The sequence below is a fragment of the Sylvia atricapilla genome, chromosome 6, assembly GCF_009819655.1.
Source record: "Sylvia atricapilla isolate bSylAtr1 chromosome 6, bSylAtr1.pri, whole genome shotgun sequence".
NCBI lineage: Eukaryota > Metazoa > Chordata > Aves > Passeriformes > Sylviidae > Sylvia > Sylvia atricapilla.
Window position 1 is genome coordinate 44,013,082 of NC_089145.1, and position 115,582 is coordinate 44,128,663.

At 45.3% G+C, this 115,582-nt stretch overlaps 3 protein-coding genes, 1 long non-coding RNA gene and 1 other non-coding gene across 8 annotated transcripts; 1 reads left to right on the top strand and 4 right to left on the bottom strand.

Annotated features, from left to right (window-relative positions):
- Positions 1-5,401: 5,401 nt before the first annotated feature.
- EIF5 (eukaryotic translation initiation factor 5) lies at positions 5,402-13,139 on the bottom strand. 4 transcript variants are annotated; one of them, XM_066321719.1, is made up of 12 exons: positions 12,982-13,138; positions 12,619-12,811; positions 10,295-10,574; positions 9,962-10,043; positions 9,557-9,729; positions 9,122-9,233; positions 8,310-8,449; positions 7,645-7,803; positions 7,282-7,443; positions 6,865-7,029; positions 6,444-6,578; positions 5,402-5,799 (listed from the first exon to the last, which is right to left on the bottom strand). In XM_066321719.1, the coding sequence occupies exons 3-12, from the start codon at positions 10,364-10,366 to the stop codon at positions 5,707-5,709; spliced, it is 1,293 nt and encodes a 430-aa protein (XP_066177816.1). In that variant the 5' UTR covers positions 10,367-10,574; positions 12,619-12,811; positions 12,982-13,138; the 3' UTR covers positions 5,402-5,706. The 4 variants fall into 4 exon arrangements, with proteins under 4 accessions (XP_066177816.1, XP_066177817.1, XP_066177818.1 ...); XM_066321720.1 differs by lacking the exon at positions 12,982-13,138 and having other exon boundaries at positions 12,619-12,923; XM_066321721.1 differs by lacking the exons at positions 12,619-12,811; positions 12,982-13,138 and adding an exon at positions 11,120-11,313.
- LOC136363260 (small nucleolar RNA SNORA28) lies at positions 8,651-8,774 on the bottom strand. Its single transcript, XR_010743962.1, has one exon. It is a non-coding gene; the product is annotated as a small nucleolar RNA SNORA28 (small nucleolar RNA).
- Positions 13,140-15,565: 2,426 nt separating the features above from the next.
- Positions 15,566-28,585, bottom strand: LOC136362845 (uncharacterized). The gene is made up of 2 exons (XR_010743850.1): positions 28,473-28,585; positions 15,566-16,037 (listed from the first exon to the last, which is right to left on the bottom strand). It is a non-coding gene; the product is annotated as an uncharacterized lncRNA (long non-coding RNA).
- LOC136362836 (exocyst complex component 3-like protein 2) lies at positions 24,358-60,735 on the top strand. The gene is made up of 14 exons (XM_066321709.1): positions 24,358-25,590; positions 25,956-26,081; positions 38,271-38,590; positions 39,934-40,528; positions 42,189-42,306; positions 45,901-45,975; positions 48,117-48,217; positions 49,207-49,299; positions 50,623-50,755; positions 51,679-51,789; positions 53,534-53,689; positions 56,685-56,806; positions 58,410-58,595; positions 60,496-60,735. Exons 3-13 carry the CDS (start codon positions 38,308-38,310, stop codon positions 58,588-58,590), a joined length of 1,968 nt encoding a protein of 655 aa, XP_066177806.1. The 5' UTR covers positions 24,358-25,590; positions 25,956-26,081; positions 38,271-38,307; the 3' UTR covers positions 58,591-58,595; positions 60,496-60,735.
- A 24,131-nt stretch (positions 60,736-84,866) lies between these two features.
- On the bottom strand, positions 84,867-102,588 carry LOC136362846 (tumor necrosis factor alpha-induced protein 2-like). The gene is made up of 12 exons (XM_066321737.1): positions 102,506-102,588; positions 96,420-96,768; positions 94,159-94,786; positions 92,758-92,872; positions 91,398-91,523; positions 90,581-90,681; positions 90,394-90,492; positions 90,098-90,221; positions 89,003-89,125; positions 87,958-88,113; positions 86,759-86,880; positions 84,867-86,339 (listed from the first exon to the last, which is right to left on the bottom strand). The coding sequence occupies exons 2-12, from the start codon at positions 96,754-96,756 to the stop codon at positions 86,198-86,200; spliced, it is 2,073 nt and encodes a 690-aa protein (XP_066177834.1). The 5' UTR covers positions 96,757-96,768; positions 102,506-102,588; the 3' UTR covers positions 84,867-86,197.
- Positions 102,589-115,582: the final 12,994 nt, after the last annotated feature.

Sequence of the window (115,582 nt, forward strand, 5' to 3'; positions counted from 1 at the left end):
GTTGTGCTACTTGTTAAAACTTTGGCTCCTCCACTTATTGCTAGGTGAAGGTGTTATTCTTCAGTCACCTCTGTTGAGTAAGATCCAACCTGCTTTCCTCACAGAGAGGCTTTCCCTTCCCCGTTTCTGTACTGCATCACCTAAGCAGGGGTTTTGCTCTTTGGAGGTGGTGTGTTCCTGACAGCAGCCTGAGTGGCTACAGCTACCACATTGTTCATCTTGTCTAAACTGTTTATTAGGATTTTGATGAAGTCCACCAATAGTCAAAATTGACTAGGATTGTGGTTGTTGTTTTTTGTTTGTTTGGTTTGGTTTGGTTGGGGTTTTTTTGACAATTTGTTTTTTAAAATTTTATTCTCCTAAAAATTGCCCCTTCTGTATTCTGTACCTTTAATAGGCATTTTTCAGCAGAATAAATCAAAACTAAAGTCTAGCCAATTCTGTTCATGGAGAAGGCATTGATAATGCAAACTTTTGTATTAAATGTCAGCTGATAAATGAGAACCTAAGAGATTGTTTAAAATCCCATTACTTCCTCCACACAGAACAGTGTTTTTCTGCCATTGGAGCTTTGCTCCCGTTTCCCATTTTGCCTGAGTGTGCTTGCCCACCATCCACAACCACCCCAAGTTCCACAGCACATCCAGCTGGAACCACCAGCTCCTCTGGCTTGTGATGCAGAACGTAAGCACAGGCTGAAGAAACAAAGGGGGGAGGAGATGGAAGCTTTTAAATCCAGTTTTCCCAACCCCAGAGACTACCCCTAATCTTTTCATTTAGTATTTTACTTCTTTATTTAGTCTTTTCCTATGTGAACTACTCTGTTCACAATTTGTGTACCTGTGACTTTATCCATAAGTGTGATAATTAATAAATAATTAATTTATTAACAATTCCCTGACAAGATAGGGATGGGATTCTCCTGGGGAAATATAATTTCCTCATGTTTCTTTTAAAGATGTCAGTTGACTACCTTAATTGCACTACCTTAAAAGCCAAACTCCATTGACGTCAATGCAGTTACCTGGGTTTTAGTAATATCAGATAAATATAAAAAACAGTATCAAGCAAAAATTCATGGAGAATAACAAAACACCCACACAAACCTCCCGTTGAGTTGTTCCTGGTGCTGATACTTCCCTTATTTGGAATGTATGGCTATAGTGCCTATGCCTCTGTGCTCAAACCAGAGCTCTCCTTTGAATTGTCTCTTTTCCCCTTGAGAAAATGATGTGCAGAAAATGCCTCTAACGCCACAGTAACAGGATGAGATTAGCACCAGAAAAAACAGCTCCAGACTCAGAAAATATCAGGGATCTAGGAGCAGAGATAGGCTCTGCAACCCCTTTCCTCTCCTTGCAGGTGCAGGACTGCCTGTGTTCAAGCTCCAATGTAGTGCAGCCGAGTAACCTTGGAGCTGAGTGACGTGGAAGGACAGTGTGAGACAGTCCTGAGAGAAAACACCTGGGGCAAGACACCTTGGCACTGGGACACGGGCCTTGTAAAGCTTGTGCACATGGGCAGGTCTGTGCCCAGCCCTGTGCCTTGCTGACCCGGCTGCCTGGCTTCACTCCAAACCTGTCCTGCCACAGCTGACCTGTGTGACCAGCACTGGAAGCTAATGCCATCCCATCCACAGGACACTCAGGACTGGTAATTTAGCCACAACAAAAAGCTTAAAGAGCCCTAATTATTGAATAAGCAATGACTTTGAAGCACATGCAAGTAGAAAAACCAATGTGCAGAAAAGATGATTTAACATTCATTTGGTTTCCCTGACACCAATTACAAGAGAAAGAGGAGTTCCCTCTGCTTACTGGCAGGGATTGAGTGAATCCGTTTCTTAGGTTCCTAACCCAAACTATTGAAGATTTTTTTTTTTAATTTTGCTCTGAAGAAGTTTAGGAGTTTTAGAATTTTACTGAAAAAAAGCAGCATCACCTGGGCACTGGGGCCACACCCTGGATGGATGTCAGCTGCAGCAGCCCTAAGGAAGCTGTGGGGTTACTATGGTGCTGGTCTGCACTAGGGAAGCAAGTGACATCCCAGCAAAGCTGCTTCCTCAGTGGCCTCAGAACATCTCCTCAGCAATTCCTGGTCAAGAGACACATTCTGACACCTCTGCTACAGCAAGATGATCATCTCCAAAATGAAAAACACAGCAGCCTGTCAAGCATGTAAACAATCCCAACAACTCCAATAACTTTATAAACCTTAAGCTGAAATTTAACCATGAGTGTTTCACAGATAAGGCTTAGAAGAGCATTGTTTTCAAGCTGCTGTTTTCTTTGTCATTACTTCTGGGTTTTCTGTTCCAGAACTTCACGGTTCAGTGGTGTTGCCGAATGCCTCAGCAACAGACCTCTGAAGCTCTTTGGGACTAATTAGTTTGAGAAGAACAGTTTGAAAAGACTAATGGGGGTCAGCTACTTTTGTTCTATCTCTCCTTGCCATTTCTGTTCACTGCTTTCACTGGGAGCCGAGAGGTCCTGTGATCTTCATTACAACTTTGTAGCAGCCCTCAAATGAAAGGACAGTTTATTACAGATCACTACATTAACTACCTTTCACAGGTACCCCTCCCTTTCAAACAGCAAGGTTCAGAACTTGCACAACTGGGAGATACCCACATGCTAAGCATTATTTTTTATAAGCCAACTTTTTAAACTCTGTGGTACATCTGGAGAGCAACAAATCAACTGAGGTGTTTGGCTTGGGTGGAGATGGGGATCTTTTGGCAAGCCTCTTACCCTAAGGAAGAGGGCAGATCTTAGAGGGAGGAATGACAGCCTTGTGGTAATGGTAATGCCTCTTGCAAGCAGCTGGGCAGAGGTGACCTGTGGGGGAGCACCACATCACTGGCAAGGGAAGCCACTACCACAAGGTAAAACAAAAGCATTGAGCACATTTCTGTGCCTATTGCAATCCCTCCAAATAATTTCTCACATCTTTAGTCCTTGCCTCACTACAAGCCCAAGATGTGCATGCTCACGAGCAAGGAGCACACTTTTCTCTAATACATATCCAACCAGATGCAGATGAGGAGGCACTGGCCTCTAATGACAACTTGTAGGTTCTAGTGGATCAAAACAGAACCAGGCAATTTTACTTACATGCACAACAAGAGTCAGAATTTCAAACCCCAGGTGAAGCTGCTGAGCCCCAAGCAGAGCTGGCAGCTGAGCAGCTCTTCGTCATGCAAGATGAAGAGAAGCTGCTGCCAGAGGCTGCCAAGCTGCAGCAAAGCTCCCAATCTTAGGCTCCTGCAAGGAGATGAGGGTTTGTAAAGCTGCGGCCAATGGACCTGCCGTGAGACCCTTTACCTGCCCTAGGGCAGTGTTCACACCGAGGTTCTTTAGCACAGAGTACAGCACAAATTAGGGGAATCACCCAACACTGCTTCCTTCCCGGCTGCCAGAAATCTACCTTTGAAGCTTGGAGCAGATTTTATCTAAACTCTAAGTTGCCTTTTGAAGATGTACTTGTTAGCTTTAATCGTATAGCAGAGGCAATGCATTCAAAGACTCATGAAACTTCTAAGTCAGTCTTCATTCCTTAAAGAAATAGTCATACAACAAACACTCAATTTTTATGCACTGCTGAAATCATCGGTTAATAATCTGAGGCAGAAACATGAATGTGAAAACAGGGTCAGAAGTGTAACTCAGCACCAGGAATTTCATAGTGGCAGCCTCAGCACTTCCAGAAGCCTCCACCATGACTGAAATCACCACTTTGTGATACACTCACTCTGGTCCACCTGCAGGCTACTACAGACAAGAACAGTTCCCTGCATGCTCCCACCATGTTTTACACCAAATCTACCTTTCTATAGCTTTGGTATGACATCATCACTTCACTGAGCCTATGAAAAACTTTTTTTTGGTGGGTTGATTTCCTAGTTTCCCTGCAGGAAGGAACAGATGTATCTTGCTAGTCCTTACATCCTGGAGGAGAAAAAAAAAAACCCAGAGATTATCTCAATTGGTGCAGCCTGTAATTGCCAGTCTGCCCTGAAATGAGACCGACCACCCCTGAAATGGTACTTCACTAGTGTCACCATTCAGAGCAGCCAACATCACAAAAAATGTACTTCAGACAGAGACCTTCTGCTCATGAGGGTAATACTTATCAGGGTGTGCTCACAGCAGTTACACAAGGAGGCATGTGCCTGCACCAGAAGAACAGATGTCTTCTTGGGAGGGTAGACAGGGATTAGTAATCCATCTTCCAAATTCCCATTATCAATATGCATTATAATGGACACTTCAGAAATACAAACCTGGTTTAAACCCAGTGGAGAACAGATTCTCTTTTAGACAACAGAAGCCAGGAATAAACCTGGCTTCTATTTTTAATAAATTAAAAACTGTGGGTTTGTATTACAGCAATAAAAATCCATGTAAGATGAAAGGGCACTTTGAAATGCTCCATAGCTTTACCCCATTGTTCTAGCACTGTCCAGCACAGCTGCTAGTGCCACCTGCAACACAAGACACTGCAGAACAAACCTGCAGCTCAAGGCACCCCTGCTGTAATTATCCAAACACAATCTTTGCTTTTGTCCAAGTTCTGCCAGAACCTGACTAGAAAAAGCTGCTCACCATACACTGCAGCCTTGATCTCTCAAAACTTCTCATACTGAATCCAACAAAAATACCCATAACCCAAACCCACTCTGAATTTTCTTGGCAGACAGCTGTGAAGGGCAACAAAACCCCCACTCTGAACTCCTCCCTGGCCAAAGCCTTTCACAGACCATGTCACACCAGGTTCCTGATTTTGATAGACCAATTTTTACTTATCCTGCTTCTCAAGGAATCTATCCCTTAACACTGGCATTTAGGACACTCACTTCCAGAGAAAAGCAGGTGAACTTTGGGGACTTCTGCACTCAGGGTGCCAGATCTTCTCTGCCCCTCCCTACCCCAACTGAGGCCAGAGCTGGACACTCCTGAGCCCGTGCCATGGTGACACTGCAGAGCTGGACCCATGGCACACAGTCAACTCCTCAGGGGCGCACACACCCGCTGCAGCAGTACCAGCTCCTACAGCTTTAATCCTGGAATTGGAGCTGTTGAAAACCACAGGAAAGGAAAAAACCCAACCCATGTAGTGATTACCAACTGAAGTTTGTTTAAAAAAACCCCCAAGCCTCTAAAGATTAGAATATGGACAGCTGTCCTGTTTTAAGTTGGCAGCTGCACACTGTTGATTACCCAACACCTGCTTCTTGCCCAGGTTTCAGATTTCCACTGTTGGCAGTATCTAGGGCTAATGTAGGGTTTGCTTTTTTTTTCGTCTCATTAAAGAGTTGTCATTGTGAGATCAGAGCTTCAGAAATTTCATTGAGCTGTGTAAATACTTACTTGGAAAACCAATAAGGGGGTTGAGTCACAAATGAAGATTGACCAAACCCAAATCCTTTATTTCCACAACTGTATAAATGTGCTCCAAGTATGTGTCCAACACAAGTTAGAAAAACAAAATAGTACATGCCAGTTGCAAACTAGATCAGTTCACCGACGTGCTGATTCCTTGGTATTACGCTTAGTTACACAAGACCAGTCACAGTAAAAAGATACATTTTAGAGTACAAAGTAGCAGGATGTTAAGCCATTTCAGCTTGTGCACATACAAGTCACACTTCTGGCAGAAAATGCAGAGAAGTTTGCATTACTATGCTGGAAGCTATGTTGCATCACTTTAAATGGCATCAATATCAATATCGTCATCTTTACTGTTTGCAGGCTTCACAGTTTCAACTTTAGGTACACTGGCAGTTGTGGAGTACACCACCTGTGGAGAGAAGACACTTCCTTTAGCTACAGCACCTCCTGCCACTGAGCCCTGGAGTATTCCAATGCCCAACCACCCTCCTGACCACGGCCAGGAACCCCTGCTTTGTAAGGCAGAGCTGTGCACCTGCAGCTGGAGGAAGCAGCACCTCCTACTCAGGAGCAGAATAGAACACCGGGAGAAGAACCACCAACCAATCGCTGTGTAAAAACACTCCCAGCCACAGTCAGCTGGAGTGTAACCAACAGATTTTACCTAGGCCTCAACTGAGGACAATGGTCAGCTTATTTAACAAACACACTCCCCACTAACACATCTACAACATGTCTACAACATGAGACAATGCTTGATAGCTCCTGTCAACCTTTACACTACATGAGCTGCTACTGTGCAAGAGACCGTCACTCTAGAATGGTATCTTGGGCTACCCAGGTGCAATTGCATTACAGTGATCTCATGCAGACATCTGACAACAATTAGCAACATTTAACAAAGCATTGTTATTGAAGGTTCCTCCTGTTCCCAGCATGCACAGTAATACCCCAGGTCATCCATTTCAGAGGGCACCAGGACAAGGCTACAAATAAGCATGCAGGAACAGTGCAGCCTTGGAGCTGCTGACACTACTAATGAGCCTTTCCTACCTCTATGTTTTCATCTTCATCCTCTTCTTCATTACCAGAAGATTCTTCTTCAGCTTCCTTTAGCCATTTAATAAATGGTTCTGCTTTGACACGGATTTCTTTGGCAAGGTCCTTTGAAACATATTTCTTTGAGGCCTGAAAAACAGACTTTGTGTCAACACTGGAGGCATTTACATCAGATAGTACCCTAAATTGGAACTCTCATCTCACCCACAGCCTTCCACAGCCCATTTTTGTGAAGGAGGCTTCTCACTGCACAAGCTACACCACAGTGGAGAAGCCCAGATACAATAGGCTACTGTCATGGTCTTTTAGAGCAAATTTGAAGAGAAAATATTTGGGATACAAGCAGCATAAAGTCATCCCAGGACAGCTACCTTCAGATATTTAATTGCTACAGCCCATTACATACTCCATTTACCTTTTCTGCCCAGCCAAGGATGACTTCTTCTTCCAGAAGATCTGCATCATACATTTCCTTCAAAATATGTGGTATTTTTGAAATAAGCTGAGACTGATGCATAGCTACCACACACTCGAAGCCATGGAGAAGGTACCTCTGAGCTTTTTTGTTGTTGTGGCAGAACTAGAATTGAGATAAAACCAAAAGTGATTGAATAAGCTTTTCTATCCTCTCTCCAGACTGAACAGAGAGCAGAAGCAGCTCTATGAGATTGTAAAATTTACAGTAATTCATACTTTCCTTCTCAGCAATTCCCCCTAGCTTAGGGGAAGTTTAAAAATAAAACACTACAAGAAGTCCCTCCCCATAGTACCAAGCAACTGCTACAAAAAACTGCACACAGTTGTCAGAATGAGTGCAGAAGAGGTGGCTTACACGAAGGAAGTGACGTCTGTATTTCCTGATTTGTTCACGAATCTTTTCATCAAAAAGGACTTCAGTGAGAACAAGTGGGCCCATAGCCTTCACATCCAGTCTCTCTGCTTCTGCTACAATGTCTTTGTCAGAAGTATCGATGACACCTTCTTCCTTCTTTTTCTACAGGGAAACAGGTACAGAGAGAAACATTTTAATGCCACTTGAGGTCTGCATTAATGCTATTTGCAGTCATCCCTACCCACCACTGGTAGAACCAGTACTCTGCAGAAGCTTGAGCAAGTTCCTTTTAGTTTCCTTACAAACACTGTGTACAATTACAGCTGAGTGATTATGTCAAGCCAACAACCCAAGAATAGTTACCTTTACAAAATCGAATAGTAAGTTGACTCTCTCCTCTATAGTTCTTTCCAGGTCTTCACTAAGTGTGAGGTTCTTTGCATGGTCACTGATTTCATCCATTCTGCGCCTCTGGGCTTCTTCTGTTGTGTCCTCACCCCAGTCATCATCATCCTCCTCCTCCTAACAATACAAAACCAAAACAAGAGATCCACACGATATTACTGCAGGCTTAGTATCATGTGAAGATAGAAATGATACAGCATTCACAGCACTTTTATAAAATCAAAACGTTTATAGTACAATTTGCAAGTCAAAGATCATAGAGAAAAGTGCAAACACAAGAAACAAGTAATGGAAGCTGGACCGAATTCTACAGCCATCTGTAGGGCTACTTGAACTGCACTTCTACCATTCTACCTAGTACACAAGAGACAATCGAGATGCCTGAAAAGGAGTGATAAAGGATAGGCAGCTTTTACTTAGCAAGGAGCACAAATGCTGGTACTGATGAGCTGATAAAACTGCTACTGAGGAAAATCTGGGACCCTTCTATTCCAGCTTTAAGTTCTGGATACAGTAAGACCTTTAGGTGCAATGTTGACCACCAAGGAATGCCAGTGATTTCAAATGCTTAATCTGAGCACCAGACCACACACCCTTATCTCCCCACTTTCCCTTCTACTTACCACAACCTGTGGAGGAGTAATCTCCTCTGGTGGTGGGGGTGGAAGTGTCTCATTGCTGGACACAGAACCATTCTCTTTGTCCTTGCCTTTTCTGTTCTTCTTCTCCTTTTCTTTCTTTCCTGTACCAGTGTCACCACTTTCTGCAAGTGAATTTTAATGTTTTGTTCTATGAACTAGAGCAAACTAATAAGTCCCTGCACCTCTGCCAAGTCCCCGAGTGGGCTTGGATGCTTTCATTAGCTGCAAGTTATGGATAGTACCCATCCCCAAAAATACTCAGGGAAGATGTACATTTGGTGGGGAAACCCCCAGCTGCAATCAAAGTCTTGTTTGTCACCAAGATTGTCCAAGTCCATATAACAGGTGACCTCACAAAGCAGAGACCCCTGGAATAGGTTAGACTTTTCTATTCTAGCAAGCTTAAATTGCAGCAGGCAACTAGATGCTTACTACAGAGTGTTGCTTGCACAGACTGCAGTTCACGTTTACTACAGTTTTTACTTTCTACTCTCACATTTTATGACCTAAAAGAACAACTGCCATGAGCTACTGCTAACTACCTTCCTTCCTTCTAAGTTTTGTCCTGCACAGGCTAATCCAGCTTTGAACAAATAGCTCTACTTGGGAGGGACACATTGTAAGAAGAAAAGACATTACCAGCACAGCTTCTTCATCTTGATCCCCAAACATACTCAAAGTATGCTGGTGCCTTTTTACACTTCAATTAGATGTGAGCTACTTGTTTTCCTACTTCCATAACATCACTAATACAGCAGTTCTTTTTAACCCCAGAAGTAAGGAAAGGGACTTACCAGGTGGGTTTTTGAGAATGAACGTGCAGAGTTTATGGTTTGTGTCAAGCATGCCTCGATAGCCACAGGCTTTGCAAGAGTTACCTATAGTTTGTTTCTTAGGATTGACATGCTGTTAAGAGAGAACAACCCTTAGTGAATTTACCACTTACAGAACTCCATTAAAGGCTAAACCTGATGTCTACATTATCACCTCCAAATGATTAAGTCAGAGGTTTAAACACTTTGTATCACCCTCTAAAGTTTAGATGTACCAATTTATCCCAGAAGTTATGAAGTATCAGAGATGTAAAACCTGTCCAACACGTGCAAGAATGTGTGCTTAATTTTCTGTTCATAGATACTCAAATCTGGTTTTGACTTTGCACCACTTCCACAAACATCTAATACAGTGTTTCCACAGCGTCACTGTTAATGCAGACAGAGAGCACTCACCAGATCAGTTTCAGGATTCTCACACTCAGGACAGAGAACAAATTTTTTAATGAATCCATCCAACATGTCTTGCAGCTTATTCGCCTCATGAGATCCATTGACAATGTAACGGTCATTCTTAACATCAAACTGGGTCTGTGCTCCCAGCTCACAACCAAAAAATTTGGTAGGATCTGTAAAGGAAGAATTATAGCTGCTACTACATTCATATCTTTGTTATGAATTTTAAACAGCAAGCAAATAGGCTACTGTTCCTTTTTGTCCATTATTTAATTCTGAGATAATCACACTTCTTTCTCACAAATCTTTAAGGAACAATATTAATGCTTTATTAGCTAATCAACACTTCCACTTTAAACAAAAAGAGCATCAAAAAACGCTGTGTCATCCCACACTACTACTTACACGTTGGAGGCCGATTAAGCGCCTTTGCAACGTCAACCATGTTGACTATAACCGTCTTTATTCCATTTCCTTTGCCCTCCACCTAAAGAAGACAAACAATGTTTTAAGGTTAAATGCTTGCAACCAGCCAAACCCAGCATGCATTTCCCATTTAACTACACCAAAACTCTGAAGTGTGTCTCCTTCCAAGGCCAATGTGCACTTAGTGTAGACCGAAGAGCGGACACCCTCCCTGCCCTGAGTGACCAAGCATTACCACAATCTCTCTTTCCCCTCCTGGGAGAAGCAGAAAATGGGAGAGCACCCCCAGCATACAGCTGCTTAGGAAGTTACCTTGGCAATCAGACGGGGCATTTTGTAGCGATAGAACTGATCTGACACACTGCGGTTGACGTTGACAGACATTTTGCCTTATTAGTAGCTTTATCAATAAGATGAAGAGATCTTTGATTGCAGTTTTTTGGTATCTTCTGTCTGGAGAAGACGGGATGACATAAACGACTGCAAGAGTTCTCGGTCTCTGACATGAAAAAATTTTCGCCACTGAGGCTGTAAGGTTCTTGCTTGTATGCTATGTTTCCCCAATACAGGTACCAGTGGCTGCGCAACAGCTCTGCAAGTGTTAACAAACAAAAAAAAAAAGATTAAGTTTAGCTTAATGCACCTCAATCCACTCCTGCTACAAAGCTATGGAAGGGATTATTGTACCTACTGTGAGAAAGAGGGAAAAGTACATTTGTTATGCTATAGCTTTCTTTAACCTATGGAACGGAAATCCAGCCTTGGCTTGTACTGCAAAGGAACTTTTCTTTAGCTGCACCACAAAGCTTTCTACCCTCTCTTACTAGCCTAAAACCACTGAACAGCTTACAACTAGTTTTTTATATAATTAGCTCCAGCAGGAGTACTAGGATCACTAAGGAAGGGCACACTCCTTGATTTATTATGCAGACCAGTGACTTGCACCATAACGATCATGTGGTAGGGTTTCAGGCCGAAGGGCACAGGAAATAAAGAGAAAGATTTGAAAATCCATTTCAAACTCCACATCACAGCATGAACCTATTACAGAAACTGAAGTCTGCCAAAATGTTGAGAAATTTAAGTAAGACGAAGCAGCGACAATCTGTAGCCCAACATAGTTTTCACATGGCTTACCAGTTTTTGGATCGGAGTGGAAAAGAGTTGAAAATTACGTAATTCTCTCTCACTTATGGATTCTCATAGCAGCTTCTGTTGAGTTCTGACTTAACAGTAAGCCTGATAAAGTCTGACAGAAGTTGCTTCACTGTAGAAAGCCTAGCAATGCAGAGGTACAGAGCAGTGCAGCAGCTCTTCCAGTTGATTTTTTTCTTGGGGGAAGGGAGGAGGGGGAGGAAGGGGAAGGAGGATGAATCCTATTATTAACGTTGCCTTGAGCAGTATTTACATATTTAAATTAACACGTGCCTCTATAATCACATCTAAGAGTACTTAAGCCACAACCGGTTGACTACACAGGCAACCCTGACTACAGAGCATGGCTATTTTGACACGTCATCGTGTTGTTATCGTTAATGAGAGAAGCGTTGACACATTAAAAAAACCTCCTTAGTATTTATCCGTAACAGCGTGCCTATGGCGCAACATGATCTGAGAGCTTCTGGTCAGGTTTACAACTTCTTTACACAATAACGTGAGACTTGCACATGCCTCGTGTTCTACATTAGCCCTGATACAATTTTACCCTTCCTCAGCAAAAAGTACCCCGCGGACAAACACACCATTTCCTTCCCCAGGATGTCTATATAGAGCCACCACGTAACCTGACCATGCGTTTGCAGAAGTGCTGAGGAAGCAGCTCTCCCAGTGACCGAGCTCCCAGAAGGAGCGTAGCGTTTTTTGTCTCCTTCCAGAGCGCAGCATTTGTCTGCTGCAGGCTGAAGCTCCCTCTCCTGGTCCCTACGACACCTCATCCCAAGCACCACCCCTCTATATGCCGCGCACGGAGGAGAGAGCCGGACGGCAGACCGACTCCCTGCCGCACAGCGCCGCGTCCCCGCCCCGCTCGCGGTGAGTCATAAATGCAGCAATTAAGCACTGAGTCAGCGCCGGGAGCCATGGGGGAGTCACCCCCGGCCGCGCATGCGCCGCGCGGCGGGCCGGGGGAGCTCCACCGCCCCCCCCGAGCCCGGGCCGCCCCCCGAGAGTCCCCCGGGGCCGCCCCTCGGGAGCGGGGGCTGAGCGCCCCCCCCGCGGCCGGCGGGAACTGCGCCACCGCCCCCCCGGCCACAGCGCGGGAGGCACGGCCCCGCCGCCGCCATCTTGTCTCGTCGCATGGCGGCGGCGAAACGAATATAAATAAATCATTTTAAAAATAAAAGAACGCCTCCCCCCACCCAAAGCACAAACAATAACCCCAGAGCTGCAGATCTACGGCTCTTAGAGTTGAATTCTGTTTTGCGTTTTTATGTTGTTTGTTTCCCTTACCCCGGCGTTGCCTCTCTCCCCCCCCGCCACCCCCCCATCAAAGTCCCGGACGCTTCGTTACAAAACCTCTGCAAATATCCACCGTTCACCGACAGCGCGAGGCCCCAGCCCAGCCGAAACTACCCGCCCGCTCCCCCCCAACCTCACCACGCTGCCCTCCTCCGCCCGAGCCCGCTACTAACACTCACCGTTTTCGTCCAATAAAGACATAAACCCAACGCTGCTCGCCCCGGGCTGCGACGAAGCCGATTGTGAGAGGAGAACAGGGCCGAGGGGGCGCTTATATCCAGACGGAGAGGGAGGCGGAGGCGGACGCCGCAGCCTCCGGGTCCCGGCGTCCTGGGGCGGGCGGTATCACCAGGGAGAGCGGTGCCGGGCAATCTGCGGACAAGACACAATCAGGAGCATCGTTAGTGGCGGCACCTGTGAGGGAAAGGGAGGAGAAGGAAGGGGGAGAAGAGGGAAGGGGGGAGGGAGAGGCGGCGGGAGGCGCGCAGCTGAGACAGGAGGGGCCGGCGGACGGGACCCGGCAATGGCTGCCCGGTACTCACCTCTAGAATGTTCTCGCTCCGACTGAACAACGCCAGAGCTGGGATCAATCAGCCAGCGGGGCGCCCCGCCCCCCACCATCGCCATTGGTTCATCGCTCACCTCGCAGCGAAGCTATTGGCTAAAACCTTGCCGCTCCTCTCGTCTATTGGTGAAATCCACTATCAATCAAGGCCTTGCCTCCCTCCCCCGTGCCCTCCCCCCGCCGGTGCCCCAAAGGACATCGCGTCTACAGCGACCGAGTCTCGCGAGAGAGCGCGGGGCGGGAGGGGTTGTGGCCGCGCGGGCCCGCTCGGGCCGGGCCGGTGCGGCCTGAGGGGCCGCCGGGGGCTGAGGGCGCTCCCGGTTTCCTCTGGCCCTTCCGTCCTGCCCGGTGTGCCTGGACACTGCCCCGGGGGTGCGAGCTGCTCCCTGGAGAGCAGTGACCCAGCGCGTGACATCTCAGCAACTATGTTACAAGTAATAATACTAATAATTTAAAGCAGTTAAGTTGCTGGATAAGTTACGTTTTTCCTGTACAGCCGGCTTTCGGGGTGTGGGAAAGATGCTGTTATTTAAGTCCCGTGTCATAAAGGCTCGGCGTCGGGCTGAGGGATGACACAAATGTCATATGCATGTTCGCTGTTCTCAGCGGAAAATGTTGCCAGCCCTATTGCCAGTTGAATTGGGACCCTGAATAAAATGCATGTCTGGATTTATTTTCCCTTAAAAAAGCAGAAAAGTTGCTTCCTTGCTTCACTGTTACTCATTCTTTCCCATCTTCTTCCATCTACATTCCTCCGGTATCACAGGAATTATATGTTTTGGGTATTTTAGAGTGTCAATAATGTTCGAGTGGCAAGGAATTTTTTCCTGACTTTATGAATTGAGTGGGTAACCAGCTCTCTTACCCCTATAAACACTCCCTAGCAGAGCAATGCTCCTCAGTTCTTGTCACTGTCATACTGAATAATGTTGTAAAGCTTCTTGATGGCTCTGTGGGAGTACAGAGGAAAAGAGAGGGAGCAACAATAAAACTAATAGTGACATTAAATTATATTATATACTTTAAATCTCTTCCTGCCTGAAGTTAGTTTTGACACGTGGTTTTCCTGGCTGACTTTGATATCACATTGGTGTGGCTAAAGGAGATGTCCCTCCTGTTGAACCTTGAAGTGCATATTGAACATTTTTGGTCTGATATGTAGAACTGCACCCAGGAAGGTGGCTGATAAATAAGGTTTTCTTAGAAATCACAAAAGCAGGACTAGTGCCACTTCCAGTAGCACACAGCAACAATAAAAAATTGTTTCCTCAGTTGGAGCAACCAGAGATAAATGTGCACATCTTGGTGCACATCAAAACCCTCATTGTGGCAGCTGCTACATCTACTTGCTACATCTCTCCTTTCAGTATGTAGAATAGCTGGTCTTTTTAGCCAGGACACTGTTCTGTAGAGCATCATGGAATGATTTGGGTTGGAAGGGACCTTAAAGATCATATAGTTCTAACCTCTCACCGTGGGCAGGGACACCTTCCACCAGACCAACCACATCCAGTCTGGCCTTGGTCACTTCCAGGGATGGAGGGTCCATCCTATAAGTTTGTCGTCGACTTCACTATCAGCACTTGAAAAATATAAAAGTACTTCAGGATATGTTGTCTCCTTGATAAATGCATAGCAACACTCTCTAAAATGAGAAAGAGTGTTAGGGCAAAATAAGGAAGCATCTCCAAAGTATGTGTGGCTTGGCAGTCACCACCAGCGAAAAAAAGCCATAAAAAAAGTGGGAGGCAAGAAAAGCACAGCAGGAAATCCTTTACTGTGAAACTATGTGGCACATGTAACTTGCTAAATGCCTCCTGTCTGTGGCTTTAGCTCAGTGTTACAACACCTAGGGGGTTAATAAATTACCAATGAGTTGCTGGGAAAGAGGCTCTGGATTTGGTACTATTTGAGATTAGGAATATTGACAATAGGAATCTGAACCCTTATGATTAATAGCATTAAGAAAGGTAATTTTTAGATATAGTATATAAATTGACAAAAGTTAAAGAAGTACCTTTAAAAATGGTGTTTCTTCTGCAAAAACATATCTCATCCAGGTGAAGTCATATGACATTCTCCTGTATTATGTAAATCAGATTAAAATTGTGGATTATTGACTTCATGATGCCTAATTGTTGATTTTTTTCCTCAGCAGAAAATTAGTTACTGTTAAGTGTAGGATCCCAAATATTTTTACTGAACCTTAATATTTAGTTTATTCATTTTAATATTTCGTGATATGGACAAAACAGAAAAATATTTTCTTTCCTACCGCATTAAAATGTCACAATTTCATGAATCCTGAAGTTCGTAGTTCACTTTGCTTGTGTAACCTTCAAAATACAGACTGCTTGCGTACTTTGCATTTTATTGACAGAAACAATGTAGGTTTTATATATACTTTTGTAGATACAGCATTTTAAATTACATTAGTAAGTCAGGTTTTGCAAATGGTTTCATGTCTAAGAATAGGAAAATTTCCACAGTTGAATTTAGGGTGCATTTCCTTATCACTAAACTGCTGAGTTCAGCCTTGAACAAACCAAGTTTACTCTATGTTGCCTTAGCCAGTTTTTATTAGAAATAACCAGGAGTCAGTGACTGTGACAATGCAGCAAAATCAAAACTCTGTTGAAATTCTTAACATAGTTAGAATCTTCACAATTCCGTATGTAATCCGAACAGCTACAATGTGTCCTTTTAATCCCCGATTGGCAACTTGATGTCCTTCTGTGGTTTATTCAGTGAGTTTGTCCTCTATCCATTGTGCAGCTGGCTGCAGACGTAATCCTCGTTCAATGGCCTCTTGGTAACCTTGGCCTTGAAGAATGTTCTGCCTCTGCTGTGTGTGTTATCTCCCGGTGGCTGGGTCAGAGCTCTTATTTCCTCCAGTGCAGGCAGGAACATCAGCACCTGAGTAAGGGATTCCTCCTCGTGCCATCTTCAGGGCTTTGGCTGTAATTTCAGGAGACGGAAGGAGGGCCAGGCTTATCTCTAGTTGTGTGGAATGGCAAAAGCCTTTCTTCCTATCTTGGCAATGTGTAGAGAAAGTTTAATTATTTACATATGAGGTTGGAATAGGTAACCTTTAGGGAAGAGTGGGTCCGAAATCCATCGGGATTGACACTAGACATTGATCAGTCACAAGGGCAGAGGTTAATTCTGGTTTTACTGTTCATAGGACCTCCATAGTCATTTCTGTTCAGCATATCACTGGTCCTCTTGGGGCGGTTCACTTTGTGAAGTGCTTTTATTTCCATGCTCTTTAGCACCATCATTTCTGTAGCTATTATTAGTAGCTCAGGAATTAGCAAACAGAGAAAATCATGAGAACAAGTGTGTGATGTTAGACATTCATATAGCCATTATTTATGGTAGTTATTTTTGTTGCTTCTATTACTATGCAGAAATGCTAAAATCTCCCAGCTAGTGTTTGGGTCTGAGTGCCCTGAAAGGGCTCAGTGTCAGCTGACAGCATGAGCTCTGCCCCAGATCTGGTCTCGTCACTTTGTCCCTGTACAGCCCCTCTTTCTCTTCCAGTGTATGTCTGTCTGTACAAGGGAGTCACCTCAGCAAGAAGAGGAAAACAGCTTCTCTGCAGAATATAAACCAGTGAAGTCCCTGCCTTGGAGACCTATCTTTTCTCTCTGTGTCTCAGCAGTAACTGGAAATGCTGGTGGTAGGACTCAGGGAAGCCAGGCTTTCTCAGTTTGTCCAGGTTCAGCTTTGGCTATGGGCCTAACTGGCAGCCACTACTGTTACCCAGCAGTTACATGCCTGTGGCTGGCAAATCTGCCTGCTGCATTTATATGGTTCCTGAAAGAAATAGATGTGGAAGATAAGGAGTCCCTGGGAATACAGATTCCAGCTGAGAACATGCTGTCAAAGCTACCTGCCCATTAGTAACCACTGCATTTACATTTCCCTGCTTCTTGTCATGGTCAAGTTTCAGACATCAAGATCTGCCTGTGAGTTAAGTTAAATCTCTCTTCCAGCACTATTTTAGCAATTTGCACTTCCATTTTTTAAAAAGAATTGCTCAGGCCCTCTGCAGCTGTTGTGCTTTGCCAACACCTCCACCGATTAATCTTCCTTCATCCTTTTTCTTTGGCTTCTGATGGTCTGGCAACTAGTACTGTCATAATCAGTATAGATTTCCCAGCAGACGTTAATTCTAAGTGGTAAAAAATAGTAATGAGTACTTAGTTACCGTTTGGTTTTCTACTTTTCCTAAGGGAGAAGTGTGGTAGCTCCTGGTATAGAAAGCCTATCTCCAAACCTCCTCCCAGCCTGGGAGCACCCTGGAGATCTTAAGTGCTCTCACATTCCTTCTCCTGTGAGCCAAAATGTGGCTGCTGACCTTGTTTCTAGGGGTCTGCACTGCTGGGTGCAGCAAGTTTTTCTCATCTGTTCTGCTGCCCATTTGAGCATGGAGGAGTTTCTTTGCTGTAGAACAACAGAAGGGCATTGCTGGGAGAGCTGAGATCTGGAGGCAGTACTGATGCCCACACAGGGATTAAGCCTGTGCTTCTGCTGGCAGGTCTAGGAAGAGGATAAGGCATCCCTGATGCTTGTGCTGAATGGAAAGGAAAAGCCAGTTTTGAAGGCAAAGGAAAATTTTATGTTCTCCAAAACCTCTGAAAAGCCATTTTTGAAGGCAAAGGAAAGTTTTATGTTCTCCAAAACCTTTGAAGGTGCTGCTTGGCTGGTAGGGCAGTGCTGTGCATTTGGAAACAGACAGATACATCTCAGAAAATATTTTTTTCTCCTAAATCTGATTTTAAATCTGTAAGAGTTGCCTCTCTTGCAACATTGAAGGTATTTTACAGGAACTACAGGTCTTAGAGGATAATGTTGAATTTGTACATCATGGTTGAGAATTTGCTGCTTGTTTGGTGTTTTTTTTGCTGCTTGTTTGCTGCTTGTTTTACCGGCAGCTTGAGTACAGCTGGTGCCAGCTTCTTAATAAAAACACAGGGAATACCTTTTGTAATGAAGCAAATAATACATGATTGCCATGCAGTGCCAAAGGCTTTGAATGCTCTGGTGGTTTGCAGCTCAAATATTTATATTACTAAAGTAAATTATTTGCCAAACTGTAAAACAAAGCAGGGGGAGTGGTCCTTAAATAGGAAAATAGAGGCAGAAATTTTGTCCTATGGTTTGCATATGCCAAGTGTTATGTATGCTTAGGGTATTACACAGACTAGTAGCAATATTAAATAACTAATAACACACATGGTTTCCAAGAGTGGTGTAATGAATTAAGTTTGGTTTTGGCCAGTGGGGATTCTTTGACACCTAATAAAAGCTGACTCGAAGCACTAATAATGTCTCACTCTACTTGTGAATGTCACTGTGTTTGGAATTACACAGGGGGTTCAAGAACAGGTAAATGGTGCTGAAGACACAGGCAGGTGCATGCTCACAAACAAACACACTCATTACCATTGCATAAATCTTGTTTGTTCAAGAAATAGGGCCAAAAAGCATCCTTGAATATGAATCTGCATCAAAAATGGTGTTGACTGTAAAGTCTAGCATGATTTTATTGACCTAATGTAGACTTTTGGTTTTAAAAATGACCCAGGAGACACTGAAGTGAAAACTTTTGTACAAGGGTTTTACTGAATTGGGTTGTTTCCAAAATCAACTTTTCAAAAGTCTTAGGGACAAACAGTTGGGCCAGTGAAGGCTCAAAGGCATAATGTAGGGTGAAATTTCCCTTGAATCTCAAGAGTGTTATTTGAAGGAAAAAAAATCTTATCCCCATTGATTGTTTTTGAGCTTTTTACTTGGGATAGTCTTAGGATAGCTTTCCTGAAACAGGCCTTTTCATAGAGTTGAAGGAATCTAAAATAAATGCTAATGATAACATGATTTGTGGCTACCACACTCATCTGGGAAGCTGTGGCACCCACAACTGAATTACATTATGCGGTAGCTGTGAACATTTTGACACTGTAATTTTTTCAGAACTTGATTTTAGGATTCCAAAATGATTGTGTGCTTGTGAAAGATCACATGCATAAAGAATTATTTGGCAGTTAGTCTAATTTATACTTACAATGGCTTTGCCTTAAGCCTTATTTGCACAAGCAATTTCAAGCACAGTAGCATTTTCACTTCAGTGCCTGATGAGATGTCTGAATAAGCTGCAACTTTTTGTACTGTTCTCCATGGATTTTGTATCTTCTGTGTCTTCTATGCAATAAATGACAGAAACTAGGACTTCCTAAAGTTCCTCACAACCACTCCAACCTCTAAAAGAGGAGATACTCAAAAAATATGCTGGCTATTTTCAGTGTTGTTTGCTGCATCTCACCCACAGTTAGTTTTTAATCATTCTCATGAATGATTTACTGTTCCCTTTCTATCATGTTACTTTTTCATTGTTGCCTCCAGCAGACAAAAAGCTTTCAAAGGGTTCTTTAGGGCTTAAAGTATTGTTTGTCCCAGATATTTGGCATGACCTATTCAGAAATGTGTAATAAATACGCAGCTCCTCTCATTTCTGATTGTTTGCACATCTAAAACATATCCTTGTCCTAGCCCTTGTGAAGAAAACTAACTCTATCTGAGCTGAAACCAGCACAGGCTTTTGGCAGATTAATGGATGACCAGATGATGGATGAATAGTTTCTTCTACATGAAGTTAGTGCAGGTGGGATCTCCAAGGTCATGTGTAATATGTATAATACTTCTGTCTTCAAAGACATACATATGCTTATAAATGGTTATTTTTAAAGTAGATATCCAGTTCTTTTGATTGGTTGCACCTAATGTGACTAAAGAAAGCCTTTACTTTCCCTACTTGCCTTTTTTTCCCCCCTGGTGCACAGAGACGAGAAGTACTGTGACAAGGGATTTTAATAGTTTAGTCTATCTGCTTTGAGGGTAAGTCTCTGTGTGGGTCTTTGTGCTCTGAAGGATGCATTTACTAGTAGGCATTTGATAATACTTCTTTTTATTTTATAGATAACGAATTGTGAGTGTCAGTGCTGCTGTGGCTCCCACAGAGACTTACAGTAAACAGCTGAGTCATACAGATGAAGCCTCAAATTTCTTCTCTCACAGATGTGATGGAGCCGCACTGAGTTCCTTTGCAGATAGTCCTGAGCTACTGAGTTCTGCAACCTGAAAAATATTTGGGTGGGCAGGAGGGTGAACAGTTTGTCCCCTGCACCTTGTCCAGCACTGTGCTAACTCTGGTGCTCAGGAGGCATATGCTGGGATGTGTGCAGACAGATTGCTTTCAGCTCATTCACATCCTGGAGCAGTGGGGAGTCAGGCAAAGTAGTGGTGGGCTGCCAAGTCCCAGCCTGCTGGCCAGGTTGCCTGAGAGTCAGCACAAAATTGCTATACAATGAGGTCTTCTCTCTTCACTCAGATCTTATCTTACCCTAGCAAAGGTCTTAAAGGAAGCACTGTAGCTGACTTTGGGTTCTGCCAGATTCACCTGATTTTTGCCTGTTTACCTATCATGCTCCTGATCTGAAAATAGTGTTGTGTTTCCTGATTCTAACATATTCAGTATACCTCCTGAGAGATCTCTGGAAGACATGATGAGTGTTGGGGAGATCTGTCTCTCTGCATCTGTAGACTCTGCACAGGGATATTGCACAAAAGGCTGTGCAATATATTCTTCCTAAGTCCTGCTAATGAGAACACATGAAGCAAAAGACAGTTAGTAGTCATGGGTTTCCCACAGCAGTCTCTTTCAGCACTGATAACTGATGACTGCTTCCAGCAAAAACATGAAAATATCAGATAAAATAAAGTCAGAGTCTTAAGCCTGTACTCAGGACCAGCTAAACTTCAGCCATTTGCACTGACCACTTTTGAAATCTTGGCATGCATTGCCTGCAGAGAGAGCTGTGCCAAAGCTGTAAAAAGCCATATATGTCTTAACTTGTGTTCTGTGTCTTTTATCTTGTCCATTTCCCACTGGCACTGACTGCACTTAAAGCTTTTTAGAGGATCTGTCATTGTGCTGTCTATGCTGCTAAGGCATGAACAGACAGTATTCTGTTCTTAAATCCTGCTTTGAAAATCTCTTCATATTATGTCCCTAGAAGAAACTTCTGGTTTGTTTATTTTGATTTGTCCTTTGGCTGTGGCTGGATGCCCAGCCATGGGCCAGAATCAAACTGGCTGACTACCAACATAGGGTAATTTGCAGCTCCTTGTAAAGCGACTTCAGTTCATTTTGGCAGTGCCTCTGCAGCGTTTCCCAGAGCCAGTCATCTGTGCTTCAGCTGATCGGGGTGCAAGCTGAACTCTGACTTGCCTGGCTGAGCCTGCCAAAAAAAGCATTAGCTAAGCAGAAACAGTGTGTGGCTGGGGACAAAGGTGAGCATGCATTAAGTATCCACATCTTGATACTAAAAGGATACAGCTACTATCTAGACAGGGTAAAGGGCACCGGGCAGACAGAGAGATACCTGAGGTGACCTAGGAGTACACACCACCTTGCTTGCTGAGAAAGGCCTCTTTGTCTCCCTGCATTATGCCTCCCCATTTTGAGTGATGTGCAAAAGAAATCCAAGAAAACAAACTGTATGTCCTTGATGACATTCTTCTGTTTCTTGGCATTGGTTTGTTGTGCTTAGAAAGGCCTTGAATGTGTTGGACCATAGTGTGTATTTCATGCCCAGGCAAAACAAAGATATTTGTGCAGCTGGGCTGAAGTTCCCCTCTCCCTTACATCCAGTCTAGGGGATAGAGAGAGTGTCTCAAAGCTGGGGCATCAGCTGAGAGACAGGATACAGATACTCGAGTTCTTCATCTGTGTTTAGGAAGGAGTGAGGAACAAAGACGGGGAGGAGACATGTAACCATCTACCTACCCTTTTATTACCAGTTGTAGTCTGCCAGTATTTATATTGCTTCTCTCTTCCCATTTAGATTACAGCTTGACCAGTATGACCTTATTTTGAACACAGCTAACACAAGTCTTGCTTTGGTTGAAGCCCTATTGTGTCCATAAGAACCTCTCAAAGAGACAGGAGACTGTTTCTTATCTGTTTTAGAGGGATAATTTTACCAAAGTTCTTGTACTTCACCTGGATATATGCAATTCCTTTTTGTTGTGACAAGGCTTTACCACTTTGATAAATTACTCCTGCCATAGGCTATAGATAACATGATAAACTAGACTTCACTTTGAGTTAAAACTGCGTTTTTTTTCAGACTGCCTTTCATATCTATTTCTGCACTGACAAAATGGTCAGACTGTGGACCTAGAAGTTGTAAGACCGAATGTGAGAGATACCAGTTCTGTGCTTCCCTGAGCTTTGATAGCATTCAGAAGTTTGGATGTACATCCTGATTTCTGTAACTACCAAATACTTATTTGGCAAAATAGTTTTCTTGAATGGCACGTCCCAAATCTGTATGCAGCTCAACACTGTTTGGTGGGGCTGTTTTGCAGGAAGAAATAGCTTCCTACTCCTGCAATGGGTTCAGATCCAGCCAAGAGACGTGTTGGGTGCTGGCCTGAGGTAGCAGAGTCCTATAGCAGTCCTGGCTGCTGTTAGCGAAAGGCAATTCTAGCAAAGTGAATGCTTATTTCTCTTAGTCGTCCCCTACTTTGGTGTTTGGTAGTGACTACCTCTGAGCCTATTGGCGTGACAGTAGCTTTGGTCGCTTTTGGAAATTTGGGACTATGTGGACTCAAAACCTCTGCCTTTTCATGAGAAGGCTGAGATACGCCCAACACCTGAGCTCCAATCCTGTGTCTTACACAGGAAAATTGCCATTTCCCATTAACTAAGGAGCTTTAAAAGTTAAACAGCAAGCCTCTTCAGACTCTCTTCTTTCTTTGTTACTTTCATGTTTGTTCTCATTTCAGCTCCCTAAGGGGAAAACCAAATGTCATTTGCAGTTCACTGCTGTGTATTACATTTAGTGCCCCTGTCTTGCTCTCTTTCAGAGCATGAACCCAACCAACCAACTTCTTATCAGTTTGACAGGCTGTGACTGTTGTCCTGGTGACCAGTGTAGTTGCACTATCATCATGGACAGAAGGCACAGAAAGAGATGTCTCAATGTGTGTGTGGGTGTAGCTGTGCATGCACATGACATGCCAGGAAGTCCCTGGGATACGTGAAGATAAGATCCAAATCTTGGGCTATATATGTGAAAGATGAAGCAAAAACAAAACGGAGGAGCATGGGAAGTTAATAGCTGTAAGAGAAGAAATGGGGCTGTGTGTAGGAGTAGCAAATGCTCCGCTCTTCTCAGCATCTGATCTATGTACGTGTAACTCAGTGCAGTTGTATTTGAGAGATACTTGCCTGCCATCCTGCTGTCTTTTTCTACCCACTCCATTTCTCCTATTTCTTGCTTAGGTTTATGGACATGAGAAAGAATAATGTTAGTAACACTTATGAGTCATGTTTTCCATCCAGACACACCATGCTTAACCCATTCGTACACATGTCCCTGTACAGTGTCGACTCCAGTGCACTAATTACTCACATGAATCAATCAGACTGATTTTTGCAGTGCCCTGTCACAGATTATCTCCTAGGTGCTAACAGAAAGCCCTGCTTTGAGTAGCATATGATCCAAATGGATGCCAAGGAAAAACAGATGGAAAGAGATGGGTAAGGGAGCACAAAGAAATAGTGAGACATCGTTACTCAGCACATAGGCAATGGTGTCAGCACACCAGATGCCTAATGCTTGAGACAGCTTTTGCAGGCTACGTGATGTGATCTTGTTTTAGTGTTGGCTGGTTCATGTAAATATCATCAGCTTTCAGCCACTGAAGAAAATGTGGGATGGGGTAACCTAGATAAAACAGATCCTGGCTTGTACAGGCTGTGTGATATTTAGGGGATAAGAACTTAATCAGGTCTTCTACCGGTGAAAGAATTGTAGGAAACCTACCAGTTTCTGTCCTGAGTAGGGACAGCTTTAACCTGCTGGGGTGAAAGTGGGGCACAGCCCAGGGGCTTGTGTTCCATGCATAGTGCCATGGTGTTGTAGCTGTGGTTGCTATGGGGAGGGACCGTCTGGTTAATCCCCAACCCAGCTAATCTTCCATATCTAATTGAGAATTGAATACATTTTGTTTACTGTAAAATCTGGGCTTTCTGAACACTCATTACCAAGTATAACTTCACAGTCATCAACTGAGTTCTGCACTAGATGCAAAATCATGGGAAGACATGTCTGATCTGCTGCCTGTCTTGTTTTGCTTGTATATCTATGCCCTCAGCATTGCCCTTGCCTGGGTTTGCTTATCTGTGACCTCCAGAGGCCTTGTAGCAGATAGGATGCTCTGCTAGACCTGCCAGATCTCTGTTCACATCTGTGTGTTCCAAACAGCCTGCATGGGGGGGCATTTCAGTGGGACACACTGCAGGCAGGAGCTGATGCAGCAGATCTGTCTGTTCCAAGGCAGTGCTTCAGGGCAGGCTGTGTTTCAGGGGTGGTCAATAGGGGGAAGGGATAGGCCTGTGAACAATATTTGTTAGACCCTGTGCCAGGACTCCTGATGGGATGTGCCACATCTTCTGGCTGGAGGATCAGAGCTCTGAGGACTAATGAGGAGAAGTTCAAATATGTTGTGGGATCGAGCTTCTGTCATGTAAAATTCATGGTGCTGGCAGGCGATTTTTAATAAATAATTACCCTCTCTGAAGAAGACACAATGTCTTCATTTCATGCTTGTAAAAAAAAGAAAAAAGAAGGAAAAAAATGATGTTTAAAGAATGAATCTGATGTAATTTTGAACTTGCTCTCACAGCAGCTTTGTACTGGAACGATACATGAACATTCCCACGAGGAAAGGTAGCAGTGAGAGGAATATCACTTTGATGAGAGGAGGAGACTGGTGTCTTCTGTTTAATAGGAATAGAGGAGTTGCATTTCTCACCTCTGCAACACCTTCAGCTTCTGCAGTGGCTCTGTGACCTTCAAAGACATCATGCATGGTGCTGGTGGGATACAAAGCAGGCCTGCACCAGCTCTCCTGTTACAGCACAGCTGATAACCCAGCTCCCATTACACCTTTCCTTCTGCTTTTTGTTGGCCTGTGCCTATTGTCCTGCACTCATTAGTACTTCTGTTACCAAGATGAGACTTTGAGCTGCTCATAACTTTCATGGGTGTTGTGAATACCGAAATTTCTAAGGGACTTGTGGAAGTTCTCTGTACCTTGAGCTAGTAAAACATTATGTAGCCCTTTCTTTGTAACATGAGTTCTTCCTCTTAAGGGAAGCCAGATAAATGAAGAAGAAGCTATTGTTTGTTGTTGTTACAAAAGGCTCTTGAGCTAAATGGGGCTCTGGCACCAACCACAAACTGCGTAATTTCAGGAGTGTAACTGAAATGACTGGAAATCAATCTGGTTTTGCTGCTAATGAGTGCAATGAATAATTGCTGCTTTCAGTTCTTTTTTAAGGCAGTATTAGCTTGCTGGTTTAGACAGTGAGATAGAGAATGCATGTGTTAGTGACTGATTTAAGTATATATGGGTTAACTGATCCCCTTCCAAAATATGGTTACAGAAAATTCAGTACAACATCACATGTGAGCTGTTGCAGATTATAGATAGCAGAAGTTATCTGTGTGTGAGTATTATATGAGGGATGGAAAAAAAATGGAAATTTTGGGGTATAAGAAACTGTCTTCATAATGTTTGTCCCAAACCAGTGGTTTCCCTGGGACCAATATTAGAAACATGTGGCATATCAATGTTAGATGACGAGGTAGTGAAGCATGGCTAAGCCTCCAGCCAGCTTGTATCTACCAGGCTGTTCCAGCTTTCAGAATACATCCCATGTTCTTAAAACATCCCTGAGCATGTCTGAGTATCATTTTTCCTCTCTAACTATCATTTTCCCTCTCTGTCTAAGACAGAATTGAGTTCCCATGTTATGCCATGTGTAACAGGGCCTGTCCTTTCCCTGTTCATTTGTGCTGCTTCTGTTTGCAGGAGAACTTGCTGTTGCCAGCCCTGTGTGGAAGATGTAGTTTGTGTAACCCCATCTGCAGTCTGTACCTCATGCTCTGTGGCAGAATGGTCTTGCTGGAGAAAGAAATGTTATTTAGGGTTTGGAAGGTGAGTTGGATCTGCTCCAGTTGTCTTTGTCTGTGTTGCTTCTTTTGAAGTTCTTGCTTCCTTTTGCAGGTACCTGAATGGTACCAGCTGTTACCTGACAGAGGCAGAATGCTTGGGACAGGAGCTTCAGGGCTTGAGATCAATTTCAAAGGACATATGAAAGCAACTTCAATGAATTTTAGTGTCTGCAATGTGTTGGTGGATTGCCAGAGGCACTTGAAGACCCCAAAAGGGCCCTTATTCTGAGACAGCAGGTCTTGGGCAAGAGACAGAGGCACAAAAGGTGCCAACAAACACCAGACTCTCTCAGCCAGCTCAACCTCTTCCCTTTTTCTGTGGTGGGAGAAGATTGTCCCCATGCTTTTGTCCTCTCAGCAGCACATTCTGATGTTCCTTGTGCAGCTTTGAAACCAAGAACCAGAGGTGTTTCCCAGCTGTACAGAAGCTCTGGGCTGGTGGTGATGTTCTGGGGAGGTGGGCAAAGAAGACTCTGTGGAACTTCCCTCCTGCTGAGCTGACTCACCCTAGCAAGCAACATTTGCTGGTTCCATTGCACAATCTACAGCCCATCACGGCCGGGAGTCATCAGCCATACAACTGACCCCGTGCCCTCACAGATCATATACATCTGGTTTTTTTGTGTGAGTGGAAAGTCAGAAGACCTGTGGGCCTGGAGACGGGTTCCTGACATTCTCTGTTGTGGTTAATTTCTGGAAATGTAGTCTGTGGTTCATCTGTTCTGACATACATATATCAGTGCCTGAGCTACTCATTCTAAATTCTTTCTGCTGCTGATGAAGAGGATGAGCCAGTGCTGGTGTGCTGCTTGACAGGTCTGTTTTAGATATCTGTATTCACTTGAGAGGAAGGACACTGCCTACTGCTGTGTCGTTTTGTCTGCTTATAGAAGCAATCTGGATTATCCACAGAGATGTACATTTCTTCACACTAATCATGCAGTTAATGGAAGGACTCATCTCCTCAGAACTTGGATATTCTGATGACTTAAAAACTGGACAAAACCTCTGGACTGCTCAGATAGGCCAGGTGAAAGCCAGGCAAGTAGAGATCTGGACTCAGAATGTCCTGGCTATAGGGGCCCCTGGCTTGTTTGTCAGGGTTGTGACCACAAACATGCTGGATGAAAAGCTGGTGCAGGATTTTGTTTTTGACTTGTTTTGTCTGTGCCAAGGACATAAGAAGAGGTCTCATTAAATAAACTTGAATCTCTGAAAAAGTTTTATATTCCCTGAACTGGGGTTTCCTGCTGACTTTTGTCTGATTGCTGAGGTCTTGGATATACCCTTTCAGAAGTTGTGAAGATATGTGTTTTCTATTATCCATCCAACTCTGCCTGATTCTCCATCTCCCATGACCTCTGGCATCTTTTCTGCTCCACATCCTCATCCCTTTTTACCTGCGTCACTATCTTACTTTTTCATATTCTCTCTATTCTCTTGTCTGGCTTAATTTGCTCACTGCCTGTGCTTTGTTTCACTGACTGCCAAGGCATGCAACCTGCAAGGTCTCTCAATAGTCTGAATTTGCCTTTTAAAAAGAGGCCTAGGATCTCAGCGATCTACCCAAAGAAGTATAAAAACAAACCACCCCAAACAAGACAGACAGAAAAATATACAGTGGATCTTTCTCTGTGCTCATAAATAAAAGTCAGACAATCACATGCTTTTCTAAAAATAACACCCATAGCAAGTGTTGTGGTAGGAATAATACTGACCTAGTTTGCATGTTGCCCACATGAAAAAAAAAAAAGTTGGTGAGGAAAACCCACTGCCTGATAGGCTATTTGCATTTGCTGAACAAGGCCAGAACTGAAAGATGGTCAAACAGATCTTATAGTGCCTGCTTTGGACAAAACCCTTGGGCACATGGTGTGACTCTTGGGGATGTCTTCTGCAGGGCCAGGAGCTGGACTCCTTGGAGGATGATCCTTGGGTCTCTTCTGAATCAGCACATTCCATGATTCTGTGATTCTTGATGGCCCCTCTGGAGGTTTCAGAGGAGAAGGGCTGGGCAAATGCTCACTGGCAGCATGGCTCACAGCAAGCACTTGCCTTTCATGTGGGCTGGATGTGTAAGCTGCACCCATGTGGTACAGTCAGTGAGGATCCACATGAGCAGAAATCTTCTTCTGCAACCTCAGTCTGGGATGTTCATATCTGGAGAATGGGCAGAATATCTCTGTGATCTGTGGACCTGCATTTGTTTATGTGAGTTTAGGTTTCTATCTTTGTGGCACAGATTGAAACATTTTGGTGTTGAAGGAAATGACCCTTGATTGCCATCTCCTGCCCACCCCGTGGACTCAGTCTGTGCTCCTGTTCTTGTTCCTGTGGCCAGGACTGTAGCATAGCCCTAGGGCAGAATCTGTACCTTGGAGTATGTGAGAGGGTCATCCCTGTGTGCCAGCTCCTTCTTGTCCCTTCTGAGTGGATATTGTTCGGGTCCTGGCCTGGACCTAGAACTGTTCTCTGTGGGCAGCTCAGCATTGGTGACAACAGTGACAGCTGCCATCAAGAGCTGGCAAGGTAGCATCCCTCACAGTGATGGCCACCCTTGGATTTCCTGGAAATCGCTCTCGGAGATCACTGGTCTTTTGAAGATTGTGGGTTAATATGCAAGATTATTGATATGGGCATGTGGGGAGGCCTGATAGGATTTCAGGGAGATGAGGGCAAAGTGGATCAGCAGCAGAGGCTGGATGAAAAAGTCCTTTCCCCAGGGCTGACCCATCTTTCTGCCCCTCTGAGCCTACCACTATATTTACATTATTGAGTACCACAGGATGTGCTTCCCATGTGCTGGAGAACTGGCAGAAGGAGAAGTGTCCTGCATAGTTCACCAGTAGGATATGGCATTTCCTTATTGAGGCTTCTGTCACTTCCCAGGGGCAATGGATGTGCTGAATCTGCAGCTGGATCCCACCACGACCTGGCAGTGTAGGGCTCAGCAGCCCTTGCTGGCTCATTTCCTCTTGGTGTGACATGAAGCAGCAGTCCCTGATCCAGCATAGCCTCGCTGCTGGCAGGAGCTGCCCCCGAGCAGCCGGAAAGCTGCAGGTGGCTCCGGAGCAGCAAGCTGGCTGCCCTGCTGCATGGCTGTGCCCTCCACAGCTTTGGCACATCTCAGCCTCTCCACGGAGCTCTGGATGCCTGGCCTGTCACGTGTGTGTAAGGAGGGCTGTAGCCCTTTCCACATTCTGAAATGAGACCAGAAGTGTGTTGGGGAGTGCTCCGTGGGAATATGGATAAAGTTTTTATGCCAAATGGATTCCATCCCTTTCCCTTAAGATTATATCCTCTTTCTTATTTTTTCCATCTCTCATGATAAGCAATACATGAATTTCTGACTCTGAGCAGCCTTGATCCTGGGAGATACTCTCATTCAAGCAGAGAATCTAGGTCAGCTGCTCATAAGAATAGATCAAGCCTTCATTGAATGCAGTGCACCGACCTTCAGTGGGATGGGTTTTTCCCTGGCTTATTTTGTTCTTAGTGAGCTCCAGAAGTTGACAGGCATTTTGTGGACAGAAGCTATAACATCCTGCCAGCAGGCTCGAAATGAGCATTACTGAATCAGTGCATCAAAGAGGAAAATCAATACTATGAGGTATTAATTGTGATTTTAAATTTTTTTAACCTAAGATAGGACACTTAGTAATGAAGATCTGTATCTATGGTGAAGAGGATCTGATTTGTGAGAACATATATTATAAAAATGGAGTTTGAACTTTTTCTCTGATTTCACACCTATAAATAACTGCTCTTACATACGACATCTAATTATTTAATTGTATATGTAGATTAGACAGTCATTAACAAGCTGTCATCAATGACAGCAACTGATAACACTGGCAGTTATTTCCAGGAACATATAGTAATGTCAAAGGTTTTAAATATTAGTCAGTACCTGCCATACATATTGATATCTCTCCTGAACCCTTCTTTTCAAAAATGTTGGAATAAATTCATAATTGCAAGGTGCATCTGCTTCTTCTTGGAACTAGCTGCACCACAGATCTGTTGTATTGTATATTTTATTAAAAATTACAGTCCAGCTTCGAGTTCCTGATTTATCTGTGTGTGATGGCTCCTTGAGACTGGGAAGGAAGAGGAAAGAAAATGTTAATATGCTTTTTCTCTATTTTATTTACATATGCAGAGGGTGGGGGAAGGCAGTTGCAGGCATGAAGGACCCAAGTCCCACTAATCTTAAGTGTGATATGTAGACATTTTTATCCAGAAGATATTTTACAGCTCTTTGGCCTTGCTTTTGTGTGGACTAAATTTTTACTCATGGTAAGGTTAAAAGGAATGAAGGATAGGAAGTGCCCAGCTCATCTTCTTGTCCTCATCAACAAAATCAGTGCAGTCATCTTTTTCCTGATGTAAAACAGGTTTTGAGCATGAAAGCTTATATTTTTGCTGCCATTTTACATGTTCTGCCCACATATGTAAGGTATATTGAACTGTGAAGAGTGGAGTAACAGCCAAAGAGACCTCAGTGAACTTAGAGTCGTTGTTGGGCTTGGAAGCTCCACATTAAAACCTTGTTTTAAAACCTTATTGACCCATTTATTCAAACAGACAAGCTCCAAGGCAGCTGCACAGCGATTCTGTGCTGTGTCAATATCAGCTGTGTTAACTTGGTTTGCAGTTTGTGTGGTTTTCAGAGGTTATTGACTCCAAGGCATTTGTTGTGGAGTATACAAGCACCACTCTGCACCACTACTTCCTGCTCACTAAACAGATGTGTACAGTTAAGATGCTGAATATTCTCTTAGAAACAAAAGTAAATTGTCAGTTACTTAAATCTGTTGGTGCAATGTGGCCTTAATGCTCCTTTTAAAATTTATTTTCAAGACTCTTGGCTCTTCACAGCCAGTAAATAATACATGGAGGAGATCAAAGTTCATAACAGTGCAGATAACATGCTTGTTCGTGATGGGAAAAAAAAACAGCTATTCCTTTTTTAATTTGCTCAATAATTTAGAAACATTCTTACAAGTCACCTAATTTTGGTTCCTCGCGGACCACATCTTCCTCCTTTGCAGGGAGAATCTTTCTGTGAGTGATGAAGGCAACAGAGTGGCTGCGAAGGCGGCGGCAGGGGAACAGTGCCAGTGTGCTGACAGTTGGTGCTGTGCAGCTCTCAGGAGCTGGGGTAGTGTCTCTGGATCTTTATATAGCACTCCCTCCACTCTGCTGAGACGTGGGAAGTGAAGAAAAGATGAGATACATCCTGATACTGACAGCAGATGCATGCATTACAAATACTCTTTCCTTTACCTTGTCTGTTCCTGGTGCCTCCCTCCCCAGGTTTTGCGCACCTCTTGTTTTCCTAGCATTTCTCTCATTCCTGTAAAACAGGAATCAGTCTGAAAATGTTAAAGACCTTCAGGTAGCTTCCACATCATTAAACAGTGCTGAATTTTCTAGTGCTATTTCTCTTCTAAGTGCTTTTCTGGTTTTGGAAGAAAACTTGGTGGTGTAGTGTAAATGTTTTAGCACCATGCATTTGGGAAGCCTGCTTTATTCAGCCTGAACTGATGCTAATAAAAATTTAATGCTTCTCTTTGTGCTCATGAAGAGTTCCTCCCCAAGGTATTTTTCTGAAGTAGATTCAGAGAATGATTTACTCTCTCCTAGGAGCCTTTTGGGTGCCTCTTACTGTAGCAAGTCCCTCACAGGCCAGCAAGCTCCACTGCTAAGATTGCAAAAATCTTTCAAAATGAGCCTTTAAACAGTGTGATTTGGCATCCTGGATATCCTGAGCCTTACCAGGGCTAGTGGCTAAACCATGTTGTTGCTCACTGTGAGGTGGGAATGGAATTCTTGCTCAGGTTGTCCAGAAGTGACAACAGGAGACACTTGGTGCTGAGTATTTCTGAAGATTAAAAGCTGATCTCTTTTCTTCTACCTCCTCTCCTAAATAACCTGCTCAGCCATGCAGATGAGGGCCCTGAGTAGTGTTGTTAATATACCCCACACCATACAAATAAATGTATTAATATACTGATATATTACTGCAATACATAACTAATGTCGATATGGTAATATAAGAATATATCTATTTATTTAAATATATTAGTATATCAATATGCCCATCCAATAGCTCCTTTGGGAATGCAAGTGCATAGGGCATTCCTGCCTTAGTTTGTAGCCAGACACACTTGCACTGAATGTTAATGGGAGAAACAGTTGAATTTTGACATTTTGTTAATATTGAAATTTGCCTGGCTCCTGTGAGAGGTCTCGGGGTGCCCTGGAGCTGATCTGTAGCTATGATTCTTAGCCTCCAGATGGTGTCTGGCAGATGTGCCTGTGGAGCCATGTCAGCGCACTGGGGGTGAAACACTGAAGACTGGAATTTACACAATCACTGGCCTCTTGTGGCAGCAGAAGAAGCATGTAGATGATGTCATGTGGATTTTCAGTCTCAAATCTCTGCATATGCTGCTCTATGTAGGGTTGTGGGTACAGATGTGTGTAGGAAGTTTCCTCTGAAGTTGAACCTAAAGTTCTTACTGCTGGAAAGAATTGATGTGAAAATGCACAGAGGAATCCTGTTGATCTGAGGCAAATGAAAAGACTTAAAATTTTAGGCTTGTCTGTTCAAATGAAGATGGAATATTCATAATACAGACATTCTCAAAAAAACCCCTCTGGTTAAAATCATGGATCATCTTGAAATGAGACACTTCAGTGGTTGAGGTAATGCATTCTTCACCACATTAGCAAACAATATCCATGATTAATTTTTTAAAAAAAGCTCTTTCCATTTCTAAGAGACCAAGCAGCATTTAAGTTTTAGATTTCATCTGACAAAGCTGCCCTTGGAGCCTTCCTTGGATAACTTCAGACAACTCATAAGATTAGAAACCAAGCTGTTTGGTGACTGCTCCTTGACTTGACTGGCAGCCTGCAGTGCTGTGGTATTTTATGTAGCAGAAAACTTTGCTGAAGACTAAGTTGCTACTCTGAAGAGTTGTTTCACTCTTCTCTTACTATATGGATTAAGATATTCTCAATACAAGGATTTATATGGCCACTTCAAACACTTCTTTTGCTTGATTCTTTACTGTTCATCTTCAAAATTTGGAGGATTGTGTGCTTTATTTATTATAATTACTACTATGCCATTTTTTGTTATATCTTCCTTAGACCAATGCTTGTTTCATTCTAAAAAGTAAAAGCAGAATTAGGCAAAATCCCCAGAAATTAGCTAAAAATGTTCTAAAGGAACAGCAAAGTAGGTTACTAATTAACTGAAAATTGAGGTCAGTTTGAAATGGGGTTCTCACAATCAGAGGGAAAACAGAGGCAGTGCAAAATTTTATGTCACATCCAATGTTTTGTTTCAGTGTTCAGGAGAGGGGAAGGAGCAGTATCCAATTCTTTGGGGAACTTATCCTTGGGACTTTAATGTGGTTGCTGAAAGTGCTGGGACCATGCAGCGTCTCTGTCAATCCATCTGTCTGTCCTCTCCAAATTCCTCCAGTGTCAGACAAAGCCAGAGAAGATCGGAAGTCTGAGATTAACTCATTCAAACTGGGACAAAAATCAGTGGCTGAGCAGAGAAATGCTACTCAAGCAAACCACTCAGGAAGAGAAAGGAAGAAGCTTTCTTCTTTCCCATTTGCTCCAATATCTGTGGCCTGTTTGGGGCAGTGCAGATCTCAGGAGGTGAGAGGTTGCAGCCTGGGGCCTGGAGTCCCTGTAAGGAAGCAACATTTTTTATCTGTTGTTATAGGAGAGCCTGCCTGTATTAAATATTTGAGCTGCTTTATTTGCTCTTGCACATGCACACAGGTTATCTGGAGGAGATTTGGTGAGCAAGAGAGGCAAGGAAACCATGTTTGTGTACCTTCAGATTGAGCTGCTGGGTGAAGTCTCTGGTGTGAAATAAAGGCTGAGTTCCTGCTGTGTTCTTTTCTTAGCAGGGGCAGTAAAGGTCTATCCTCTCCTCATATGTGTATGTTTATGAAGTGTGTAAGGATGTACTATTTTGTGCGAGCAACCTTCTGTCAGTTTGGTTAAAACTGATTTTAAAATTGTTTAAAACTGACTTAAAATCTACTCATGCATTAAGGCATGGGATCAAATGAATAGAGATACATGCAATCTTTGGCTGTATTTTCTTGTTTCCTTAAGAAATGGAGTTATCCTTAGGAAATAAGAATTAATACATACTTTCCACAGGATGATAAACATTTGTCTGCAGAACAGGCAAAGTCACCTCTTGCATATGACTGTGATGGCAATGCCAGCTGCAATGTCAAATGTGAGGGGAAGATGCTTTTGTTTTATTTCTTTGTTGGTTTGTTTGTTTTCTCCCTCTCCAAAAAAACCTTACCTTGCTTGGAATAGAGACTTGCTCTTTGATTGCTGATGAAATCAAAGGTGCTATGTGTGAGTGGAGGAACACATTGTCAGACTGCAGCTTGGCTTCACAGTGATTTTGCATGGATTAATATCCTAGGAAGCCAACATCTTTCTGTGCTGTACTCTGCATGTTTTATAATCATAATTAATAATCCTTTCTGCCATGTTTCATGCCTCTGGTTCAAACTGGTGGAAAGTACCAGCATGTTCTGGAAACAAAAGAAAGAGGTGAAAAACCTCTCTCTGCAGATGCTGCAATCCTCCTGCCTGTTAGAACCAAGTGTATTTCATATAACAGATTCTACTGAACACAAAGTTTCCATTGTCTATGCCTGACTGTGTTCATGCAGTGTCCCTGCAAAGCAAGCAGGGGCATCACTGCATTGCTGGAATTGCAATATTAATGTAATTGGGCTCTTGCAAAGTCATTTAATTTGTAGTGCTAATAGTCTGACTTCATCCGATTAGCATCAACACCAAACAGCTATTGTTCAAGTCAGGCACACAATCCACTTGTTATGAAGAGATTTTATCTGTATAGGCAGAATAATGGGGAAATGGCAAAACAAAGAGTTAAGACAACAGAGAAACATTATAAAAATTTATTCAAGATATTCCCTTGTTTAATGGAAAGTCCCAAAGACAAAGGAGTTATAGTTTTTCCGAGATAGGAACAACAGGGTCTCAGTGATGTGGGGAGGCTGTGGACTTTTCCAGGAGCTCCAGGAAGCGAGGGAAACTCCTGAATGCTGGGGATGTTCCTAGGAGACAAATTGCTTCTCTTTCACAGTAAACAAAGCAAGGGTCATGGCAGAGAGAATGACCCTTGCTAGAGAACATCCCACTGTGGATAAATGGAGGCATTGAAACACCAGGAAGAAGGAGAGGGCTGGCTTCTAAGAAGTGGCTTTGGAGGAAGAAGAAAGTTATTTGGTACACCTGACAAAGGAGTTTGTTCAGAAGCAGAACTGTCCTTGTTCTTCGTCTTGTGTCCTTGTGGTTTCCTATTGCCCTTCTTTCCTTGGAATGGCTCCCCTTGGGTGTGCAGCTCAGGAACCTATGGAAGGAGCAGATAAAACGTGGCTGTGCCCCAGTTCCTTTGCCCAAAACAATGTTTTTTTGACAGCAAACAATCCCCTTTGCATTATGTAAACTCTGAAAAACCTCTGTTCTAGTTTGGTCTCATTACTTTTATGTAAAGATGCAGTTTCCCTGTGAACTTTGCCTGTCTTGGCATAACACCATCCATGGGACAACTGTGGTAGATGATGTTCCTTGAGACTCAAATCATCCCCATGTTTTAGCTGCAGAATTTTGGCCTGAGCAGTGACATAGCATTAGAGACAGAAGGGAGAGACCTGTACATCCTGCATGTGCTGTTAAGGCACACAGTCCCAGAGAAGCAGGCTGCTGGTGACCTCTGGGCAGCTCCTTTGTGGCATGTCCCCTCCTGCAAGAGTGTGTTCTCCTCAGAGACAACATCCTTCAGCCCAAAGCAATTGTGGGCAGGGGGTGCAGAGTGGGGGACAATGGACTGCTGGGGCATCACTTCCTGCTGGGCTCAGCACCCTTGGTCAGACTGACCATCCCCATCCTGCTGTCCCTATGCAGGGGGCTCCTGGCTGCCTGCTGCCAGAGGCCATGGCCTGCTCTGCCTCTGGTTGAGGGGAAGGCAGGACAGAGGAGCCGTGTGGGTTGCAGAGTTCAGGTGTACTGTGCCCTGAGGGCAGTCACATCTTGGGGAGTGTCTGACATTGCCTTGATTGAATGGGTCAAGTGGTCCATGGAGTTAGAGTTGGTCCTAGCCTCAGGATGTCAGTCCATCTCTGCAGTCACTCCCTGCTTTCCACAGGCTTGTATTATACTCCCTTGAAAGAAGCTTTCTGGGAAAACACAGCAATTCCCACACATCATGTTGCCACAGTTTAGGGCATGATCTGCAACTGTTAGTGTGTTCAGAATCTGTGTACTGCAGAGAGTCTTGCCTTCAGGACTGGCACTTTGACATCTAATTTCCTTCCACAGAGAAATCTAGGGAAATGGTTTTTGTTAGAGACAGGCATGTTGGAAAAATGCTGATGAAGTGAAACATAAACATATTGTGTTTGAATTTTCATGGGAAAATACTGCTGAAGGCTTTCAGCACGCTTGGAATGCTTCTCTCAGTACTGACTCTCTTACTCCATCTTATATTCATATACTGTGCAGCTATAACATTCCAAATGAAACATTTTAACTTCAGTCAATTAAAAATTAAGGTCAAAATGGAATGTATATAAATCCTCTAAATTTTCAACTTTATTCACAAGCTGGGAAAACACTGTATTTTGCAATCTCAGTATTTCCTACTGGCAGCAGCTCAAATGTGTGACCACTGCTGGAATTTCTGTTTCTCTTTCCAAATGAAATGTGTTTATTTCCTCCTCCCTATTGTTACTGATGAATCAAACGGCTTTGTGATAACATGCTGGTGGAATTAAGCACCAATAAAAGAGTCAGAACAACATAACATTTACTTGGCTTCCAAGCAGGAAACTAGTGGAATTTTACTATCATGAAAATGTAGAAAATCTTGGAAGAAACTGCAGACATTAAACCCAGAAATATGAATTAACCTATTTGAAAGAGTCTAGATGATGTGTGGAAAAATCACCCCTTAAATTCATACTCCTGAAATCATTGTTGCATAGTGTATGGTTTTGAATCAATACAGCTCATAATAATTAATGCAAACCATCCTCAGCTGATGAAAATCCTCAAGTTTTTTATTTAATCTTTATAATAATGGAATGGAGAATTAAACCCAGCTTTTAATTCTCTTGCAAGAAGGGTGTGGTAAGGACAGAATTTCAACTCCTCTCCAAGTTCTCACAGCAGTGTAGGGACTTAAAATCTATTTTAAATGCAAGCTCTTGGATTTAAAGGATGCTCTCTGTGGAGGAATTTTTTCTGTGGTTTATGGTCAGAACCTTTAGCAGCCCAATATGGACCTCGTGCTAAGCAGACACACACTTCCTTTTCCTTCACTTGTGGATAGTGGTTGGTGAACTGATCCATATATGTGTGCACACAAGTATGGACACACGTACACACATATATAGGGTGGATTGCTGCAATGTTCTGTCATTTATATCCATGTGTGTGTATTTAATTTTAAAATAATACATACTAGAGTACATAGTTGCCGGAATGTTGCACATTCCAGAAGGCTGAGATCGCTCTTAGCTCCTCTGAATGGTGTTATTAAAACATGGAAACCAACACCCATTCTCTGGGCCTTTACATCCCTGGTGCCTAAGTACTAGGCTTGCTGGGAGGTGAAGGAAAACTTGGCTGCAAACCCAGATATGATCTCCCTGCCAAAGAAAAACTCAGGTGCAGCCTGGACACGCGGCATGGGTGGAAAAGGATGTGTGCTTCATAGAAAGTATTACTAATCAATTCCCTTAAACTGATAGGATTACCATTAAGATCACTGGCAGTGCAAGGATATTTTAGTAGTTTGGAAAATGCCAAAAATCCCCTGGCTTTCCCTCAGTGATTGTGGTTAGATTATGTATGAGGTTTTTGACATTATTTACCCAGAAGAGGGAAGGATTACATAAGAGGCTGGAAGCCTATAAAAGTGTCCTCACTTGGCACAGACAGGAACCAGGTTAGGCTTTTTCAAAGGCAGCTGAAGCCTGTAGCTGCACAGAAAAAAAAATATTAGAAGAAGAGAGAACTCTAGGAGATAGACACTAAGATTACTTTACATACAACTGTTTCTCATGTTTTCTTTTGATAGTATTCCCAGTTGGACAGAAAGCACCTAAATCTGGATCATGAAGAAGACAAAGCATTCCTGGGCTGCTTGTGTGGGAGGAGGCAACAAGAAGGGGGAGAAAATGGCTGGGGAAGATACAAGAATACTGCCCAAGGCCACACATGAGGAGAGAAAGAAGGAGGTGAAGAGAAAAGGGAAATTGAAAACCTTGGCAGGCAAATTGCTGAAGACTGTGCTTGGTGGGAAGGAGACGGTGGAGAAGGCTAGTGCTGAGGATGTGGCAGGGAATTTGCTGAAGAGGCCAACCAGCAAGAAAAGAGTGGAGAGAGGGATGCCTGCAGGTAACCTTGAAGTTATCTCTGGGTCCAGGCCTATGTCTTCTCTGCCTCTCCCATCCTGCAGGTTCTTGTTTTTCATAAACTTCTGGATTAGGTGCTTTCGACTCTCCTCCTCCCCATCCTTCACCTGAATTCTTGTCCCTTCTGAACTCTACACTTGCTACTCTGGACAGTTCTGTATTTCACTTTTCATTTGCCTCAGAAATGTTTCCCTTTACTATTCTTATTTTCATCTCTGCAAAGACTCCTGATGAGTCTTGTGAGAAAGATGATGTACGTGTGACTGACACCCCATCCATGCGACTGTGCTGTTCCTCCACAGATGGAAGGGGGAGGTGGGTTGTACACAGGCTGGTTGTGCCAATTAAACATTTCCCATGTGTTGCAGGTGTTGAGGCAAGACAGGTGCAGCTTGTAGACCCCTCCTGAAAAACTTGCCAATTGCCTTGCTGAACATCCTTGCATCAACCCTTCTCTATTTCATGTCATGTTCCTCTCTCCAGTCCTGTTCAACTTAATTCTTACTCCACATTTCAGATGTTTTCTTAGAGGAAAGGTAGGAAGGATATAGGCAAAACAGTGGAAATTCATACTCCTTTCATTCTTCACTCTACTTCCAAAGATGTATCCTGAATTATTTAAGTCCCACTGCTTCTGGCTTTATTTAACTTTCCCTGCATTCTCATCAAGTTTAGCTTGTCCTCTGGGCTCTGCTCCAGATACCTTTGGACACACCTTAACCCTTTGTTGCTCTACCTTGTAATCTGTAAAACACATGGAAAAAGCCCTGTGGCTCTGTGCATCTGCTGTGAGAGTACATTTAACTCTTGTTGGTTGGCTGGATGTGCTAGGTAAGATACACTGGAAACAAACAGCACTGAAAATCTTCCTTCCAAAGAAGCTTGCAGCACTTTGGTCCTGCCAGGGTTTCTGTAGAAAAGGCAGAAAATTCCTTCCAGACTTGACTTTCTGCTGTTGGCTTGTTCAGAAGATGTCCTTTCTTTAATGATTTTTGTCTGGACAGAAGGTACACATCTTACAAGGATAGATTTTAATTAATGAACCTTCATTGCTCACATAAGGAGCTCTCTGGAATGATGACAGAAAGCTGCAGACTAATCTGCAGGTTTGGTTAACCTGGAGGAGAAAGGATGAAAGAAATTTAGAAACAAAAAAGTGTTTGCCCTGAGGAAATGGAGAGATACTAGTGCTAGACTTTAAGTGGGGTGATCCTGAGTAGATCCTGAGGAATTCTGGAATACATATAACCTAGATACTTGGTTATTAAAGTGATGGTCCTAGAGACAAGTGAACAAACAGCAAGCTGTGTTCTTATTCTCTTGCAGAAGAAACCATTTGCAGATTCATTGAGCAAGGAAAATTTTTGGAAGCTTGTGATCAAATTCATAATCTGGAGCATTCTGGAAATGATGGTATGGGAAAGTCTGAATCACTTTATGCGCTGCTGGCTGAACGAATGTGGACTGTAGTGGGAGAAGCACTCAGTGGAGATGATAGGATGCTCCTGGAGCCATTGCAGTCAGTGGGGGAATCACTGAAGTGGAAGAAGCAGAAGGAAGTAGAGAGGCTTGGCAATGGCCTAGAGATGGAGTCTGTTTTCACATGGAGCCCAAACTTCTGGAGAAAAGATCTGGAGGAAAAGCTAATGCAGTACATGACTGCCCAGATTCCCCTATTTGGTTCTTCTACTAACACAGATGAGACTGCACTAAAACAGCACCTGAGTCACCTGGAGATGACATTTCTTCCGAGCCTAGAGCACAGAAGTGACGTCTTCAAGGAAGCAGGACTGTTCGTCACCTATGCCCACTGCTGTCATGCCTCTTTGTGTTCTCATCTAGCCACACTTATTGACAGTAACTGTTTCAACTTCAGCCAAAGCCTTTTAATTTATGAATGGAGCACCAAAATGTACAAAAGGTATGTCTGAGGGACTTTTTTCCTACATCTCTATTTTTTGTTTCTAGGAACAGTCCCCACTTCCTCATAACACAGTGATGATCGGGACTTTTGCTGAGTTTAGGTTTGCCCATTGCCTCTTTTATCTTCTATGCTCTCAGAACCAGAGCCTTTTTTCATTGCAATACTGCCTCTTTCTAAATCCTTAATACCGGATTCAGGGTGAATGCCCACCTGAGGTGGGCACATATTTTTTTCTGCTGGACTCCTGTTGGACATGCACAATTTTCTGCTTTATTGAACAATTTCTTTCCTCGCATGAAACCTTTCTTAACAAGGTCCATAATACTCCAATTACCCCAGAGTAATTTTCCTTGGCCTTTATGTCAGCATGGTGCTCTATGAATTTCTCTTGTTCTGCCCTTCGTTCTCCCTCTGCTTTATCTGGCTTGTAGTTTTCCCATTTATTTCTGCATTTCCTTCGTTAGTGTTCAGATCACAGGAAAAAACATGTAAGAGATCATTAAATTCCTGCCCAAGTTTGGGCAAACAGATATGGCTTTGCCTCTGAAGAGTGGCACATCTGGGACCCTTTGGCCCAATGTGAATTCAAAGCCTGTGTGTGTCATCAAAGCCTGAAACTTTCTTGTGATTTCTTTTTTTATGGCGGGTGAGGCATTTGATTCTCTGTGCCCATGATTTAATTGCTACTTAGCAGCTCCAAACTACTCATGCCTTAATAACTCTCAGCCTTTTTGGATGATTTGATTTCTTTCATCCAAGCCTACAGCTTCTCTGTTCCTTGTATTAATTACACTTATAAATACTTGATTAGCTAATTAGCAGCTCATCAGGTGGGCTGTTCCCCTAGCCAGCCCCTGAAGGAGGGAAGCAGTGTGGTGGGTGCACACTGGCCATCATTGGACACATGGTAAATGTGGTCAGGAGGCATCCCTTTTACTGCTGCTTATAAAATGGTAAAACTTTGAAGTAATGGATTGATGAAATATTGAAAGCTTTAAAAAATTGAGGTGAAAAATTATGTAATTTAATTATATAAAGAAAAGTCAAATATAGGAAAAATATTATATAAATGCAGAATTCCTTCAAGAAAAAAACCAAACTCCAAACAAGTAATACCAGTGACTGTATTAGTCAGACGGTAGTGAAAAAAGTGGAAATGAGAAGAGCAGAGATGCCAGACTTCAGCATTTGATTTTTCTTTTCTTAATACAGTTACAGCCTCTATGAAAGCTCATGCATAGATGCAGTTGTCTTGGTATATAGCTGCTTCTTATTCCATTCAGAAAGGATATGTGACACTTGCAAAATTGTGCATTCATGCAAGTGTGCTTGGGAGACTGTCCCCAAGATTAAGATGGAATTGAGCAGCAGCAGCGATGGAAGGAGAGAGGGGGACAAGAAGCAAAAACCTTAACTTGGGCAGCAAATGTAGGAAGAAGGAAAAGAAACAGCACAAAAGAAAAGCTGGCAAAAGGCCATTGTAAAGAGCATTTACTGTGCTGTGGCTGCCCAAGCGTGGCAAACGCTGCTGGGTTCTTTCAGGGCACCCTGTTTGCTCAGTGTGAGGCTGTGGTGCCAAGCAGGGGGTGCCAGGCAGGCGACGCTGTGGACCCGCGGGGAGCTGCCCCTCTGGCTGAGCTCTTGTTTCTGTGTACAGTGGCAGCCAGGCATGTGTGGGACCCGGGCACACGCCCCAGCACAGCCTTTCCCTTGGTGCACAGTGCCTCGTGTGGATTCTTTTGAGGACTGAAGAAAAGTTACTTGCAATCACACGGGTAAGAACTCAGGAGTTTTACCCCAATCTGCCTGTTTTATTCCCATGGTTTTAAATTAAGGGCGGGGGGGGGTGGGGGGGGGGGGTGGTCCTTGTTAACCAGCTCTGCTCGGGCATGTGTGAATCCCAAGGTCTCTATTTTGACTGAGTTTCATTGCAGAGCCCAGATGTGAGGGTCCACGATTGTCTGCTGCCGAAGTGAGGCTGCCTTGTCCTTGCTCCTTAGCAAAGAAACGCTGGGAAATTTGCAAATCTCTCTTTATCCCATTGCTGTATAGTCAGAGAGCTGCAATCTGCTCTGCTCAAAAGCCCATTCATCTGGAGGAAAGGGAGATAATGTGTGAAACCCACTTCCTTATTGAGGGCCATTCCAAAATGTTGTTTGTCTTCTTTCCATCTGTTAATGATCCCATCGTATGCAAGAGTTGTGGGGTTTTTACAGCCCCTTTGCCTCAACGTGCAGGATATTGAGGCTGCTGAGTTTGTCTGTATGTGGACCCCTCACAGTCCTCTCCAGCATGTTGGACTGACACTGCTGATGTTACAGCAAAGATTATTTCCAGAGCTCAGCACAAGAAAATGTGCAGATGGTGCCCACCCAGCAGCCCTCCACAGAGAATCCTGCCTTGTGATCCACAGGTGACCCCAGCCCTGAGGCTGCAGCATCTCTTTCTTTTCTCACCAAAGCACTCCCTTTGAAGAATTCTGTTGAGACATGCAGAATACAAATGAAGCAGGGAAGATGTGTTGTAGCAACGGGGAGTTCCAGAGGAAACCACGTTATTTGGAAAACTCAGCAGGGCTTCTTTTATTCAGCTAAAGCTGAAATGCAACAGCAGGAGTTACCACACTCAGCTCTTACTTTCCATTTCCACCAGCCCGTGGGGAGCAGAGGAGGGGAAATTCCATGGCAAACTGCTGAATCATCCCAGGGAAAGTACTTTAAATTGCAGAGAATTTCCTCAAGAATTATCCCTGATGTAGAACACGAAGGTAGTAACAAATATGGGAGTAGCAGTGCCAGCTGGTTACAATATGTTTAAAGCCTACTGGTTTCAGTGTTTAAGTATCTTTATGGGCTGTTTTTAATCATCACCCTGGGGAAGACCATGTGTTCTTAAGCTCTTTTTTTAGCATTTGTTTGAATGAAGGAAGTGACTTAATTCAGGGCAGTGCCACTGAGGTTATCCTAGAGCAAATCACTGAGTCATTGACAAGGCCTCAAAGATGTTGACCAACAGTGATGGGAAATTTAATTTTTTTTTTTTTAGTTCCCTCTAATGTAATAGCCGAAGAATGCTTTTGCTTAACCATGGGCTTTCTGTTTTCCTGATACACCATGTGCTGAGCAGGCTTACCTCAGTCTGGCAGTGGTTAAGAGCTTTTGTGCCTTGCTGCCCTGAGTTTTCATGCCACCTTGGATCCTGAAGCATCACAGCTCAATGTGGCGCTGAGTTGCACAGAGCTGAAAGTGCTGGACAGTGTAGCACAGCATTGCCCAGCTCGTTTCAAATCTGGTCAGCTTGAGAGCAGCTCCAGATTCAAGCTAATGAGCTTAAGTGGACATAAGCTGACTCCATATGGAAAAATTATGGCTGTCTCTTCAGCTCAGTGGCACAGTTTATGAAACCTGCTTTATCCCTCTATTTCTGCTTCTAGGGTAATTCAGCCCTTCATTATGCTAATATACAGGAAGTTGTTATTGAGCAAATATCCTGTTGTTCTCTCTTAACAATTGTCATATATAGTTGTGACTAAATCACATGGTGTGTGTTTTGCCACTTCAATGGATGACTAAATTTTACAGAATGAGAAGAACCTGACCAGAATAAGCCATTATCTGCTTTGCTTATGAATACCTGGCTTATCATTGGGTGTTGCAGCCTGATATCTGTGCAAACTAAAAGGACTTTAAACAGAAATGAGTGGTGAGAACTGTGAGCATACCTGAAGGTACTGAGAGCCCAGATGCCATGTGGGGTTCAAAACCACTTCAAAACTTCAGTGTGGGGAACTTGATCAGCTCTGCATCCAGGCAGCATTCTCAGTCTGGACACACCTGGTGCAAGGAAGCTTTGTGCCTTTGAGGTCACAAAAGTGGTGAACTGAAAATGCTTATGCTATTGATTGGGTTGCCAGTTTGTCACCTCTGCCCTTGCTGTACTGGGGAATTAGGAGAGAGTGCAAGGTAGACCTTCCACCATGATGCCAGGGCTCATTCTCATTTACACTGACCTGCAAAGGATCACTTGGGTCTGTGTCTTCTCCCCACCACCCCTCTATTTTTTCAAATGAACAAAAAGGAGGACTGAGAAGCTTGTGTTCTGCAGTCAGCACAGGTGTACTGACCATACATGGTTCTGAAGCCTTGCAATATTTTGGTCAGAGAGAAAGAAACAAGAAGTAAACTGGGCCTGTTTATTACAATAGAAGTTTTGGTCCTCTCCACATTGAAGCTTTGGTGCCTGATATGCTGGTGTCACTACAAGAGCTACAGACAAGCAAGCTGTTTCTGATTCAGACACATCATCTGATCCAAAACAACTCAGTGCTGTCCTCAACATGTTATTAATTGCCTTGCAGTTCCTGACTAAGCCATGCTTTGTCCCATTGTGGGGGGCAGGCTTGAAGCTGTGCAGCTCAGCTGGGATGTGCTATCTCAGCATATTTTGTTCACACATTTGCTCACAGTCAGGTGATAGCTCTTGTGAGGAAAGAAATTTTTCTGGGTTGTTTACAACTGCTTATTTGTCTTTGATTAATACTTTCCAGTGAATGTGGGAGAGCCAGTTGTTTTGAATATACTTTAGATGAAATTCTTCAGCTGACAGCCACAAATTTCTTAATTCATCAGCCAGAGAAGAACAAAGACCAAAATGGGAGATCAGACTTTTTATTCCTTGGAGGAAGATTCAGAAATGAAAGAATAAATAAGCAAGGCAGACTTTTGAGTTTAAAGCTTCCATAAAGGTCAGATCATGTTTTAAGCAACAAGCCCTTTCTCTGCAGTGCTAGTTTTGTTTTTACAGCCATTCAAACTAGCATAAGCCGGCCAAGTCTTGGGAAATTTCCCATTTTGCAGCCTCATGGGGCCCATCTCACCATGACAGTAGCTCTAAACACTAACCCGGCTCCTCTTTGCACTCACAAGTCCCTGGCTCAAGCAAGGGAATGGTTTTAATTAATGCTGGCTGGTTTCTGCGGGTGCTGGTTGGAGAGAGGAAGGGTGGAAAATCTCAGCTACAGTAGCTGGCAGCATGGAGATGTGTCTAAGCACTGTTTTGCTGTGTGGGCGCCTTCATCTGAGCTAAGCTAACTAGGGAAGACTGTAGATAACCCAAGCTGACACTGGGATGAAAGAAAGCTGCAAATAATTTAAACTCAAACAAACAATGTAGAACAAAACAGAACAATGTTATAACAACGTTATTAGGTCCACTGGAAAATAGCCAGGCTTTGGGTTAAATGAGACAGCCAAAAAAATGGAAGCAGAAATTCATTTAGTCCAAATGGATAATGAAAATCTGGGGAACATAACTAGTTGTGAATGCCATTGTATCTTAACTGTACTTTCAAATTTTCTTTTATCATTTAGAAGGAAGTAGGGAAAGCGCTGAAAGAAGCCTTGGATATTGGAAAACCCCCTTGTGCAGATGCTGCAGTTATTGAGGTAAACTGGGGGGAACTGAAAACTCCCATACTTTGGGGCAGTCATGGTTTTGCACACAAGTATGTGGGTATTTGGCAAGACCCAGCTTTGCATGTCTCAGTCTAAGCTCAGTATGTTAAAGTCTTACAAGCCATACTTAAAGCTGTGTCTGTTTGCCCCCAAATCTGTTTTTGTCCTGGGCATACATAAAGAATATAACGCCTGACTAAACTAAGGATAAGCCTTAGCTGATTGAAGCTGAAGCTGTATTTTCATACATGCTCCTGGATCTTTCCATAACCTTTTGGAAAGTTGTTTTGTTTGTTGCCCAGTCTGTTCTGTGTGAGCTCTGCGGAGCACTTTTATAAAAGCAGGGAGAGCTGCTGAGCTGTGACAGGGCCCCGTGTCTGGCAGTGCAAAATGCAGGCAGGCTGCTCCCTGCTTGCCCCTGCTGAGACTGCTGCCCTGGTGGGTCAGGCAGTGCAGAGGATTCTGCAGAGCGCAGCAAAGGCAAGTGCTCCAAGGGCATTGCAGGAGCACACCCTGCTGATTTGGGAGTAGCATAGACTGTGGGCAGAGGGTGTTTGGATCAAGACTTGCAGAAGGGTTAAAATAAATCCCGGAGTTTACACATGGGTTTCAAGTGATGCTGCAGATCAGGGGCAGATTGTGGGCTGTCATGACTGTATCTTTCTTCTCCACTTTCACCACCCCAATGGGAGTCATGTCTCAGGTCATGGGAGAGGCAAGTAGCTACATGGTTCTTTGGGATGGCGGACAACTTCAGGCATTGGAAGTATTGCAGATCAATGGCAGCTGGTTTTCCTTGAGAATACAGCTTTAGCTGGCAAGCACTGCCTTTTCTGGCCCATCTCAGACCCAGGCACCAAATGCAGAGCTCACAACATGGGCTGTTTCTCCTTGCCTTGCCCTGTACCTGCTGGAGCAATGGAGCAGTGATGTGCCTAGTGATGTACCTGTGCTAGAATGGCCTTTAGGTAACAAAATGGTTTTTCCTTCTCTTGATTCATAATGGAAAGTTTTCTAACAGGAACTAGGACAAAGCATGGTTTGAATCCCATAGTCCTCATATCTGTAACATCTGGCCATGCTTCAGCATGAGTGGATTCACTCTGTTGTGTATGCAACTGGCCGGTTTCAATGCGCTGCAGTGGGTGATGGAAGAGCCTGGATTAATAGGAAAGCCTTATGAAATTACCACCTCCTCAATTTTCTCAGGTTGATACTTAAACTTCAGATAGAAAATTAATAAGGTGTCATGGAAACTCATCAGCTGTGGTTTTCGGACACTTTGGGGTGGCATATTTTATCCTGTCCCTTTGGGTGAGCTTTTACATCTGTTATGAGCAGTGGAAAAACCCGTTCATGATGTAAGTCACCCTTTGTCTCTGGCCGATGAGCACTGTGAGGGCACAGCATATGGGTCCGTCTGTCTCCTTTTATCCATCTGGCTCTCCTCCCCCTGCAAGTTTTTGTTTCCACATAGCAACTAATGGGTAGTATTAAGTTGCCACCTGCTCAAGCCTGCCTGATATGGGGTGAATTTTGAGCTGTCTGGCACAGCCCACCTCCTGCAGACACCTGGGCCACCCAGCTGGGGTCAATGGGGCAGGACATGTGCTGTAGGGTTTAACACACAGAGCTGTGTCAGGCGTGAGTGGTGGTGCCTGGGAAGGTGACACCTGCCCTCTTCAGACATCTCATGTAGAGGCCCTGGAAGAGTTGCAGGATGCATAGTTAGGTCTGCATAACTTTCTTTTTAGTGGCTGCACCCAAATTTATCTGCAAAGGTGAGTCAGGTAGAAAGAAGCACAGGTGCTCCTGCAGATGGTCTGTGTATAAGCTGAGCTGCCAGGCTGGATGTGGCCAGTAGAGAACACCTGCAGGGACAGGCTGTTACCCAAGCACAGACTTGTTGACCACAACAAAAACAGTCATAGCAAAGGTGTAGGGTTGGGCATTACAATCAGGCTGATGAAAAATACATTTGTTTCCATGAGGACTCTCAAAACTGAAGCAGAAACTGGTGCCTAGAGGACAGAGGGATTTGCTGCAGGGTGAACAGTGGGATATATTCCTGTTCACTGCGTAGGGAACAAATGGCTTTGGCCAGTTCTCCTCTCACATATTGAAATCCACAGATACTAACAGAGAAGACAGAGACTGCCAGGCGAGTCAGTGAGAGCCTGAGTGAGAAGGTGGAAGCTGAATGCCTGGAAGAGTGCCTGAGGTTCCTGGAGAGGTAGGAAGGATGTTGTTTTCTTCCTTGGTAACATTCTTAATGCTCAAAAGAAAGAAATCCTGATGAAGCAGCTGGTGATGCTGTGTTCACCTGGATCTTGATGGCTGTTTCCCATCAAGCTGTTACTGGAGAGACAGCACTTCATTGCTGTTTGTGTGCTAAGTATTTGTCATTGGACTAAAGCTGAGGGAACAAAATGCATCTGGAGTAGCTGGGACAGGATAAAGCCTTGGGGGGAGTTTTGGAGAGGCTCAGACTTTAAACATACTTGGGAAGAGGGGCAGCCATGTGTCCAGTGCCCAGGCCTGGCTCTTCCTTCCTTGGCTGTGCATGCACAGTGCTTAGTGCTGGCCCTGTGGGAGGGTGGGGAGCCCTGCTCTGTCCTGGTTCTCATAGGAGAATGAGTATCTTCTCATCTGACCTCTCACCACTTCCTCTGACTCCCTTAATCTGCTTTTTGTTCTTGGGTATTTCTCTCCCTGTGTACCCCTTGCAGCAGAAAATGCCAGGACTGCTGGCTGTAGGTAGTATTTCAGATGGAGATTAGATTTAAGATCCTTGGCCCTCCACATGATGAGAAGGAAATTCCTATAAAATGGAGTAGTCCAGAAGCCCTTTGTGAGACTGAGACTGAAAAGCATTCAGAAACCTTGTGGGTTATTCATATACACTGAGACTTTGTTCTGCAGCTTTATCGGCAAAGCCTGAGTTGCTTCGCAGAAGGAAGAGTTACGAATCAATCTCCTGCCTCTTGGTCCCTGGCAGAGGTACCCAGGCAGCTCAAGGGCTCTCCCTGCTGTTCCTGTGTTTTACTTCCTCACCAGCTGGGCAGGACAGACTGTCTTGTCATGCTGTAGATGCCACCTGGGGAATTGAAACTATGAGATAAAAAAACAAATAATCACAGAATATTTCTTCAGTTTGCTATTGCTGTTAGATGTGTTATGGAGCATGCCAGATTAAAGGCACTTCTTCCTGTTTTAATTTAGCTATGAAGATGAAGTAAGAAGCTTTCTCCAGCTTGATGGCTGCCCGCAGATCGGCAGCAGCTTACGAATCCTGGAGAATTGCTGCCTTCTCAGGTTAGAAAACAGAGCTTCATGACATCGGGAGCAAAACGAGTTTTCTTCCGGTCTGATCTCCTTCTGACTCTGGTATGAGGCCAACCTTGCCTCCAGCTGGATATTGTCATCCAACCCTGTGCACACCAGCCTTTAAGCATGGGAGAAGCCAGCTGCTGTCAGCAAGACCCCTTCAGAGCTGCCCTGGCTGCCCCAGCAAGAGAGAGGCTCATATGGGGGCTGTGACTGGGACCAGGGCCACAGGGCTGTACTACCACTTTTTGCCTGCTTCCAGGCCCTGCAGGTGCAAGGGCTGCAGCCATTTCCCCCTTCCTACACTGAGCAGGAGGCAGGCAGCCGTGCTGTGTCATGTGTGGGAACACTATCCTGGCTAACCCCACTGTGGGTTATGTCTTTCCTTTCCCTGGCCTGATTGTCCTCCAGCAGGAAAGTCTTATAAAGGTTATGCCGAGATGTGTATGCTAGTGCACTTGGTAAATGCCGTCTTAAGTGCTTTGCTGAATGAAACCCCATGGAATGTGCCAGGCTCTCCCTGGGGTTGCTAGGAAGGAGGGAAGCAATAAAACACAGAAGGGTGGAGGAGGATGTTTGCACCTAGGAACTAATTTCAGAAGCACTTGCAGCAACAGAGAAAACAAGGTTGCTTCTCTTCTTCCTATGTAAAGTTATCTGGGGATCTCTGGAGTCAGCAAAATGCCAAAATCCAACATATGCACAGTGATTACTTGACATCACAGCCTTGCATTGAGCCTAGGTAGCTGCTTTGTTTGTTGTATTTGCATGTTGCTGATGTTGGATCCTAGACTGAATACTTATGAGTCTCTTTTATGTAATCCTTTACAGCTTTACTGAGAATGAAGTTGTACACTGAGCCTTTCTTGAATGTAAAATGTCTAGTTTCAAGCTAGTGGTAATTTTAACCAGGATTTGCTGACTGGAAGACTGTTCTAATGGAAGATAATTGTTTGTCTTGTATTTGTAGGTTTTTGAAGGCACACAGGATGCTCACCCAGACTTTGTTTGTCAAGGCTGCTTCATGCTTACCCAATTTTGAAAATAGTAAAATGTTTTAGTGATCTGATCTCACTAGTGATGGGTACAAGTGACATTTGCATTGTACACTGAGGACACTGAGCTTTCGTGCCCTTGTGGCAGTGTCTTAATGAATGCACAAATGTGGGTCACTGAGCTAGCTTTGGACCTGAGCATGTGTCCATTCAATTAGAGAGGCAGCTGCGTTGGTTACAGTAGAAAGAGTTTTGATCTGAGAGAATAGTATGATTTGATCTGATCAATATTTCCCATATTTATTTTTTTTAACAGAACTGTCTGGCATAAGCTAACATACATTTACAGTGTCAGCACTGACCAGAATTTTAGGGTAAATGGATTTCTACGCAGGATAGAAGATGACATTATGGAGCATTCTCTGCAGACCATCAGTTCTAAAGTCAAGGTATGGAAGACCCATTTTAATTCTGACTATTTGCAGACCATATGGCTGGTGTGCACTTCCCTCATGTCCTGATTTGGAAAAGTGAAGCCATAGCCTGGCCTTCAAACCTAGTACTCTCCTCTGCCTTGTCAGCATTTGTATATGGACAGCTTCACCTTTTCCAGTTTTGGGACCTCAGTTTCACTGTTTGTAGTGTTTGCCTCTGTGCTGCCTGGACCCTCAAAGTTGAATTTCACCTGGTACCTATTCATTCCCAGCAGCTGGGCATCTTCCCAGGACCATGATAAGTCACAGAGCCCAGGGCTGTGCTGGGTAGTCAGATGTAGAGACGGCTGACCAGAAATGTGTCAGCCTTGAGATAAGGCCCCCTCCCTTCACACTTTCTAATACCAGTGTATTAACTCAGACATCCTTCACCCTCGTGTCTGGAAAATAAAGAATTCCAGGCTCCTAACAGTGTGTGATCCTGTGCATTCCCTGGGAAGCTCCCCTGAGCATCTTTAGCCTCATTGCACAGGCTCCCTTGGGCATGCTGGAGGCAGCAAAAGGAAAATGACAAGAGAAACTCTGGCTACACTGTACAGTTTTAGTCTCCAGAGCTCACAGCCAGCCTCTCCCATGGGCCCACACATCTACATGGGAACTGGGGGTGGTTCTGATGGAGCACCCTGGGGGGGAACAGGAGGCCTAGGGCTCAGGTTTTCAGTCTTCCAGGTTTGGGCTTAAGAACTTTGTAAATCCTTCCTGAGCTGGAATTGTTTCTTTCTTTTATGTTTTGATTTTCTTTGAAATAAAGGCACAGGATGCTGCAGTTTGTGGAGAAGTCTGTTTCCAAGAGCAGAAAGAGCAAAGACACAATAATCTGTGTCTGTGTTTGTGTGGTGTCTCTACAGGTGCACTCTTTGTCTGTTTCTTTTCCTCAGGGAACACTGAAGGACCACTTCAAAAAGTGTGACAGTGGTTTTGACCACATCCTTGAATCCTTAAAGCAAAGCTTTTTGATCTTTGGGAAGAAAAAAGCAGAGATATATGAGGTAAGAAATGAATAAGAAAGTGAGAACAAGATGTTATTCAGGAAATCATCTTACAAGAAAGATGGAGAGGGATTTTTTTCCAAGGGCATGTAGTGACAGGACAAAGAGAGTACGTTTAGATTAGTTTTTAGGAGGAAGTTCTTTGCTGTGAGAGTGGTGAGATGCTGGAAGAAGTTGCCCAGAAAAGCTGTGGATGCCCCACCTCTGGAAGTGTTCAAGGCCATGTTGGATGGGGTACTGAGCAACCTGTTCTGGTGTAACATATCCTACCCATGGCAGGAGAGTTTGAGGTAGATGATCTTTAAGGTCTCTTCCAATCCAAAGCATTCTATTCTGTGAAATTGATAAAATTAGTAATTGAATCTTTGGATGGCATAGTATTAGAACACTAATCCAAATGGCAGTTTTCTCTGTTTTCAAACGGGCTTTTAAATATCTAGTGGTCTCAGTGTACCTCTATCCACCAGGGTTGAGTAGTGACAGCTGGGATGTTTCTGTAATTTCAGTAGAGAAACCAACAAGTGAAGAAATGTGAAAACTGAATGTACCTCCTAAATACAGAGGGGAATGGTTGGGCTCCCTCCTCTCCTACCATTACCCTAATACCATTATATTGGAAATCTTCTCAGCTTCTAATGTGCTTCAACCTTATTTGTGAGGGTTATTGATCCCTTTGATGTAGAGTGAACACAGAGGAGTGAAAAGTCTAGTTTCTTAAAGGGCACAGTGTCTCATGCAGAGCATTGGCAAACAACCTCACAAAGTACACAAGTTTTTTCACCTTTACAGCAGCCTAAACAACTTGTCTAGGACCTTACAACACCCTTGAGTCTATCTCTTCAGCAATGAGGTTGGTACCCGGGGAACCCTCTCTTTTGTGCAGGCTGGATTTGCTGCTGCTACATGAGCCACATGTCCTCCTAAGCACGGGACTCCCAGGTCTGCAGTCTCTTTGTCAGTGATGATTTTAATTAACATTCTGCAATATGGAAAAAGGTAATGGAAGAGAGAAAAAATAGGATCTATTCTGCTGTTGTTCAAAGCCTGTCACTGGACATTATGTCACATTAGTGCTGGGGCAAGCAGCAGCTCAGTGGTGAAGCACTGTGCCAGAGCTCTCTGTCTCTTGCTTTGTCTGCTTTGGACAGAGCTGGGGATTTCCTGTACCTTTGGACTGCAGCTTAACCCTGCTCTGATTTCAATTGCTAACAAAATGTGGTTCCTCTGCAGCAGCCCACCCCCCATCAGAAACATTCACTGTCCCTGTCAGGCATTGCATGGCCTCGGCACAGGGGTTCCTCAGCAGGCAGTGGGAGCTAAAAGGGAGTTGTCCTGGTGGCTTCCCTGTGCCTAGCCACAACTTTGTGCCCAAGGGCCCTGTGTCAAGTGTGGATGCTCCAGGGAGGCTGCATCTGGCCTTGCCTGTAACCCAAACTCTCCCCAGGTGATGTATTTGGTAGCCAAGAGTCACTGCAGCTCTGGAGTGTAAATGATCTCTGGCTCAGCTAACTGATCCCATTGCTTTTGATTTGATGTCTCCACACTTATCATCAAGGTTTATGTCATCCACATGCAGCTTGGAGGTAGTCCAAGTGTTAGATCAAGGATTTTAAATTAATACTTAAGCACAGAAATGAGACAGCCATCTGCATGGGCAGAATATCTGCTGTCTGCCCTGGTACAGGTGAGACTGAACCTTTCTCAGTGCAGGGAAGTTAATCTGGGTATCTTTGCTCTGGAACAGGCCCTCGTCAAGGCTGTCAATGTCATCATTATTACTGAATACACCCAGGCCCTCCTGACCACTCCCAGGAAACCATCTGCTATGCAGAGGAGGAGGATTGTCAACAAGATAGAAGAAGATCATAGGATGATGCAAACCATCTTTAAAGAGTGCTTAGTAAGTCTTTGATATGGTTACAGTTTTCCTCTCTGTCATCAAGAGCAATACCAGCAGAGGAAAAGATTCTGAAAGCTACAAAAAAGCTTAAGAGTTTTTACCACAGGGGTATCAAGCTTCACCGAAATGACAGTCAGATGTGCTGACATTCCTTTCTGATCTGTCAGAAGCTGTTAGTTCACGGTTTTGATATGTGTGACTGGAGGAGGCAAATTTTGCACTGCTGCCACTGACACAAAAATGAGGTGTGCTCCTCTGAGCTGGTGAAGACGGCTCCGAAGCTGCCAGCTCCCCCCATCAGGCCACTGGTACATGGCATGGGGTGGCAGTGCTTTCCCTTGAGCCTCTGGGATGATGAACCAACTAGGCTGCTCCACATCTCCACCCGCTCTGTGGATTGCCCTGTAAGGCTGCTCCTCCCTGGACATGGGGTGTGCATTGCTACCTCTCAGTCTGGTCTCCTCCCTCCCCACAGGCCCCTCTCAGCCCCTCAGAACTGGGATGATGGCTGCCTGAGCCATTTCCCTGTGCTGTGGCGTTATCCTCACGGCAAGAACATGCTGATGCTGTTGTGGTTGCTGACGGTTGCGGGGAGGAATGAGACTTCCTGCAGGGGTAAACACCTCACACCATTAAGAGGTGAAGGCGCATTGCAGAAGACTGGGTGTAAAAGCAGAGTCACACCTCTGACGAAAACTTGTGCAGAAGTGCTGCTTCTGATCTGCAGAAACAACTTCAGAAGTTTTAAAAAGCCTCACCTCATAATCTGGTGTAATTGGCAGTGCTGCACACAGCATTTGAGGATGCCACCAGGCTGTCACATGAGTCCCTTGATTACACAAGGGCAAGGACTGCAATGGCAGCAACGTCCCCTCCTTCAGCTGGTCCAGTTGGAGAATCACTGCCGTGCAATGTCCCTGGCATGGCTCATTAGCAGATGCAGGCTGAGAATGCCCAGCCATGGTGCTTCATAAGGGGCTGGGCTGAGCAACACAGAAGTGGTTGCAAAGTCATTCTGGTAACAGGACTTAAATGCGACAGCATATAAACCCCCGTGGCTACACTGGTTTTAATAATTTCACAAATGCTGAGTCATTCTCACGACTTGCCATTTTAAGTGCTAGGGACTGAAAATCAATTTTCTCACAGAAAACCCCCTTGCTAGCCATATGTCAGCAATTCTTACCTTGCCCAATGAATAAAATGAAATAAAAACGATCATCTGTAGGCTTCCCTAAAATCCTCTCAGACCCATCATAATTAATGCATTAGTTCCATGGTGGAAAGCTGGACACTGGCACAGCTGCTTTTAGCTGAAGATCCACCTCTCTTGGTGTGATCAATCACAGATGAATTAATGCTTTCAGCAACTGAAACATGGGGAATAGCAGGAAGATTCTCTAATCTTAACTCAGAAGTTTACCAGTGATGCTGTGCTCAGCATCAGCTTTGGAGAAATGTGCATGGAACAGTGAAAAGGAGATATAGGAAATCTAATTATCTGTTACAACCCTACATTAAGCTTGGGTGAAAAAGGGTTGCATTTGGTTACAATGGTTTCCCCAATGTCCCCCATGTGTGTGCTTTCTTACTTGATATGAGAGCACCAAAAGCCTCGGAGGTGATATGCACAAGTGATTTGCAGGGGACAGCCTGCATCTTAGTCATGAGGCTCACAGTTATGCATGTGAACAGCCTGCTGCAGACTGAATTTATCATGCAGTTGCTGCACAGGCTGCACCTGCTCCCTGCCCTGCTCTGCCCCCTCTTTGGGCTTTTCCTTCCCCTCTGTTCTCAACAACACATTAGGAAATACCTTGCTTCTCTCCTAAGAGCAGTACTTGTTAAAGGCACTTAAACACTGCTGACAAAACACCTCTTTTTCTCCCTTTAGACTGCAGGCTGTTTACCTCTGACCTTGCCTGCCTATGTAGTGCTTAACTAAATCTGACGCCTTCAAATTAATTAGCATTTTGTAATAGTGAGCTTGCCAAGTATGAAGCTGTACAGTACCAGTGCCTCAGGAGCTGAGTACAGCTTGTGCACTGAGCAGAGTTAGACACGCTGTATGCCTGCAGTGCAGGGGGAGAGGGGGAAGGCTGTCTTCAAATATTATTATTTCTTTTAATTTATGTTCGATGCAGAGGTGCCGCATGCGGCATGTGACATGCTGCTTCTAATGCCTCCTGGAGATCAGGAGAACCTGGGCTTCTCCTGCCCTAGTTCAGCAGCCAGTTCTCCAGGTTTGCTTTGTCACAGAGTCTCTGTTGATGTGGTGGCATCAATAATTCAGGGAAGCAATTTAACTGCATTACTGCACTGATGAAAAATGTGAGCAAGACCTGAAGCTCTCTCTTGATGGTTCATCTGCATTCTGCTTTTCCCTCTCTGCTAAAAATGCTTTTGATGAGACTTTTTTCTCTAGTGTGTGCCAGATTAGAGGGAGCTGATCATATGCAACATCTGCCAATCATGTAATGTTATTTTCACAGTCCAGCTCTGTTTCCCACTTTTTTCCTATTGGAGGATCTGTGTTCCCTCGTCCTCTCCCTAAGGTTGCTTTTCTGTCCCCCGGGGCTGCTTTGGGGCACCAGAAATGCCAGCATGTTTGGCCAACAAACCTTGTTTTCACATAGGTCAAGCACAGAGCTGTGCTTACCTCCAGAAGCAAACCACTTTCCCAGAGGGTGAAATGGCCCTGAAAGGACAGGCAGTTTAGGGAAAAATGAGGTACATTTGTCAACTTTGCCAAAGGAAGTGCAGGAGGGGATTCTGCACTGCTGAAGATGGTTGCCCAGCCACCCTAGAAGTAGTCTGTGACTACTCCCGAGATTCTTTTCTGTTACCCGGGGGAAAATCAGATTTCTATACATGCACAGACACTCCTGCAAAGTTTCTAACCCACACTGAGAGATCCTCAGTCTGACACGAGTCCAGCTCTTAATGTGCTGTGCTGTTTTCCCTGCCCTGAACACAACATTGCTTCTCTCCCCAGGGACCTGCAGCTGATTCTCTCAAGGATCCAATAAAAGCAATTTTAGAACTTATTCAAACTTCTGATCCTGAGGGGATGAAAATAGCACTTCTGCCCATTCTAAAAGATTTTCCTGACCTCAGGTAATGTCTTTGATTTGTTTAATTTCTGTACTTTCTTACATGATTGCTTGACACCAGAAGACCTACAGCAATATTAGTCCCGTGATATTTTGCAGTGTGTTGGGCCAGGCACAGTGGCCCTTTTAATGGACTCGCTGGTGCCTGGTTTATCTCTTTACCAGACATGAACTGGTGAAGTCGAGATGTCCTTTTGTGAAGGTGGAGGATGGATGAAATTGCTGTCAACAAAGCAGAAATGCTGTGGAAAAGTACTACCTTAATGCAGACTTTACAGGCACATATGTGTGTCAATTGTAGGTTTCAAGAACATCCTTAACTTGGACATTTCATAACTTTCAAACACTTGTCTTCAACACTTCACCAAACCTTGTGTAATTATTTTCACGAATTTCTAGGTGTATTCAGCAAGAATATACACTTACATTTCTTACAGGAAACAACAGAATTGAAACACAGCTTTTACTAGGAAGGAGAGATTTTAGCTAACTGCATTTTTTCCAAAGCTTGTAGTGGTTTTACTGCAACTATCTTTTGTTCTGATGAGCTGTGCCTGTGTTTTTCTGACTTAACATGATTGCAGAGCAGAGTTCTCTGTCACAGGGTATTTTGAAGGCCAAAAGTGTGAGTACCTTCAAATGTGGGGCAGACAATTTGTGGTAGATAATTACTTCAGTGCCTATTCAACATGACAGTCATGATACAAACCTGCAGCAAGGGAATTCTCTAGACTTCTGTAGGAAAATGTAGGCAAAGAAAAATAATAAAGAGAAAGAGATAATGCTATGCTTCATCTGGTTTCTTCTTTTTTACTTTTGAAGGTGCTATTGAGCTAAAAAGCTGCTTATCTGATACAGCATAGCAAAATAATATGTACACGTATATAAATAGTATAGGAAGTGGGCATAGGAAGTTCTCAGAAGACCCAGATCTCAGAGGAGGCCACCTCAGTGTGAGTGGATGCACTGTTCTTGATTACAATAGATTTCTCTGTTTCAGATTGTTTGGCCTGGATGCATTTGCTTTATATCCAAGAGGGTATTTCCCTGCTCAGTGGAACAGTGCTCTGTAGAACACAAATCTAGTAACCTTCCAGATAAACAAGAATTAGCTCCATTTGAGGGGAGAAAAGATATCAGAAATGCTTCCAAATGGTCAAATGTAGACTTATCTGAAACCTATTATGATAGATACAGGTCATTTTCTAGGAATAACCTGAGCTGAACATTTTCAATAATTTACAGGGATGCTGTGTGCCCTGGGCTTGGGACCTGTGAGCTCAGCCCTATCCCACACAGCTCTTGGGATATGGCCTCCTCCTTAGGTAGCCAGAGGGTGCCAAAGAGCATCTTCCAGCCTTTAGTCTGGTCCAGCAAAACTGAGGGATAGAAAACAAGGTGGTGGGGTGGGTTTTTTTGTTTTGTTTTGTTTTGTTTTTTGTGTTTTGTTTTGTTTAGGTTTTTTTTTGGTTGGTTGGTTGGTTGGGTTGTTTTGTTTTGTTTTGTGTTTTTTGGTTGTTTTTGTTTTGTTTTGTTTTTTGTTTTGTTTTTGTTTTTTGTTTTTTCTTGACTCATTCACTTACTTGTCCTCTTGTCATTTTGGAAAGGGAGGAACATCTGAGTGCAATGCTGGACATCAAAGATTCGCTTAGCCGAGAAGACAGAGCTGCTCTCTTGAGGACATTTCACGATAATTGTGGGGAATCAGAAACAGAAGCAAACTTGCTTTTTGCAGATATAGAAGTAAAACCTCGGAAATATGGACTCTGTGGCTGCTTCTGCTGTTAGCGAAGGTGGGTGTGCATGAGTGTGCTTGTGTGTAGTGTACCTGCACAGGTAGGCGTATTTCTTGGAAAGAGGTGGAGCTGTAGCTTCACCTCCACAAGGTCCTCAATGCTCTATACACTGGTTCTACTTCCCTTTCTCTACCTGCAGACTTCCACACCCTGAAGGATCATTCTGCAGGCAGTGCAGGGAGCTGAATGCTTAGATGAGTGATTCAGGTTACAGTAGGGACAAAGGAGATGACAGGGCTCTTCCTCCCCATCTTTCACTCCTGCCTAAGTGTCCCTCAGCAAGGTCTCTCTGCAGCATTCCCTCCCTTCCAGCTCTTACCCTCTGCATAGGCATGGTCTCCCAGGCAAGTGCAGTTTCCTCCTCACAGAACAAGCCAAGAAAGATCCTCTCATTGATCCTTCTGCTTCTCTGGTGCCAACGGGAGGGATATGTGAGCCCCACCACTGCCACCTCCATGACAGCTGCATTAATTAAATTAGACTTGGCCCTGTTTAGGTGACTGTGCTGTTCTATGAGAACCAGAGGCAAATGTGCCCATCGTGTGCTGGCAGCAGCAGCTGATGTCAGAAGAGAAGAGGGTTCAAATCAGAGGGATGACTGTCACTATAAGGAGTTAAATCCAATGGTGAGAATTGACAAGGCTCATTTGGAACATTTGTAATTACCTTTCAGTCTCCCAAGGGACTCCTTTGTAGTCACAAATGGGCTTTTTTTTTTTTTTTTTTAAGGGGGGGGGGCTAAATTCCAGCAGATTTCAAAGTTAAGCAGTTCCTCATGGTTTTAAAATACTGCTTAGTGGAGAACATGCAGCTATTTTCTTCACTTTAAATAATTGGCAACTTCTTGTTAGTCCAAAATTATCCAGCTCCAGCTCAGAGGGGGAGAACTTTGTTTTATGCTGGCCAGGTCAGAGCCCTCAGCTATCAGAAATATCTCTCTCAGTTAATAAATACAGATTGTCAGCAGTTACCTTCTGTTGCATAAGCTGACTAGACTGAGGTTGAGAAGCACAGTCCCTTTTCTCCTCCACTCCCAGGTGTCACCATTTATTTATAGTTACCCATGTTAGCAGATCAGGGATGAGGTATGCAGGACTCTGCCCTCCAGGCACAGGCAGACAGCAGGCTGCCCTGATAGCGGGGAGAGAAAGCAATTAGAGAAACAATTAATAAGCACAAAGGTTCCCCTCCTAATGAAAACTGATTCTGATATAATGAACTGGCTGTCAGCCACCCATATTTGTACTCTGCTTTAAGGAAATTACATCTAGTGTCGCCTTTGCTTTAGTAAAGATATGGAGGAACATGTTTTTAAAGAATTGTAAGTTGCTTAATCTCCTATTTGCTGAAATCCCCTGTGTAAACAGGCTCCCAAATCCCAGCAGGCCCTGCTGAGTCTGCAGTGTGGTGGATACACATGCCTAGCACCATTTGGTGGCCTCATCTGAGTTCAGGGGTATCAGTAAAGATGAAATCAGTTATGGGATGTGCCACCTTCCTCCTTCCATCCCAGCCCTGTGATTTTGCTGCCATGCTCCAGGATGTGACCTGTAGGCTCTCTGGGAATTAGCTGCTTCCTTCTAGCCAGGAACATATCTTTTCCTCCTGTACATGGAGCTGGCAGGACTTTGGAAAAGCGCTGGTTTTGGTTGTTTCATGTGAGCACGAAATATCCTTCCAGAAAAGAAATGAGGTTTGGCTGGGGAGGGAAGGCAGCAGCAGGGGTGCTGCCCATGGCTGTGGGCCCATGGATTTCTTAGCCCAGGAAGTGGAGGATTTCAGCAGGTAAGTGTCAATAGAGCTTCATGAAAGTGTGCACAGGAAAGTGTGTTTGACTCTTGCACATGTTCTGATGAGTGCTATTTAATTACTCAGCTTTTTTCTTGCCTTCCTTCAGGCCTGCTGGGAGAAACAACAGGCCTTGCTCCCCTGTGCCAGCATCTGCAACCACAGCCCCTTGAAAGCTTCACATGCAGCTGGATGCATGGAGAAGCCTGTCAGCCATGGAAGACAAAATTCCTGCACTTTTGCAGGAAAACCATGTGGCTCAAATCCTAATCTTATATGTAAAGTCCAAGAGGAAAATGAATGGGATATGGTAGAAAGAAATTTCTTCAAAATTTCCTAGAGATTGTCATTCAGCTGAGTCCTGTTGGTTATTCCCAGGATGTGGCAAGTGTGGAGGAAGAAGGTTTCCCCTCACTTAGTTCCTCTCAGTTTCCATTTCTTGTTCCATGAAATCTCAAATTAAACCGGCAGTGCTGCACCACATGGTGTAGCATTGCAACCTCCTGAGGGATCCATGACCTCTGTTAAGGAATATTGCCTAGCTGATTGTGCTGGCAATGCCTGCAGGTCTGGGCACCTCAGTTTACCCCTCAAGGCCCAACCTGCACCAGGAGGGTGCAGACACAGCCTCTTCCCTCTCTCATGAAGACTGGGACCTGCTTTGGGGACAGCCCGCCATTGTGAGGTGTGGGATGGGGAGCTCTTCCTGTATGAGTTTTACAGCTGGCTCAGGAGCATAGTCTTGCATTAATTTTGCATTAATACCTCAGTTACTGGAAATTTCCTCTTGGAGAGGGAGGGGAAAACCTCATGGGAAGCAGGCAGTAAAAGGAGCTGTTTGTCCCAGCCTCTGGGCAAGGTCTTTGCTAGTTTTCAGACATAAACAGGCAGTTCCAAAGGAAAAATACTGACTATTCTTCCTGGTTATCTATGGACTGGTCACAGCCCCCAAGCTGGATGTGGTTCAAGGCCCTCCTTTGTTATTGTGTGAATATAGGCCATTACTCCTCCTCTCTGACACTATAACCATGCAAAAGACTACCTCAGATGTGCCAGTACTTTTCTGAGCAGCCATTCGCCCTCGAGTCTGCTTCCCTAAAAAAAAGAGGGAAAAATTGTGCATAACCTGTCAATGTGTGTAGCAGCAGATATGTCATGCCCTGGTACCCTGAGCAATGCAGACCCAACTGGACACTGCTACATTCTGCAGTGCTGTGCCATCACCCCAGGGACATTGGTGCCCCATCTGAGAGCCCTCCATGCAGATGGGGTCCTGTGAGCTGGAAAAGAGCCAAGGCAGGTTTGTAATTGTCATTAGCTTTGTTCCTGGTGCAGCTAGGAACAAAGAATCCCAGCTGAGAGTGGGATGAGTTTCAGAGAAGGAAGAGATTGCTCCATCTCCAGGGAGTCCTCTGTGTCCTTTCAAGGCACCAGGAGACTTTGTCCCTCTTGTCACTGAAAGTCAGTGAGAGCACCCCATTGCCTGCAGGCCTTTCCTGACTATACAGCTGCTCAAAAGGCCAGTGCTAGTGTCCCAAACATTTCATTGCTGTCCATTGTGACTTCAGAGAGGCCTTCCCTGGGATGTGGGAAGACTAAGGAATCTGGGGGAGCTGCTACCTGGCTGGGTGGGCATGGGTTTGGCTGCAGGGTTGGATGAGCACCTGCCTTCTGAAGGTTGCCAGCCCTGTCAGGCACTCTGGGCCAGTCACCCTCCCTTCCTGCTGGATAACACATTTTTTCAAGGGTGGGAAGGGATGTCAGACCTGGATGACAGACCCTATTGAGACAGCAGGGTCAGGGTCAGCCTCTGCCAATGGGGATTTCAAGCAACAAGCCTTCCAGAGAAAATAAATAAAACCCTCTTTGACATTTCCATCACCGTCGGGCTAAAAATAATCCTTCAGCATGTGGACAGCTCTGGCAATGCACATGTTGTCTATGTGTGTCTGTGCTGTTTGACATCTGCAGCCAGACATGAGTGTGTTCTGCTTGGAATCAGCAGCTGGGAGCCCTGAGGGACACCAGGGATTGCCATTCCTGTGTGCAGATCAATGAGATTTCATAGCGGCGAGTTTCTGCACCATGTGTGAAGCATCCGCTCACAGAGAGACCAAATAAAAACTTTGTCCATGAGGTTTAATGAAGTTTTCCAGAGCCAGAGGCCCCAGGGATGTTGGCTGGGGGTGATGGGGAGAGGCAGCCTGGTGTGGAGGAAGATGGTGTGGGAGGGATGTCCTTGGGCACCCACAAGTCACCTGTGGAGAGCAGATGGTGTGTGGGGAGGCTCCTGGCAGCTCCCTGGGAGGGGAGGCAGTGGTAAGAGAATGCTGGGTCACTCCCTAGGACTGACTGAGGTGATCAGGGAGGGGAGGAGAGACTGCAAGGAAGGAGGATGAGGGATTTTTCTTGTTTGATGGAATAATGAGGGATTTTAACCCACTCTGTTGTGTGACCTGAACTTCCCAAGTGATCCAGCCTTTCTAGCTTTCTAGCTTTCACCCTAACCTGGGGTTAAAGCGCTTGTGTGGGATTTGTGCCACTTTCTGCAGATGGCTGGGAAGCAAGGTCACACTCAGGATCCTCCTGCAGGATTACCTTGTGGCATTGGGATGTGGGCAGAGAGAGCCCTGCCATTGCCACCAGCCTGCCAGTGCCACCATGGAGCTGTGCTATGCATCTCCCATTCGGCCTTTCTTCCAGTGACTCCACTTCTGTGAGCAGGATCACCCAGAGGCTCCCTGCATGAAGTCTCTCTCCCACTCCCTTTGCACCCAAAGTTTCACTGGGATCCCCTTGGCACAAGGGTTGTGCTGCTGCCATGCTCACCCATCACCCAGACACACCAGGCTTGTGATGTGGGCAGGAAGGAGTGACAAGCTGCTCTGGCTCTTTTGTAAGCCGCGCTCCATCACCTCTGCAGCTCTGGTCTGGGCAGAAGGATTGTGTGATGAGAAATGATTTGTCACCTGAGTCCCCCACACTGCTTGGAGCCAGGGTTTGGCTGGCTGCTTTAAAGTGCTGCTCCAGGGCCTCAGCCTGCCCCCTCATTTGAGCTGCTGTCTCTGAAGGTCACCTTCAGGGCTTGATGCTGAGGGCAGTGGAAAGCAGATGCCCCTTAATTGTGCTGCGAAGTCTGAGGAAAGACCTGACATTTGCTGAGGTGCCCCTTGTGCTTCTCTGGTTTATTTAGTGGCTTTGCCAAGGATGTGACAGGGAATGGAGGGCTTGATAGTGAAAAACACAGGTAATACTCCGGGACATGCTGAGCTCTGTTGGATATCAAATGTACATGAGGAGAATCAATCCCTAAAACAGCGAGACCTCAGAGAAGGCAAACCTTCTGATTGCAAAATTGTATAGTGAATAGTGGTTTATTCTTGTCCCTCCCAAGAGGAGCCTGTCAGTGATGGGAAACTCATACGTTAATCCCAATATTAATCAGAATAACTTGCACCCCACCTTTGAGGCTTTCCTCTCCAGCACACAGCTGGGAGTGATGCCTGGTCCACAGGTGGGGAAAGGGGGGGTGTGTGACAGGCAACATGGCAAAAGCCACCACACCAGGCTATTCCCCCCAGGACATCACTGAAGGTTGGATTTTAAGGATGAAATGTCTGTCTTTACCCCAGCACCCCACGGTTCATGAAGAAAAGACGAGGAGGCACTGCTGTGTGCTGAGGTCTCTGGCTCTGTACCAAGAAGGGCTGGGCTGGATTCCCCGTTTCCCCCAGCGGCTCCTGGAACACCCGGGCTGGGAAAGGTACACTCCTGGTGCCATCTAGTGGCACTGGGACGTGGAAAGGGACGTGGCTCTTTCACGTTTATTATTTGCGTTATTATTATGGGAGGGTTAAAGGGAAACATACCTACGTGACGTATCAATTGTGTGAGCTGTGAGGGGCCCCTTACCAGAGTGTGAGACTTGCAGGGCAAAAAACCGCTGGGAACTCAACTCTGCTGTAAAGTAGGATGCAAAGAGCATTTAGATACGTTTGCCTGCCAAATAACCAGAAGGTTTATGGGAAGATTGTGAAAGGCAGTGATGAGCAAGATAGGTGGGATATGTCCTGTGCTGTACAGAAAGAGTTGGAGCTTGTGAGTGTGGAGAGGGGAGGTTGAGAGGCAGTGCTGCAGAGCCAGGATGCAAGGACCTGATTTCTTCCCACTCCACAGCAGCTGGGCTTCCTGCTGCAGTAAAGGGCTTTAGGATAAGGTTTTAGATGGCTTAATCTGACCTAAGGCCATATGGGCACTTGAAGATGGGTTTCTGTCCTCACCCCTGGGTGCCTCCCCACCACCTCATCTAATGGCTCTACTGACAGCAAATTAGCAGCCATAAAAAATAATCCTGCATGTGTTTGCCTCTTCTGTTTGCTTTTCAGGCACCCTGCTTCCATCTCTCTGAGGTTTAGCTACCCCGCTTCACACCCACTAACTCTCCTGTCTCCTGTTGCTGTGCTGGTTTTCAGTCTGGTCCCAGCTGCCCTCCCCAAGCTGCCCCCTTGCACGCTCCAGGGCCTGTGGTTGTCTATCCTGTCCAGCTTGGCTCACACAGTCTTTATGGGACCATTGCATATTGCCCCAATGGGCTGTTCTAAAAGGGGTGCCAGTCTGTCAGCAGTTTAAAAAAGTGGACTGAGTGTTTAAAGCAGCTGCTGGGAAAACCTCTGTTTCATGGCTGGGACAAAGCACTTGCAAGAGCAGACTGTCTGAAGCTGTCTGTTATATCATATACCCTTTCAGGGTTTTGGAAAAATTGTAAAGCCAATCTTGGTTCACAGATGAGTATCAGATTTTTTCCTCATTGGATTCTACCCTCTGAACTTCCTCACACTGATCTTTTGTGCCTAACAAAATGGATTTGTGCTACAAGGAATGATGTAATTTTATTCCCTTCCAGGCTGCCTAGTGCTGAGAAAGATTCAAATTTTCGTTCTCAGATGCTTGCTGCAGCTCCTGCTGATGGTGCCACATGGTCCATTTTGCCCATGTTTCTTGTGGTCCCATTCAGCATGACCCAAATTTTGGAGGGAGAGGAGGGTGCGGGAAGGGGAAGGATAAGCCCCAACTGCGGTGTTGTGGCTCGGGAAGAAGCTGGGGTAGATGTCAGACAGGAGTTTTTCACTGAGAGCTCTGCGGGAGAACCCTTGGGAGCACAGGATAAGGATGACGCCTCGCTCAGGGCAGCCCCCAGCCCCTGCCCGGCCTGTGTCACCTCGTCCCCTCGGCAGCGAGGGAGTCTGCCTGCTCCGGCCCGGGCTGAGCTGCGGACCCAGGGACGCCTTCTCCTGGCTGCCGAGCGCCCCTGTGGAGCCGGGATCCGCCACTAGATGGGAGTAAAACCTGCGGGAACAGCCGAGCCCACGCGTGGGGCCGCCGAGCGGGCGCTGCCCCTCAGGGCTGGCAGCGGAGGGTTTCTCCTTCCGGACACGGGCCCGGCGCCGGTGCCGACTGCCGCCCATGGGCAACTGGTGGCTGGTGTTCCTGAGCCCTGTCCCACCGACTTTCGGCTTAAAAACTCAGGGCAGCGAAGCTGGGCTCACTTGCAGAGACAGATCTGCCTCCTCTCCGGACTATCGTGAGTCCTGTCCTAACACCCAGCTGGGCCCTGGGGCGGCTCGCTGGTCCCTCAGCCTGGCGGTGCCTCCTCCTCCTGTTGTATTTACACTTAGGTCTCCCATAAAATCCCCACCAATTTACTTGTCTTTTGTGCCTGGGATGTCAGCCTTGGCAAAAGTGCTGTGCCCATCCTTGCTTTGCCTCCATCCCTGCCTTGGGAAAAGCCCTCCAGCCAAGGTGCCCTGCCTCAATGGGGTTTGCTCACGCCGGGGCCGCTGCAGCTGTCCTGGCTGTCCCTGGCTGTCCCTGGCTGTCCCTGGCTGTCCCTGGCTGTCCCTGGCTCAGCCCCGTGCCCAGAGCACAGCAGGTGTCCCGGGGAGCCCTGTGGCAGGAGTTTGCGCTGCAAGGGGAGAATGCCATGAGGAACAGAATGCACTGGGTCATAGCTCAGACCTGTGGTGGTTTCTTTATAAAGGTCGTTGTGGGCTAGTGAGGGTGAGCCTCCTGCTGTTTCATGTCCTGGATGGTCATTGATAACTGCCCTGTCAGCAGCACTTTCTTGGCTCCTTCTTAAACCAAACAAGCCCAGGCTGGTGGAGTTCAGGCCACAAGATCATAATCGAAAATAGTCATGCCTGAAATGTTTTCCCCAAGAGTGCCTGATAGCCACATGGGCCGGGATTACTGTGGGCGCTGTGGGAAATGTCTCTGCATACCCAACACTTGTTGCAGGGAGGGAGAAGTGGCAGTGACTGCAGGAGCAAAGTGCCTATGTACTGTGGGGCAGATAGAGGCTCAAGAAGAGCCTTCCCTACAGCTTACCTAGAAACCAGGACCCTGGAGGAATGTAGAGTGGCCAGCAAACCTTGGGCATTCCCAACACATGAGGAAGAGTTGAGTGACTGGTTTCCTGAGACTAGTCAGGGAAGAGCTGCAATCACATGACCAGCACCTGATGTCAAAGCCATTGTGGAGATGAATTTCCCTGAAGATTGCTTTGCCTGCCCTGCTTTGCCTTGCCTTCCCTTCTCACTACTGCTTTTCTTTCTAGAAGAAATTTTTACTTCTTTGAGGGCCAGCATCTTGTCTAAACCTACTTTATTTTCTAAATTAAGCTGTGTTGGTTCCTTCAGTGCTTTCTCCAACACGTAATGTAAGTCATTCTCCCTTTTGCCTTTTGGTCTCTGGAATGCCAAGAATGGACATGGCACAGCAGCCAAGCTCTGGCAACAACAGCTGGAACAGGGGAGTTTCTTTCCGTGCTGTCCTGCTGTCACTTCTTTTTGCTTCTCCCAGCTGGAGGCTTCCTTTTTCACAGCAATGTGCTGACACATCCCATTCATGACCTGTCAGTGCTCTGAAGTGTTTGAATTTTTGCAGAGTTATTACTGAATGGGCAATTTCCTCCCTGTGTTTGCACAGTTGTTTACTTCTGTTGCATTGCTGTATACTGTTCTTGTTGATTTTGAACTGCATCCTACTGGATTTTTTATTTTCCCGGATAATTCTGAGATCAGATTCTGTCCCCTATTTCTGGTCACCATGCTTGCAGCTCCTGGATCTCTTGTAAGCATTCTCTGCATTTCAGCATTCAGAATCATTAATGAGTCCAGCTCAGACAAGGCTTCTGTGGACTTGCACTCAATACCCCCTGCAGTTTTGCTCTTATCATGGATCTTTATCCAGTTTTGTGTCTGCTTCCCAGAAGCTTTGCAAGAGCAGACCCCCAGCCTAAGGTATGTATGCCCCGAGGTGTGGTGCTTCCCAGACCTGTGCCAAGCCACAGTCAGCCCTCACTTATTTACATGAATGGTACTTGTGACAGTGTTAAAAACCTTGTTAAAGTCAACAGTTCAAACCATCCCACCTGACCATGAACAAGCAATTCTTTACTGTGAGGGTGACTAAGCACTGATTTTCAAAAGGAGCTTGGGCACAATCCTGAGTAATGTAGTCCAGGGGACCCTGCTTGAGCAGGCAGATTGGACTGGATGATCTTCATGATGCCTTCCAACATTACCCATTCTATGATTCTGCAATCCACAACTGCTCTGCTTTCAGGGAAGTGAAACTCCTGCCCTGGAAGGAAATCGAATAGATTTAGAACAAATTTGATTTAAAACAGTCTTGATGTATCATCTTGGTATCATTCTCACACTGAAAACTCTTTAATTCTACTTATATTTTTCTAGGAAATGTCTTTTAAGATCAGCACTGCTTGCTCTTGCCCAGGGAGCCACCTCCCTCTTGGCCATTGAGGTGGATGGCTAAAGGAGGGCTTTTCCAAATATCCTGTGCTGGGACAAGTTGGGTGGAGGACATTCACCTCTGGAAGCCTCTAGTTTATTTAGGCTGCAATGGGTGCACAGTTTGTTAGCATTATCTTATTTCTTTTACTTTTTGGCAGCATCATTGGCATAAGCAGCCCCCTCTGCATGTATGAGCTCCTCTGTGCTAGTGCAGCTCTTGGGGGCTGGGCAAGTGGTGAGGGGAATGACAGAGGTTGCTTAAACCAAGGCTGCTGCTGGAGCAGATGCACCTCTGAGCACTTAAAACTGTGTTCCCGTGGTGTTTCTCATGCCTCAGTACCAGCATCTGTACTTCAGTTTTCCAGTTGCTCCCCAGATCCCTGTGCCGTGGTTTTACATTCATCTCCTGGAATTTGAATAGCTTGCTTTCTTTATGTAATTCTTTCTTAAACTTCGAGGAATTAAGGAATTTATGATTCAGCTGAATTTCCAACATGCTGCACATCCTCCTACTGCACTGGGAGGTTTCTTCATGCCTTTAATATTATGTGCTGAGGAGCTGCCTTCTCCTCTAAATTCCTCTTTGCTCTTAGACCAACCTGCCCCAGTGTCTTCCCTGTTTTATCTGTGTCTGTAATCTGCCCTAATTGACTTAATTTTTCCAGTTCTTTCTGTCCTGAGAATTGAAATTTCTCTGGTCTTCTCATGCCTGGTCCTGTCTTCCTCTGTGCAGAGCTGGATCCTTTCTCCGACCCATGAATTGGGGGATCAGAAAAGCAGTACTGAGCCCTGTGTACTCAGTACAGGGGTGAGGAGCACTTCCCAGGCCATCTGTGGAGGCTCGGGCTCACAGGGGGCATCCTTAGAGTTGAAGCAGGGCAACCTCCAGGTACAGCTGAATTGAGCATCTCTGGAAGGAGTGGGGGGGACAACAGCAGAGCAGGGGATCCTGGAAGGAAAGTGTGGTCTCTCCAAAACATCAGACTGGGGGATATAAGAGGTCTGAGGAGGAGGATAGCACAGAGGCTGAGGGCAGCCATGTCTCACCCATACTGATGCCTCCAATGCTGACAGCCTCTGCCCAGCACAGGGCTATTCCTGAACGAGAACTACCCTGAATGGGTGAACTCCAGATAAACCACTTCTGCAACTGAGCTTCAGGCTGAAATGTCTGCAGGATCCCTGGGGACATTGATGTCACACATGCCCTGGGCATAGCTGTCACACATCGATGCTGTGCCTCAGTTTCCATTCTAAAGCTACAATGCTGCTGCTGCACGTCCTGCCATGTTTTGTCAGGTGTGTCCCTGCTGTGGGAAGGTGCAGGGGATTTGTCTGTCCTCTCTCACTGCAAGGCCTGGCAGGCAAACCTGAGTTGGCTCTTTTGTGTCCTGGTCTTCAGCAGAGTCTGACCTGCCAAACTGCTGGGGTTAAAATGTGTGTTTAGGGCTGTCCCTCTCCAATACCAGCAGAATGCTGGGGCTTTATTGAAGGGCTGTAAGGATGCAGGAAAAGAAGCGATTCTGGTAAATCACGTGTCTCAAGGATTTTGAAACTGTCCAGGCTGCCAGACATTACACAAGCTCATATTTCAGCGTGCTTTAAGCACTGTGTCAAAGAAAGGCTGTAGCTACCAACAAAGGCAGAGCATGGCCTGAGTAATTTGGCTGGGAAATCCAGATCCCAATTCCTCCATTTGTGGACAAATGACAGAACACTGCTCTGGAGGAACAGCACTCTGGGTTCATTTAGATGCCATCTGATTTCTATTTTCATAAAAGTGGAGATGTTTATGTTAGCCCCAAATGTTTTGCACAACGCTGGGCTGCTATGGTTTCAGCACTGATGACCTTTCCTTTTCACCTCAGATAGAATGCAGACAGGCGCTTCTCCCAGCCATAAGTGAGGGCTGGGGACAATTCTTGTGCCGGTCAGGTTCTCCTCTCCCGGCTCTGCCAGCACAGGCAGGGCAGCACTGTTGTGCCATTGAAGTGCTGAGACTTTGATATCAAGAGCAAAGGCTGTTCCACAGCCTGGGCTGACACCTCCATCATCTCCCCCAGGGCTGTGCTCGGAGCTGATGTCAGGGGGCTTGGACACAAGGCCAGCAGCCTGTCCTCTAACAGCCACTGGTTTTGGAAAGGCACCGTTGTTGGCCAGAATGATCTCCACTGAAGTCTTCACTCTATGCCTGCGTGCAGGAGAGACATATCCCAGTAATGGATGTGTAGCCAGTAGAGGCTTCAGCAGATGGATCTAGACCATGAACAGAGGTTGCAGAAGCTGGGTTTGCTTAATCTGGAAAAAGGAAGATAAAGGACAATTTGACAACAACCCACATGAAAGGTGGTTATGATGGTGACAGAGTCAAAATTTTCTCAGTATCAGCAGCTGGTACACCAAGGGAAAATGAGCACAGGTCATAGTTGGGAAAGTTCAGGTTCAATATCAAGGAAAAACTACTCTAGGAGAGGATTCAGCCCAGAGAGATGGCAGACTTGCTGCCTGAAGGTTGTTCAAGACTTCTCTAGGCAAAACCACAGGATGACCTGAGCTAGTATTGGCAATAGTCCTGCTTTGAATGGGAAAGGGGAATGGAGCCTCCAAAGCTCCATTTGAGCTCTGTGTCATCCTGTGAGCTCTGTGGCCAGGGCAAACTGACATACAGCTTGTGTGAGTGCCTATGTGTAATGGAGCATCACTTCTCACTTGCCTGAAAATAAACAGGAGGTGAGGGGTCTGTGGGCTTTGGCAAGTTTTTTCCCAAACACCATGCAACAGAGAGGTGGACGGAGCAGAGGGCTGGGGTGAAGGGCACATCTGTAATTTTGTAACATTGACCTGTTGTACTAAGAGAAAGGGCAAACAAAGAGAGGGAGAACACAATAGACTAGAGGGGTTTGCATCTCCTCACAGGCAGGAGTCTTTTTCTTCACCCCACACCATGTGGAACAGAAAATGTCCCCACCAGGGACCGAATAAAAGCAGAATAGAAGAGAGGAATTTCCCTGTGTCACTGAATGGTCCTTCCCAGTCTGAAGCATGCTGGCGTCAAGGACCTACATTTTTGTATTGCTTCCTGGGAAGCAAGGCCTCCTGAGAGGCTGTGGCAAGGCTGGAATTTCCCACAAGGCCCTGCTTTCTCAAGTCGTTGAACCAAGAAGTGGTGCTTGCTTAGGATGTTTGTTCTTGTTGACATGACTGAAGAATAAACACATGTTCCAGCTGCACACAAGGATCTGAGGCAGAGTTCCAGGCTCCCATTAAGTCCAGAGCAAAAAGATTTGGGAATTTTTTATGAGGTAAAGTTGACTGGAACTAATAAATGCAATTTATGGAATTTATAAAGGGTCTCTTGTAAAGACATTTTCTATATTTAACATAGCATCGTCTTTGTTTTGTTTTTTCTATTGGGTGACAAGAAGAAAGAGAACAGAAGATGATTTTTGTGAAGAAATATGAGAAGACTGATTTACCAACGTGACTTCTTACACTGCTTTTGAAATTGAAAATGAGGTTTGGCAATGTCTGAGGGTGACCTTTCACAGCGCCACTCACTGCTTCTCTTGAATCTCTCAGCACTACACCAAAGTTATTAAAATAAACACAAATTCCAGATATTATGGAGCCAAATGATCCATTCTGCAAACCTCAAACATCTGGGGTATCTGGGAGCGGGTGCAGGATGGCAGCATGGCTGAACCCAAACATCTCTCCAGCCCAGCATCCTCTCCATGCCAGTGTCAAGAGTACATGCCCAGAGATAGCTGGAGTGCTGGGAGAGGCACAATCCACCCTCTTATAATCTCCCATACACCAACACTTTTCAGCTTCCTGAGCTAGAGTAGTGTCTGTATTTGAGAGCCCTCAGTGTTGTTTTCTTCCTCTTGTCCTTTCTCCATCCCTGACTGTTTCCTGCTTTCAGTTGAGCTTTTAGTAACCACAGCATCCTGCAGCAGGAACTGCTGCAGCCTAATTACACCTTGTGCAAAAAAAGCTTCAGTTTTCTGTTTTTGGGTTATGCACCTACTGTCTTCATCTGATACCTCTTTTGTGGGAAGAGACAATTTTCTTCTTCCATCCTATTTAGTTTTCCACTGTTCTGCAGACTCACATCCTCAGCTGGCCCATTTCCAACAGCTTGAAGAGTTCTGTCCTGCTCATCCAGAAGCTCTTCCATGTCTTTACTCGACACCTTCTCCTCTGCCTCTTCGAGATGGAGGGACCCAAACGGCAAAATTTTTGAGCTGGGGCTGCCATGATTTTTTTATGACATCATTTTCCGTTCCAGATTTGTTTGCTTTCTCCCTTCTCTTAGTAACTCCTCACATTTAATTTGAGGTTTCTTCTGTCTTCCTTGCATTAGGTGACATTTCTACTGAGCTAGAAATGTTGCCTAATGCCCTGTTTTGTATGTCAAACAAGACACTTGGCTCCCCTGTTTTGTATGTCAAACAAGAATTTGCTTCCCTTTACATAATCTCCTCTGCTACTTGAACACCTGTTTGCTAAGCACCATAAGGTCACCTTTACTGCTATGAGCCATTTGGTGTCATCTGCAAAAGCTGTCACCTGCCTGTCCACCTTGCCCAGGTTTCCGCTGACATCCCAGCACAACCCTGCATAGAACAGCCTTCCAACATGAAAATTGCAGCTTATTTCCCATCTTTACTCTGTTACTTGTCCTTGTGAGAGCCTATCACTCACTTATTGCTTCCTAGTTTCTCTCTGAGCCTATGGCAAGAACTTTCCAAATGCTTTTTGGAAACCTCAGTAGGCTACGGCCTCTTCCCTGTGATCCCTTGCTTCCCCCATGGAACCTTTCTGGGGTTGCTGAGGAGCCAAGCTGGGATGGTTCTTCCCCCATGATTTACCATGAGACAGGCCAGAAAGGTGCCTGCCAGGTGCTGGTGACATCTGACACAGAGGCCCAGACTCTGTGGGTGTCTTCCAGGTTATTTGGAGGCATCCAAGGGCTGCCCTTGCTGCAGGGTCTGTGCCTCCCACTCTGCAGACCCTGATGTGGAGGAGCTTGCTGGTCCCTGCTCCAGTGAAGGACACTTCATGGTCATGGAGTCACACTGCAATGGGGATACTGATGCTCTGGGCTCCTCCAAGGCTCACCCAACAGGTTTATGCCCTTCCCACTTGAATCTGCTGCAAAAGGAGACAGATCTGCCAGGTTTCCTAAGCCTTTGACACCTGTCTGTCCAAGCATGTCACAGATCCTCTCTTTCTCCTTCCACACATTACATTTGAGCTTTGCATCTCAGGTCAGATGCCTCCCTCCTTGTCATCCTCAGTGTTTTGAATTTTGTTTTATGAGAATCACAGAGCAGCAGATGGGGACTTTCTTGTAAGGCTGCTGTCTTATGCTAGGGATGTCCCAGATGTGATCTGCAGGACAGCCTGTGGGGAGAACCACAGCACCCATTACAATGGCATTCCTCCTCCCTTCTGATGATCCTGGAGGTTGTTCACTCAGTTTCAAGCAGATGGGGTTTGAAGCTAAAGCTGTGAGTACAGAGGGTCCCCAGCTTCAGATACTGTACATGCCTTTTTTCAAATTCAGAAATCAATATGTGAGGGGAACATTGTGGCAGAGAGTAAGTGTGTGTGTGGAAATGACACACAGACGATAGCTGAGGAAAACAGACAATTTTTCTGGGGTTACTTAATGGTAAAACCAGTAATTTTTGTTGTGGTGGGGAAATGACCCATTTGGTTTGGGGCTGCTGTTTGTGTGACAGTCACCCTCTCTTGGTATGTCCCATGTGGGGCTGGCCCCTGCTGTTGGCTTACAGCAGTGCAAAGCCCATGGGTTCCAGGGAGGCCTTCCAGAGTGAAATACAGACAACTTTGAATGTAGGAAAGTGATTTAAATTGCCAGATTTCCAGGAGCCCCCAGAAACAAAATTGTTCCAAAGCTGCAGAGTTTCTTTATGTGGGTCCTGAGCCCTGAGCAGGGGTGGAGCTGGCCAGCTGCCCTGGGGCATGGGGTGGAATTTGGATTATTTCCTCCAGCCTAGCTTGGCTGGGTTGTTCTCCTTGGCCAAGGACACAATGACCTTTCTATGTCCCTTCCTTTCTGTAAGGTAGTTAAAAACTTGCTTGTTCCAGCCTGAAAAGCTAATTTACAATTGAAGTAAAACCACTAGGGCTGTGACATCCAGCCTTCACCAGCCCCTTTCTGGAATACACCAAGGAGTTTGGGAAGAAAATTCTGCCTCAAAGCATTGACTTCCTGGAGTGAAACTTCTGTAGGAAAATAACAGTGTTTCAAGGCTTAATGGCCTTCTATATCCTGGTCTTTTCCCAGCACAAATAGTTGCCTCTTGTTTTCTGGCCAGTTAATCTGTGTTGATTGAGATGCAGGTTCAGCTTGTGTCTGGCAGCCCAGGGAGTACCGCAGGCATCCCAGCTCAACATGAGCAGACGTCGTCAGGGAGAATAGAAAATTTGATGTTAAATCCTGTGGTAAGAATTCCCTGACTTCATTTGAGGTTGGAAACTTTCAGATAGAGAAGTGAAACTGGACCGAGTCAAACTTGTTTCAGTTTCACTGAAACAAAGAGAAAAATTGGAGTTATCCACTGAACAACAGGGAAAGTACGGGAAAGTGACCTGTTGTGGTGGAGCTGTGGTGTCGCTGCACCAACAAGATATTGCAGGATCTTTACATCTTCTCTGATTCCTGTGTCCATAATTTCTGTTATTCCCTGGATATGACTGTTTTTAAAGGTGAAGACTGGCACCAGGTAGGCAGCAGAGGCAAGTGGGGCAGCAAGAGCAGAAGGCAAATGTTATCTCTAGGTCCTTTTGCAAGGGTGGTGAGGTGTGTTTCATCATGCTGGAGCAAGAACGGCCCTTCCAGGTTGACTCTTCATTTTTCACAGATTCCGTCATCCATCTGGTCAGGGATGATGATAGAGGTGCTGAGAGGAGAGGGATGAACAAGAATGGTGGCAGTGTATGGTAATAGCATCGTCTGATGGGAGTCCTGGAATGACTATGGTCCAGAACAACTGAAACCATCCATGAAGTGTGATTAGAGTGGTTTGCACTATTCATGAACTGTCCATTCCTCATGTGCAGTGCTGTCCCTGCCACATCAGTTTTGCAACAGCTGAAGTAAAAAGCAAACAAAACCCAGCCATCCATGGTGGTTAGAGAAGGAATGTGAGACACAGAATTCCCACAGGGATGCTCTCTGCCACCTCCATGCCCCAGCAACATGCAACACTGGGACTTTCCAAGTCACATCTTGTGGTGCCTTGCTGGTGCCTTTTGCATCACAATGCCCCAAGTGTTGCACAGTAGATGTGAGAAGGGAGGGTGGTGGGGGAGTTTACTCGATTTCCAAACTTCTTGCCTTAGCCCAATTGAAAATCTAAGCTGGTCTGGTGGCCAAAGAGTGCCCAGGGACCTTTGGGCCTGGGCTCAAAAACCAGCTGTGAGACCATGATATGTCCTAGGGCTGGCCACAACTGTGTTTCATGTCCTGCTCTTTAAAACAGCCCCTTTTCCCAGTGCACAGAGAGAATAAACACTTGTCACTGAGCTCTGATTCTGGGCACAAGGGACCATCTAAATAGATGGTTGGTCCGAGGAGGAACAAAGGCAAGAACCTCTTTTCTCACTGAAACAGCAGTGGGGTTTGAGTTGGTGGGAGCAGAGTGTGATATCTGCAGGGCTGTTGCTGTGCATCTGGTCTGAAAAAAAGTGAAATCCACTTCTTGAAGAATTTTTTGGCTTGGCTGGATTCCATTTACACTGGCAGCTGAAGCATGTTTCAGTGGTAGCAGGCAAGTGTTTTGCACTGGAGATACAAAGCAGGCAGCACCTTGTAGCAAAAATTTTTAAGGCCAGTCCTCTCTAGATTACCTATGAGCTTAAATCTATGCAGAAGGAAATTACTCCAAATCACTTGTGTAGCTAAAACCAAGTATAGGCATAGAAATATGGATTGTATTACGTTGAGACAACTTGCAGGTTTTAGACTGAACTATACAGGCTGTTTGCAACTGATTTCTCCCAGCCATTGTTAAGGAGACTTGAGATGGCTCAAAGTTCTCTTGCCAGTGTTTTCTTGTAATGAGGGACAAGTTAAAGCAAACAAATTCAAAGTGAAGCAAACACAATTCAACTGTGTGGAGGAAAGCCAATAAAAATAATGCTTATGTCCTTATTTTTGGCTGGATGTGGGCTGACCCACTGGACACACATTGTGATGTCAGCTGGACTGGAACACAATGATATATGCACTGCTTTGCCAGAGACACTGGACATCTCTGCTTGTGCTAAGAAAGGTGGCTTGGCTGGGGACCAAAATGGCCTCTTCCCCACAGAGATATGGGGTAGATGGTGTCTTGGACAGGAAAGGAAAGTGAGAGAGCAGAGAAAACATGACACCAAGGGCTGACAGGGCATGTGCATTCCTGGGCTGATGAAACTGCCATCTGTCTTGGTTCTCTGCAGGGTAAACACACTGCCCACGATGCCAAGGAGGCTGAGGACAGCAATTGTGCAGCTGCTGGTCTGAGGGGTGTTCAGCTGCCATGAGCTCCCAGTGGAGCTCATGTTTTTGTCCCTGTTTTTGTCCATCAGGATCTCTCTCAGCAGCTCTTGGGAGAAGTTTTTAGCCAAATGTGCAGTTGCTACCTGGGCTCCGACTGCAGAAGTTTCCTCCTCTTCACAGCTGAGCAGCCACATTGGGGATTTCAAAAGTTCACACCGCTGATCAATTAATTATCTGCCTCCTCCATGTGATAAATGAGAAAATTCCTGCTTTCCAGAGCTACCAGACCCCCTCTGGGACCAACACTATGTGTCCCTGACATCAGCTTCAAGAGGCAGCTTGGTGGTCCCTTCTTCTTGCAGTCAGCCCCAGACCACAACAAAGCACTCTCCAAGCTCCCTGTGACCAGCTCTCCATGCTGCACAAACACAGTTTATTCCTCCATTTCCTTTCCTTCTTGACTTAGGCGGGTTGTTGTCAGAGGTAAGCAAGGTAGAAACATCTGTCAGGGCCCCATAGAGATTGAGGCTGCTGATCCCCATGATCTCCAGTCCATCAGCTGATCCTGTGCCAGCAAGATCAATGCCCACTGCCATGGTTCCTTGGGACCCCAGCAGACACAGCTCAGCATATTTCTGGCTTGGTGTAAGTCAGGGACATTTTTGCCCCTGTGCAGTACATTGTGCAGTGAACACTCTCTGGTTCTGTGGTCATCTTCTTCCTGCTCCTCCATCTTCACAATCTTCATAATGTGCAGCATTTAGACAGTTTGGTCTGGCTATAAGAGGTGATAAGTGATGCTTGATGAACTTCATTAATGGCATTATTTTAATTCAGCTGCATGAAGGACAGATGGGAGAGCAGTCCTATGCTGAGAAACACATGCCACTGCTTTAAAGCAAATGCTTTGATCTGGGTATATGGCAGCTAAAATCAGGGCTAGGAAAGAGCTCTGGCCAAGCAGCTCAACAAGAGCCTCTGTTTTCTGGGTGCTGTGACTGAAGGCAGGGCTGAGTTTAGGACAAGATGCTGTTTGTGGGACTGATCACTTACAGATTGGTGAAGGTGTATCTGCAGGGCTGTGGTTCCTGTGGCAGACGGGCAGTGGAGGGCAGGGTAGGACACTCTTTGCTCTGTGTTCTGCTATGTAGCTCAGTTTTGGCTTGTCACATACTGTTGCCTGAATCTTCACTCTCAATAGAATTCTGGCCTCAGACTGGCTTCTGTGTGCAGCACAGCTGTGGCTGACAGCACTGAAGCTTTGCAGGTTGATGAAGAAATTCTTTCTGGAAAGAGAAGCCTATGCCTCACAAAGCCAAGACTGTGGATACACCGCACCATTTCTTGCCATGCTTGGAGCTGTATGGGAGGAGGGAAACAACCCATTCTCCACTTGTGTTCTTCCGAGAGAAAAGAAAATGCATTAAAGAGAACAGAAACACAGGAGAGTCGGAGGGTCTGAACATTGACAACATATCATCTGTCACTGACGGTGCTCATGTGAGCTCTGGCAGCCATTGCCTTGCCTATGGTTCAAGGGAAAATGAGTATATGCTTCCAGCTGATTGCATCACTGCCAAATATAGACCCACATGTTCTAGCCTAGTCATCATCTGACCTTGAAAACTGTGTCTCCCTGGCTTTCATTTACAGTTCTGATGTCCCTCCTTGGCTCTGCCTGTGTCCAGACACTTGCCCCTAGCTCATGCTGTCTACTGGAGACCCACACCCAGGCCCCCTGGAGATACCTTTGCTGATCTCACGTGTCATGCCCTTGGCTAGTAGTATCTGGGAGAGCTGGGCCACTGTGTTACAGTGCTTCAGCTGCTGAGTGTGGTTTTGTTGTGTCTTTGGAGATGGAATGCCACAGTCTGTTTGGGGTGGCCCATTGTTACCCAGTTACCTCATGCTGCAGTCGCCCAAGCCAGGTGGAAGTCAGAGCACAAACACAGCTAGGTGTTCATAACTGGTTCTTGTGCCTGAGAACTCCATGGCTTGTACTCATGAGAGATGGAAACAAAGACACAAAAGGCTTGCCAGAGTCACAGCCTGCAGGAATGCTCCACCAGAGAGGCTTCCTGCCTCTTCCTGCTCCTATGCTGTGGTTTGCACCCATCAGGAACCTCTGACAGAGGCAGTATTTAAAGAGCTTTGCTCAGAGACCAGCTCTGGGTTCCTTTCCTGGTGCTGGTGCTAGGTCACCCTTCCCTTCCACAGCACAGCCATCCTCCTCTGACATCCTCCCAGCATGTCCAGACATGTATCACATTTATCTTGGGAACTCTTCTTGTTCCCTCCTTATCAAGGAGATGGACAACCACTTGATTGCAGTGCTGGTTGTTTCCCGTCTTACACACATAGGCAGAGACTTTCCTCCTGCAGCAGCTCTCTGACAAACAGCTCTGCTGCAAGGAGAGGTGACATTGCCCCTGGCCCTGGTGACTTCTCAGCCTGTCCTAAAGAGCAACACCTCTTGCCTCAGACCTAACAGGCTGCCCCAATGACACACAGGTGAAACACCTAAACAACTGACCACATAGCTCATCACTGATTCAAAAGAGTGGCCACCTCAGCCTCTGAGTGATTGACATCCACCTTGTCCTTTTGGGCATACCCTGCATATATTCGTACTGCAAAAGCTTCAGAATGCAGAGAATTCAGAATTTCAGAACTGCTCATTTGACAGTCCTGAATACTGGAAGTAGCAATAGTAGAGACTGTTAAATGATAGCATGTTTTCTGTTTTTTGAGTAATTTTTTGCATTAGGCAGGAGTTGCACATCAGGAGCACTGAGGTTCTTGATGGCTCATGGAACTGGACAGGACAGAAAAGTCTTCTGCATGTTGTTTGCATTTCTCTCATAATATGTCAAGGCTCCTACAACCCTGTGAGCTCTTATGGCCTGAATTGTCTGATATTTTCCTTGCAGAGAAAGTTAGCAGAAGGAATATGACCAAACCCATGCTGGGACTCATCTAAGCCCACGCTGTGGCAGAGCATGGGAAGAGAGAGGGGATTTCACACATCAGCACAACCAGCTCTTGGGTCTTAGACTTCACAGTTTGAGTTGCCAAACCAAATATCCTGATTTGCCCAGTTTCTGTAGATGAAAAGTGTTGAATTTCCAGAAAATTGTTCCTTGAAGGGCTGAAACTGGGCAAAAGGCTTCATATAGAGTGTCTGTAAGAAAAATAGTTGTTATGGCAGTAGTCTCTGTGTGTGGGCACTGTGTGCATGTGTGATGCTTGAGTCTTTGACTAAGAAATTATCCATGTGTTCAACAGAACTCCAGTTATCTGCTCTCAAAAACCTATAGATTGTATTGCCTCCATTCCTGCCTAGAAAGCACCCCTATAGAGGATATTTCTGTGTATAGAGAGGTAAACAGATTGCAGAAATCTGCTGTGTGTTGATTCTCTTCATGATAATTTGCACATTGACATGGAAGCATTGCTCATGTATTACTGAAGGCAGGAATTTGCTTTTCAATTCAAGCTATATTGAAATGTATGAAAATGGGCAATTTATAATTTTGAATAATAAGCTGAAGCTTACAGAATAGAGCTGTTCATGTGAGATAGTAGAAAATTACACAGGAAAGAATAACATATCTGGATGGATGCAGTGCTATTTTGTACAGAAATAGACTTTTGTTTGTCTATTTGTCTATCGTTTTGTCAACGATAATGTTACATGGAGAGATGGGGTTCTGCCTGTGGTCTGTAGGGAATATTGAGGGGAGGGTTTTGAGGTAGGTCAAAGGAAGGTAGAACTTGTCCTTTTCTTAAGTGTGGTTTCCACCCAAGGAAAGTTGGCTGAATACGTTGTTCTGGACAATGCATGAATCTGGTCTTTCTTCAAAAGCTGCTATTGATTTCATGCTGTACGTGCTGATCTGACAAAATATTCCCCAAGTAAATGCAATCTGAGCCCTTTGAGAGAAACTTCATAGAGAAATCAAATCAAACAAAAATGGGAGCTTGGGCAGTTCACGCATTCCACAGTAATACTTTAGTCTTGGTGATATTTTTAATGGATCTGAATGGGATGCTGAGCTGGACAGTTTAACAAAGAGCTACAGAAGATTTTTGAACATGGCTAGAGTCATGGCAGATTCTTGAAGGCTGCTCTCTCACCTTCTGCAGCCTCCTGTGTTTCCCTTACTGACATACAGTTAAGGTTATCTGGATTACTACTCATGCTGGGGTCTTTTGCCAGCTCCACATCTAACCTGAGGATCTTACCTGGGATATCTTTGCAAGCTGCCAAGGCTGCTCCAGCAGCAGGGCTAACTCATGCAGCGTGTGCAACAGTTTTTCTCCCCTATTTCAGTAACTCTTTTCCATGAAATCTCAGGAGGGTTCTTTTTGCATCCTGGAGGAGGGACACAATGCTGCTCAGAGCTGCTTTTTGCAAACCACCCATGTCCAGGCAGGGCAGCAATGACACCTCTGAATGCAGTGTGATCTCTTCAGGTGACATTCCTTCACACCCACTTGCCTCAAAACTGGTGTGGTCCAGGAGTGTCTGCACAAGCTTGTCACAAGCGGGTGGTTGTCAGGATCCTGCTGGGGTGAATGTCTCTTGGGGCATTGGAAATACCTCTGACGCTCCCCACATGTTGGACGGGGGGAGTGGGGTAGCCTCAGTCAAGATTTTTGGTTCTGTATAGCCCCATGCAGATTGGGAAGGGGGCTGTGGCACAATGAGTGAAGCTGGGGATGGGATCTTGGCTGAGACAAGGGGTCTGCTGTGCAGCAGCATGAGGATGACAGTCCCTGCCGCACAGCTCAGATGGTTTTCACCACTTCTTACAGCCTTGGTGTAGAGTAAAGGGGGCTGCAATGAAACCAAAGAGCAGAAACAGCCCTCTGCTAACTAGGACAGAGCACTTTTAAATTTATCCTGCTATTTTCTCTAAACTGTGCACTTGGTTGAGCTCTCAGCCACACTGCTCTTGCCAGTGGGACTTGGGGGTTGGCCTCACGCCTCTGGGATAGGGCTCAAAATCTCTTGAAGTCTCCAGGACCAATATTGTTTTATCTAAGGGCTTGTTATAACCTCCTCCCTTTTGAGAGGGGTACTTTTGAGAGCTCAGCTTTTCTGCTAAGTAGCAAGTTTTCCTCTTTTTTTTAGTCCATTATGAGAGTTATTACAGCTCAAGTGCTTTTTCTTATTTGGATAAAAACTACTTGGATAAATAGCACTGAATTCCTCGATCTCAAATGATGCTTTTTCTGGGCACTGTTACATAATTTGCCCTGGTGTGTCCCATCTGCTGGAAGGTTGAGAGAATTGGGAGAACGTGGTCCCAGGGCCTCATTGGGTAGTGCTGGGAGATACCAGGAGACTTGTGGAGAGAGGAAAGAAGGACCTGAATACCTGAGGAAAAGACCCAGAGAAGAGATGAAAAATGTCTCTGTAGGGAAGCCTCCAAGGTGGTCAGTTCAAAAGGGGTTTTTGAAACCTGATTTCTAGAGGAGAAAGCCCCTGGTAGCAAGGAGAAATGGTGCCCAGCAGGTGTGAACATTCACTTCATACTAACCTTAAAAACTTCACACTGCTTTAAAGAAACACGGTTAGCTTTTCCTCTGTAACATACCCCTGAACAGCCTAATGTGTGTGTGTGTGCCCAATTGCATTTCCTCTGGTTTCCTCCTAGGAAGTGGGATTCACCTCTCTTCCCATCACTATGGACTTGTTTCTTTGCTAGGGTGGAAATCGTGTTTCCTGCATTGGTGAGTAATTCTTGAAATCCCCCAACACTAACTGCCATCTCTATTATTGTGGCTACGGGAAAGCTATTTTGTGTCTCAGGGTTATCAGTGTGGTGATGTGGCCACATCCTCTTCTAAGTCACACAGGAAGGCAGCAATTACTCTCGTGGGTTTCAATCTACAGCATGGGAAAGCATGGTTTTGCTAGAGACACGTTTAAGCTCATTTACCTCCAGCTCATTCCCAAAATATCCCTCTTTTCTGGTGCTTCTGCCTGTTTGGTCCCCAGTACTGGCTTTTGACCCAAGCAAGAGGCAAGTGATGGAGCAGAAAGTGAAACCATCCTGGGAGATGCAGGACTTGCAGCCTGTGTGCCCTAATTCCTGTTGTGAAGGAGGCTCTGCTGTCCTACTCACCGCAGGTGCACCTTTCCTCTGGGATGCTCCATGCATTGCCAGGCTTCAGGTCTCTTCCCATTGGATTGAGGTTTTCAGGCTTTTTTCTAGTAAAGTTCACATTAGCTATGCTAAAGGCAGGATTTGAAAATGGATGTTGGCAAATTGTTGCCACATCCTTGCTGAAGATCTAATTGCACATACATTTCCTGCTCTACAGCAATTAGTAGGTGAGGAATGTGTCGCCCAGGCACATCACTGAAGCCAGGACTGTCCATCTGGAAAAGCCCACCTACCAAACCACTTTGTTCTAGTGTGTCTCTCTTAAAATCAGCACATCAGTAAATCCCGTGGCCTTTAGTCCAGTGCTATCATTTCCCAGTGGATTTTAGAGGGAGGATCCAGGCTCAAAGGGAAGGAATTGCTGGCATTCTGGCTTCTTAACCCTTCATTTCCATGTCAGCAGTTCCCAAAGTTTCTCAGCAGGCTGTAACAAAACATTCCTGCTGTTTTTTTGTGGTGGGTTTTTTTATTTTGGTTGGTTTTTGGTTTTTTTTTTTTTTTTTTTCTTCCATTACACCCACACTTGAGGAGAGTCTGTGAGTGCTGTAGAGGTTCTGGCTTCCCTTGCAAAGGGCAGAGATCCCCCAGGTGTCCCTGAGGACTTGGCATACCACAAGTGGCTGCTGCAGGAGCAGAGGAGGTAGTAATGCCTCAGACCACTCCCTGCTATGCTGTGGTTTGTGTCCTTGTGTCTTTTGCACTGTAAATTACAAGTCTTCTGTCAAATGATGGAAGTGCCAGGTGGGATGGATGGGTTGGGAGCCAGGAGTGTGTGTGTGTGTGTATGTCTGAGCTCAGCCCATGCCCAGTGTGGGGGCCGTTGTGCACTGATGTGCTGGGGACAGTGATGATAGCAAACAGGGGAAGCTGGTAATGCCACAGCAGCTGTGCTCAGGAACCAGATTTCTTAACTGTTCTGTAAAATTGATCTTATTTTTTTAATCTCGGCTATCCGCTCTGCCTCCAAGGATGGGCAGGCATCAGCAGAGGTGGCATGATAAAAAAATCAAGCCACACTGCCCTCAAAAAACTTAATTTACTTAGTTTTTAGAAGTGCTATTTATCATATTGAACTAACACTGTTATCAGAAGACTTTTGTGCAACCTTCTGAAACTACCTGGCTATGTGTAATATGCCACCTATAAATAAATGCCATTGTAAATGTCAAGTCATATGGCAAGATAAATAAATTAGTTTTCTGGGCTCATTAGAGATGAAAGCTGGGGTTTTATAGTAGGATGAAGAGAATTGCACAATGCGGTTCCATATGGCTTATGAAATGTGTATGAAAACCATTTTCTCCTACCCATGCTAATTATGATATATAAATAGATACTGTTTCCCTTTGGGCACTGAGCTGGATTTTTTTTTTTTAATCAGTGCAATCACTTGTATGATGCATTTCTGTAGGCCTTTAATAGATCTCTAAATCAAAATACGTATTTTTATAGTAATGAAATGACCTTTCAGTAATTGGGAAAGAAAATGTTACTCAATAGATGACAGTTGTCATGAGTGCTCAGCACAGTCAGAAATCATTTTGGCATTTGGCTTTAAACTGTAGATGAGACGAGTATTTAAATAATAATTTTTTAACCCATGTGTCTATATAAGTTTTGTGTGAGTGTGCTTAAGGAAGGAGAGGGTGATTTGTGCTGCCTGTGGCCAGGCAGCAGACAAAAACCAAAGCACTGTTTTTCACTTGGGCCACAATTTTGCCACAGGACCTGTTGGCAGAAGACTCCTCTGAGCATGTGCCAGTGGCGACTGCCAGTGAGCAGCCCACCATGCTCAGTGAATGTCTTACAGGGACAGCAGCAATGCTTTTCCAGCCAGTCTGCAGTCCAGCAACACCCTCTACTTGGAACCAGTGGGTGATATTCATCAGAGCAGGCTGGGAGAAATGGCCCTTTGAAGGACATAGCTGTGGCAACACAGGAAACAACAGCCCGAGACAGAATAAATGAATCACTTTTCTAGCATATTTGAATGCTGTTTATTATAAACATTGTAAATTAGTATCTCTAACTGAGAAAAAATAAAATTGGGTGTAAAAATACACCAGTGATATACTGCATATACATATAAATAGATTATATATAGTTTGCACAGTCATCAGGCATCTTCCTTCCGGACTAACTTTCCAGAGACTGATACAAAAGTTCAAATAGAGGAAAACAGAAGGGAAAGGTCTCCAAACATACACAGTGTTGTTTGGGCAAGTGATTAGGTTCCCAAAAAAACTGGGCTTTAAGAAACAAAACAGTTTCACAAGAGACCATTTGTGTTTTCACGTCGTTTCTACCTCATGGCAAGAGGGGAAAGAGTGAGCAAGAGAACAGTGACACATATAGAGTGCTCAGTATGTATTGATGGCATTTGAGACCATTCCACACCTTATTCAAAGCCCGTGTTGTTAATGGGGTCTGAAAAATCATCTCTTTGATAAGGAGGACTTCAGTAATACCCAAAGTGCTTACTAGATGGTGGCTTAGCCCACACAATCCATTGCAATAGGCAGCTTGCTCCCAGCCTCTGTTAGCAGGAGTCCCTCTGCGCAGATGCACTGGATGGGGTCACTGCAGAGGGGCTGGCTGCCAGGGGCCCAGGTGTTCTCACCTCACATAGGTGATGGAAGCACACTCTCTCCAAGGCCAGTTCTCCACTGGACACCCCAAGGCCCTGGGCACTGCTGCTGCCCTAGGTCAGAGCAGGCAGCTGCTCCAAGGGGGCTGGCAGGAGCCCTGCCATGGCTGAGCTGCAGCTCCTCCTCACCACAAACCTCATGCCCTCTCCCACCAGCCTAACACAGCTGCCCTGCCCAGCTCTGGGGAAGGCAGATGGATTGCAAGCATGCTCACATGGGACTTTTCCAACATCTCTTAATTTTGGTTCCAGTTTCTGTCTTCCTTAATTTCCTTAGAAGACAAAAAGCTACACTGGTGGTGCCTGCTTGGTCTCTGATGTGGCCTTTGTGGTGCTCTGAGGGGTAGATGGAGTTTAGAGCACCAGGGCAGTGTCCAGGCAGAGAATGTGGTGGCACCAAGAAGACCTCAGGGAGAATCCATGACTGGTGTGAGGAGCAGCTCCGGTCCTTGTGGGCACTGCACCTCCCATGGGTGCACCCTGCACCCAGCCCCACATGGAGGAGGATGATTCCCACAGAGATGCTGAGCACAGACTGGGACAAAGCACTTTCCACAGGAAAAGGTGGCAGTGTGTGCTGTGCATTTCTCCAGAGGACAGTCTCCATCCCCAGCTCACCTCACAGTCCAGCACAGGGCAGTGCCAAGGCATGCCTTGGTCTAGGACACGTTTATGTTGGAGAAGAGCGGGGCCCTGGGCTGTGTGGATGCTGTGCTGTCCGCCAAGTAGCCCAGGATGCTTTTGAGTTCACTGCGTGACAAATTGGCTTTGATGTGCAGGAATGCTTCCAGGTGCCTTTTCCTGTGGAAAAACAAACAGGCAGGTCTTATTTCCTCCCACACACCTTCACATATCAGGGCCATTGCACCAGAATGTGCCTCCCACCCTGTGCCACATGCTGATGTCCCCTGTGGCTGCCAGCTCAGCATCTGGCAGTCCTACACAAGACCCTGCACTGTCCTGGGATGTTTGAGGTAGGGAAGGAAATCTCCAAGGTAAAGGAGAAAATCAGGTCAGAATTTGGAATATATCAATAGGCTTTTATTCATATCTTCCTTTGCTTTCTGACAGGACTGGGATTGCCACACCCTGGAAGGCAGCTCCCACCCAGGTTTATAGGCTCAGGCTATATGAACCTCACCTATATTCATATTTGACTGCTTTCTGGCTCAATTAAAATTCCTTAAGAGTATTAGCAATTCTGTTTCAGCATCTCTTACCGGATATCTGGGTATGTTGTGGCGAGTGTTGCAACTTCAATTTTAATAGCACCTAAATCCTGAAGTCGGATTATTTCAGCCAGTTTGGGGAGTGCTGAATTCAGCCATGTGGCTTGAGATCCCTGTGAGAAGAGAAAGTGGTTAGCAGGACATCATGGAGGTGCAAACCACCCCCCAACCCCAGGAGTTGCCTCCTGAGGCTGTTTCCTGGCAAGTGGAAAGAACACATCAGTGATTTTAGGTGCCTCATTGTTTTCAGTGGTGTTTCTGCCTGAGGCAGCCTTGGAAAAACTGGATCAGCTTTTTGATGTTTTTTAATCTTCTTACATAAGTGGTGGGTGGTTTGCCCTAAGACCGAAACTTCCACATATCTCTGCTGACTTCCCAATTCCTCCCAGATTCTCTCTGCTCACTTCCCTTTCCTGGGGTTTCTGCATTGCCTGGTGTGTGTACAAAGTCTGATGGCCCAGATAAGTCACTGCCACGTGCTGCTCTGCCCCAGCTCCAAAAACAAGCTTGCCTTTAGCATCCCCAGGTATTGCCAAAATCAGGTAGAAGCCCCAACTGGAGCTTTTTCTTGGCCATTGGAATTTCCAAGGTGCAGCTGCCTGACCTCCTACCCCCTCTATGTGAAACTCAGACTTGCTCCTTCTCCAGTCAAAAGTGCATGGGGTGGTGGAGGGCAGGTTTTGGCTTTGCTGTTAGATTTTTTTGCAGGCAAAATTAGAGGCATGGAAGGAGGTAGATGATCTCAATGTGCAGAGAGGGGTGTTCCAGCTATGGCTCTCATGAAGAAATTCCTTGCATACCACAGACCCCACACTGCCTGCTTTAGCCCCTGGGTGACCTAAAAGCTGCACTGTGGGGAAAAACAAGGGTGAGAGGAAACCCAGACACCACGGACAGTGCACCGAAACCGGAAAAAATTGTTTAGGTCTTCTGACCCTATTAATATAAACCTTCAAAAGGAAACTAACTATGGGACAAAGGAAGATGAAATCTTCCAAGCAGGGAGGGGCAGGCTGCTAACAGGGGAGTCATTCTGGCTACAGGCACTTCGAGATCTCTTTATACCTAAGGTCCTGCCTTTCAGGAAATTAAGCTGAGTTGAAAAGGTTAACAAAAGTTCCAAGAATTATTTTCCTGTTTTTCACTGTGTCTGTGCCCTGTGCTGACGTGTTCGTGGCAAGAGCACGTACATTGCTGGTGCAGAAGGCTTCCAGGTCAGCAGCATTCTTGGAGATGTGTTGGGCCAGCGTTTGCTGCTGTGCTGGAGTTTTCAGGCTGACCTTCCTCTTCAGCAGCCTCACAATGTACTCTTTAACCAAACGGGCATGGATCTTCTCAACAATAGCCTGGTGGGAAAGAGAGGAGGGAATCATCATCCATCTCTCTTCTGCTTGGGGCCAGAACAAACCATGTGTGTGAATGGATGACAAAGGCATCCTGGGTGCTGTGAGACATGCCCCACCAAAGCCTGTTGCTGATTACACAGCAGGAACAACCCTAGCTGCCAACCTCCCAAGACTGGTTACACCACATCCTAGATGCTGGAAATTTCTTTGTGCTCTAATAACTATGGGAATTTCCAAGTGTTGTTTCCTTCTGGGAAGAGTTTAAAGCACAGAAAAGATCTCCATGTGCTAGAGGAGTAACAGTATTCCAGAGAAACAGGAATTCACGCTGCTCTTCCTGTTCCTCTCTCTAACACATAAAACATCATCATTGGTTTCAGCTACTAAAAAGGCAAAGGCAGGAAATCAAATATTGTCTTATATTATGTTATTTCATATATAGTCCAGCACCAGTGAAGATGTGGTTCTGGCTCAGTTCTCTGGGATTTGTCCCAGTTGCATCCACCTCCTCCAGTCCCTAAAGCAACCAAAGGAGCAATGAGACTGAACCACAATGCAACGGCATCTGTATCTGTATTTCGAGATTGCTAAACCAAATCTGCAAATAAAGCCATATGTTGGGTGGTCTCTAAAGCACTTTCTCAACATCAGAGGTGATTTGCTCTGCAAACAGTGCAGCAATGCTGCAGGAGTCTGCTTCTGTCAGAGGAGGGTTAAGATCTATGTGCCTAATCTGGGTAAACTGCATGCTGATGGAAACCCTGCCTGAGAGGCTTCCTGATGCCAGGCCAGCCCACCAGAGATCAAGGCAAGTCAAGCCACAGAGGATCAGAGATGAAAATACAGTCTGAGCACCCCATAATCCCTCTAATATTCCTTTCAGACTTACATGGTAAAATGGGTCCTTTAAGGTCTTGAAGTCTGAAATATGTTTGCTGGTGGTTTTAATGATCTCATTCATTATTTCACTGCTGGAGTCCCACTTATTCTCTGTAAACTTCTTGAACATTGGCTGAAAAAAAGGAAAATCTGCTAAGTTGCCTCAAACAAATTCTATGCACATGTATATTTGTCATTTCTACATGTAGAGTAGCCCATGTAGTGAGAGCAGGGTGTGTAGTCCTGTGCCAGGGTGTGTGGTGATGCCTTATAGGGCCAGGGGAACAAGGGGTTGTGTCCCCTTGTTGATTCCTCATCGTGAAGAAGACCAAAGGCTTGAAAGGTTCATATTGGAGGTGTTTTTATTATTTCTGTTTTGTGGTTTTTTTTTTTTTTGTTTTTTTTTTTTTCCCTCACTGTCTTGTCTGATTAAAGAATTATGGTACCACCAGGGAGAAAAATAAATCCTTATGATATGTTTTCAATCATAATTTTTCTCAGCCACAGTAAATTAAAAAATGAAAAAAACCACACCCCTGTTCTCTCATGCCTTCTAAAAGGCTCTACAGAGCAAGCAGGAGAGATTGTGGCTGAACATTCTTGACTCCTACGCTTCCTTTTCCTCCACCAAAACTGCTTATCTTGAAAAGACTGTGTTACACATATATTTAAACAATAAAAAAAAAAAAAAAGTAAGCCAAAAGTACAAAAATGCCCTTCAGGTCATCTTTATGGGGAAGCCAAAAGCTGTGTAATTGTGTAATTGTGGTTTATGCCATTATTGATGGCTTCCTACAGTGTGGAGAGCAAACAGCTGCAGGTTGAGATTCCTCCTGCTGTAGTTGTGGTCTCAGATGTGATCAGCAGATTTTATGTTCACCTGCACAGTCATGCATTTGTCACTGCACCCATTTTGCCTGCAGCTCAAGGAGAGATTAGTGGAATTTTTCCAGCAGCAGTTCAGGTTAGGACCAATCCTGTCCCTTCTGAACTTGGCTGATTTGAATCAGAGATCTGAGCAACAGATAGCACGGCAGGAGAACATGCCCTGCCCTGGTGTCAGCTGAGCCATGGGGCAGGAGGGTGTGGGGCACAGATATGGTACCTTCAGCTGGGCAAAGAGCTGTTGAAGCAGCACATCAAAGCCACTGTTTTCAATATCAGTGAGGATGCTGAGGATATCAGCTTTACTGTCGTCCTTCTCTGCTATGTATTTCTCCGTGTATTCTCTGCAAGAAAATACCAGCCAGGTCAGAAAAGTCTATCCTCAGAGGAGGGAGAGAGAAATTCAGAGGTCTCCAAACCTTCTGCAGGCAGATGGACCTACCTCTGCTCACTCTGGAGTACCTCTATACATTGCCTGCAGAGGAAGGAGCAAAACCTTTTCTCTTGGACCCTTACCTAAAATTCCAGCAGTTGTTAATATTTGCAATCAGTATAGGCTTGTAGTATCTGTGCTTCTTGCTTTTCTCCTTGAAGTCTTCAAAGGCATCCCTGTAGCTGAAGGTGAGATAGGAAGAGGAGAGGTGGTTGAGTGGTTGCTCTGGTGCTGGCCAGCCCTGCTGCCCACAGCCTCTTACCACCTCACCTCCTCAGAAAGGCTGGCAGCTCCTTCAGCAGCCGATGGGACAGCTCCTCACCCGTGGCCTTGCTGATGTCCTCAGCTCGCTTCTGGCTGCTGTAGATACTCTATCAAACAAACAAGATCAAGTTTAAATGTTGCCTGCTCCAAAAAGGCCACATTTGCTGGGTAAAGAGGCTGCAGAACCTTTACTGAGGTAACTGCACCCAGCTCTCCTGCATTTCCCCTTGCAACTGAGCCAGGGACCATATAGAGCAGCTATACTTAGCTGGGAGGTTCAGAAGGAGCATGAAGAAAATCTAGAAAACAGTTGAGAAAGTACGCAATTTGACACTTGGTTTTGTTTCTTTTTTGGGGTTTTTTTTTTAATGTCATTAGATTGCATTTAAATAAGCAATTTAATGACAACAACCTCAACATATGAGAGGTTTATTTTTAAAAAATAAACTCAACTAATCCTCTGCAGGCCAGGGGAGAGAAAGGGGCAGCTCTGCCTGTGACACTTTCCCTGGGAGGAAGAAACAGACACCCCATTTCTCAATCAACTGAGCCTATCTCCTGTCTCTCTGCTGCTGGAGATGCAGAAGAAATTGCACAGCAGAATGAAGGCAGTTTTTATTCTTGTTTTACTCATAGAGGCATTTGCCTCCATCATATGGTACACCAGGCACACAACAGACCATGATTTTGAGCCTCCCTGTACCACCCACCTCTGCTACCACTCTACACAAGTGACTTGGCCTTTTCTTTTTCTGCATTGACCATAGTTGGTCTCAAATCCTAAGCAGGTAAAGGATGCAGTTGTTTTATAGCTCTGTATTACCTGGATAACAATTATTCCTAGTAGTTCACTCTGAAAATGCCCATTTAGCTTCTCTGGTTCCTTGTCTTCTTTCCATCTTTGGATTTCCTTATCTAAACATCTGCTCAGTGAATTTTTGACAGTAACCTTTAGGGAAGGAAGAACAATGACATTTACTCCAACATGGATGCAACAGATCCTGCCTTCTGCAGGTTTTACTTGCCCACCCACCTTTTGCCTGGCTCAGCAGACTTTTTCCTCAGCCCTGGCTGGGAAATAAAGGCTCCTTGTTAGGAGATGCTTGATCCATGACTTCACAGCAACAAGGACCACCCCCTCACAATACCTCACGCAATAGTGAGTTAAGTATTTTAAGGTAGGAGTGAAGGTCCCATCACACCTCCATATCAGGGGGATCAGGAGGGCAGGGAGGGGAGCAGTGGGTAGGAAGGTTGCAGCAGGTACATGTGCCAGAGCCCGAATTCCCCCAACCACACACTGTGTCTGTCACACTCAGAGCTACCTGCTTTTGCAATCCTTTTTCATGAGCTCTTCTGACACCACACAACAGCTGGAGACAGAAACAAAGTGCTCCCAGGTTTTCTCTTCTCTGACCCCTCTGTGCTGCAGTGAAGCTTTGGGAATAGTCTGTGCAGTGCCTGGCACGTATTGCTGATCCCCCAGCACCCTGTTCATGCACTTTGCAGACCTCACACTGCCTCTCCCATATGCAAACCATCACTGACTACATCTAAACTTGGAACTCATATTCTCATTTTCCGGGAATTCCAGCCCCAAGTGCCAAAAACACTAAGCTATGGGAGTACTGTAAAAGTGGCTCCTTGTTTCCATTAAGGGAAAGGTGATACAAAAACCAGAGCAACTTTTACTTTCCGCAGACCAGGCGATTCTCCATCAAAGAAACAAATTTGTCAAGACCAGAACTCCATGTCTTGCACTCATGCAAAGTCTGGCACCTCTGCAGAGATCAGGAGTAATCCAAGATCCTTCAGAGATTCCTGTGAGAGGGATCATAAATCCCTCTGGAGATTTATCGGAAAATTGGAAAGTTGCCCATAAATATCTGCTGTTGGATTTTCCCTCTGTTCCTACCACATGATTTACAGGAACTGAGCAGTTTTTTTCTTATGGCTCCCAGGGCTAAGCAGAAGTTTGCTCTGCAAGTCCCATCTAGCAGACCTGCTCCCCAACAACAAACACACACCTTTGCTTCTCCCTGGAAGGGTGTGTAGGATGTGTGGCTCACTGGTGAAAAAGTGTGTGACAAGTCACACAAGAAGTGCAGGACAAGTCACAGCTTCTCTGAGGAGTCATATGAGAGCAGTGAAAGGAAGAAGATGAGTGAGTGAACCCTTCTTACCTCTTCACTGTCAAGGTATTTATTTTCAAGCTCTTTGCTAAGACTTGAAGGCAAAAGGCTTCCAAGCTTAACTTTATCCAACTCCACGGCTAAAGCCTGATCTTTTCTCATGTCTCTGGAATGAAAAAAGCCAAACAATTGCATTTTCCAAGGGCAGTGTAATTCAAGACAGTTGTTGATGCAAATCACTAACACTTCTTGAGGATATCAGTGAAAAAACAGATGGAAATATCCATTGTCCTTAGTCCAGACCGGACTTGGAGAAGCTGAGTGAATATGTGGCAGGGGTGAGACTTGTGAGGGTGGGACCATGAGCAACCCTGGGCATGGAGTCATGGTCTATCAGACTCCTGAGTACCAGTCACTGTGCTCTGGTGGGGTGGGGCACCTGAAGCAAGCAGGGGAGTCTAGCCCCTGGACATGACCTCTCTCCATCAATACAGAGAGGTGAGCAGGTGAAAAGCTGGTGTTTGATGGCTGGGAGGTGGTCCCTCAGCAGACACTTGTACATGGCCTCTGGTAATGCTCTCAAAGCAGTTGCTATCTGGCCAACATTGTCTCCAGTGCTAGGCTGAGCTGCTCTGGCTGAGCCCTACTGCTCACAACTGCCCACTTTCAAACATGGGCTGGTTCAGACCTGAATATCCTGACCTAGAGCACAACACTGGATGGGGGAAACTTCCGGGATCAACACTGAATCATTATACTCATCAGTGAAACATGATAAGGAAACTGGAGGTGAAGGTTGAATGACTTCAGAACAGAAGAAACATTGCTGGTGTCTTTACTGGTTTCCACCTAGGAAGTGAAAGCCCTCAATTTGCCATTCAGCACTATTAGCCATAAAAAGCAGTATTTTCAGTTTGATAACAAACAGGGTTTATGGGGACCCTTGGCTGATGGTGTCCTCGCACGGGGGTGCAACCCTGGCTCTCCTAAAGGTGAGGAACACATAGACTGTGGGTAACAGCTAAGCAACATCCTCCATGCCCAGGATAATTGCATCTCAGGTTGTTCTATCTATTGCCCACCCTCTGGTACAAAGGGCTGAAATTTCCAAATTTTCCAAGAGTGAGCCCATGTCTAACTGGAATAGATATCAAGGCCATGAACCTGACCAATTTACCCCACAAATGAAGCCCATAACATAGGCATCTATGTCTGTTGCTCAGAAGCCAGAGTGGTGGAACAGTCCTTCTTTTACAGACTAGTAGCCTTGAGTGTGTCCCTTCTGGCTGTTCTGGCAAGGAGTGTAAATCAGCACATCATCAGTAATATCAGAACTTAGCCAGGTGCTGGACTGCACTACAGTCATACCAAGTCATAAATCAAGCAAATACCTGGGTTTGCAGCCAATGAGCCAGTTTTGATTGCCAGGGGTAAACATAAAAGCCCACTTACTTTGGATAAAAGTTGTGCACCCATGAGAGAAGAAGGTAAATATCCTTGTCTTCCAGATGAGACTCAGCATTTTTCTTTGCCTGCGAGGCAAAATAATTGTGGTAGAGTTCTGCATATATGCTGAACACATTAAACTCAGGAGGATATAGCTTGTTAATATACTTGGCAACCACTGTCAAATCTTCTTTCATTGTCATTCCCATGTGCAGGAGGTTCTGGCCAACTGCAGAAAGGTTCTCATTTCTAGGAGTACGGTTTGTGTCTTTCATTCGAGCCTCCACCGACTCCTTTACTGTAGCCATCCAAAGCTCTTTCCATTTTCTAGGTCTAAATTGCATATTTTGGTCAGGTGGATTCTCTGACATGTAGTTCTGGTCTTCTTTCTCCTGCTCTTTTAAAGCCTCCACTGCCTGCTGCAGTAGGTCTGGGTTTGTTTTTGCAAGCAGCACAGAATCTTTCAAGGTGCTGAAGACTTTGTGCTTCAGAACTTCATAGACAGATTCAATGTCTTTCTGACTGCTGTTCAGTCCTTCCTCACTTTTGCTAGACAGGCTCTTTTCCAGGACAAACAGATGTTGAATGGCATCACAAAGCTTTTGCTCTCCAAGGAGATCCATGACTTGTTTGACTGGTAAAAAAAGAACAGCCTTTCTTTAACCAAGAGTGAAGATTTAGATTTCTGTTTTATAAAAAATAATGGCTCTGGAATGTTTTTTAAAAAAATGCTTATACTTCCAGAATGTTAGTTCTTGGGCTCCTACACCCTATAGAAAATCTGTTTATTTAAAGATCAGATTATTTCTAGCTTGCCTGTTAGTGGGGCAATGGAAATTTGAATACCCATCAACAGTGTGTTGCATATGGACAGCTATTCATAAGCCATCTATAATTTTTTTCCAGAATTTAGCCTTGTGGAGTTAGTTAGTTAGTTATTGCTCATCCCCCTTGTCATTAATATGATCTCAAGTCAGAAGCATGGCTTTAGAAATAATGTAATTAAAGACATGCTAAAGGAAATACCATATGGGTTTTCCCAGAAATAGATCTGGCACAACCTGACCTATGAAATTGTTTGGGAGGACACATTTAGCAAGCAAGACAAATACAATTGAACTGTCTTATCTGAAGTAGTCAGTTACTTGAGACAGGGAAACCTGGGAAATTATTAGTTAAGAATGCAAAGTTATATCTCAAAATAAGATTTCTTAGGTGTGTAATGTTTGCATGGAGGACCCTGGGTGGAGAAAGCTTACATTATTCATGAAACTCATCTTACTTCATTTGTCCTCAGAAATTGTGGCACAAAAGCTGGGAGTGCCCTTTTGGCATCTGCTGATTGCACAAAAGTTCAGAGACATTATCGAAACTGAGGGCTTGGTGTATTTTACAGGAACAATGGGATAACTTGAATAGTAAATGGGCTGAAATTTAATGGCACAAAACACGAGATACAAATTCAATAGAATAGAAGTTACTTAGCAACAAATATGATTTTCTGCTGCAAGCTGGATGTGTATCAGCTTGAAATGGAGGAGGAAGAGAGACACCTGGAGAATCAGTAAATCCCCTACTGAGAGATGATAGTGAACATGTCAGTTAAAACTCCAGGACGGTACTCAGTGAAAAATATCCAGTTGAGATGGGAAAATAGGAAAATATTGTACCACACATTGGTGGTATCTCATCTGGAATATTTTCTGCAATTCTAGTCGCTTTAAAAAATCTGGCTGCTTAAAAAAATACATTGGGGATGAGGCAATGCAGCAGTAAGAACAAAAGTACAAAAGGCCTGTTTTCAGCAGCAAATTCAAGGCCAAGAAGGAAAACCACCAGTTAGGGAAAGCATTTGACACATGGAGAAAGAGATGTCAATTGGACAGGTAAAGGCTTTTCTGGAAATGAAATAATGTGTACTAAAACAATGAAACTTTGTAGAAGGAGATGGAGGAACAGAGCTGAGAGTTACACATTGGTTTCGCACACACCCACAGTTCTCTGTGCCCCCATGAGAAGTAGAAATAAGTTTTGTTTTGGACAGAAAACCTGCAAATGGACAGTTCCTCAAGGACTGTGCCCTTGGGACTAAAGGACTAGGACTTGAGGTCATGTCTCCCTCAGCCTAATTTTCCCCAGGCTTCTTGGAAAAGTCACTTTGATCTATGGGTACCTGTCTCCCTAGGGGACAATTCCCTGCCTCATACGCCCCCTGAGAGGTAACTATGGCCCATGAAGTGGTGCAAGGAGGATGGAGGAGTACTTACCACTGGGTGGCTTGGTCTTTTTAACTATTTTAAATGCACTTTTAAGCATTCCTTTTATTCCTTTGTTCCCTTTCTCAGGGCTGTCCCCGGCAGAGATGCAACTCTCATTGCTCGTGATGGAAGAGGCACGTGAAGCTCTGCAGGCTGCCCCCGGCATTTCTCTCATCTTCTCCTCTCTGGACCAGATTTCATCTGCAGAAGGTTCAGGACAGGCAGGGACTTGCTCAGCTACTGATGCTGAATTATTTTCAAATGGCCTGTTTGCATCAATGCAACCCTCTGATCCACTGCGTATTCCAAAAGGACCACTTTGGAAAAAAGGTAACATTTTCATCATTTTCCTTCTAGCCTGTAAATTTCAGAGAAATAAAAAAAGGAAAGGGTCAGATTATAACAGTTAGGAAAAAAAAATTATCAAGGAGAAGGTGTGGCAAGGCATATGTGTGGGCAACATGGAGAATGCTACATGTCTGGTGTGAGCACGGGAGAATTCTGGAGCAACACTATCCCAGGTAATGCAGAGAATGGAAGCAGCTCTCTGATCTAATTTAGAGCAAATCAAAGAGCCATTCTAAGGGCAATTCAGATGTCCTGATTTGAGACCTTTAGCTTGTCCAGCTCTCCCATGGGATGCTGTGTGACTATGGACATGAGCATGGATGGGCACATGAATGATGTGGGTGGGATAATGTCCTGTGCCTTCAAAGCAACCACAAAATTCTCATACTCTTACATGGCATCAGGATCAATTCCCACCTTACTCAGGGCCCTTTTTTCCTGATCTGTGCTCAAGGTAAGTGGGAAAAAGGCATGAGGATCATAGTTTAGCCTTGTTTAAACAGACATGATCCTGCAGAGTCCTACCTTACCACCAACACTCCTACACTACAAATAATTAACAGAAACTTGTTGTTACAACTTCTTTTCAGAATTCATATTTAGAATTATGTTCCTCTATAATTCAACATATTGCACAATATTTATTTGCATAACTATAACCACTTTTATAATGATAATAATTATGCAATGTCCGTAAATAAATAAAGACTGATAGTTTCCAATCCTTATTCTAACAACACTTTATTTAAAGTGACTTCCTAGGAGTCTGAAGCACATCTGTATGAAGAACTCCCAGGCAAGTTTTGCTTTTCTTGTACTGAGTAATGGCAGAAAAATTAGACTTTAAATAAATGAAGAATTTGGCTTCAGTTATAAGGCCACAATGTGGTTATCTTCAAATATCCTTGTTAAGTTTATAATGTTGATATGTGTCATGCTGATACAAAATGTGATACTTATTTCTGGGAAAAGTGGTTAGAAGACTGTGGCTTTTCATTCTAACCATGTTTTGTCCTGCTGGCTCCTGGCAGCTTGAAGAGCTTAGAAGCATCAAGTTAGTGGTAGTAGCTAAGTGGTACAGAAAGCAGTGAGAGCCTGGCTTTGCTGAGAGCTTTCCTCCTCCCAGCTTTGGATGCCAGACTGTGTTCAAGATTAGTAATGCTACTGCTTTCTAAACACAGCAAATATGAAAGCCCATTTGGGAAGGAGTTCTGCTTGCATGAGCAAGCAAAGGGAGACTGAGCACCAGAGCTCAGCTGACAGGAGTTATAGAATAGTCTGAGCTGGAAAGGACCCACAAGGATCACCAGTTCCAACTCTGAAATGAATGGCTCATACAGGGATTGGACCCACAACCAAAGCACTATTAGCACCATACTCTTAACTAATTGAGCTAATCCCAGGTTAGCCAGCAGCTGTGCCATGGCTGAATCTGTGCACCCATGTCTTTCCCTAGCACATGTACTGACTGAGGAGGGGAGGGGGAAGGAAACTCCCTGCAGTTCACTCCAGCTATGCTAGTCAGGATGCCCCACTAGAATCCTGAAAACAGTGGGAAAGAGCTCATTTTTTGTTACACTTCCACTACAAAAATATCCAGAAAAACAACCAACTAACCAAATAAAAAATCATGGCAACAGCCATGCTCTGTAAGTGATTAGGTATTTCTTAATTTTTGTAGGGCTCTTTTCGTAACCTGCATTTCCCAATACAACACTGTGTTTAGATTAATTCTGCCAAATCCCTTCCTTCCTGTTTCTTCAAGCACAGAGTCAGACTCAGCTGAGTCCTTTATCTCTCTCCTATTATTTCAAACAAAGCATTATTGGGTTGGTTGTTTTTTTGTTTTTGTTTTGTTTTCTAACCAAAGAAACTAATTCTCCCTTTCCAAAGGGCTAAGGTCTTTCATTTTGACGAATGATGATCACAAAGGTGGACTTCAAACAGTTTTGGTTCTTCTTCAATGCCAAGATGAATGCAATGTATCTTTGAAAAACATCAAAGTGACACTACACATACAAGAGTCCATAAGGGAAGGAATAAGCTGGTTAAAAGTTGAGTTTTTAATGTCTGTCAGAACTTTGTCCTGATAGTGCTCAAAAAGTCTCAAGCACCTAGGTAAGGCTGTCAATGCAAAAGCTGCCATGCTCTCTCACATTTGGCACACTTGAACTCTTGCCCAGTGATTATCATGTGCCACTGCTGGTCAGCCTATGTTTGTATCTGCAGCAGGAAATATCAGTAAACCCAAGCTCCCACTTCTGCCTTGAAATGCAGCTCCAGTCCTAATGTCAAGGGGTACCAAACACAATCTCTTCTCGTTATTGTTAGATAGCCAAGCTCTTGCTGTAAAAAATGCTTTTAAGAAACTTATAGAAAAATTTGCCAACGCTTTCTACAAGAAATACACAGCTAAAAGGAGGTGGTCCTGGTTACATGTGGGGGCCTCAGGCAGGAGATGCTCTACTAGCACTGCACCTCCTGCCTCCATCAGTATGTGCTCCTGCCCAATGCAGCAGACAGGACACGCCAGGAACTTGGCTCTGGCTTGGATGGTTGCTGGCTGCTCCTCTATGCCTTTTTCTTCTCACAAATCAAAGCTTGCTAAAATTCCAGCAGGCTCCTATTTTTTTTTTTTAGCAGGAGAAATGCTAAATCATTTCCCAGGCACAGAACTCAAATTCAAGTCTTAGGATTTGAGGTCAAGAGTTGATATTGTTCCCAACTCAGTGTTAAAACTAATTTACTGTTATCATCGTCATCCTCAGTATTGTTACGTGGCAACATGGTTTGTGCCAGGGGAGCCTTTAGCTTCAATTATTTCTGACATAGCACATTTAGCTTCTGGTTTTGAACCAGAAGAGCAGCACAGCTCACAGAGCATCCTCTGCCACCCTGTCCAGACACCCTGCAGCACTGGGACTGTGGTGCTGTGACTGCTGGTGTAGTGTAGTGGGATACAGCAAGCTCTCTGCTGATCACAGCACCTACCTCTGAGCTGGAGCTTTTCTGGGGTGGGTTGCAAGGGCAAGGGAAACACTTGGAGCAGAGACAAGACACAGAAGGACCCAGCCCGGACTCTGGGCACAGTGGCTTCCCATTTTCTCCTTTTCCTCCTCAAAAAAAACAGTTTTCATGTAGAATGATCTCCTGGGTGAGAGAGCAGCTCATGGTGTGCCAGAGAGCACTCAGGGGAAGACTTATTAATTATCCCTATTCTGAAATTCTTTGCTGAACATTTTCTTCACTTTTTTTCCTGAGCTGCTGCCAGTATTAACAAACATTTGTTTAGATTTTTGGTCCTCTCCAGACTGCTGATATCCTAGGTCATGAGGATTTATGTCTCATTTAAGTGGGTATCTCCCACTTTCCCACAGCCTCTCAGAAATCCAGAGTTATCTAGCAAAGTTTATTCCCTGCATTTGCATCAGCCATGTCTCTCCCCATCAATTCCCTGAGGAAAAGTGGTTATCCCTGCCCACACAAGAAAATTGCACTGGACCAAGCCATCTTTGAAGCAGTAGAGCAGTGCAGACATTTTGAATTTAATGTACCTCAGACCATGTGCTGACACCTAAACCAACTGCTAATTCATCAAAGCAAAGAGTATGCAGAGATGCCAGATCCAATCTCTGCAAACTGGGAGCCCTCCTAGGAGGTGAGGGATTTTTTTCCTACCATTTTTGTCGTCTGGGTTAAGTACTGAATGGAGACACCATGAATCCAGGGGCTCCCACCTAGCTCTGCCTGGGAAATCACAGTCTGTAGAAGAGCTGGGCCACCCAGAGCCTTACCTTGACCCTTGACTGTGCTGCTCACATCCACAGTCCTATCTGCAGACCCCTGTCAGACACTTGCCATCCAATCTGTGGTCTAGCACTATCCTGATGGTGGCCACGTTCTGCTCCTAATGGGGAGCTGAGGGAAAAACAAAACTTTTCTCCAGTAAAGAAGCCAAGGCAGGAGCAGAGCCTCCCCAGTGGACTCAATCCATGAGTCTCAGCATCACCAGGCACCCCTATAGGGCTGGGGGTGATGGGGAATCCAAGAGACTCAGGTGAATGGCAGTGGCAGAGCACGCAGAGGACCCCAGGGCATCTCACCTGGCATGAGAGAGATGCTTTAAACCAGCATAAAACCATGTGTAGTGCATGGTTGTATGCACAGCTGTGCAGTGCAGCAGTCATTTCCAAATGAGAATCTGATTTCCCTAAATTACTGACACACACCTGAAAGCCATCATTTCCTGTTGTTAGTGAGAGTCTTTCAAACAGAGAAAGAGAAAATTATATATATATATATACTGTTATTGAGAAAAAGCAGAGAAAATGCACTGTAATAGCCTAATTTTTTCTTCTTGCTTCAAATCTCAGCAGCATAGTTTTTAACTGTTGCTGCTGAAAGAGCAACTAGCTGCTGCTGTCTAGAGTTTTGATTTTTAATAGAGTTCCAAAGCCAAATCCCTCTTTTAAGGCCTGGAATTTGCAAAGTTCACTGCTAAGCTAACAGCAACTGAGAAGATAAACAAATTCCCCAGGAGCTTCTCTCCGCACTTTCAAATTCTTTGGCTTTCCAGGCATCTTTTAGTAGAGAGAGAGAATGAAGCAAACCCAAACCTGAGCTCTCTGCTTCCTTGTGATTTGCTTTATCAGAGGTGGAAAGCCTCAAAATCCCTTGGTGGGGACAGGCAGCAGATACTCTGGAGAATGAGTGTTTCTTCAGGTTTTCTGCTCTGAACTTGGGTGTCAAAGCGAGGCACCATAGCTTCTAGATCAGCCATATGCTCCAGTCACAGAAAGTCTTTTCCTTGCTTTGCAGCAACCTCAAAAAAAAAAAAAATTCTACTTCGAACACACCAAGGATCCTAACCCTGGGGCTGAATTTTTCAATTTGTGCTGAGGAGCTGATGCAGTCTATATGGAGTTACTGCACAAAGATAGAAGGGAATTTCTACAGGCTTTTCAGTGCTCTGCAAAAAGGCAGATCCTAGGAGCTGTGGGACATCCTGACTAGGAAAAAGCAGTCACAAAAGGGCAAGAATAGCAATGAAGAAACTGGCACAGAGACCCTGGCAGGGTGCGAGTCACAGAGGCTGCCCAGGGCCATCCAGGGTCCAGGCTCTGAAATGGTGTTTTTTCAGGGTAGCCAAACTGAGTGAATCACAATACAATTACTTTCCTGTGGTTTGGGGGAAAACCACTTCCTTTAAAGAGAGACAAAGAGGAGAGGGCAGAAGTGCCACGCTGGATTTGGAACCCAGTGCCAGATCTGGCTTCGGCCCCCAATACCTACCCTACATCTGGATTTTGGGAAAGGTGTTGGAAGACAGAGGGGTAGAAAGGTGAGGAATGGTTTACAGTAGTCACTGCTTGAGCCTGTGCCCTGAAATTTAGGGGAAAAGCAGCAGAAATCAGACCCAGCTGTCACAAAAGAATTACCAGGCACATATTCTTGTGGCACCCAGCCCTGGGATATGCCTGGAGCTGCTGTCCTGCCAGCAGTCCGATTTATTCCCCATTCTGACAATTACAAGGTGGGGCTGAAACCTGTCCCTGTGTCCGGCAACCCACCCTTCAGCATCGGCCACTCGTTCCCCACTCTCAGACCGCCAGCAGAGAGCCCCCGAGCTCCCCAGCAAGTGAGCCGGGAGCGGGGCAGCGGCTCGGGAGAAGCGGGAGACGCCAGCCCCAGGAGAAGGGGAAAGAGCCGAGCTCCGGGCGGGCGGCACGGAGCACTGACTGACTTACTCTGCGGCGGCTCCCGGGCGGCGGCACGGGTGGCGGGGCTGGTGGGGGACAGCTGGCCCGTCACTCTCTCCGGCACTGTCACAGGGTCTGGAACCGCTGCGGGGGCAGCCCGGCTATAAGGGGAGGAGGGCAGGGGCGGGACCCAACTGCTGGGAAACTCCAATTGCACCTCCTCCCGAACGAAGCGAACGGAGAAATCCCCTCCGGGCGGGGAAGGCGACGGGCAGCGGGGTGCCAGGTCCCGAGGGTCGGTCCCTGCAGACGAGCTGAGCCCCGGCGCCCAGTCCCGACAGACCCGGGTGCCCCCGGGCTTGGCTGTGTGATGTGTCCCATTGCAGGCTTGGAAACGCGCCGTCAGGGTTAGAGCAGGTGCCTCCAAAAGTGCCGTGTTGTACCTGGGATAGTCATCTCTGGGCTAGCAGGCAGCCTGGGAAATGAGGAAAGGGGCGTCCTGGGGGGACCTGGGGGTCCTGGTCGATGGCAAGTTGAACATGAGCCAGCAGTGCCCTGGCAGCAGGAGAGCCAACCCCGTCCTGGAGACATCAGGCACAGCATCACAGCCACACAAGGAGATTGTCTGGCTCTGCTCTGCACTGAGGTGGCCTCATCTAGAGTTTTGGGGGCAATTTTGGGTGCCAAAATATAAGAAAGACATAAAGCTATTAGAGAGTGTCCAAAGGAGGGCAACAAAGATGGTGAAGGGTCTGGAGGGGAAGCTGTAAGAAGACCAGTTGAGGTCACTTGACTTGTTCAGCCTGGAGAAGACAAGTGTTAGGGAGACCTCATCCCAGCCTACAACTTCCTCACAAAGGGGAAGAGATGAGGCAGGCACTGATCTCTTCCCAATGGTCACCAGTGACAGAACCCAAGGGAATGGCCGGAAGCTGTGTTAGGGGAGGTTTAGGTGGGATATCAGGAAAAGGTTCTTCACCCTGAGGGTAGTTGAGCACTGGAACAGGCTCCCCAAGGAACTGGTCATAGCATCAAGCCTGCCAGAATTCAAGAAGCATTTGGACAATGCTCTCAGACACATGGTGTGATTTTTGAGGTTGTCCAGTGCAGAAACGGGCATTGGACTTCATAATCCTTGTAGGTCTGTTCCCATTCAGGATATTCCACGATTCTTGAAAGCTTTGCTTTCTGAGCAGGGCACTGCTGCCAGCAGGCTGTTGGGGGTGAAGTTCATGCCTGAAAGCACAGCTACCTGTATCCCACCTGTGTCTGGGTCCTGCATCGTGCCTTCCCCAGAGCAGGGCTCATGGCACCCTCAGGAGACATGAATACCCTCCAGCACCTTCAGAGTGGGGATTGCTCCCTGCCTAGAGACTGGAAGACACAGGCTTTCTTCCTTGCCGCAAAGCCTCTGAAACTCTGTGCTCCACTTGTGGGTCGGAGACCTTCTCGAGCCTTTCTGTACTTGAAGGGGGGCTATATAAGAATGATGGATCAGAGGCTTTAGCAGGGCCTGTTGTAATAGGACAAGCGGTAATTGTTTGGAACTGAAGAAGGGTCAATCTAGATTATAGAAATGGAAGGCATGTCCTATGATGAGGGTTGTAAAACACTGAAACAGGTTGCCCAGAGAGGTGAGAGTTGCTCCCTCCCTGGATACATTCAACGTCAAGTTGGACAGGACTCTGAGCAACCTGATGTAGCTGAAGATGTCCCTGCTCATTGCAGGGAGGTTGGACTAAATGACCTTTAAATGTCTCTTCTAATCCAAACTATTCCATGATTCTATGGCTTGTTTTCCTTATTTCTCTTCCTGATTTCCAGCCACCGGCATCCCTGGCCATGGAGTGTGGTGAATCTGTTATGTGGGAAAGTATGCTGCCACAGCAGGGCCTGGCTGGAGGGCAGCCAGGGGGTGCCCGGGTGACAGCAATGGCTGTAGGGGGCCTTTGCAGAGGGTCTGTGGAGCCTGTGAGGGCTATGCTGTCCCTTGCTTAGATAGCTTCAATGGGAAGCATCTTCTGCACACATCTGGATGAGATCTAGATTGAAGCAGTTGCCCTGCAGGTAGAAAATCAAAATATTGTGGTCCTGGAGAGCCTACCTCCTCACCCTTTCCTGAGAAGTGGCTATGGGATAGGGAGTGGGGCAGGTAGAAAGTCCAAGTGCTTGGTTACTGTGCTTGGGACAATTTCTGTTTTACATCTGATAGCTTTGGTCTAAGGCAAAAATGTAAAAAAATGGTCCAGGGATTTAAAGCTGAGTGTGAACGATGAGCTCACCTGGTGCTCCTGATGCCCATACTCAGCAACTGTGTGGCCACACAAGTTTTGGAGGGGCTGTTCAGGCACTGTGTGGGAACACCCTCCAGCAGCAGACATGGTCTGGAGCCATGGTTTGTGCTGGAAGGAAGTGCCCAGTTGAGCTGGCACTATGCTGGAGAACAGATGCCTCTCCTGGTCTGTGCTTTTTGGCAGGCATCCTATCTGCTGGCACTGCTACTTTCCTCTCTGGCACTCTTTTTCTAAGATGTCTGTGGTAGCAGGGGAAAACCTCACCCTCAGCGATGTCTGCCAAGACAGGAAGCAGAAGCAGAGGGGCCGCCCTGATGGGCAAACCCATGATCTCCGGTCTCTTGAAAACACAGATTCATGTCATGCTAGCCTTTGGCTGTGCTGGGTGGAGGGTTCCCCTCTGGGATTGCCCCGGGATTGGGTCCCCTTACTCCTTGACAACCAGTGACCAGAAATAACCATAGTTCATAGGATGGAAATCCTGAGTGCCACATGATCCTGAAATCATTGGAAACAGTGGGCCAACTAGAGTGCTGAAAATTCCTCTGTATTTCATCACCTCCTCCAATACCAGTGTGTAAGGGAGAGGAGGCAAGGTTTGAAGTCTGCAGTTAGAGCTGGTTTGGGGACAGCTGAAGGTGAGCGTGATGCTGCATCCAATGACCTTTTCATGCAAGGGGTGGAGGGATATGGCTCCAGGGAGGAACCAGGGTGGCTGGTGTGGGCCAGTTGTTACATACACACACCCACAGACACACACCTCTGGGCATGGCTGGGAAGGAAGTGTTTGTGATTGTCTGAAAGCAGAGGATGCTCTTCAGGATGCAGGGGGGACCTTGGAGCTGGTTCCTCACATCCTCAATTATGTGATCCCTGAAGAATGCAGGGGTGTCTATCACAGATGGGCTAGGAATCTGTATTGGGAAGTGGCTCAATGACACATTTCAGACACACTGAAACCTCTCTTTAAATATTCAGAGGGTCTTTGCACTTGGCTCAACCAAATGTCTCATCCCCAACTTAGCACTGGGGGCCCCGAGTGTAGGGCTCTTGCAGTTAGGCATGAGGGAATTCCAAGGGAGTCTGGAATGTAGCTGTAGCTGGTGTACATCTGCAGCAAATGTAGCTGCAGATCTGTGGGCATCCTGAGTTGTTTTCTTGAATCAGTGTTTGTATAGAATGATTTATGTGGGATCCAAATTAGATTAATTGTGATGGGACCTGTGACTGGGCCTCATCATTACCTGAGTTAACTTCAGTGGGGTCAGGACATTTCTGCCACCAGAGAGAGGAACAAGCAGCATCTTGTAATTAGGTTTTAAATTAAAACCGCAGAGCTTGGGTGTCATCCCCTGACTGCCCTTGTTTGCTCAAACCAAATGTATCACAGCGCTTGGACCTCCTGCTGTTACACTGGCATGACATTGCTTGTCTATGTAACCTGATTTCTGAGACAGGTACCTTGTACTTATTTGATAATATTGGGTAGTGGGTAACCGAGTTAAACTGGGCTGCACATCTTCCAGTGCTGCACAGGAACTTTTCTATGCTGTGTACCTACTCAGTGTACTGCATAGGACTACCCTGATACTCTGTGTTTATAGCTTGTGCTATTTTAGAAGTTAACTGAAGTCTGCAATCCTTGGAATCCAGGAGTTTACACCTGACTTCTCTAATACACAGGATATATTTCTCACCTGTAACTTACACTTGAAAGCAAGACGTGCTTCCGAGATTTGTAACTTTATTTTGCAGCTGCTTTCTTAGATTTGAACAATGCCTTGCTTAGGATTGTTTCCCCCTTGGTTGAGCAGCAAAGTCAATTTTGTTGTCAGTGCTAATATCCACATTTAGCTGAGCAGGAGCCTGCAAAAGGGGTGTGTCTCTATTAGAAAAAGTTGTGAATTCCTTGCATTAGACAATGAAAGATCTACTTGTAAAAACGAAGATACTATCAACGAGGAGCATTTATAAGGAGATTATTTTTGAACTGCAGTTTCAATTTCCTCTTTCAGGGTGCTGAAAACTGTTATTCTCGTTGACAGCTAAAGGTGTGTCAAGAAGCAGATTGTCATGAGGGTAAAGATGTTCTTCCTGGAGTCCATTCATTCAATATGCTTATTCATTGAATGGTATTTGAGGTTTTTGTTCAAACTTATTTTCATTACCTTTATTACCAGACAGGGAAGATAATAATTTTCCTGTGGGATTTTCTATGAATTAAACTCATTTGCACTAAGCATTTCCAGCTGTGCATGTTTCAGAGTAGAAAGCAGCAGGTCTGGGTGCAGGTGGCTGGCAGCAGCTTTCTGGGGAAGCAGGTACTCCTTGTCACCTTCTGCTGGGAATATTTGGCTATGTCCTAGATCTGGTGGGACACAGAAGGCCCACATAGAGGTGCCTGAGTTGGTACTTGAGTCAGGAAATACTCTCAGTGTGGGGTTGGACTGGAAAATCAGGGTCAGATAATATCCAGCAGCTTTTCCATGTGGGATGGGGTGTGCAGCGTCTTGGGGAGGGGAATAGGGAAGGATGTCTTTAGGGTGGCTGACCTCTCTGCAGTGCTGGGGGAGGCATGTGAAGCAGCATGTGGTGGGGATTGCATGTGCTGTGTGACCTGAGCTACTTGTAGCTGATTGCTGTTCATCCTCCTGTCCAGGGAAACAGCTCTTTTATTTCTGTTCACTGTGGAATAATTTTACAGAAGGAGGGGTCATGTGCAAAAAGTGGTAGCAGAAGAGGATTTGGGGTCCTCATAAAATGTGAGGTAAATGACCAAGAACTCACACCTGCCACATTTCTCTGACTCTTTCCAAAATTTTATTGTAAGAGGTCAGCAAAAGAAGAAAAGTTTGAGTTCTGAAGGCTGGGTCAGCTCTGCAGGCCAGAGCAATGTCAGCTGGGTCATGAGGGGGCCCAGCTCTTCTCCCTGAGTGAAGGATGTGACAGGTCACTTAGCTGTGGAGGAACTTGATAGCTCCAAAGGCACTGTCACTGCTCAGCAGCTGGGGCAGAGCAGCCAGGAAGTAATTGGAGGTCTAGAGGAGGTGGATCCAGCTTTCAAGATTGTTGTGCATTTTAATTCTGATCACTCTGGTCAGCTTGCAACAATATTATTTCCAACTGATTGAAGTGTCTTCCTCTCCCCTATTTACAACGACTACAAGTAATAAAAAGGATTTCTTTTTCTCCATCAGCAACCAGGCTGAGAAGAGCTATGTTTATATACCCAAATGTTGGCCTAACAGCATAGGAAAAGGGTAGTGGTGAGGGACAGGAGCAGAGCCCAGGCAATGGGGCTCTGAGTTCACCAGCAGATTGTGTCACACAGTGCTTACCACCAGGGAAAAATTCCTGTTACAGGCTGTGCTTTATGTAAGAGACATAACAGAAGAGTGGTGGGCAAAGATTGGCTACCCAGGACTTCTCCTCCAAGACAGTAGCAGAAATCATTAGGATAAAGTTTCATTTCTTCTTCCAGTTTCTGTATGCGTCAGTGAAGTGAGAATCTCCCAGACTGCAGCTAACTGGACTTCTTCTAGATGCCCTTGAGCCCACAAGTGAATGGAGAGTACCTCCTGGGGTTGAAGTCTGAAACCTTTCAGTCTGAGGGGTATGTTGTTGCTAGCCACTCTGGGACACCTATGAGACCACATGATATAACCTCTCATTTTTTCCTCTTATTTAATGAACTACTTGCCTCTCCCAACTTTGTGTTCATTTGTGCCTCACAACACTTGATCATTATGTATGTGTTAAGTTACATGCTTTTAAGTACAACATCCTTTGGCTTTCAAAATTAGCGCAGAAGCACACCAAGGGGTAGATCTCTGCTGTCTTTGAAGCCTGACTGTGGCCTTCTCCAAAGAATTCCATGTGCAAGCTATGTTTTGTGGTAGGTGGGGGGCAGATGTTTCACTCATACCTATGGAAACTCAGTCTGAGGTTAAAGGGAGACATCAAGTTGGCCAATTCTAGTATTATCTGACTGCTTGAAAGCAACATGTAAACTTAAGATCTTGAAGCCAACCAATATGGAATATTTTTTTAAGTACTAAAGCACTTACCTAACCTAATATTCTCAGATCCAAAAAGTTTCCTTCCTCCTGCAAAATACTTTGTCCTTTCCAACATGGACTCTATTGCCACAGGTAGAATCCGGACCTTGTGCTGAGAAGATTGATCTGCTCATGATTTTTTGAATCCAGGTTTGAAAGCCAAGCAGAGCTGTGTTCAGCAGAAACATCCAAAGCAGCAGTTTATCTTCAGCCTCTTGTCATAGTTTTGCTTCTGTTGTCTTTCTCTCCAAGTGGCGAAAACATGTTTTTTCCTAGGCCTGTTTGAAGGAGGTTGGTGTTGGAGGTCTGACCCACAGCAAAACTGTGATTTGATAACATCAGCAGTGTGAACCCCTCTGGGGAACTTTTCTACCAGTGGTACCAGCCTCACATGATGATAGTTTTGTTCTCTCTGGTCATATCTGGGCCAAGCAAACCACAGAGAGCTTTCCCGATTTTGGTTTTTCTGGCGTTAGAGATACTACATGCCTGAGTAATGAACCAGGAGTTCAAACCCGACAGGAATGTCCTACATCTTCATCAAAGGAAGAGCTTGTATTCAAGCATGCTCTGCATCCCCATCCTGGTATTTCTACTTGAGGAGTGGTTGTAGCTGAGGCTGGTGACCGCTTTGCGGTGATATTCTGGTGGAGGAGGCATCGATCCCTGAGGGTGCCCTGGCACCCTTCCCTGGCATTTGAGCAAGGGAGATGTGCATTTCTGTGGTTGTTCTGACATGCAGAGGGAGGAGGGATTCATGTCAGAGATTTCTGGCTGGGGGCAGCTGTCCCTGACATGCTCACAGTCAGGGACAGGAGACATCACGTGCTGGAAGGGAAGTCCCCTTGACCTGGCAGCCCTGACAGCCAGTTTGCTATCCCTGGCATTTTCATAGCCTGGGAAGAGTCACCCTCCCCCATGGACTGGAGGGAGTGATATTGTCCCTGCGTTTGATGGTGCTTGCAGTCTGATGGGCATCCTCAACATCTGGCATGTGATGGCTTCAGAAGGAGCAACAGGTGCTGAGGGAAGGGTGTAGCTCTTTCCTTTTCACCTGAAGGAAACTAGAAGTGTTCTTCCTGTATGGAAGTTCAATCTTCTAAGCACAATTCACTCCCCAGGAGTGGGAACTCACACTTCCTGCTATCCCAGTCTTGTTGGGAAATGGAGGGCCTGTTGTGGGGTCACAGCACCGGGCTTGGGGTTCAGAGCAGATCTGGAAGAGCCTTTGTAGGGGATTCACAACTGCCTGTAGCACAGATGTTCTGAAAAACACGGCTGCTTTGGTGATCGTTCAGGGATCCTCTGACAGAAAAGCAGCACAATTTTTAGCACCCCATTTTTAAGGTACTCCAGCATCCTGTAGTCCTTTCTTTATACCAGCTTACTCTTGTTTCTTTCCGTAACACTGCTTCTCTGTTTGCAAGTTCCTGATGCCTTTGAGGTTCAGCATGAAGACACAAGGGGCAGCTCTCTGTGAAGCCAGAAAAATCAGTATGTGTTCTTCCAAGATGCAAATTGCTTTTCTTACAGTACCCCTGCATTAAATAGGGTTCTCACCTGGGAATGCTTTTTACTCGTATGTTTTCAGAGGCTAGCATAGCCATGGGCTGAGGGAAGGCAAATGGGAACAGCCTTGTCAGTTAAGCTACAAGAAATGGTGCAAGGAGCCACATCCTGAGCAGCATCAGACACTTGTGCTCTCTGCAATGTGGCTCAGTGCTACAGATGTGCTGCACAGCACAGGGTGGGGTGTCCTGACAGACCTGCTCTCTCAGCTGAGCCCAGGAACTGCCAAAACCACCCTGTGGCAGCCGTGGCAGCAGGTCCCATGGTGTGGGAGGAGTGTGCTCATCCATATTTAAGAGTGAGGCTGGGCCATGCCATGCTCAGCTGGTGGATCCTCTCCTGACACCCACGGTTGTATCCGGGCTGGCACAGGGCTTGTGTGCAAGGAATGAGAGGTCTAATCTTAGATCGGGGAATGCAACACTGGAAAGGTCACTGGATGGGACCAAATCCCAACTGGCCCTCATGATGGCAGAAGCATCGTGTTTAGGCCTGGTGGAACTAATGACTTCTTTTCACTGCAGTTGTTTTACCCCAGCCCCAGGGCTCTCTTCCTTGGGGCCTCTCTTTTTGCCCAGCAGGAAAGGCTGCCCATAAACTCCCCATCACAGGGTGGTGGAAAGTACTGGGGGAAAGCACCTGGGAAACTGCAAAAGCAGTACTTCTGTTTGTGGTCTTGAAAGTGAAACAGCAAGAAGTGCTTCTGTTTTGAATTTCCCTGTGGGTCTTCAAGATTTTCCCCTTCCTGTTCCTGGTCTCTCTCCTGTGGCATTATGCTTGTGCCCAAGCAAACTGTGGCTTGATCAGTGGCACGGAGGAAAATTTCCACGGAAAATCCAAGTAGCCATGAGGACAGCCTCTCAAGACTTCTGACTTAGTAAGGAGCTCATTGCTTATATTTCATTGTTAAAATCAACAGAGTTGTTGCTGCCAAGTTTACCCACAGTAAAGAGCAGCCCTTCATTTCCGTGTAAATAGGGACATATTTCTGAATGAGATTTACAGTTCTCCTGATGACTGAAATTCCCACTGATCGTGCTATAAAATATTCCTTTTCTCAAAAAAAATCTGAGGAATCTTGTTGGATCTTCAGGGCAATAATCATTTCTTTTGCCTTCCCTGCCTTGGCACAACCTGCACCATAGGGCTGGGTAAGGTGCTTTGCTCCTAGGATTTTTCCCAGTAATGCAGTGACCACGGGATTGTCATAATTATTTCGAACATCACCTTCAGAGAAAAGAGGAAAATATCTAAAGTAAATAAATATGAGTGCTGGATATGAAATCCAATGCTTTGATGTAAACTCAATAATTTGGATGCAGTATGTAAAGATAAGCCCCATGTGTGTGCTTTTAACTCCTCCAAGCTTCTCTCTATCTGCATCAGGAAGAAGCAGCTTCACTCATCAGAGGTTGAAATGGCAGTTTTATATTTCTTAACTGAGGAAAATAATACTCCTTTGAGGGTTCTGTTTGGTACATCCCATGCAAGCATTTTCCCAGAAATACAGCTGGAACAGCAACAATGCAATTCATTTTTCGTGCTGTGACTAAAACAATGGCATCTAAATCCACAAGCCAAGGCTGAAGGTCGACTGATTGTGGAGACATAGCAATTCTTGTTTGCAATGGATTGTGAATAACTTTAAGAAATAGAATAATATTGCTTTGAGTTGTCATGCCTGCCTGCAGGCAGTTTTTTTAACTCAAGATTTTCTTCTGCTTTGAATGTTTAATAGAACAAAATTAGACATCTATTCAAGTATTCCTGCCCTGTTGCAAGGCAAAGAAATCCTCGGTGTTTTTTTTTTTAAGTAATTCACTTAGAAGACACAGCCTTGAGCTCTTTCAGTATTTAATCACTTGCAAAAGGCATTTTGGTAGAAATGAGAAATCCCAGACCCAAGAGTCAGGGTCAAAAGCAGAGGAAATAGTGCGTTCAGGTTCAGCCTTCTCCCCACAGGCAGTGCTGAAATGTTACATGTGGAATTCCATGTGGTGCTTCCAAATAACAGCTCCTTCCTGAGCCTGCTGGGAGAGAATCTTACCACAGGCATATCCAGCCTGGCCTTTGGGCTGTTTCTCTCTTTTATTGTTTGTTTCCACATCTGCTCACAGACTGCGCTCCCGTCGTCGCTCCCGTCATCCCGAGGAATGGTCTTTGTTTCAGAGGGTGACTAACAGCTGCTTAGCAGGGCACAGGGTGGATTCAGCCTTGAGATCACTGAGGGAAAGAGGCACCGTGGGCTTTTGCTGGTGCTTTGGAGGCTCAAGGCCCGTTTGTTTAAAGAGCTCTCAAGATGAAAGCATGAGCAATTCATTCCTGCACTCTAGCTGGGGCTATGATGATGGTCCATGAGTGCCTGACGTGCTTTTGGAGACAAAAGCCACCAGACTTTTGGCCTTGTGCCTCCTCATGAATCCCTAATGATTAATCCCATGATTGCCACTTATCTATTCAATGAGCTTCTATTCATAGCACAGTTCTTTCAGGAAATATTTTCCCGTTAAGTTTTGGAAAAAAAGTATTGATAAGTTGTGAGCTCCCTCGCCAGGAAACGATCCCCAGCACTTGTGCCTTGCTCAAGATCCTGGACTTCTGTGATTAGTTTGACTTTCCCTTCATTTCAGTTCTGGGATTACCCATGATGTGCTTCACCAGGAAGTGCTGTTGGATATGAGCCACCTGGTCTAGTGGAAGGTGTCCCCATTGGACATGGTTGGAATGAGTTGATTTTTGGCATCTCTTCCAATTCTAACCATTCTGTGAAAGCCCCTGATGGTAGGGATGACACGCTGTCCTCAGCAGTCCAGCCCTGCCAGCAGTAGTGGTGGTTTTGCTGCTAACTTCGATCTACTTACTTCTGTAGAAGCTTCTCTATGCCTGAACCCACAGAAAATGGAGAGGAGGATATTCCTTCCATTTTGCAGCCATTTTTTAACCAACTGAAAGACAATTATCACGTCTGTGTTCTGTGCCTCCCATGGAAGTAATTCCTTAGTCCATAGACAGAAAAATGTTGAAGGCCACTGCTCTGCACTAGCCAATATTAAGCAAAGCTCTCTTTCTCTGTGAATGCAGTTTGTGAAATCATTCCTGTTTTCTGGGCTTTCTTCTGATTCTCAGCCTCTCTTTCTCAGCTGCAGTTTGCCATCCCCTTCCCAGGGGCTTAGTGCAGCTTCCTGTCTGCCTTCTGGCTTAGTTTGCTTTTTCTGCGCTTGTGTAGCACTGTTCACACAAAAGCAGTTCTGTCTTGTCTGATGCCAGTCTCCTCACAGTCCTGGGAACCAAGGATAATCCTGCATTCCCTAATGAAGCCATGGCATGTCCCCAGTCCCACACTCATTATGGAGCTCAGGCTATGGGCCTAGTCGTGCTGCCAGGCACAATTTCCTGCTTTTCACAATTTTCACAATTTCACAATTTCAAACATAAACTGTGCCTGGTCAAATGTCTTGGGACTTAGGTCCTCACCTTTAATCTGTCATTCACTCTTTTTGCCTCATTTAGCAAGAGCTACAATCTCTGTGCAGCTTGCAGGAAAGCCTTACACTGACAATTCAAGACTTTCAGGTAGTATGAAGATGGCAGAAATACTACAACAGCCTTTTTCCACAGTTTTCTCTGACTTACATATTCTTTTCTGGGAAAATGTATTCTAAGGGCTTTGTGTGAATTTACAAATGCAAATTGAGAGTGCTACATTGGAAGAGCATTAGAGGCTATTTGCAGTGCTCTCTGTGACAGGGATGAAGGCAGGCTGGCAAAGTTCATGTGCTTAGTGTCCTCCAACTGGGGCTAGAGAAAGTTCTAGTAATTTTTAAAAAATTAATCCACTTTTTCTACCCATTAATGTACATCAGCCTTCACCTTTTCCCAGTATTGTCTTTTTGCTGTAACAGTGATAGCAAATAGTTTAAATCAATGCTCCAGCAACCTGGCTGCTCTCTTGCTTAGGTTTTATGGGGGAGGTGGGCCAATCCCAGTAGTAATGTCATGGTGTCATTAGCAGTATTAGATAAAATTGTCCACAAGGGATGGAAATGCACAGTGAAGCTGAGCAGAGCATTCCTGTATCTGCCCAGTACCAAAGAACCAAAATTACTGGCTTTGGGGCAGTAAATCCAACCAAAATAAGATTTCATGGAGAAAGATGCAAAATACAGAAGATAAACGTTTGCTAAACACTGGTACTTGGGAGAAGCATGATATATAACTACTAAAGCAGTGAAGCCTAAAACTAATTTAACTTTATTTTTCAGCCATTCCTGAGATAGTAATGCCCTGCACCTCTTGTCATCCCAGCTGTGTGTGCTGGGGTGGTGCCAGGCCACATCATCCAGCCTGTAAAGTGGATGCAAGACATCATTCCTCTTCTAACTGATCATCCTTAATATTTTAAACTGAGAGATTATTTTTGAAAGATACCAGATGACAGGGAGCTAAAAATTATAGAGGTGCTGCACTAAAAGGCTATTTTCAGGAATATTTTGACTGATTATGATCCCCAACTGAGCCTCCTGGACATTCACTGCAATGTCTTGGTACTCTTTCTTTCTTGCTTCAAGTGAGTCTGTTTCCCATATCTTCCTTCCAGGAAAAAACAACTTCACAGAGCAAAATTGGTGAAATGGTGGCACCCAATGGCTGGTCTCAGATGGCAAATGCCAGCTCATGCACCCTGGCTGCTGTCACTGCCCTTTGCTTTTCACCCCAAACCAGAAACAAACAGTATTGTGAAACATCAGAGACCTCTGAAACAAAAAAAACATCTTTCACTACCCACACAGCACTGTCAGCGGTGCCAGATTTGCCTCCCCCCGACATCCCAAATGCAACATTCACTCCTGAGAAGCTAAGTCTGGAGAGAGTTTGGCTTTTTCATTTAGTTTGATGCTTTTGAGACGGCATTATTCACCAGAGATGCATCCGCATGTAGTAGCTTGGGCCATTTGGGGTAAAAATGAGAAGCGTGTCCTGGAGGGAATGTGTGTTGGGATAGGAATAGGGATGATGGTGTTTTTCTTCACAGAGAAACAACAAGCAGAAGGAATTAACAGGGAAATAATTGAGCTTCTTGGCACTTTCCTACAAAAGCTGCATATTTCACATTTAAAAGCCCTGGGAGGCCTTTTTTCTATTTCTTTGGAATGTGAAATATGGCTCTAATGAACACTGGGTCTTCCACAGAAGACAGCTGGACA

Excerpts from the sequence above, each read along its gene's own strand:
- EIF5 (XM_066321719.1), bottom strand. The coding sequence starts at position 10,366 with ATGTCTGTCAACGTCAACCGCAGTGTGTCAGATCAGTTCTATCGCTAC. Across the intron at positions 9,234-9,556 it reads AGAATCCTGAAACTGATCTG|CATGTCAATCCTAAGAAACA; the intron begins GTGAGTGCTCTC and ends CTCTCTTAACAG. Across the intron at positions 8,450-9,121 it reads CATTCTCAAAAACCCACCTG|AAAGTGGTGACACTGGTACA; the intron begins GTAAGTCCCTTT and ends ATTCACTTGCAG.
- LOC136362846 (XM_066321737.1), bottom strand. The coding sequence starts at position 96,756 with ATGATGAAAATGTTACCTTTTTTCCAAAGTGGTCCTTTTGGAATACGC. Across the intron at positions 94,787-96,419 it reads AAAGACCAAGCCACCCAGTG|TCAAACAAGTCATGGATCTC; the intron begins GTAAGTACTCCT and ends TTTTTTTACCAG. Across the intron at positions 90,682-91,397 it reads TAGGAATAATTGTTATCCAG|AGTATCTACAGCAGCCAGAA; the intron begins GTAATACAGAGC and ends TTTGTTTGATAG.
- LOC136362836 (XM_066321709.1), top strand. The coding sequence starts at position 38,308 with ATGAAGAAGACAAAGCATTCCTGGGCTGCTTGTGTGGGAGGAGGCAAC. Across the intron at positions 38,591-39,933 it reads GGAGAGAGGGATGCCTGCAG|AAGAAACCATTTGCAGATTC; the intron begins GTAACCTTGAAG and ends ATTCTCTTGCAG. Across the intron at positions 45,976-48,116 it reads CAGATGCTGCAGTTATTGAG|ATACTAACAGAGAAGACAGA; the intron begins GTAAACTGGGGG and ends TGAAATCCACAG.